This window comes from Lampetra fluviatilis, chromosome 9 (genome assembly GCF_964198595.1).
Source record: "Lampetra fluviatilis chromosome 9, kcLamFluv1.1, whole genome shotgun sequence".
NCBI classification, from domain to species: domain Eukaryota; kingdom Metazoa; phylum Chordata; class Hyperoartia; order Petromyzontiformes; family Petromyzontidae; genus Lampetra; species Lampetra fluviatilis.
Window position 1 is genome coordinate 6,863,413 of NC_136283.1, and position 121,896 is coordinate 6,985,308.

The following is a 121,896-nucleotide window of genomic DNA, read 5'->3' on the forward strand; positions in this document are numbered from 1 at the left end:
TCAAGTTTAAGTTTCAAGTTTATTTTGTTTAACCAGGTGAGAACTGAAAGGGACCAGCATAGTCTAATTTTCAAGAGTATTTTGTTGATTTAGCTCTGTAAATATTTGAAAGAATCTCTCTATTAGTCATCGCTCTGAGTAAATCTTGTTTCACAGCAACAAGTAATAATTTTAAAGCATTAATACTATATATTTGTAACCTGAAAACTTTGGCTGAAGTTAGATTATATTTAAACTTCTAACGCATACATAAATGTCAAAGACGACAAAAATCAGTTATGTCATAGCATACCAAAATGTTTAGCAATATTTGAGTGATTTCAATGAAAATAGGATATTTTTCAATACACATTAGTAAACATGACATTTTTATTAACGGTTTATAATGTGTGTTTCAATGCCCAATTATTTACTTTCAGAAAAAACACCTCGCATGAACATAAAGCTGAAAATGAATTTTCTTACATATAAATCAGTGATCTTTTGCCCAATTAGTTCAAGGTAAAACTTTCATCCGATCTTTTTTGACCAAATTGTGTCAGTGTCTCCTCGATCATGTAAACCACGTTTCAGGTTTTTTTTTTTCATCGGCTTGTGACTCTAGACCCGTTTGTTTTCTGCTCATCTGAACGTAATCAAGACAGAATTAAACTATGGTTACAAAAGAAAATAAAGGGAGTCCAATATCAAACGGGCAGCCAATTCTCTGAAAGAAATGTGTTGCGAATTTAATGCACGGATATGTTTGCATGCAGTACTTTTGCTGGTAAGGGCGACGTGTAATTATAGAGCTATGCATGCAAAGAGATGCTAGTGGCTGCTGATCAATATCATCAGAGGATACGTTTGCAGCTCATACTATGATTCATCCGTGACAGATATAAAAAATAATCTCAATGTGTTCACAACACTTGTAAGTCTTTGCTACTATGAGCTATCCTAATTTGCATGTTATGGTTTTGTTCCTTAGAATGTGTTAATCATAGTCACTAAAACGTTTGCACGATGGGTTTATTGGTCCCAGATTTAAATCCAAATTTACCTTCTTCAATGTGCGTTTTCAGGGATCTACTCTCTGTATGTATGTATGTTGAACTTATTTCGCACCGTACGTAGCCAACCATGCGAATAGGAGCTTGGTGATTGTTGTGACTCAACATGCCCCACATATATATATTCAGTTGTCCCTTTTCTTTGCCCTTTTGATCAACGTTTTAGAACTAATTGGCCTCTGCTGAGGATGCCGGAACCCCGTGTAAGCCCCTGGATCATGATTATTATGATGTCATACATGATGTACATGTACAGGATGGTATATTAAATGCTATAAAAAGTTGTTTTGGACTGGATACTAAAAACATGTGCGAACTCGCATTTAATAATGTAATTACCCTAAAGAAGATCATCTCATGTCCATATGTATTAGTATATAATATATGTAATGTTTCTTAAGCAGGCCTAGTACATTATTGCATTGCTGTTTTGAAAATATCCAGGTGTAAATTTGTGAAAACATTTGCGTGGTGATGCCTTTATTGATAAACATTTGGGCAATATGGTAATAAGAAAAGTATATAATTAACAATACTTCTATCATTTAAAGGATATTTTTAAGGAAACCAAAACTTGGACCATATCCAATAATAACAAGTATATTTGTTAATATCCTTGAAACATTGAATGTTAAATCCAGCAATTAGAATACTGTCATTTTATTTAATTTTGATTATTTATCCGTCCATGGTAGACTCAGACATGGAATGTTAGGAGCAGCCAGCTGCACACTTAACATTTTTTTGAAAGAAACTGAGCAAGTGGGACGGCTTCCAGGGCAACCGAGCACGCATATTGGTATGCACCACTTCCAGTGGAAAATATTAATTGTGTGTGTGTGCTTTTTGTACAAGGCAAATGTGTTATGAATCGCTTTAAATGTGTCACATATTTCTGCTTGTCCCATAACGGACATCTTAATCTTAATGCCGATTGATGGGGTATTACATGCAATCTGTGGGCTTACACTCAAAAAAATATTCTGGCAAAATTTTCCACAAACTGAGAAATGTCAGAAACTATGACAGCACGTTTGCACGATGGGTTTATTGCCTGATCCTTCCATGAATGTAATCGATGAATTGTAAACTATTTGGCGTTGGAAGATGCCAGTAAAATATATTAAATAAACAAATCAGAATTGGCTGCAGTGAAAGATGCTTCAGTCACTGGAGTCAAGTGACTCGTCTCTCCAATCCTCTGGACTCACTGGGGGCAGGGATTCTTTGCCAATTGTAGGGCTTGTCTTTCTTCAAGAAACGTCCTCAGCAACAACGTTGATGGATGTCGTTGACCTTCCACAGTCCTTCCCTCGTCCCCGAGCGCGTGACTGACATGTGCTGAGCTTAGCATGGCGTGACGTTGTGTGGCGTGGCATGGATTGCTTGGCAGGGCTGTGCTCCCGACTGACTTGGATTGTACCACGTGCCACTCAGATGTGCGTGAAGGGATACCCCTATGCTGATTGAGCACAGGATTAGGCTGGTGGACATCGCTGGAATGCCTTTGCTGAGGACAGGACTGTCACATGCTCTTGAATTCTGAGAGCCCCATGTGCCACGTCACATCACAATACTCGTGTACGCTTGGCTTCTCTCGCACTAGTTTTACTGTTGGTTAACGTCGCAATTGTCCGATCCATAAAAAAATAACAACACTTGAACGTAAATTGGTTGTTAACTTTGCATTTTTATTCGTTGATGTTAGATTAATACTGAAACTGTGAAATGATGAATCGTGGACGAAGACTACCAATTTCCTTTAAAAGTTATGAACTAATTTTGCTGAACTTGTAGTAATGTTTTGCTTGAGAATTCAACCATGTTAAAGATGTTGAAAGATTGTTTGTGTATGACCTCTGAAGCCCAAAATAAAGGCAAGTCTAGTGATGCTGCTTTTGGCCAGTACTGTATATTTAGCTGCTTGATCCTTCCTAGCCCTGGGTAAGTCAAACCATGGTCCATTGGGTATCTCTGCAGCTATTTGAAGCTCAAGCAACATCACTTTACAAAGTTGCATTTTAAAGCACTTGCATGGCTAGTAGTGTATTACATTAACAAGTATTTTACATGAACTCTGGTTAAATGCAGTACACATTTTTGTTACAATTGTAACTATATAGTCACTAACTTTTAAGCATGACATTTTCTGTGCAACTCTCTAAACCACCAAGACCTCACCTCCTTTGCCTGCCTGAAACCCCAAGTTTCTATCTTTTCTTTGTAGCAATGAAGCCACATTTACCTAATTAAGTAACCAGATTTGTTATGTGGTGTCACATTAATAAAATAGGAATACCACACTCGTGCATATTAAAATTATGCATCAGATGAACCCGTGGCTAGTCAAGTGCTCGGGCACATACGGTGTAGACAATTACCACTTTACACGTAGATGTATACACAGAGTAATATACCACATACAGTAGTGTTTGTATTTCACATATCAAATTTGTGTCTAGTTTTAGAAAATCAAGTAGACATTTAAACGACTCTTTTCTGCAGCCCGATTATCTGTAATGCCAAATATCTGTAGTGTCTGGTCGATATATGATTTATTCTGATATAGGCATATTGGTGTTCCTATTGCCTGCTATTTTAAAAACAAGAGCAAGAGCTTGGAAGGAAATGTGAACGAGTACTCGGTGGATCCCGTTATTCTACTCTGAGTGCCCTGATAACGGCTTGTCATGCTACGGAGAAATGGACATTATTATTGTCCATGGATAGTCTAGAAAATGATGATAGAAAACCATGATGACAAAAATGATAATGAAGATGAATACCCTTGTCACCCTCCACTGCCATCGTCGCTGCCACCGCCGCCCCCATCAATGGCAGCTGATGAGGAAGCTGATAATGGCCGTTGCCATCACAGCCACGATTGTCCAGACGTCTCACTGGGTTGAGAATTGGAGTTGGCACCCAGAGAGGTTGGCCACTGCATGAGAGATGAACCCATGTAGTGGGGTCCAGCATGAGAAGACTTCAGATAACAGGTGCGGGATGATGAAGATGATTATGAAAACAGTTCTGAAAGTAGATGATAATGATGATGATGACGACGATAAAGAACATTAAGTTAATGGTGTTCGATTATATCCTGGAGACTGCTAAAATACTCTCTATTATGGAGAGTATAGCCCGCTTTCCACGACCATGCCATAAATTGAGTTTGAATGTACACTATGTTGTATAATGAACATATTTGTCATCCCTGGCTTGTTTGCTCGTAAGCATGAGATTAATTTTTTGAAACAAATATTGAACCACAAATCATATAATATACATTTCAATTCGTTGATCGGCAAGTCCAGTATGGTGGGATAAATAATGGGTACTGGCATCTCTTCCAAGACGTCTGGCTAGCTTGGACGAGCAGGCCAAGTACCCTTCTAGACGGGCTCTCTAAAGCGTCCTCCAGTGGAGACACTTCTGCCAGCAGTGGTGATGCAAGACATTGCAGGGCCGCTCCTTTATATATTACCCATCAGTGGTTCCAAAAACATTCTGACTGCACCTTGGATATAAATACATTTCACAAGTACAGTTGCTTGGGTTGGCATTCAAATCAAAATTTTCTGCATTATTTTCCCGAGGGAGAAGTAAAAAAAAATTACGCGAGAAGGCAGTCATCGCTGATTTACGTGAACTTTGCCTCCACACTGAAAAATGTACTTCATTGACGAGTAATGAGAGTGGACATTTTTTTTTTGCTTTGAAAGGTATGGAATGTATTTTATAGATGTATTAATTAATTTGAAGCATTTGGTTTGGTTTCTTTTAATAACGAGCGTGTATGAGTCAAGAAAACACACTCTTAACACTTTTTCTTGCTATTCTCAGCGACAAGGTTTCCAAAAATACGAACAAAAAGGTGGAAATTGTTGGGACGCTGCTGTTGCATAATAATTATTTACATTATTCGTGCAATTCCCCTCTTGCAAGTGTGTACACTGAGGCTTGCACCAGGGTTTTAGCCAGTTGCATTACAGCATGCAGCTTGGCTTACATTTTAAGTGTGAGCACAAACCTGGGGAGATGGACTGAAACAATATACACGGAGAGACATCTGTGCAAATGGATGTTTCCTGATAAATGTCTCTGCGAAAGGCATTGGAATGTGTGGGGTTTTTTTTGTAACTCATAGAGCAGTGGATTTAAATTGATATGGACACAAAGTGAAGCAGCAATTTCCTGGTGTCTGTTGCCTAATGACAGGTTGCGTCACCCGATGTCAGGCTGCTCTAATGCATACGGTAACGCGTGTGCCCTCTCCACGGAATTAATGTGTCCCCTGCATGGAACGAGTGTGTCCTTCCAACAGCTGTAACTTTGCCGAGTTCCCCAGTGGCGGTGCACTAAATCATATGACTGTCTCACGTATTAATTTTAGCTTTTGTGTAACTTCTCGTATCGGCTAACGAGTGACTTTAAATGTATTAATTCGGAAAGAATTAGCATCTTATAGCATTTTACGCATGAGCTCTACATTCGTTTTTTTTTTAAACATTGTTCATCAGCAATTTTTTTTAAATTAATTCTTAAACTACATTCGTCTTCGGAATTATAATTAGGTATCAGCCTGAGTGCAATATCCACATGGTTTCTAAAATATGATTGAAATTACATTTAAAAAGCCAAACCACCAAGTTTTATCTTGCACACGTACTCATATCCGGTGACAATGCATGCCTGTATCAAAATCGGCATCAAATAATAAATAAATTGGCTCCTTGAAAGCAATTAACTTTTTTTATGGACGACTTATTAATTATAGATATTTGTGGTGGTCAAAAACGCCGCGGTCCCTAAACTCTGGAATCGCCTCGCCCCAGAAGCTGGCGCCACGTGTCTCAGTATCAATCCTAAATTTTGCACACATACTCAGATCCGGAGGCAATGGATTTTGTATCAACATCGCCATCAAATAAGCAATTAAATCGCTCGTTTAAAGCAATACTTATTTTGTATAGCACTTTAAAATAAAACCGTTGTTTAAAAAAAACGATTTTAAGGAGTTTAATTTTACATATTTCAGTTTATGTGGCCGAGTAAACTGGCTACCCGGCCATGTAAAAAGCATCACCTCTTGAAACAAGCACGTGGGCAGGCACACGGAGCACGCTCGGTGACAGCAAAGAGGGCCAGCACCCAGCAGGGCATGGCTCATTGGAATATTTTGGCAAAAACTGTGCCCAGCTATATTTATATGGCCTTCAGTTTTAGATGACCTCCATAAAAAGAAAAACCCATTAAAGCCTCCACCCCCCCCCCCACCCTGACAGTACAGTGTGTTATTAGATGAGCATTAATTTAGCGTGCCATCCGCTGGAGAGGATTACCACCCCCTCTCCACCGGCTCTTTAGTCGCTAGAGAACTTCGTGATGGATCTCAAGTGCAGTCCACTGCATATTTGGGCTAAATGCTGCGTTGTGTGCGCGCACGAACGCAGGCTCCGATGCGCGTGTGCCGCGTTTGCATGCGGCGACATTGTGCATAATTCAGATACAGAATGCGGATTTATTGTCGTCAGGTCGATGATTTCTTTTGGACTGTGAGCAGCTCCGAGTTTGTACAACCTAAAGGTCGTGCAGCTGTTTATCCCGCTATGCCAGTTTGCGCAAGATGATATTGATTCGTTCAAGTAAGACAAATGGGCTGCCCTGTGACCTCCTTATGGCAACGTGCGTTGTGCCACACACACTTTATGCTGTACGCTGTGCTTGTGGTGCTCGTGTATTGCACTCTGGATGAGCGCAGTCGGACTGCATTGAAATAGTATCGATTACAACGTCATATATTGGTAGTCTTTATCAAAACTAGAGAAATGTTAGTTTAAAGTGTAAAGTTTCAAATCACTGAAAAAGTTGGAAGGCGGGTTTAGAGGCTATTTATACAATCTTTAGACATTTGTTTTGCACATGTATATTTTTATTACATTTATGCACATGCAATGAAATGTAACACTAAGTGTCTAAGCAGATGACTGAAATGAAAATAGTACTTTCATGCCATGACGGATATATTGTTAAACAGCACTAATGTGTTTGTAAACCAGAACATAATGACCCTACGCCCTTGAATTGAGTGTTGTGGGATCTTTACCATCTGCACAGCTAAACAATGTTTATATGAGCTCGGTAGAAATCCTGGATGTTAATACAGAGGCCAAAAACTGCAAATTGAGTCTCAGTCTGCAACTGCAAAGTGAAGCCAAATAGTTTTGAGAATAAATATATTGAAAACACGTGCAAGCTAATGCTCATTACTTTTTATTTTATATAACAATATGGAAGCACCATTGCGATGAAATAGTTTACGTTGCTTTTACTTCATTGGATCGAGTGTTGGAAACTATTTAAACGTCTCCTTGTAAATGACTGATGAAGGAATGCGGCTCTTGGTCTCATAAAAGCAGAGCTCTGTTATACAGCATATGCACTAACGAAAGAACCTCACCACATTGTTCTATATCAACACTGCCTTATAATAGGAATATATATATAAAGCAGATTTACTAACAAAATTGGGGACATTTCGGGTCATTTGGCCGTAGTTTTTGGAATAAGGGCGCCACGGTGGCGAGATGTTAACTACTTCGCCTGGTATGCAGAAGGTCGTGGGCTCGATCCCGATCCTGACCCTGACGCGTGGAATTGCGTGGATTTTTCTTCAGGTCCTCCGGTTTTCCTCTATACATTTAGAAACATGCTTTTAGAGTATTTGGCTGTTATAAATGTCCTACGTGATAAGCCACTTAATTTGGCTATCATATGTGGCCAGGTCGCTTCTGAAAAAGAGCTATATAGCTCAGTGGGCCCTACCTGGTAAAATAAAAATAGTTTATAGCTTAGTTTGTACAGTAATCGAAACGTCGTGAGAATTTTTATTTTAATTTTTTTTAATTTTATTATGTTTTATTTTTTTATCATTTTATTATTTCCCTTCTACGTGACTTGGAAGAGTCCTGTCTATGCAATTAAAGGTTTAAAACACTAGGGGTGCTCCTGAGCGCAAGGAAATGTCACCACCCGTTATGATCGGCGTTTCTCTGCAGACACTCATCTGGGGGAATGCAATCCATCACAAGCTGGCAAGCCAGTCCATTAAGGGAGCATAACTTTGGTTTGGGGAATTGCTAAAAACAAAAATGTTCGTACGGAAACACTCGAGCGCACACTAATACGAATAGACGGACGCACTCGGCTTGTGGACTCACACTCGCACGCGTTTTGTGTTCCTAACGCGGCTCGAGCGCGTACGCAGCATAACATTGTCCCAAAAAAAGCATGCCGATGGTTGCAACTGATTTAGGGGTCTTGTAACTTTCATGAGAACATGTGAAGCGTTTTCAGACACGATGGGTGGATGATCAGACCGGCGTAATGTTTTCCGGATGGAGGAAGTAGTGCATTGGCTCCTTTCATACCATAATTTTGTTGCATTATGTGGTTGGATGCACAAAAAAACTCTGTTGTGTGTGCCTAACGGTGGAGTTTCCCCCCCCCCCTAAAGGCTCACATTACAGTGGTGTCTTCAAAAATGCACTCGTAGTCAAAATATATGTGCACTGCTTTGTGTAATAGCTTTCACAGCCATAAAAATGCATAGGATCGTATCTTTCTAAAGTGCTATCTGTTATCTGCATGATTTTATCCACATGTCTGGCTGGCTGATAAATAGGGCTAACATTCTACATGCAAACATTGTTTTGCTCGCAATGAAATGCTATTCTACCTGCTGGCAAGGCCAAACAAATGCATGTTTTGTCTGCAAGTGAAAACAACCATTGGATAAGGGCTCTGTTATTTCGTGAAACGTGTTCTTATTATTTGCTTTCACTCTTTAAGAAACTGCTTTAAGAAGTGACCCAGGGGAACGTCGCATCATGCTTGGCTATTGCTTTGTTTTTTTTTACAGTTACCTGGACGACACCTGCCAAGACGCTGGGTGTCTCAGATGTCAGTGGGAAGGAGTGACAGTGGGAAGGAGTGACAGTGGGAAGGAGTGACAGTGGGAAGGAGTGACAGTGGGAAGGAGTGTCAGGCCGTCCGAGCCGGAGTTAGCCGGTGCAGCTGAACCAAGTTGGCGTGGCAGCAGTCTGTCGTCGGAACTTCCGCTCAGGCCAGCAGAACGATGCAGGTCACTGGTAGATATTTAGCTTCCCCTAACGGCAGCTCGCGAACAGAGGCACGCTGTATCCTGAAGGGTCGAGGGTCGGGTGTCCCTTTAATGTAGAAGAGTGTGATGGGGCTTGTCTGTCACTGAGCAGTGCATCTGAGGGAGCGTCCATGAGCGTGACATTACTTCGACGGTATACATTTAGAGGCGGCATTCCCATATCAGCATTGTTCCCTGCTAACTTTGGACCTCACTGTTACATGAGCGTGGCTGGTAGCGTTAAGGTGCTGTGGATATGTAAACACAGCCACTGTTGGTCTAAGGACTTTTGTTTAAGAATGCGGTAAATAGCCACAGGCTAAACAAGCTTGTTGTGTTAGTGCATTGTGAGGGGGCAAAAATCACTCGTATAACCGGTGTGCCTAATTTCACGTGAAAAAAAATAAACTTTGGATTATTTCCAATTGAATGTGCATTTTGAAAAATACCTCCGCTAACAAAATTAAATGAAACCAAATGTCCCAGGAGCATAAGACGCATGGCTTTAACGTGTACCAGTCAATCTTGATTTATTTAATGTTATACCTACGTGACTTTACCGAAAGAACCAAAGACTATACCAGTCAAGTTACTGCAGTCAGTCGTCCAAAGTATATTTGCTCCAGAATGCAACACAGGTGGTTGCTATAATTTATAACGATGCGCATAGGCGGATGTTTAACACAGCAATACAGTCCTGTACATTCAAACATGTGGTGGCACATACCTGCAATCCGGCACTGTGGAGGCCAGGGTTGGTAGATCACACACACACACATGTTGTGAAAGTCCCCTTCTCGCGTGCATCGATGAGGTTACCGTACCCTGGGCTTGTCAGTAGAATTCATTGAAGCAAAAATGTGGCCTCCACCTGGTCCGTTTGCATGGCATTGGGTGTTTTCTCCTCGTGCGCGCGTGTGGGTTTTCTCCAGGTTCTTCGGTTTCCTCGCCCCATGTAAACACTCATTCATGGCCAAGAAATAAACTTGCCCGTTGCTTCCACTGGTGACCTGCGGATGGCAATTCCAGTGCACCAACCAATACACAACAGCAGCCCGCCCTATCCTCCCCCACCCCCTTCGTGGATCTTAAACGGATAGAATATTTGTTAGGGCCTCGATTTTTTCAGACGTAATTGTGTACCTTGCGCGGGCCTGTAAAAGTGTGCATCAGCAGTGCGCTGTATTCATTCAGCGCCGTGTGTTGAACGATTGTTCACAAAACGATACCGCAGGCTTCTTTTAGCGCCCCGACATTTCGTTCGTCTAAAACAAACATTTGACCGCATCCTCAAAGGTGCCTTTCATCGACTGCTGCATATTTGTGAACAGAGAAATTCCTTCATATATGAGGCCTATCCGTGCACTTTGAGATAATGGGATAGCCAGTTTTAGGTTGATGGACAGTGCTGAATGGTTTATGCCAATGCCTCGGATTCTTTCTTGAGGAGGAGATGTGATTCCTGTCAGGTGAACAGCTGCCAAAATATTATTTTTGCACAGTACTATTGTTTGTCCCCTCTGCACATAGCACTTAAATGGACAAGGGGTGTAATTTATTTCCATGTAGCGCACAGTAAAAATTGTACATTTTATTACTTGTCGACTGACACAGTGCTAACAGAAAACCTATTTTACCTTCATATGGTCAGACCACAGTACATCAACCCCTCCGTTGCATCTGTTTTTCTGTGTATCTGCAGTATTGGCAGCCCCCCCCACCCCACTCTCTATGCACCTTATGCTATCATTTTCTGCAAAACCCCTGACATGCATCACGTGACAAAAATTGCATGCGAGTTCAATAGCAGACTCCACACAAAGTGCACACCTGCGTCGAGCACTGATAAGAAGATTATTGGCTCCCTCTTATCAGCGTGCGAGGTTTCCATGACCCACATCTTCAAATGCTCGTTGAAATATGTGCAAAATGGTCCACTTTCCAGCTCTCTAAATGCAATCCACTCTGCCCGGTTGATGATAGCCATGACCTGAGCTCTGGATGTATGCAGTTTGTTTTGAATTCCAGGAACTATAGTTAAATGGAATTTTACGGGTCACCGACACAATTGACAGTAATACCTAGCCTACATTATATCCCTGCACATTGAAGGAATGTACACATTTATTTGACCATGTTTTTTCCAGAATGTAATACATACCGTCATTATTTATAACAATGCGTTCAGAAATATGTGATTACAAGTTACGGCATGCATATGTAAAAAATGTTCACATTCTGTGTTTTGCACTTTGAAAAACACTGCCTCATTATTTTACATCACTAATACTACGTTTAGCTTCCATACCAAAATAATAGTGTGTGCCACCAATATACTCAGAATTAATAGCATGCCAGTCGTAATGTATGGACTTTTTATTTCCTGGAACGTTTAGTAGACAAATAAGCCGAGTTGTGGATTTTTGGTCCAATACTTCTGCAGTTGTTTCTTCTTTTCACAAGTTTCGTATTATCCATGTCATTGTCTAGAGCCTTCATTTACATTTGCGAACACCACTAACAGCAGCCTCGCATTGGTCATCATTGAATGCTCTGCCTTTAATTCTGCATGACAAAAAGCATTGCATCAGCGAATGCATTTTGCATCTTTTTTTGCGGACGTCCATCCATTCAGTACTGACATGCGATCGGCTGAATGCAATGCCACGTCTATTTTTGCAGAAATCGGTATGCTTTAAACATGCAAGGGAACATGGGCAGGACAGGCTCTGATCTGGCTCGTATTTCAGCACAAAGACGGCTGTGCACAAGCGTGGCATTGTCGTGTCTCGTGCGCCCCTGGCAGCGCGCGCAAGTGCGTTGGCAAACGCCCACGGCTTGCAGCACGGAATGCGAGAAGAGGGCACTTCCACAGATCTTGATGGCGCATGCTTAAACTTTTGTTTCAAAAGATTTATTTATTCCGTAGTCATGTATGATAATAATGGTAATTTGGGCATTAGAAAGCGATTCACGAACGCAGGAGTGGGACCTTTTGCTTTTAAGATGTGCGTGACCCGAGTGTTTATAATAGCGTGCTCAATTTGTGCTATTGAATAATGTTCCCTGAGATTTTGTTCAAATATGGAGCGCGATATGAGAATAACGTATGACTCAATTATCACACTATCCTAATCCTCCATCCTGAGTTTGATTCTTGGCTATGGATGACATTTGTGGTAATATCTTAACCTATCCTCTCACTTTCTACTTTCTGCCTCTCCTGTTGCCACCCCCTCTCCCCCCGTGACTGACACATCATGGGAAAACCTACATCGAGTAGTCAATTCGCAGCTGTAAAGGGGAAAACAACACTTAACCTTTTTCTGCCTCTTCTATACTTGTACGATTGAAGAATGTGATTGTGCAGGCAGCAAGTTTTATTTAATTAAACTGAATCCCCATTCGAAGCTGGTGACAATATATTCCTTAATTTCTCAAACGTGATGGAGTTTTATAAATCCCCCCCTCTTTCCACAGAAGGGTATAATTTAGACAACATTTATCTCCATAATAGAGGTTTTTGGGTTAGATCGCGCATATATATAAATGTGTCGTTAAATCCGCCACCACCCGACACAGCCAACTAGTAAGGGTTGTCACGTCAACAGAACATGCCAATTCGTCACTAGTACAGTACACCGGTGTGTTGAAGAGCTAAGTCATAACATTTACAATCTGAGTACGACGTTTCGCCAGTAATTACAACTAGCTTCATCAGGCGACAGACAGATTTGTGGAGAAGTCTTACTATTTCGTTCCTTATATAGAGGCGTAGATGTGTTGACCACGCTTCTGTGCTCTTGCACAATGTAGGGTGGGGGGGGACATTTATCTCGTGTATAATCGTTAATATACACGGTATAAGGAATTATTTTAGCTGTAGCTTTCTTCAGTTTGTTGACAAAATTAATCTAAGGAAGTGATAACGACTAATACATCTATTATAACTCTCTTATTAAACACAACTTTTACGTGAGAAACTGAAACTTGACACCCAATCACGGTAAAGTGGCACAATAGGCCTATTGTTCTGTCTGCCTGAGTGGCTTACCTTTCCATGGAAATGGACCAAAAGGCTTAGGAGGTGGGTCAAAAGTGGAATGTACAACAGAGCTTAAAATGAAAGCATGCATTTTACTAGGTGAGAAAGTTTCCTTGGGGACATGAGTGTACACACTCAACTCAAAGAATATTCAAAACAATATTCGTAAATAAACAAGGTTAGTTTGCATTATTTTTGATGTTACAATAATGGCATGGGTGCAGTGGTGGCGCAGTGGTTATCACACTGAACTGTGAGGGCAATCATCTGAGTTTGATTCCCGGCCATGGTTAACATCGGTGGTTGACCTGATGATGCCCCCCCCCTACGTTCACCAATGCACACTGAACCAGTATGGTGAAGTATGGTTTAACAACTGCCATGAACGACACAGTGTCGGGGGCCTTCATCTAGCGCTGGATTGATGAGAATAGTAAACTGTAAATCATTACAGTGCTACATTTATGAAAATGATATGGTCAGCATTGTTAGTGACAGAATGTGATGCTTTCGATTTTGTGGACAGTGGTATCTCTTGATTTTGTATTTCAACTGATTTCACAAGCCCTCTGTCATTAAAAGTTAAAAAATACCACATTAGTGCCACAGGTATATTTCATAGTAGACAATGGGCACTATTGTCACTCGTGTTTATTGTAAAATAATAATGGTGCATTTCTCTATATGTTAAAAACTGCTGTGTAGGTATTGTACTGTCACGCACAATTCAATCGCAGTATCTTCCGAATTAGTAGCAGTGCCTGTTTGGTCGGTCAGCTATTTTCCAGGACTTAGGTTGAGTTTGAAGGTTTTTAATAGTCTGACCTGTCAGAAATAAGACCTTGAGTAAACATTTCTTTCAGGTCTAATCACAACGACTGTGACAGCTTTGATTTGTCAGCATCATTGGAATAATGTCCATTGTTTGTGTTGACCTTTAAACTGCCTTGGGCGGGAAGAAAATCCCTCGGGAGGTAAAATGCCACCCTTGGAGGAGGAACCTGGCAGGTGCTGGGGATTTGGTTTTAATTGAGAACCGGTTGAATGCAGAGGCCAGTGTGTGTTCGTTTTCATTGGCAGTGCCCCTTGAGTCCTGTTAGATCAAATTAGCCAGTGAGATGGCGGTGTCAACTGCAGCTCACCCATCTATGTTTAGCACAGTGGCTGCTTGAAACCTATAATTGGGGCCAGACTCACTGAATAGTGCACCACTATTTATGGCGAGGATTGTAATGTAATGGGACAGGTTTAGTTTGCCAAACCGGGCTTTGAAGTCGCATTTTTTAAATTGCAGTTTTATTCGGTAAATTTGCTGAAGTGAGTTAAAATTCTTTAAAATATAAGAATAGCTTTTACCCATTCTGGCAATAAAACCGGTGTTAAGATATTAACACACCAAACTGGAACCTTTATCAAGAAATTAAGTCTGCATTCACCACATATACTTGTGGTGAACATGCAAACAAAAAAGCATTCTTTGTTTTTAGGCATTTAATTGAAATTATATGCATTGTTGGACTTACAATGGAAGAATAAGTATTTGTTTGGAAATAATTAAATCAGTATTGTATTGTGAATGCTAGGCACATGGCGCATAGCACCTAAAGCATTGTGGGGGTTTTACAAGTCTGCCTGTAGCTGGGATTATGTACTCAGTGCGGCGAGGGCGGTCATAAATCATGGTTTATTGTACACATTCCTATATTGGGAGAAAACCTCCAGAAGTATAGTCTGAGTGACTTTATAGGGTTTTTAAAGATGTTGTAGCTTTTAAACTTGAGTACAAACGTTGGCTTTTAATTTATTATGTATTCAGGTAGTGTGACATATACCTCTAAGGAAGATAAGCTGTATGTAATTTCACACAAATACAGTATAATCTTATATTTTGCTAATTAAGCTATAAAAAATACTTCTCAGTTCTAAGCAGAATTAATTCCATGTGCTTAAATATATTTACATTAAACTAACATACAAAAATATACTTTTTACCGTTAAATAATGTACTCATTCATTTGAAAACGATGTAGGGAACAGGACAAATCTTCCATACTGTACGATAGCTTTCCGGATGAGCGGAGGCACAAACACACACATGCTACTAAAGTATTATTTGTCTAGCTCACTACAGTTGTTACCTCTATGAAATGATAACATGTCTTCTATACAGAGTATTTGGACAGCTGGCAGAGAGTTACGATTTGTTGACAGAAAACCATTATTGTTTTTCTTCCTTCCCACATTCGAAGAGAACAGGATTGATGGGATAGTTTCGCACCACCCACTGAATGGAATGCTAAAAAAATTAACTATAGCTGATCTTAGCAATAGCTTTGCACGCTTGATCCATAGCCCTTGCGACAGCGCAGAGGGTGCACTTGATGTCCATTCCCCCACTCACTCCAAATTATTTAGGAGGAAATTAAAATTCACCATCGTCCACGGCAGATATTAACTCGTACGTTGGTTCCTTTGGCCAAATGGTCTTACTACAATCCATGAAGTAAAACTTGATCGATCGTATAAATAAAAGCGATTTATTGGAAGACTATGTTGGACAAAATGGAGTCCCTTGTAATTATGTGCAATTATCTGTATATCCACCTCTATCCTCTAGCCTTCAAACCCTAATCCCTAACCCATGACCTTTACTCACATGTTTAACCATATTTCTCTAAAAACCCTTTGTTTTTCAAAAGTAATGGGAATGTATTCACATTCTTCTGCAATGTCTGTTTAGCGTTTGCTTCATTATCTGTACTCAAAGTTGAGTTAATTTTATACCAAATTTATGTTGAATTCAAATACCGATTAATATAAAAGGGTAACAAACATTTATTAAATGGCAGCATTTCACTGAAAGTCATATGTTGTATATAGTATGTATGAAACAATAAAAGAGATGCGACAAAACGAAGTACTTTCCATGCTAGGGTCTTATTACTTTAAAGCCATTTGTCAATCCACTGCTGTGAATCCAAACCATGTTGGTCTTGGGGTTTGTTGGACCATACTTCACCATGCTGGTCAGCGTGCGTAGATAAGGGCAAGGGGGTAGATTAGTTCAGATATCTCTCACAACTGATGGGAGCCGGGGCCAGGAATTTAACTCGGGTTGGTTTGGTTCATGGGGCAGTGCGCTAATATCTGTACCACCATTTCCCCCCACCGACCTCACTGCTTTGGTAATACACTTGAATTTTGGATGTGAACTGAAAGAGCCGTCTGCTGATGAAACGCAAGCATTTACTTCTGGCACATAAACTTGCAGATGTTCCCACGTGGTTTGGAAGCCAGCTACGGACGATTGCTTCGTGTGTGGTGTGTGAAGATGTACAGCAGACGGGGTGGGATGATTACAGGTGGTGCAGTGAAGCCGTTTTCTCCCACAAAGCCATCGCTACATTTTGATTAGAGATGTGACAATCAACTGGGCAGTTGTACAAGGCCACGCAACATCAAAAAATAAATAAACCCCTTTTAAATAATAGGTACCCGCGCTTCCACGTGTGTGTATATTTAGCCATTTGTTCAGCAACATGATAAGTACTGGGAACACATTGTCTGTATATGTTGGCATGCATTTCTATTGTTTAAGGCCTTTGTAGTTACTTCTGCTTGCAATGAGGCATTTGGTTACCATTTCCACAAGTAAGCAGTTGTGTGACATTAAAATTAATAAAAGGCTTGTTTTTATAGGACTTTGCTTTTGCCAGACAGCACCATGTTCACAATAAATGTCAGAATCGATAAATATATGAAATGTGCAATAATATGATATGTGTACAGTATATTAAAACATCTAATGAAAGTATAGAGTTTCATAGTTGCAGGAAAGTGGTTACTCTCAATATAATAAACTAAATAATGTTCAGTTACAATGCGCTGTGCAGTACTTTGTAACAGCAGCACTCTTTGACTACCTAAGAGTTACAATGCCCTGCACTTTGTTAATCCACTGCGGGAAAATGGTCTACCCACCACATGATGATGGTCGTGATAATAATAGGGTTTTCCTGGCAACAAAACTGAAACCTTTTTACAAGGAATCATGTGTGCATTAACCACAATACTTGTGGTCAAAATGCAAACAAAAAACACACTCTGATAATATATGCATTGTCCTTGAAACGGATTGCTCCACACCAGAGACGGCTTTCTTTTGAGCCTTGTCACAATGGGTGCTAGACCAGAGGACGTCAAAAGGCGTACAGCTCAAAGACAATGCACTATCAAGGTAATGAGGGCTCGGGGTAAGCATCTACATCATTAGACTTCGTTTGCCAGTACCAAAATATAATGATAGGGGTTTTTCCCTTTTGTCTTTGAGCTGTACGCCTTTTGGCGTCCTCTGGTCTAGCACCAATTGAGATGAGGCTCAAAAGAAAGCCGTCTCTGGTATGGACCACTCGGTTTCAAGGACAATGCATATATTATCAGAGTGGGTTTTTGTTTGCATTTTGACCACAAGTATTGTGGTTAATGCACACATGAATCCTTGTAAAAAGGTTTCAATTTTGTTGCCAGGAAAAAGGGGAAAAACCATATTATTATATTTTGGTACTGGCAAAGGAGGTCTAATGATGATGATGGTCGTGGTTTTCTTTCAAGCTTACTTCACCATGCTGGACCAGTGCAGGTTGGTGCAGGGGCCCAGAACACCTCCACATATCACTCGCCACGAATATCAAACTCATAACGCAGTGTACCAACAACTGCGCCACAGCCCCCCATAACTCGCTAAACATTATGCTATATTTAATATTGATTACTGAAGATAACAAACATTCCTATGATGTTGCATTGCAAGCTCTTAAAGTGGCCAGATACAAATGACTAATTGGAGATGAAGGTAAGGAGGATTGGGTTTCCAAGTGACACAACTGCACCTGTGTGTTTCGCCTTTCTTTCCACAACAAAGAGTTCATAATCCTCAAGGCTGATTGGTTTTGTAGATTCAGTATCTGCATTTCTGCTCTTGTTGAGGGAATATTTCTCATGAGTACGTGGCGCTTTCTGTGCGGAAACCATGTCTCTTATTTGTGTTTTTTTACTGACGGGGCAAGCGTTATCAAAATGATCAATTTAAAAATTATTACACTGACTACATTATTTTTTTGTTGCCGTCATCAAAAGTGTGAAGGCCGCACACGATAACGAGTAATGCTGTATCGTCATTAAGCAATGGTATTGCAAAAGTGTGTGCATGGTGATTTTAAGTGTTCGTGACTGCAGGAATCCATACTGTGTGGTTCTTTCGGTAAAGTCACGTAGGTAGAAAAATAAAATAATAAATCATGACATTTCGATCGCAACACAAGCAATCGTCATCAGGTGGAAAGATACAGCAGTAGAACTGCTGAACTACGTGACTTTAGCGAAAGAACCAAAGAGTATGAGTGCATAGTGTGGTGCATTATCAAGCTCGGTCCAACGTTGTCGATGGTGCAGCTGGATGTGGCTGTGGGCGAAAACAAATGTAAGCCTCCTCGAGTCTGCATTTCAAGCTCTCGCGACTTGAGCTCCCCAATCTACGCTTGAAGATGAGTGCATCCCTTCCGTCTTCCGCTTGAAGATCAGCTTCAAGCTCTTGTGCGTCTCCAAGAGGAGTGAGTTTAACTTGAATGGCATGCTTAGCCCCTTTTCGGAGCCGATTTGCCAACGCTCATTCCCGTGTACATACGGACCTTCAAGATGAAAGTGTAACTATGCATCTGTTAATTTAACACACAGTCTGTGTGTTTGCTGAAGGCTGGCGCTTCTCTGTGTTGGTGTTCCTGTTGCCGTTATAACAAAAATAACACCGGTAACTTTAAAGGGCAAGCCATACCGCGAAGGCGTTCCGTTGAACGTGTTCAGCCCCTTATATGACAAAAAGTTTGTAATGAAGTAACCGGTACCTGTACTTGTGTAACTGCATTGCAGTATGTATGTCTGTTGTTTAACTGTTTCATGTAGTAAATAGAATACCATTATGCCCCTGTACTGAAATTGCATAATACAGTCTGGATTATTACATGATGGCTCATTCCATCGTATGACATATACTGCAGAATAACTCCTGTGCTACTCACCACTATGGTCCTGTAAAATGTGTAATATATATGCGATTTGCATAAAACGAATTGAGTACATATGTTCTCCTGCGGACATTCTGCATACACGCACACACAATGATCCTTGAGGACCCTGTACTCGTCTGTTTCTGTCTCTGTTTTGTTGTTGCTGTGCTCACACACCGAGGCTGTGCCTTGTAAAAAAGCCGGGCAATTGGCGAAAGGGGCCCATGCGTGTAACAAACTAAATAAACTTAAACACTTGCACGCAAGTTTTACTCCACAAATTCGGCCAAAGCAGAAGAAAGCATGCGTATATATAAGACGCTGCAGCTTCGGCAGAATGCATAATTCTCAGATGTTTATTCCAGGATGATGGGCACAATTAACCCAGAGGTCATGTTTTTCTTTACTGGAGCTGAAGGAATGGCCCTCATGTTTGTGTGCTCCTGAAGCTGCAGAAAACCTGCCTAAAGGTTAAATGTTCGGCAGCTGTTTTAACCCTGGGCCCTCGAGACACGCTGGATTTTTCCCAAGTGGCTTCGTTAACACTGTGCACTTACCAGGCCGATGCGCTTTCCAGGGGCTATGCACCACCAGTGCACTGCTCTACCAAGACACGATTTATCTTCGTTTTTTTATGTATATGTTGTGTGTTTACACACATTTGATATCTTTACAAAACATCAGTTTTCTTTTCCCGTGTATGGATTTCTTTGAATAGCAACACTTGTACATCTAAATGTACGTTGTAGTTTTCTAAATAAATAATGACACGAACATTTAGTCAAGGATGCTGCCGGACAAATGTATAGTTAAGGAAATAAGAGCGATTGTACAACAAGGCACACTAAAAACCATTGTATACCAGGAAATGATTGCATCGATTGTCGTTTTTAGATAATCTGCAATGTGGGAGGTGCAATTGGTGAAGGCTGTTATATCTGTACTTCGTGAAAAATGTATGTATAATGGAAAGAACTTGGCACTCACAGATACCATTTCCGCATGCACTTCTATCGGCATGAATGACTGTAATAGGATGCATTTTCCATGCGGTGTCTCTTATCCATGATTTTTTGTATAATAGTAAAATTCGCAGATTGATGGAAGGTATAAGATAATATATTTGGCAGGAACCTATTGCGGTGGCAAGATGTTAACATCCTCGCCTGGTATACAGAAGGACGTGGGTTTGATCCCGACCCTGACGCCTGCTGTATATTTAGAGTTTGCATGTTCTCACCGTGGTCACGTGGCTTTTTTCCGGATTCTCCGGTTTTTCCCTCCACATTTAGAAACATGCGTTTAGAGTATTTGGCCGATATATATTTCCACATGGTAACCCACTTCTTTGAGCTATCATTTATGGCCAGGTTGTTTCTGAAAAATAGATATAAGGCTCATTGGGCCTTACCTGGTAAAATAATAGTAGTAAAAAATAGTAAAATATTTGTGTTGAAGGGCTTTTCCCCTCGTGGTAGCTGTTACAGGACAGTGCAGACTGTGGTAGATATCGCCCCTCGGGCACATATTTAGGGGTAAGTAATGCTTTGCAAGAGGTGCTGTAAGAATGAAGATAATAAAAAGGTTTGTACGCTTTTACCACATTTTGTACAATTTAACGATGGGAAAGTGGAAAGGACAACAGAGTAGCTATTTACTGCACGCAAGCTTCCTGGCGGTGTGTTGCGAAACAGACGGTGTAATTTGTAAGTCAGACAAATAATTTATGGACTTTTAAAGTCTGCGGGGGTAACCTTTCTGAAGTTGTTCCCCTAAATTGATGCTTTTTTGTTCATATATGTGGTCACATGCATCATGCTCCCTGCCTCCACTATAAAAGCAGTTTTTTTTTCTCAGGTGTTATAGACAAGTTTAACCAAAGAGAAAAAAAACATCACAGTTTTGTGAGTTTTCTCGTACCAATCTCACATTGTAAATCAATATGGTTAAATTAATTGAAAAAAGTGATATTTATACGCAGTGTCAATCATGGCTTGTATTTGAGGTTTAATTTGAAATATTATTGATCTAATAGTTCGCAAATATTTTTTAATGGCAGCATTTCATTGAAAGTCCAATAACTTTATGTTGTATACTATACATGTGAGATAATGCATATGATGGTGAAGTGGGTGGACCAGGACTATATTGATGACACTCGCCACTGATGTTAGTCGTGGCTGGGAATATAATTCAGATAGTTTGGTTCGCAATGTAGTGCACTAACTACCAGAGGTGTGGACTCGAGTCATGTGACTTGGACTCGAGTCAGACTCGAGTCATGAATTTGATGACTTGCGACTCGACTTGGACTTGCATAACAATGACTTTGTCCCACCTCTGAGATGTGGACTCGAGTCATGTGACTTGGACTCGAGTCAGACTCGAGTCATGAATTTGATGACTTGCGACTCGACTTGGACTTGCATAACAATGACTTTGTCCCACCTCTGCTAACTACTATGCCAATGCTATCAACACCGAAAATAAATATTAATCTTAAACGGCACATTCCTGTCTGTGTATTCCAATTGGACTTGTAAAGTGTAAATTAAAAGTATATCTGGAAGTATCTTTGAATAGAGCAATTGGCTAGTGGACATATGGCTGAGAGAAAGTTTTGAGATCTGCACAAGAGGTTTCTTCATGTAGAAAACACCGATTTTTTTAATGTTTTGTAATCTAGTGTTAAGTCAAATTTAGCTTGGATCCATGGTTCACCATAAGTAGCCCTTTTGATAGCACTTCTAAATTGCTAACGGGAAACATTGTGCTTTGTGAAATTCAATTGAGTGGTATTGATTTGTCCATTTTACATCCTCATTTAAACGTCTTATTTCTGTAAATGAAATGTAAGTGCCATGTAATGTCACATCAAACCCATATTTAGTAGTTTCGAGTGTTTAAGCTCGTAATAATCACGTGCTTCACATATCCAGTAGAACAGTTTATTTTCCCATGGTTTCTTGTATAATTTCCCTCCAATATTTATATATGTATTTCAAGTAATTTGAGTTTGTATTAACCACTAAAGTGACTTGTAGGAATTTGTACTCATGCATTGAGAAAACTATTGTTTGTTTGTGTGTGCCTGGATGTGGTTGTATATACAAACAGGCACTCAAACAAAAACAAAGATCCTCCTAATAGCCTCAAAAGGATGTTGGAGCAAGTGCTGTTGGTGAGCACCTATAAAGACTGGAACAGCACACGAGGGGGGTGGGGGCCAGCACATACGCTTGGCCGCCTTTGTCTCTCCAGACAAGGTACTCATTTGAGGCTGAGTCAACCAAAGACACACATAGTGTGTGCACGTCTCTGTATAATGTGTAAATAAGGAGTTACATACTTGCCATTATTTCTGCAGTGGACCTACCACATGCATCTGAAATAATCGACCTTCAAGTCAAGTTCCTGAAGACTAACAGTTACGTTTTTCAACCTCCTAACTTCTAAGCAAGAGGTGGATTTATAAAAAAAAAAATTTCTGTGCTCATGGACTCAATAGCTCCAGATGTCATGGGTTTTCTTTATCTACAACGACTGGTGTAAAGTTTTAGTCATTGCTCAACCGCCTAATTCAGAAGATTACTCAGTTATTGTTGAGCCAGTAAACCTTTTACTTTCCAATAACAATTTAACTTGAAGATCGTATTTTGTCTGCCAGGGGTGTACCCTGGTATGCTGGGATATGTATTTATTTAAAGGCTGACACTTTGTAATTACACTGACGCTGTGTCACTGTCACTGTGGTAATAACTAACATGAAGTGCTGGTGTGTATCCAGTGTTGTGAGCAAATAGCTCTTGACGATGTAACAACACGCAAACTTGTGCAAATGCTATTACTAAACTGAAATCTCACACTGTTCTATATGCATGCCATTGTTTAACATTCAGATGATTGTGAAAGACTTGCTTTACAAAAAAATAAACACAAAGTATACTGTATCGCATTTCAGTCGTGGGAAAAACAATCGATGTCTTCGTTGAGAAACCACACAGGAGCTCCACTAAATGTAACATTAGATCCGCTTCATGATTTCATTGTGGGAATCATTGGGGTCACCTCTAACGAGCTGGCTAGAGGTGCGGGCAGTCACTTGTGTGTGTTGGACCACCTCCAAGTCTGCCGCCATCTGATCAGCTGTTCGTGCCATCATGTGTCCCTACCGGTAGAATGAGGGGGAGAGGATACGCGCTTTGTGCAGGATTGGCTCTGACAGACACGTTGCTCGTCACACGGTATCAGGTCAGCGCTGAGTGCCAGCAATGCAGCGCCACGTGCTGCACATGGCCAACTTGAGAATAATGAGTACACTCGATGTAAATGTTTAGGAGATCACTTGCAGATACCTCCATTTATAACTCGACCACTGACGTGAAGTTGTTAAGATGTATGCTTGCATGTGTTTATTTCGTAAGTTGTGAGTAAGCCTGCAATTGTCCAGGGTACAAATTTACACCTTGGGATTTATTGGGTGCTTGCGTTGGGTTTTCTAATGTGTGGTGGGTGCTGTGTCTGTGAAAACTACTCTTGGTGTGTTCATGTTTAGCCAATTTCAGAAGCTTCTCAAAATGGCATCAACACGTGCTTCGTAATTTATGGTGGTAGTATTTAACAGTGGATGGATCTAACGAATGGTGGTTGTGTTTGGTTGTTTATTGGATGTGGTGTCCCTGAAGCTTTGGATATTTGTTTTATTGTACAGTACAGATAATAACAGTCCATTGGCAGGATGCATATGGTGGGGTGCAGTGTGGGTACTCCCACTTCCTTCAAGATGCCAGGTCAGTGTGGAAGAGTAGGCCATTGCAGCCTCCAGCAGGGCTCTCTACATCCGCATCTAGTGCAGGCCCTCGTGCCAGCAGTGGTGTGAGCAAGAAAATGGCAGGGCTGCATCTTTATCCTTTTTTTTATTACAAACAATAATATCAGTAAGGCTACAAAAAAATCAGGTCCGCCGTTTGTAAACTTGCAAAGACTATCGTTTGCTTTTGCATTGTATTTGCTGGGTGATCATAACTTAAATGAGAGCCATTATTTAAATAATGTACAAGCTATTGATTTATCATAAACGGTTATGTAAACATCCTTGTGAATGTTGTGTCGCTGGGTCAGTCATTTTCATGTGCCCCCCACCCCCCCTCTGCATTAATTTGAACCGCGTGATTAATTCCCATTGTAATTATTCTGCACATGGAAATAAGGTTTCAAGCCTACGTATATGAGCAGAATTAACGGAGTTGTTTGAAATCTGCAGTAACCATGGCACCAGGCCGTTGGAAGGCTTTCATTGGTATAAGGGTAGGATCAGTGACACTTGTCATTGTGCCAACTAGCGCCAGTTCTCTGTGGTACGTCTTTAATGACAGGGCATGCCATACAATTGCATAGAGCGCATATAATATATTTCAATCAGCAGTGTACTTTGAGATATTAAAGCACGCTTATTCCACAAGCTAGCATCTATGACGAGTGTTCAGACCACAGGAATGGCTTTTGGAACCTTGGGGAATTGTGCCAAGTCTTGTAATGTACCTTGGTTTTGACTTGAGTGGGCAGAGTGAAAGGCAGATAATAGCTTTGCTGATCATTGCTATGACATTGATCAGAAACATGGACCATTGACAAAGGAAATGGAACAAAGGCTTATAAGCTTTTTCAATAGACCGCTGAGAAGTGCACGCTTGGATTGCATGAGGGACAGAAAGAGGAACACGTGCATTCGAAAACATATGCAAGTTAAACACGTACATTATGGACTGGCACGAAGATAAAGTAGGCTAGGGGCCGATATTTTGCAATTTTAAGTTAATTTTGTTAGACCAGGTGAACACTCAAGAGATGAAGGAGGGCTATGATGGCACAGTGGTCGAGACGAACGACAAAGTGGCAGGCAATGGAGAGGACAAAGCCGAGAGGATGCACTGCTGCAAAGATGGAGCAATGAAATCAGCTTCTGTGCAGGAGCTATCGATTGATTGTTGCGTCACAAAAACATGACGGAAGGATTATACAAATCAAAAATCTTTATTTAGACTGGAGGAATCCGATGCGCTATGAAGCGCTTTTTCACAGATGTTCAATATGGACGGGTCAGCATGTTCCACCAGCAAAGATTATAGCTTGGGAAGGCTTTCATCCAGCAGTGGATAGATCATGGTAGATGGTTGACTCGCCGGTTTATTTTCTAGATAATATTAAAGCCCTGTTTTGCAATGATAACATTGCCACGGATAGCCTCTTATTAACTGCTTATTTAAAAAAATGGTACGTTGCATTTTACATCTGAGTTATTAATGCATTCATAACTCTTAAAAAATTAAATTTCCTATGTGTTAACCATTGATTTGATTGTTTTTAGAATTCTATCGAGTTTTCGTTTATGATGTGAAGCAATGCCCATGTTTAGTTCCTATGGCGCCGTCAAGCTAAATGTCTGGTGCGCTATTTAGACAGCGCTTATTGTGACGTTCACCCACATTTTTATGCCAAGAATCATCTGACAAATGGGCAAACATGTCTCGCGTATAAGCTCTTGCATGCAAATAATGTGAGCACCAACAGGACTGTATAAACACATTCGCAGGCCTCACGTCTGGTCTGTACAACACGGCAGTGTGTCTCAGTCTCCATTGGCAGCTGAACAACATGCTTATTACCTACCGCCTCGATGGGACAAACCAGGATTACCTCGCCACAGGAATGTTTGTCCTCGTGCAAACTCGAGAGAGAGAGAAAAAAAGTTCACTTGCCTGCATTGTGTTGTTAATATTGTTTACCCTTTTATAATGTTTCAGATTATATTTTGGAATGTTTTGCGTTTTTACGTTGTATTAACGTTGTCTGTGTGTTTGATTGTACCTTCGAGCGATGCATGCCCTGTTTGTGTTGTATTGACATGTATTCATTGACTATTTATTTGCACTTGTTAATAAACTATGTCGACTAATGTACCATTCTGAAGTTGTACATAGTGCGTCTGTTATTTTACTCAAAACGTCCTGAAAAAGATATTGGGAAAAAGATGATTATTTTTAAGAAGCCGTTATTATCTGTACAATTATGACTGACAGCTGTCTGACATGACAACTTAAAAGACCAAACTTTATTCACTACACAATAAGGTTTTGATTTAACACGTAGGCTTTCGCGACCAATATCATCCATAATATCGTTTGTTTGGGTTAGATTGCGTAAATATAAATGTGTCGTTAAACCTACCACCACCCGACACAGCGAATTAGTAAGGTTTGTCACGTAAACGAAGCATGTCAATTCGTTACTAGTGCAGCACACCGGATTTGCTCTCCAACACACTGTTGTGCTGTACTAGTAACGAATTGGCATGTTGTGTTTACGTGACAAACCTTACTAATTTGTTGTGTCGGGTGGTGGCAGGTTTAACGACACATTTATATTTACGCGATCTAATCCAAAAAACTATATTATGCAGGTTTTAATTGTAGCACTGAATGTGGTGAAATAGTTTAAAAGGTGCGCTTTTTATTCATAGTAATATCGTCATCCTTAATTTTGCATAGATATTTTAAATGTTTGGCCAATCATTGAGTATTTTGTGTACGGGAGGAAACTAGAGTTTCGCACGCAAATTAATACATTCAAAACTTCCCACAGATCGAAGGTCATAAACCTTTTCATATAGGTGCACACATAGGTCACAATGTTACTGCGGTGCTAGGGAAACGTTTGTCCGTTGGACACGTGGCGACTTCAGATGTTCATCTTCCAAACAAGGTCTGAAATAAGCATTTTTTAAGAAAAAACACTTCTGGCCAAACCACAGTTTTGGAAGGAGACCATTGTTTCGTGTCCAGGAACACTCACTCACACATTCGCACAGCGGCACGTATGATACAAACAGTATCGCGTCCCATTTCGTATCGAGTTACCAAAAATGGTTACATTTATTCAGCTTGGATACACCACTGGCAAGTGTAAAATTACGGATCGAACTACCTTGTTGAACTTTCATACCGACACACACAGACAGATGAGGCCTGGTAGGTGTTGCCAAAGCGTGCAATATGAAGACAAACCAACTTTGTTCGACAGAGTTTTGTGGCATTTGCTGATATGAGGTAACAAGAAACCCATCGATTGTATTATTTTTTGACAAAAACAAGGACTTGCAGTTGTCCTGGGACTGTCCCAAGATATGCGTTTTGCATTAGTTTTGTGTCTCCTTGTGTGTATTTTGTTTGGCTAACATTGCAGTTTAATGACACATGGGCTTGTGTTGGAATGTGTCGAAAATATTTTTTTTTTATTCGTTGAGCGTCCAACTGTTTCATTGTTTTTTTCCCCCGTATTTTGTTAGTTTTCTTTATTGTCTGTACGCTGCAACCATTTTTATAGAAAAAAATGTAATTCACATGAAAAATAAATGGCTTATATTGCTGAGCGATGTATTTACGTGAAAACGTATACATCCACATTTGGTTTTATTGTGATATTCAAATGGTGATACACATCCCTCAACTACATAAATTGGTTCCCACTGGACATTAGTGCTGTTAAGTTTAGAACAGTACATGTTTTTACATCGACAGCCACAAATGGAAACTCGTACACACATTCCACATTTAATAGGCACATATGGGATCGCATGTGATGCAAAGAAAGTTGTACATTAATCAGTCTCTATAAATCATAACCGTTTTGCAATACCAGGATATTTTCTTTTATAGAAACAGCCCAAGTGCTGGCTGGACAGAGCTGCCGCGTGCATGAAAGCAAGGGTGGAGTTGGGGTGGTGTGGAATCCTGAAGCGGTTGGGGGATGCGCTGGGGGGAGGGTTGGTGGGACAGCTCCCAGGGGGCAGTGGCAGCACCACCCAGGGGGGTCCAGGCAAAGCTGCCTCGCTTAGTGCCCTTCGGTGTCGCGTTACCGCGCCTCTGCCCTTTCACGATTGGCTGACGCCGACTTTGCGCGGGGGGGGGGCGATAAGGGGGTGGGGTTTAGCAAGCGGGCTCCAATGATTGGCGCAGCTGTGGGCGGGGTTTGTAAAGTGTGCGGGTGGGGCGTGTCCCCTAGGCTTCATTGGAGGGTGGGGAGGTGCTGAAACGAATACTTTTGCTGAACTTGGCAGGAATCTGGTGCGGCTCAAGAGTAGGAGGAGGGAGGGAGGGAGGCATGGAGGGAGGGACAGAGGGCCGGGCCAGTGCACCACGGGCCCTGCCCACCCTCCCCCTTCGCTAACGCCGCCAGAGCGCAGTGCGCGCGTGCCCGCCTGCCACCGTTGACGAGAGAGAGAGATAGGGGGTGGTGCCACTTTTGCATCGCGTTGACCAAAGAGGGTCGCTACACGTTTCGTAAAGACAAAGCCCCGTTTTGTTGTTTGGGGCGGCTAAGCGAGGGAGTCCCCCGGGGGTAAAGCGATGGGTGGCTAATGTCCACAGCCTGGAATTATGCCGGTACCTGGAAGGAAGGCGACGAACAAAGGGGGCTGGACGAGACTTGACTCAAGAGGCTGCGGATTTCATCTCGTGTGACTTTGCTGATAGCTGCTGTTGCTACTCCTAAGCCAGCCGGTGTGGGATGAACATGCGGACAGATTTGAGCGACTTTCAATAGGCGGAGAAGAAAAACGACGTTTGATCTCACTCCTTGTTGGGCAAAGGATTTCTCCGTGTCCACTTCGAGCCACGAAACGCTAGGCGATAACTTGAATGAAGACAAGGGGAAACCTGTTTCTGGCAGCCCCGGGGGCTATGAAACTCGAGTGGCCACGGAGAGCTGACAGATGTGCCGGATTTTCGTCCTGCGGATGTTAGCACCTGCCTAGAGACGAGCAGCCCCCCCCCCCCCCGATAAGCCAGTCGTCTCTGCCTCTTGTGAAATTGTTACTTCTCCGAATTTTGCACTGGGAATTACAGAGCCATGCAGATGACACTCGTTTTGCTGTGGACACTTGCTGTGATCACTGGAGCTCAACCAAAAAAGGTATTGAATAATACGACTTGTATGATTTCTGCACAACTTCTTTTGGTTTACAGTTGATTTAGAGGAAAGCCATTGTTTAAGTTCGCATTGTTGTAAACTTTTTTTTTCTTAACAAAGCACTGTGGAAAAATACAACGTAAATAAATGGTCTAGAGGAGAAAAAATAGAAACAACTGCAGGACTTCAAGCTGCATGCCTTTTAAAGCGGATATAAATCTGTCAGGTTCAGGGCAAAAAATGTCGTAACTATTCATACGATCTTGTAAGATGTGATTTAGGATAACGGTATCTTCAAAAATACCAGCAAGAAGTAAACTGTTATTTTTTTAAATTTTGCCAACTTAAAGCTGCCATTTGTATTTGTGATTTCAATCACTGCTTCGCAAACATTGGCTGATTAACATATATACTGTGTAGATTTTTAAAATGTAATTTAAGCACACTCTCAACATCTTCGCAGATGTATGGTATTGTTTTGAAGCTTCGTTCTCATGTTAAATGGTTAATGACAAGGGGCACAGGTTTAACTGAAAAAAATTATATTCCACTTTAGTAAGTGAGCCGATTTAAAATCTGTGTATTTTAAGACATTTTTTTAACGAAAGGACACTTCATTTCAGTGGGTGCTTTGTGATATGCGAAAGTAATATTTGTAATATTGTAGTTGTGGCCCACGTGTGTCTAGGTATTATATTAAGCACAGAAGTGACACTATCACGGGGGCTTCAGTGTTTTATCTCTAAGTTGTTAAGATTAACTCCTCTCCGTTTTCATCCAGCAATTTTTTTTTACAAATAAGCAAAAATCTTTTTTCAAGAAGGGTGAATAATTAAGTCATATAATTACAAATTGAATTTGAGATTGTTGAATAATTAGATTTCAATTACTTTTAGTAATAAGTACAAAGAGTTGTAAAAGTTCTAAATGTGGGTTGTCATCGAAGATTATAATCTGTTTTTCTCATCCATTAACTAGACAAATGGAGTGATTTAGAGAAATTTAATTGATGAATGTACGTATGAAAATATGTTTAATTTATTGTAATAGCATCCGAAAAAGCTCAGTGTGTTTGCTCAAGTCTCTGCAATTTCCCGTTGTCAAACAATCAAGGTTGTGATTGCCGCATCATTGAGCTGTTGATCTGAAGGGAGCAGCACATTTGACAGATAACTTAATCTGGGACTGCAGAGAGAGAAAGTAATGACACCACTTTTGTTGCTGCCAGTAGCTCTGGTTTATTGGTCACGTACCGAAACTATCGGCCACAAGGAACAGAGAGAGAGCAACAATGATGATGAGCATCCACGTTGGTGAGTTTAGTGGAAATGGTGATATTGATATTGTTATTTGGAAATGTTCATCACGGTGTCAGGAAATTATTACAACAAGATTGTCTTTTGGCATCAGCACTGTTAATGTCTGATGATATTGTAAGACTAAACTATAGTTACATTGCCAAGTAGATGTGCATAACTAAACTATAGGTGCCTTGCCAAGTAGATAAAGATACAGCATTAGATATATTGGCTAGGGAGGAAAGCCCTACAATTAACATATACAATTGATCATGGGACCTCCTTTGCCAGTACAAAAATATAAGAATAGGGGGTTTCCCCTTTTTTCTGGCAACAAAACTGAAACCTTTTTACAAAAAATCATGTCTGCATTAACCACAATGCTTGTGGTCAGAATGCAAACAAAAAACATACTCTGATAATAAGTTTCAGTTTTGTTGCCAGAAAGGGGAAAAACCTATTCTTATATTTTGGTACTGGCAAAGGAGCTCTCATGATGTAGATGTCCACCTGAGCTCTCATTACTCTGATAGTACATTGTCTTTGTGCTGTACGCCTTTTAGCGTCCTCTGGTCTAGCACTTTTTGAGACGAGGCTCAAAAGAAAGCTGTCTCTGGTGTGGACCAATCAGTTTCAAGGACAATGCATATATTATCAGTTTATGTTTTTTGTTTGCATTCTGACCACAAGTATTGTGGTTAATGCAGACATGATTCCTCGTAAAACGGTTTAAGTTTTGTTGCCAGAAAAAAGTGGAAAAATCTATTCTTATATACAGTTTATTGTGCACACAAGCCAAATAAGCTTCAGGAATTTTCATTGCGCTAAAAATACGAAATGTTGTTTTTAATGCACATTTTCTACGCATGCAATTCTGATGCTATGCACACAGGTACAGTATTCATTAAAACCTTTCATTTTTTTTGAGAACCCAGAGAAGCAAACTAATTAAGCAGGCAATATCTTCATCATATATATGTATTCATCCACGTAAAATATAAAAGTATATTATACACTTCCAGTCAACCACAAGGCCTTCTGGGAGTGCACTATTTCAGCAGCATTGGTTAAATTCAAGATAATTCTGAAATTATGCACTCCCAGAAAACCTTGCAGTTGATGGGAAGTGTAAAAATAAACTAATATTTGTTTACGTGGAGGGACATATATATTAAGTAGATAAATTTGTCAACTTATTTTTTACCACCCTGTATAGTCGCCCGCACTGCTCAGAAGCAGAGAACGAAATGTACGACAATCTATTTGGTGAGAAGTGTCTACAGGTTCGTTGCGAGAATAGTGCAATGATAGATGGAGAAGCTTGTTGTTTTCACTGCAGGAATGTTCACTGGAAAGCCTGCAGGTGTCAAGTCAAATCGGACACCCCTGACCCGTGCTATCATCACCTGCGCAGCCATGCTTTGCGCAATCATCATTAGAGTTGACTTAAAGCTTTCGTGACTGCAGGAATTCATACTCGTTAGGTCTTTCGGTATCTCCGTGACTTTACCTAAAGACCCAAAGAGCATCATTAGAGTGTTCCGTGCACTATGTGAGTTTGTTCATTGTCACCCCCGAATGGCAAACGTACTAAGTTGTCAAACAAAAAAGTCACTGAGTTTATCTTTTTGTTACATGCCTCGGCAGCATATATTTGTTATATGTTAACGTAATCCGATAATGTGATGCAAGTTAACACACTTTGTATTTACACAAAATACTACGTAAGCTTGTGGTGACCTGAGAAGAAGTGTGGTTATGAAATATTTGAAAGACAGCTCCACTGAACTGTGTACAACTATCAGGCAATTCAATACAAATCAGGTTTTGTTGAGACAAAACGAAATTCATTACAGCAACGGGACTCGACACAATTGCCTACTCTAAAGCAATTGTTGTTGAGGTCTCATGACCACAAACGATCATATGATATGCCCCCTACTGGGCAAGGTGCATTGATTTTATTGTGCCATGTCTGTAATTCATCGTGAGGGTCCTGGACTCTAGATGAAGTTTCAAAACAATGGCATTCTGTAACAGGAGAAAGCGTTAAAGATAGGCCATCCAGGCCAAGGTTAGGCGGCCTTTGCCATGAACTCATTCTGCTTGTAGCCCTCCTGAATATGCATTGCAAATGCTCAGAATAACCTGAATATATCTAAACATACGTTATCTCACAACACCTGTAGCCCATGCAATATCCTCACTGCTCATGAGACCAAGATCATATTACTCTTGCCAGACATCTCAAGCTCTGATTTTCATTTCACCGCGGGCTTTCGATGAGGGCGCAGATCTCTAGCCTTTAAGTAACACCATCGGAATCTTGTTTTAAGTGCTTCTAGGCTAAGTCTCAAATATCCATTCTCTCTGGGATGCTCTCATTACAGTGCTATGTAAATGTCATTTGAGATATCAGTGCTTGGCTGGATGCTGACATGGTATAATAATTAACACACTGAACTTGCGATCCAGAGGCCACCGGTTTGATCCCTTGGCACGACATTTGAAACAAACCTGCCTCTGTCCACCCAGCGATATAATGGCTACATCACAGCGTGTGTCCATCGGCAGATTGCATTTGGTGGGATGAAGTGTGGGCACTCCCACCTCTTCCGTGGCCTCTATCGTGGAAGAGTGGGTAACAATGTCCTCAAGAGGAGCTAGAGGGTATGTTGGAGCTGTCGAGTAGAGGCCCTTCCACCAGCATTGGTGTGAGCAAGCAAATGCAGGGTTGCACCTTTACCTTTTGTACATATGTGCTTAGTAAAACGTAATAAAATCTCTCGAACAAAAAAAATGAATAAAAACAATCACGAAGGTTAAAGTGAAAAGCCTGCAGAATTTTTTGCATTCGGTTTCATTCAGTGTCTGCCTGCATGAGTTATGTCTCTTCAGTGAGACCTGAGGGCACTCAGTGTTCAAATTATGGTGCAAATATTATGAGAAGAAACCGAGAACAACCCTTATATTTTTTGACTGTTAATCACACTCCTCTGAGCTTAGTTGTTGCAGGCAGTCAGTCATGTACCCCAGCTTTGGGTGCTGTGTTTCGTATTGGAAACTAGCAGGCCAAAATAAATCTGATAAGCATGGTAAATACCATACTGGATGGTAAATTCTGGCCCATTTATTATTTGCAACTGTGACTAAATCACCTGGTATTGCGTCAGATTTCAGAAGCTGAGCAGTTCTGAGTCTGTAGAGTGCTTGGATCGGTGACCGTCAACAAGTTGGTAAAGGCTGTGGGGCTGTGTGGCTGGCAGCAATAGGGCATTGCGGCAAAATACAACGTCATGCTGCACTTTTACTCCCCTGCATCTGCGCTCCTGCCGTTGATCACTCTACATTGGCCAGCATGGTGAAGTACGGTCAAATAAGCCCCAACGGATTGCACTGCTTGGGGAAGTCCTCATCCGGCAGTGGATTAACAAAGAGGCTGTACACAGTGGTGACTATTCTAGAAATGTGAACTTTATGTGACCTGATGTACATAGTGACCCCATGTTGGGTGAATAGAGCTCAGTCATTAATACTTCGGTTGATGTCTGAATGCAGGGGTCACATGTAATCAGATTTGCCGGATTTCTCAGTTAAGAATCCTGGCAATTGCGTCACTCTGCATTTGGCTTATTCATTCTGATGAGGAGTGTGAAAAATTTAAGTGGAGGCATTTACATTTGTCATCATTTGACTTGGTGAAAACAATTAGCGTCGTGTTAATATTACATATCACAACCGAACTATGCATTTCCATTACACTGTTGAATACGTACGGTGCAAACCAAGTTCAAGATACATAATTTGTTAAATATAACCATATTTTTATAGAGCGTTTGGATCTTGATTGTTCAAGGCGTTGAAGTTGGAAGTTGCTTGACCATCCATCACCATGTTGGTCAGTGGAGGTTTGTGAAGGGGGGCCCAGACCAAGTAGCAGATCTCACTCACCACGAATGTTCGATGTGGCCACGATTCATAATTCAGGTTGCCGCGTTCGTCGTGCAGTGAGCAAACCTCGACATTTAAATAATAACAGGATTTTAAAAAAATATAAACGTGGTGTGAACCTGGACTCAACCCTAAATAATCCCACGTGCAGTGTGACACGCTTCGCAACCAATCTTGCCTGGACTTTGTTCACGTACAAATGTTATACGTGCGATATATATTTTTTAAACACATGGACGCAATAAATGGCGTAAACGCATAACCGAAACTCAATATGTCACAGATATATTTACGTAAGTCGAGGGTAACCAAATAAGGAGAAGGAATCATCTAAAAACTAACAACACGCAAATAGTGCTTTAATGTTGTACAGTGCAGTGCGAGAGCTGTCCCCAGGTACTTTCCAAAGAGCAGGACACAAAAATGCCGGTGGCTCACACGCTACGCTATATTGCTCTGAATGGTGCCTGCATTCCTGGGGTGGCTCGCAAGCCATCTGGGGGAGGGGGAGCTCTTGCCGTACAGCAGATATACAGCCGTCGTCTCAGCTGGAAATCGTGTGCTTTACATTAAAGAGCCGTGACAACAATTAAACCGGCTTGTCCCCCTCCCTGTTATTAATTGCCATTCGATATACGCCGACACGACTGATCATTGAAAATGCAGACGACTGATCATTGCAAATGCAGACAACTGATCGACGGGTGAAAGTTCCCCTTGTGATGTGAACAAAGCTGCCAACGTTTTTTTAAAGTGAGTGTTTTCCTGTAAATGACGCTCGAAAAGAAAGTGAAAAGTGGACATTCTTTTATATGCTACCTGCGGCATAAGGCTTTTGTTGAGAACTTGGACCGACCAACAATTTCGACACGCTTGATAAATCATACATCTAGACATGGGATTTGAGACCAATTTACTGTGTAATAACGAATTCCAGGGCTTCTGGCAGCAGTGTGTTGATCACGGCTATAATCATGATATTGAATCAGAAATCAATTTTGCTGATAAAAAATATACCTAGCGTGTCTCTTCAATGAACAGCTTTGTATTTGCAAATGGTAAGCTACTTGATATTGTAATTCTAATTAAGGTTTACTGAGATGCTCCTAACCATGTGTTCTTATGGCTCACAAGCAGGTATGTCTACCATATATATTTAAGGACAAATGCCTCTTCATTGCACTATATGTTTAACCCTTATTATTGTATCTATCAACCAACTTCCACACCATGGAGGTCATACACGAACAATACTGCATAGCAGCTTACCGTACAGTACCGCACTCTGTGGGAATTCCTCTACGATGCAGTGAGAGTCTCAAACCCACACTCTGCACCTGAGCAGTGCATGTCTGTACTGGCATCTGTATTCTTCAGTGGCGTCCATGCAGCCATTCAATGTCTCGGGGTACAAGGGGGGGGGGGGGGGTCACCTAGGTGTTTGGGTGCTAAGACTCAGCGTGCAGTTTGGAATATTCTGAATCCAGCGTCCACTCGGCCTGTGGACGATTTGAGTAATGTAAACGCACTGTTTGTGGAATACATGTTTACTGGGTTGTGAATGCCAGTTAAACAGCAACCATTGAATATATGTTGTCCTTCCCCGCACCTCCGCTTAGCACGTTTAGCTGTGTAGAGTGCGAAAGACGTTCAACATACATACTGTGTGATAAAGCCAGTTGCTGAAAATATGGTTCATATTTTTTTTTTCTGTATCAGTACTTTTGACAATACTTCATTGATGGGAAGGTCTGTGGTGTTAGATTTTTTTTGTGTGTCCATGATATAAATCACATTCCTCAGTGGTCAGTCAATAGACACTTCCCAGAATTGTTAGTACATAGCTATTAGAGTGTTACAAAAAAACCCACGTGTGAGTGACAGTTTGTTTTGACGGATCGTGTCCTAGCACATTGTTTAGTACTATTAGGCATAGTGGGAAAGGAGGCCCCAGAATGGGGTTCGTGCATTCATCTAGGATCAATCCACCTGTGTAACTTGTTTGCCCACTTCCCTCCCCTCCCCACTTCGCTCCACCCGACTTGGTTGACCACCCACCAACTCCCCTCCACTGGAGCTCTGCTTTCCCACTGTTTCCCTCCACACCTGCCACCCACCCACCCTGACCACCGTGACCACGTCTCTCCCCCCTCTCTTAGGCTGGCGATGGCCCGGTGCTGCTCACCAACGCTCTCGTACACGTGCCGGAAGGCGGCATGTTTCAGATCACCAACATGCAGCTGCGGGCCGCTTCGGGTGACGCCAGCGATTCGGAGATCCTCTTCATGCTCACCCCGGAGCATGACAACCCTCCCTTCGGTAGTAGCTTCCTCACAGAGCGTGAACTGCTCATTTAACTGCTGTGCATGACCAACCAGTACACCCAGAGCGTGATTAAAGAGAGCCGACGTTTTTACTAAACTAAAAACGAAACTGCTTTTTATTTTATTCAGTAAAGCCCACTGAGCTATATAGCTCTTTTTCATGAGCGACCTGGCCACAAATGATAGCGCAATGAACAGATTACAAACCAATCCCACACCTTCCATTAGCACGGTTGGCTATGTACGGTGCTAAAGAAGTTCAACATACATACAACGAAATGGCTTATCGTGTGGACATTTATAGCAGCTAAATAGCATGTTTCTAAATGTGGAGGGATAAACATGAGGACCTGGAGAAAAATCCACACAACCCGAGGTAAACATGCAAACTCCAAATATACAGGCGCCAGGGTCGGGATTGAACCCACGATCTCCTGCGTACCAGGATAAGTTGTTGACATCTCGCCACCATTGGGAGATGTTACTACGACTATTACGTAGGTCTTCGCTGCGGTGTGTTTTATGGGTCGTACGGTACTACATGTTGTCCGGCAGAATGTCCGATGTTTCGGCTCACATCCAGGGAGCTTGTACAGGAACTGAATTGAGCAGGGCCTTTCTCCCTCGGTACCACGATTTATTCGGGTTCTTAAGAAGCTTCCTGGACATGGAGCAAAATGTTGGACATCATGGCGCACAACGCACAGTACAGCGCAAAAACAATTTGAAGAGCTGCTATGAATTTCAACTGCTGCAGTGTTGAGGCACATCATGCCAGCACAGCTGGGCATCCATTCAACAAATCATGCACGCATTCCTCGTTGTAAAATGTACTACACTGTACTGCACTTCTATTGTGAAACCCTCCTTTGTCAACTGGGTTAACTATTGTTACATATCAAGTCAATCAAAAATAACAATGGTTTAAATTGCGTAATTTAAATATGCCATTCTCGTAACTTTTTTCCAAAGTAAATGTAAAACAGTTGACATGATGGACAGGTTTCTCCTGTAATAGAATGAATAAGAATGCACGGTCCTCTGAGCCGTTTGCTAACCTTGTTAGGTTTTGATTCGTGGTGTTTACCTCCCACACCCAGGCGTCACTTACAAACTGCTTTGTCAAATTTCTTCTATTTTATTTGTACATGTTTGCCGAGGTGTATTACCCTTTATTATTAAGCTGTGTGCCCATGTATGTATGTTGAACTTCTTTCGCACCATACGTAGCCCATCGTGCTAATCAGAGGTGCAGGAATAGTGCCCCTTGTATTTTTTATGGAAACATCTAGCTGTGGTTATGTTGTCAGCACAGAGCAGGGAAGCAAAAGCTACTTTTGTCCTCTACCATGCTCCAACATTTGTGTGCTCCCCACCTCCATCAACCTGTATTGACCGGTGTGGTGAAGTATGGTCAAATAACTCACATGACCCTCACGGCACGGGGAGGCCCTCATTCAGCAGTGGATTGACAAAAGGGCTGCAAATAATCCTCTTTATATGTATAATATATATTTTTATATATATATTATATATATAATAAATACCTAGCATTTAAGATTTCAGGCACAGCAGGGAGGTTATGAACTCCCGTAATTCATAACACATTTTTCGGAAATTTTAATTTGTGAAAAGATTTCAAAACACGCCTATGAGGGAAATTAGATAGGATTTTTGGCACAGTTTTAAGAGGTTAAAAATCATGCACGTACACTTACCAAATTACATTCAATTGGATTTTTAAAGGGCTTTAATTGAAACCACATTTGTAGTCGGTGCCTGGGTGTACGAAGCAGTGGTTCGTGCCATTCCAACAAACAAGCATTGCCTCTTATGCATGCACTGCTCTGCGATTTAAATTCTGTTCCGTTCTCAACAAAGGGGAGGAAAAGTGCTGATCATGAGCTAAATAACAAACTTTTAACAAGTAAAATTAACGAAAAATGTATGTTTAAAAAAAGCCTTACGTGGGAATTATTTGTGTGAACTAAAAAAAACAGGGAATGAATCAAGTGCTAAAGTGCAGCGGTGTGTCTTTCAAAAGCAAACATAGACCTATGCGGGATGGAAGTTTCATGCAGGAGCATATAGAAATGTCAACTTGGAGATGGTATGGAGCTTAACCATCATCGTTAATAAAATTCTAAACTTAATATGCTGAGTGGGACCCAATGGAGGATTTTATTTATAAAAAGGTGAAGTATGTTTATTCTATTTAATTGTCTTTGGGAGGGGCCTTTGGCACCATCTTGCCACTTTGGCCAGGCGCCCCGGAAGGAGACGTACACACGGGGGTTCATCCGTTTCGTGCTTGCGGTTATGGAGATAAAGCAAAAATGACGGAGGAACAAACATTTTTCAGTACACCATGAGCAATGCTATAATCATGTACAGTGAAGAAGCCATCAATCAATAGTTGTCACCAGTGAGCAGCTAAAATCAACCAATCATACCATTAAACATTTGTATCTGCTGTCCTGGAAGGGTCATGCCCTCTAAAAAAAATCACACCTTCATTTGTTCCCCTGGCTTTCGGTGTATTGCACTTCAACATTAGGTTAAGTGTTCGCGTTAGGGCTCGGCTTAGTGTTATGGCTAGTGTTAGTGCTATTGTTATTGTTAGGGCTATCGCTAGGGTGAGTGTTGGTTATAAGTGGAAGGACATAACATTTTCCAGTGAATCAGTTTCTGTGCGATCACATGCTCACACCAATAAACTCTTGACGGAGCCAGTGTTCAGCAGAATATTGAACACTGAATCGCGTTTCCGAACGCCACTTGGAAGCGAGAGCGACACATTCGGCTGCACGCACGTTGGCACCATCGCCCCGTCCCCTGCAACCCCTCTCTTTGGTGGGCACAGGCGACGTGGTGCTGCTGGTGCCGATGCCGGCGGACGGCCCGTCGGACGGTTGGGAGCTGCTTCCCGATGGACGCGCAGCCACCCCCACTACGTCCTTCACGCAGCAGGACATCAACGAGGGCATCGTTTGGTACCGCAGCGCAGCCGGAACGCTCTCCCCACGGGACGCCTTCACTTTCACGGTTGGTCCCTCGCTCGCCCTCCCATCGCACCCATGCCGTTAAAGACCGGCGTATTGTCTGAGGGCCTGTCCGCCAGTAGCCCTCTGCATCTGAGTGACGCTCTTTGGTGCACTTCATCTAATCGGGTTCCGGCAGAATGTTTTTGGAAGACCATAGGGTAGCCATGTCCGAGGTACAGAAACCAGGGACATATTGTGGGAATAAGAAGGGAGAACTGTGGGTATTTGTCAAAAGCCAGGATTGGTAATGTTTAGTGTTCTGGGAAGTCTTACAGATTTCCCAGCACACCTACGTAAAAAAAGACTGATCCTGGAAAAACCAGGACAGGAGATAAAAAATTGGATCACGCATCAGGCCCAAAATATACTTTTATACTTTAAGATACAACTACTGTACAGTGTATGTTAATGTGTTCATTATAATAAATGTTGTATAACATAAAAAACACAATGAACTGCATAGACAGTGGTGCACAGAGCAAATGACTTGCCACATTTATCATTAACACTGCTGACAATATGGGTATTGCTCTTTCTTCAAAGCAGCTGAAGGGCCAATGCCAGGGAAGTCTGCATGGTAGGTATATTTATCTGTCATAAGGCAGCGCTTATGCCGAATGTGGTCAGCTTTTTTATTTGCACTTGTATTAACGCATGTCCTGTGTACTGGGAGACCAAATTCATCATTAGGGCACATGGCAAATATTGTGGCGTTCGGGTGATATCAAAACATTTACGGAAACCCGACACTGAGAGCGAGATGGTTATACCCTGGCAGGTGACGGACGGAGCCAAGCCTCCCCACGTGCTGTCGGGCCAAGTTTTCCACGTTGGCATCATCCCTCAGCACGACTCACCCCCACAGCTCTCTCCCGGCGTGCCCTCCCCTCTCCGCATGCTGGTGAGGCGGGGATGCCAGCAGGAGACCACATCGGACCCGTCGCGCCGCACTCCTTTCTCTTGTTCCCCCCCACTTGCTGTGACATTTTTATTCAGCTGTTGACATCCACGTTTCACTACGCTGGTGACATGCAAGCACTTCTCCGCGTGTGTTTTATATCTCCTGAAGCGTTTTTGTTCCTTTTGTTAACTGTGTGCATGCGATTTTATTTTGCCTCAAATGATAATCGTGGTTATGATGTTGTCATTGTTGTTGGCGTGTAACTTCCCACTGCAGGCCAAAGACCCCTTTCTTTTCCTTAGTTGTTCTTGTCCAGTCGTGGCCTCTGAACTCTCTGATGCCATCTCTGATTTCATCTCTCGTCATCTCGCCATCTCTTCCCCTGACTTCCTCTGCTTGTTTTGCCTTCTCTCAGTCTACATTTTGTAGTTCATTTTGTCTCTCATCTCTCATGCGGCTAGGATGTAATACAGTAAATAATGACCAACTGTAGTCATTTAATGTAAAAATATCTTCATTGGAGACATGCCATTTAAGGTTTTTACATTTATTATTTTATAAATTCAAACGACTGTTGTAACATCCTGTAAATATTTGCTCGTTAAAATGGTTTGTTTGCTTCCTCCCTTAGGCAGCGAAAGACCAAATCACTGTCATTCAGTCAAACTACCTCTCCTTTGTGGATAACTCTGGCAGTGAATACCTGCTGTACAACGTAACCCAGCTCATCCCACCTGAGTATGGTAAGCCTCAAGTGCAGGGGACACTAAGCCGGCAGTATTTACCTCGAAGCTGCTGATGTGCCAGGCGTGTCATCACGATGTAAACTGCAGCTTTTTGTTAACCCGCTAGAGTGTAATGCATACCTTGGTTTTTGAGAAGCACGACTTTTGCACGTACATCTGCAGTCCTTTTGTCAATCGACTGCTTGGTGAGGGCCTCCCCACGTCACGTGGGTCGAGGTGGTTATTTGACTATACTTCACTATGCTGGTCAGTGTGGGTTAATGAGGTATGTATGTTGAACTTATTTTGCACCGTATGTAGCCAAATGCCAATCGGAGGTGCGGGGACAGACAACAAACTAAACACACAAAGCAGTTCTAAAGAAATTTGTTTTCAATCGGCGTGTGTGAAGTGCGGAGCATATACGTGGGGGCGTACAAGTACAGCACAACAATGGATTTAACATCCACTGCTTTCTATTGACCACCACGTAGCACATACCCACAGCCTCCTGTGACAACCTGGTGTGCATTGTGATCTAATGAGATCAGAGATCTGATGATATTGGCATAACTTGGTGACTTAGTCCAATGAATCGTTTACATTTAGGAATAATATAACCTTGAATTACATGCTGATATATATGCATATATAAAGCTGGCTACTAAATGGTAGGGAAACGATTTCACAAATACACAACAGTTTTACTCATGTGCTGAACTGATCTCATGATTACTTTCCATGTCCTCTTAAATGCATTTGAAATGACATTCAAGCTCAAAATGCTACTGTGATACTTGCGATGGGAGCATAATTATGGTTTAGAAGGAGACTACACTACTTTGCCTTAGGCTTGCAGCTATCTTAGGATTTACTGAATATTTCTTTGGTTCGCAAGGTCAACCTCAAGAATTCGTAAAGAACAAAATGAGAAATCTCTGAAGAGATGTAATTATGATAAGGAGAAGGGTATTTTTTTTGTTATACTTTTTTTTCAAACATGCCACATTTTAAATTTTTCTATTTATTTCATAGCAGTGTCACACTCTGTGAATGTTGTATTCTAGTAAAAGCACTGCATAGAGACACACACAAACTTACATTATTCACATCACCAGCTAAGTTTTTAATGAGACATTTTACTCTTTCAAAGGGAAGAAGGTACAGCCATGAAATTCCTTTCTCAAGCAACTGCTGGCAGAAGGGCCCCCACTAGAGAGAGTTCTAGACAGCCCCTCTGGACCGTATTTTGGCCTAATCTTACACACCGACCTCATATCTCAGAAGAGGAAGGTGTACCCACAGTTGACCCCACTTCACAAGACCTGCCAATTGACTAATTATGGTGTACTCATTTACACAGAGACTGGGAAAGATTTTATAAATATTCCCATTGTTTCCACTCCAACGCCGGGAGATCTAACTGGTAACGTCTGCATTCCAAGTCTAGTGTGTCTAACATTACACTACGGTAGCTTCCTTTTACCCTTATAATAATGCATTTTTAGATGTTATTGCCATAAGGGCATATCTGCGAAGCAAAGCGAGCGGGCGGTGTGAAATGCTGCGAGTTAATCCTGTGGCTGTGTGGGCACGCAGGGGCGCTGGAACATGCAGACAGGCCGGGCCACTCCGTCACGCTCTTCACGCAGGCCGACGTCGACATGGGAAAGATTGTGTACCGCCCTGGGAATGCACGGACCGTCCCAGGGCCCGCCACAGCCTTCCGCTTCACCGGTGAGACAAGCAGGGCCTTTCTGAGATTGCATCAGTGTGACCTGCTACAGCATCAAGTGGCAGTGCTGCATTTAATACATTGCTTGGGTTGCAACAAATGTCGATTATTATAGTGTCATGACACTCTGCGTGTTCGGTTGTGTCTGTGCTGTGCCCCATTTTCTGTGCTACAGTGTCTGACGGTGCTAACACCTCCCCGGAAACCGAGTTCACCTTACAGCTCTACACTCCCAGCAAGCTACCGCCAGTGTTCCAGCAGGCCAGCCCCGCCATCCACCTCTCACAGGGCGGCACAGCACCTATTGGTAAGCACCGCAAGTCTAAATGTCGCCTGTTGGTGAGGATTTGTATGAGCACTTGGTCCGTATCGCGTTGACGTATGGGGCTCCATGAACTAATGTTTTGCACTCGATGACAATAATGTGATAATGCAAATTATTTTACTCAGGAAAGCCTCACTGAATCTCCAAGCTGCTATTTCAGAGGGGGTCCTAAATTGGAAAGATTGGCCAAAACGATTAAGATGTGTTTGGTATGTGGGAGGGAACCAGAGTACTCAGAGAAAACCCATGCATATTGTGAGGGGCAACACTTGGTCATCTTGCTTTCTCTTGGCCTCCTTGCACTCTCACTCCTACAACAGCTGATAAGCCCTGGTGGTCACCCATCCAGGTCCTAACTGAGCTCACACCTGCTGAATTTCGGAGATCTGACATTGGTGTACAACTGGATGATACGTTGATTTATATGTGTGCTGTAAATGGATTTCAATTTAAGCTCTGTTAAAAGTGGTAAAGGGAACATACTGTTGATAATAATAGTGACCATGAATCTAACACCTATTTCACAGCAGAGAGCACATTTGATTTAAATGGAATAAAATAATTATGTGGCTGGGTTTAGCTTAGAGATATCTCAAGAGGTTGTGTTCATATTTGCGTGTGTTGAGCGATTTCACGCGAGAACCAGGATTTAAACTTGTCAATCCACTGCTGGATGCTTGGCCACACCTCGTCACACTGGTCAATGTGGGCTAAGGATGAGGTACGCAGGACTGGTTCAGATATCACTCCCCACCGATGCTTTCCATGGCTGGGAATTTAACTCACGCCATCCAACCGTGCTAATCGGACGGAGGTGCGGGGGAAGAATAACAAACTGAACACAAAAAGCAGTTCTAAAGGAATGAGTTTTCAATCTAGATTTAAATATCCATAGCTTCATTGGCTTCCTAGTAAAGGAAGAAGGAGCTTTTCAGATGACCGTAGAAAATGCGCTAACCACTGCACCACCAGCTTAAACGACTACAGTGAGTGACTGCTGTGTTGCAGTGTTAAAGCAACACCTCCAGTGTGAAAGTGACAATCGCACATTACGTTGGTGCCTATATTTTCTTCTTGTGCTGTGCTGCCAATAACCAGTTCCCCTCTGATGGAACATTCCCTAGGCTACTCTGACCTATACATGGCATCTTTGTCTTTATGTTTATGCTAGGCTTGGAGCAGCTGTCTGCAGATGATGCTGACTCGGGTCCGGAGGAGCTTCTCTTCGCCGTTCTCGAGGCACCGAGCCACGGACTTCTGACTAAATACACAGCTGGCAGGCATCTAACCCTGGCTTCAGGCAAGCGCTCGGGGCAGTCCATACATGGCCACGTGCCCCACAGTTATTCGACATAGCGGCTTGAAAAGGGACCCCTGTATTTATGGAGCCACGTTGTAGTTTTGTTGATAAATTTGCCTTTATTTTAACTACGTAAGAGCCCATAGATGTAGTTTCCCTCATGAGGGAGGTCTGAGGTAAATAACAACATGGAAAACACTTTGTCCGCAAAAAAACAACAATTTGTGAAAATCAAGAGCAGAAAGCAGTTCTATCTATTCTTCCGAAAACATGTGTATGTTCGTATTATATAAATAGTTAGCACATGTACTGTCTTTTTGCCCATTTACTGCTGAATGAGGGCGACCCAAAGCCGTGCTGGGATTAATTGACCATACTTCACCACTCTGGCCAGTGCGGGTTGATGAAGGACGGAAGCGCGGATGTGGTAGTATAGTACAGTGAATTGATTTTTGCTGAACTTCACCTCCCTGCCAACCACACAGGCTTCACCACGCAGGCGACACAGCAACCTGTTATCTATATATGGTGTAGCTGGGTAAATATTCGAAAGTAACTTTCGTTTTGTGCGTCTGTTATTTTGTTGCTGCCGTTGTTTGTTTGGTTTATTTCTCCAGGCGACGTATTTACCCACGACGACCTCGCGAGGAGCGCCCTGCACTACGTGCACGATGGGACGGGCGCGAGCGGCGACGACGCCGCCTCGTTCAGCGTTTCCGACGGCGTTGCCACGGCGACTGTCGCAGTGACTGTGGTCGTCGCGCCAACCGATGGCCAAGGACCACGGCAGGCCCCCGGAACACAGCTGTCGATCACGCTGCCCGAAAAAGGCACCGCGACCATCACTGCGGCGGAGCTGGCTTACTCCGTACGTCGTGGCTTAAAATGTCGTCTTTGGAAGCTCGAGAGACGCGCGCTTGAACGCAGATTCTGAACGTTACCTGACGCAATTTTCAATTTCTTTAAACGCAGGCGGGCGACTCTCCAGCAGGCCAGGTGCGCTTCATGCTCACGTCGGTGCCCATGTACGGGCTGCTGGTGATCAGCGCAGCCCCCGGTGTGGAGCACGAGCTCTCAGACTTCTCCATCTTCTCCATGGAAGACATCAACGGCAACAGAATCAAGCAAGTTGTGTGCAGCCCGTTGTAAAATAAGTCAAATGCTGGATGTGGCTGTGCTGTTTATAAGGAAAAATAGACGCACAAAAGATGTTCCCGATTTTCGGGATATATCTGTACAAACCTACAGAACGGGCTTAGATACTGAATTTTTTCTGACTCTCCAAAGAATATTTGTTTTGAATTGATCTGAAAATATCACGTGGAAGGAAGTGATGTCACTTCTCTGGCCTCAGGTCTCTGTGTTTCTTGCCAATAGTGGTGTCACGTGCAGCTTTTGTTTTCACAAAAGTTGTGTCTAAGCCCGTTTTTTAAAATCTAGTAATGTTAATTAAATTATATAATGTAAATTCATTTGAAAATCCAAAAAATATCCAACATTATCCAAAAATATAGAAAATGTTAGTGTTTGTAATTTGACACTCATCCATAATATGCACCATATGTATGTGTAATATATAGTTCTCACAATACGATTGGCAAATATGCATCTGCCATCACCATCACACAGTGGGTTGTTTCTCCAGCTTGGTATAATAACAGTAGAAAAGTAGATGACATAAAATGACTCTGGAATTCTAAATCAAAAATTTACGTACTTATTCTGTCGTATAGAAATAGCAACATTTGAAGCTACTACTCATGCAGTATTTGAACAAATAAATACAACGTTTACATTGACACTCACATGCTTGGTTCTACATTGTTCTTACGTGTCTTCGTGTTTTTCATTAATTCCAGGTACAAGACTGACTTTGACCTGGGAGGGGATCCCATCACAGACCTGTTTTACTTCTCAGTGACAGACGGGCAGGGAAATCGGCTTGAGAATCAGATCTTCACACTCACCATCACCCCTGGAGGAAACCAGCCGCCCAGCTTGACACTCACACCCTCGCTCAAGGTACACAAAACCATATCCCCGCCCTGCCTAGGCTGTTCCATCATCCGCACTGCTCTCGTCTTGTCTACAGGTTTGCCCCTGTTCCACAGGGGATTACTTTTACGTTAGGAATTAAGCAAGCAAGCGCCGTTTAAATGATAGCATTCATATTAACCTGGAAGACTTGCGTAAAATACGTTCGGTGATTTTTTTTTTTCTTCTTCCATTATCGTAATAATTCACACCGCTTGTCAATCCACTGCTGGGTCAAGGCCACCCCACGTCATGTTGGTCAGTGCGAGTTGGTGAAGCCAAGGACCGGTTCAGATGTCACACACCACTGGAGTTGCCCATGGCTGGGAACAGTGCAGTGTGCTGCAGTGCTTTAAATGACAAAGTAAGGTCAAATGTCACTTGATGGTGTTTTATGCAAGTGACCTTTAAGTTTATACACCTGTCGTGACTGACTCGGCGACACTAAGAGTTGGAGGCACTCTGCTTCTTAACACGGCCTTACGAGTTAACACTTCGAATAATTCTTCTATAGCCGACTACGGTTCCCAGTCAGGACAGTCGGTAGACTGTCCGACTGGCGACGCCGAGACGGTGAAGACAGAGACGATGAGAGAAGAATGGCGAAGACTCCAGCAGCACCACGGGGATCCCACTCCACACGACAGCCCCGAGGTCCCCTCCCGGGGCCCCTCTTATACTGTCAGCGTGGCCTGGCTCCGCCCCTGGCCACGCCCCCTTTCTAGAACCTACCCGTGGGTTCCTGGTGTGTCCCTTCCGTGACCTTTTCCCTAGATCCCCCTCTGATCTATCACGTGGCCTGCTGCTGTCAGGGCTGCTGTAAGCTGCAGATCCCCTTCCCCGCCAGCAGCCAGCGCTATGCTGCTACATAGCTAATTCCTCGGTCACTACACACCTATTCTCAAGATATAACTTTAATTTTACATTTTAGCTAAAATATGACACTTACTACAACATGGTTCCCCATAGTATCAAGTTAAAGTTCATATTTAAATATTTCCATTCACATGTGTACATTTTCATGAGGTGCATTTTGCATTCATTTTTTACAGTCATTACCTCGTATATTACGGGTGTATCACTTTTTCCAGTCATATTTACAAAATTTTAATAGTTAATCCACTGTGTGTGGCTTTTATCAAATTAACAGCACAGTACGTTGATGCGTATCCTTCTTTCTGGCTGCTCAAGAGGATTGCCTTTTTATCTTTATATTCCCAAAGTTATTCCGGTCGTGCTATTACGATCGTGACGAACTTGAACTTAGGGTTTTGTGCGGTGCTGGCTCGGTGCTCTCTGGCCTCTTCATCAGCATGACCACCTCGGGGACGGCTGTTGTTCTTGAATGTGCGACTGCAGGTAGATGAAGGAGGCAAAGTCATGATTTCTTCCAATGACATCATGGCAACAGATGCCGACACTCCCAAGCAGGAACTGGTGGTGAAGATCACGGATGCTCCGAAACTTGGCTATATCGTAAACACCAAATCTGGTATGCCCCGCACACAAACAGTGTTCTGAAGGGTATAAACTGATGTGTGTGGCTTTAAGTGTTCATAATAGAGCATTTGTGAAGACAAGGTTTTATCGGCAATGTGTCCAGGTCTGTCCATCCCAAGTGTGAAGCTTCATTAATGTTGGGAGTACAATAACCTCGGTTCGGGAGTGCTCGAGTGACGTCACTCCAGTGACATCGCCTTAGAATGTACTCAGGTGATGCCACAGTGCATTTACTCGATCCCTATTTTTCTCATGAACAAAGCTTCTAAGCCACACAGTCTAGTAGTATGTCAACAAGATGACAGCATTTTTTTTTCTAGGTTGCGTCTTAAATTACTTCACTAGTGCCGTGTGTTGCTGGCTGGTGTTTCGGGGCATTTGAGGCTGGTGTTCAACAGCCCTGTTTAAAAATAAAAAATAAACTATTTTGTGGGTGTTTGCTGCCAGGGTACAATACTCTTTGCTCAGTAGAGACTCCCACAAACGGCTTTCTTCGATGGTCACGGCCCTTTCGCTGCAATTAGCACGGTCGGCTACATACGGTGCGAAAGAAGTGCTTTGTGTGCGTGCGTGCGTTCATTCGTGCTGTTCCCAGGACCGGCGAGTGCCCGCCGCTCGGAGAGCTCTTTCTCCATGCAGGACGTGCTGGACGCCGCGGTGTTCTACGTGCAGAGCGTGCACCGTGAGACGGAGCCCGTGTACGACGCGTTCCGGCTGCACGTGACAGACGGGCACAGCGCCTCGCCCTCGTACCTCTTCAACATCTCGATACAGGCGAGCGGTGGCCGCGGCGAGGAGAGCCACGTCACGACGTTTGGCAGGGGTGGAAAAAGCTGTGACGAGGGACATGGCCGATCCCACAAAATATATAAACTACGGTTATCTTTTTTTTGCTTTTTTTACGTGTAACTTTGTTAGCAAAAAATGAAGAACCAATTAGGCTCAGGAATTCAAAAGTACAATACTTTTTGGGTTTGTAAAGCATCTCAAGATGCTGTATTTAGAAGAGGAGAGGTGATAGGTTATATTATCAGAGAGGTATGGGGAAGAAGACCTCATTACTGAATGGTTTCATATTTATTAGCTCAGAAGAATGCCAAAAGATCCGATAGAATTTAAATATGGATCTGTTATCTTGATAATATATTTTATGATGATGTATTTTGTCAACTATTTTGACCATATATACTGGAGGGGTCCAATTGCAACTGTATCCACCATGTGACTTTTTGTATCAAACCGAATGCATTCAGATCGATTTTAACACGGTGACTTGTAACACTATACTGCATAGGGTATCATGAAAACCTGGTCAATGCCACATGAAGATGGTGTCACTGGTGACTCAACAGTGTGGCAGTTAGCGCGCTGCACTACAAACTCCATTCACAGCCAACTCCATTGACGATTGTCTGCACCGGTCCTGGGCTTCCGCAAAGTCGGCTGAGCCTCAGATTAGTACAATACCTGGTACGGTGTATAAATATCGCCACCCCTTTATGTGCCAGTGCCGGCCTTCGGTCTGTTCAAGCCTATATGGGGGATCTTTGTCTTTCTACTTACAGCGCAGTAACGATGAGCCTCCCAAGCTGGTGACTGGGACGGTCGCCTGCCGCCCCGGCGAGGCCATCGTCTTGCGGGAAGACGCGATCTCCGTCAAGGACATGGACACACCGGGCCCCGAGCTGGTGCTCACCATCACCCACAAACCCCAGCACGGTACGCTCGCCAGTGCACTTGCTTCTTTCATTCCACACCCTGTCCTCCCGGCCATAGCCCAAGGTGACACAAACGCGTTGTTGTTGTTGCTGCTACTGCACAGGCAAGCTGAGCCGCAAGGCTCGGCGGACAGAGAGAGCCGGCGATGGGGAGCTGGCTCAGGGCTCCACCTTCACGTTCCAGGACGTGGTGGACGGGCTGCTGTCCTACACGCACGACGGCACGGAGGGCGCGGTGGACGAGTTTCGGCTGTCCGTGTCGGACGGAGCGCACTCGCAGAACGGCCGTGTCGCGGTGTCCGTAGAGCAGTCGCGCTCCGAGATCCCGCGCATGGCCATCAACCGTGGGCTGCAGATCCAGGCCGGTGAGATACGGTGCTGGCGGGCCTCACGCGTGGGCTTCCTGCGACCTGTGTCTGGCAGTGTGTGTGCGTGTGTTTGTGTGTATGCTACATTCTGTTTACATGGTGTGTGGGAGGCCCTGCCTTTCCCGCTTCGGCCGAGGTCAGGGGTCAGCAGCCTGCGGATCCGGAGCCGCGTGCGGCTTTTTAAGGACTGCTTCGCCACACTATTCACATGCATTGTGGCTTTGAAATATTGAGGTTTTTTGTTTTTGTTTTACCGAATAAAAAAAAATGGCTCTTCTGGTTATTTTGATTTGGCGACCCCTGGCCTAGGTGGACATCAGAGAATCCCCAGCAACAAAAACGGCAGCCACTGTCCCGGCAAGGATCGTCGATATTGATGGAGACAGAAAGATGTGTGTTGCAATGTTTGGGTGAGGCAGGGGCACAGTAGTTGACGTGCTGCACCGCAGATCTGGTGACCTTAGTTTGATTCCCAGCTGTGGCTAATGTCAGTGATGAGCGATATTTAAACGAGTCTTCGGGCCTCGTGCAGATCAACTCAGTCTTGAATGAGTAACTGGTTTGATGTGCAAACATCAGCTCTGGATAGAAAAAGGCAGCAATTTGTGGCACTGGTCACACCACCCTTTTGTGCGCTGTGCCGACCTTCATAGGTGCTCACTTTAACAATACTTGCCCTGACAGTGTATGTAGGTTATATGTGGGATCTTTGTGTTAGTTAATCTTGTAGACGTAGATTAAGGATGTTTAATCTACAAATGTATATTGTCATTGCAGTTTGTTATGCTGAGAAGTGCTGTTTTGTATATATGAATTTGGTTTGATGGAGAATTCGTATTTATTACCAATGCATGACTACTTCAATCTACTTTAATGTTAAAGCAACAGATGTCTGCTTGGCATTGACTATTACATTACTCATATGGGTCTTATTTACTGGTTCATTTATTTAAGTGTAATATTAATTGTAATAAACTCTGCTTATTTGCATCTATAGAGGGGTGCTGTCGATGCATCATATTCATGAAAATAACTCCTGATATCCACAAAGGTGTCCAAAAATAAACACGAAAAGTAAGATTAATCTGCTGCATTTTCTGGGTCTTATCTGCAAAACACCTTCTATAATAGGTTTATTTGATCACTTCTGACACACTTCTTCTGGGCAGTTGTTATTCATGGTTAGAAACCAATAATATAATTAATTCCCATCAATTCCAGGTCTTTTCTTTGGTCCGCAGAAGATGTGAATAAAAGGAAGAAGCCTTTACAGACATTTGTATTCTTTTTAACAGATCGATTAGGACCACGGATAATGGACATTGCAATGTATATCATTATACTTCATAGAGACTGGTGCTACTCCACTAGCTCACTGGAGCCCTCGCAGTAGCTTGCGTTTGTCAACTCGAAAGCATTCCCGGAATGAACACCTCCAGTAAAGCTTCTGCACCCCCCCCCACTCCCGACCCACCACCCCCGTGTGCTACGCGGCATGATTGATGTTGGTGCTCGTCTGTAAGCGCTGCCGCTGCTCGCATTCCCCAGCCTCGGCCGCTACAATCACGGCCCAGCAGCTGCAAGCCACGGACGTCGACTCGGACACTCTGCAGCTCAAGTTCTTCGTGGTCCGTGACGCGCCCGTGGGCCATCTGCTGCTCGCCCAAGCCGGGCCCAAAGCTGGCTCGAAGGGCCAGCAAACACAACAGCAGGTCTCTGCCAAGGGCCCCGTCAAGAGCTTCACGCAGGCCGATATCAACAAAGGTATCAGCGGGAAGGCATTTGCGACTCAGTGATTTTTTGATATGCACATCTATCCCAATACAACTGTGGAGTCGTTCGCTTATGAATGCATTGTAATTGCGGTCATGGTCATGTGTTTTTTTGCAGTTGTGTTGATTTCATCATTACTATCATCACCATCAGCAACACCATTGTAATGGTCATATTTAGAGAAACCTTCTGGCCAGATTATTGAAACATTCATTTCTCAGTATAATCGATTGCTCTCAGTTGATGCGACACGTTGCTCAGTTAGTTATTGCCATTGTTGGTGATTGTGCTTCTCCTCTCTGGCAGGGCTGCTTGAATACAGACACAACAAGGGGGAGGATGGTGGAAGCTTTGCCTTCAAGTTTGACATCGTGGATCAAGAGGGAAACAAGCTCATCGATCAGTCCTTCCACATCACCATCCTAGGTCTGAGATGTTTATACACATACATCCCTGATTATTTGGTTTTGCAAATCAGCACTACAGCCTATTCACACCATGTTTCAACGAACAGCGATAGTATCGGCAATTGCATTTTCTTTATGTAAATTTTTTTACGAGCAACTTTTTGGACATTTTTCAAAGACGTAGGGTTCAGTTATGTAATGATTCACTCCCCATTCTATTTGACGTTGGTGTTCACCTCTTGGTGTCTTGACTTAATTTTTTTATTATTTTGTCTTTAGGGTGAATGTAGAAGCTCCGGCGGCTGCCGGGGGTCCACGTGAACCGATCGCGTAGAATGTATACGAATCGACTAAATAATCTATTCTCACAGAGGACCGCCTTCCGCCCGTGGTGGAGGTGAACAAGGAGCTGGTGGTGGAGGAGAACTCCGTGGCCAAGCTGGGCACGGAGGTGCTGTCTGTGACTGACGCGGACACGGAGCCGGGACAGCTGCTTTACCGCGTCGCTCGGGGGCCTTCGCTCGGCCGCCTTGAGATGCTCGCCAATCCGGGTATGGAGACACCCGGCGGGGAGAGGGGGGGTGCCTTGTGCTGTGCACAACAACAGAGGCACGAGCAGTTAACCCTTTCCCGTTTTGAGATGTCTGCAAATTGCAAGGTGGGTCCCGTTCACCGCTGAATCTCGGAATCCGCAAACGGTTCGCGCACATTTTGCTTAGAGGGGCATGGCACCGTTGTTTTTAAAGGCATTGTATTCGCCGCAGAGAACTGTGGCGACATGACCGCAACTCTGTTACCTGGCGCGAAACTGTGCCACACACCCTCCCACATGGCGTTGTGGGAGCCTCGGTACGTGTTTCAACCTGAAGACATACTGATAAAGTTATTTAATATATAAAATGACGTACGTGTACATTATAGGGACGGAATCAGAAGAAAAAATGATGACGTACATGCACGTACATGAAATGGGAAAGGATTAATTAACATGAACAGTTGATTCACGTGGCCATGCTCACAATAAAACAAAACAACTAGTAATTGATACTCTTTGGTTCTTACGGTAAAGTCACGTAGGTATAAAATAAAAATAAATCACGACGTTTCGGGCGCAACACAAGCGTCCGTCATCAGGTGGGAAAGCATGGTCTGCTGCTGAGGCAGACTGTTTAATCCAGAAACGTCGTGATTTATTTTATTTTATACCTATGTGACTTTACCGTAAGAACCAAAGAGTACGTATTCCTGCAGTCACGAAATCTTCAAATCAACTAGTAATTGACACCTTAAATTAAAACATACATTCAACAACAAACACAGTCGCTTACTCGGGTGACAGAACATTGTGGCCATACATTCGAGCTTGGCGAAACACTGAAGAACAGTTTACAACTGGAGGGAGAAGGGGGTGTTAAGGGAAGACAAAATGGGAGGGTTGTGGGGGGTCACGTGTGTGCCTTTGTGTGTGCGCCTGTGAGTGTGTATATTGTGTGGAGCAGTCGTAAAGGTGGATAGCGTACTGTGCTACTAACCCGGCGACACGAGTTTGAATCCCGCTCACAGCAAATATCGGTGATGAATATCTGAACCGGTGCTGGGCCTCCGCTAGGTCGACTCAGCCTTAAAAACGAGTGCTCGGTGCGGTGTGTAAACGTCAGTACTGGGGAGACGAAGATGGCCGGGCGAGGTGTTGGTCACCCACCCCCTCGTGTGCCCGTTCTCCGGAACTTCATGGGTGGTCGCTAACAGCACTTTCCCCAACAGCTTGTTTGGGCTGTAAGAGGGGCGAGGGGGTTGGGGGGGAATCCTTGTTTTTTTGTGTACACACGCGAATTAACTGTGTGCATGTGTGGGCTCTGTTCGCAGGCCGGGCGGTCACGTCGTTCTCGCAGGCAGACCTGGCGGCGAGGCGCGTGCAGTACGTGCACACGAGCTCGCAGGAGAAGCACGATGACGACTTCACCTTCACCGTGTCTGACGGCAGCAACGAGGCGAGCGGCCCGCCGCGGCAAACAACACGCCCCACCGTGGCCCACCGTGGCCTACCGTGGCCCACCGCGGGGAGCGGGCCGTTGGGCACGAAACCGCCACCCATTCCATACACGTTCGCTCAAAAGTAGTGCGTTGGCTCGGATGATGGGCGATTTTTTTTTTTCGGATGTTGCAAAAAACTGAAAAACGAGAAGACTTTCAGCACCGAATTGACCCTCTCTCCCGTTTTAAAATAGCCCCAGGACCGGTGTAATTAATCATTTACAGAGTATTATTACTATTATTCACAAGTATAAACCAACGTAAACATACGTAATATATTAAGATGTAAACACATTAACATAATCATAATTATATCATTTATATTTGTTGTCCCATAAATACAAATTGCGTTACATAAATCGGTGTAGTGCGTAGACATCAGATAAAATAAAAATGAAATGAATATACAGATCAAGTAAATTGTTTTTACGCGTGTTGCCAAGCTGTTCCATTTATAACCAGCTGGCACTATCCAGAGGGTCATTGAGGAGTGACACATGACGTGAGCGAAGTGCACCACAGTCATCACCGTAGTATTTATATCCTGCAGCGCATAGCCTTTGATTTACACTACATGGGAAAATGTACAGCGGCCAGGATTTTTGAGATGCTGGGGCTGCCTTTTCACAAGACCCTTTCCCAATAAACCTCTGCCTGAAATAGCCAGATCCGTAACCCAAGCAGATCCATGACCTCAGCGTCTTAAAACCAATCCAGCCCTTTCAGGTGGTATGCAAGTAATCTCACAAATTTCGTTTACTAAACTAATTGTTTATGCTGGATCAAAGGATATATATCACGTTTATAGTGTACCACGTTTGGTTTGAATGGCTAATGTTACAATTTTTGCTAATTAGTACTTGGAATTTGGCCTGCATCTCCGACTTAAACACTTGAGTTTTTAGTTTCATTTTCTTGAGTTTCTTCCGTCGACGTCTCTTTACATCACTCGCATCTTCCCACCGATTGGCTATTTTCAGCATCGCACCGGGAGTCACACTGGGTGATGTTGCTTGTGACTTGAATCCCATGTAAGGATGCTAATGTCCAACTGCATGTGCCAAACGTATCGGTGGCCACATTTCTAAATAAATTTTATCACACGATCCTTTACTGTTTTAAAAGGAAAGCAGCTGTCATAGTATATTGGGGGGTGGGAGGTTTCTGATTTTCTTTTTTACACATTCGTTCAAGCGCTTCAAATTGCGCTTATTGGTGGAGTGGGGCCACGCAAATGCAATTACACAGGGCCCCCGTTTGGAAAGTGGTCATGCAATGCATGCTGCTAGGTGATGATGTCATCTAGTGGAGTCAGTGAATTCACGATATCCCTTCTCTTTGCACATGTGATGAGCGAACACCCGCGCAATGTGGTGTTATACTTCTGATATGCACTAAACATCCCTGCACGTGTGATTGGTGGACTCGGTGCGACTTGGTGCTTCAGTATTGACGCGCATTACCCGCCAGTGTGTTACTTGATTGGCGCATTACTTGAATGTTGTTTTCCTCAAATGCGTTTGCGACTCCGTGTCTGCAGTGTTATGATTTATGTGCTGAATTACTTTTTTTTCTCACCAAGGTCTTCCGCGGGTCATTATTGTTAAAGAGCTGACGGCAGAATGTTTCTTATCTGCGTCAACAAATAAAATCAACAACAACAACAACAACAGTGAAACATAACCAAATGCGAACACGTCTTGCAAAAGTGGCAAGAGACACAGCGAGCGCCAAAACAACACGAGCAGTGCGCTACAAATCCCGAGTTTGATAATACCGGAACCAATCCTGGGTCTCCTCTAGGCTGAACCAGACATAAAATGAATACCTGATATCAATGTGGTACGGTGCGGCGCTATTGCTGGCTTTAATAGGTGCTCGCTAACGGTGTTTGCTCTATCAAGCCTGCCAACGGTTTTTTGGGGGGGATCTTTGACCATGTGTGTGTGTGTGCGTGCGCCAGGTGAGGCAGACGATGCGGATCCGCATCGCGCCCATAGACGATTCGCTGCCCGTGGTGCAGAGCCTCGGCATGCGTGTGCAGGAGGGCGTGCGCAAGCCCATCACCGAGTTCGAGCTCAAGGCCACAGACGCCGACACGCAGGTTGGCCCCGCTGCCTTCCAGCTCCAGTAGTTACCATTGTGGTAATATGGTGGAATTGAAAAGTACGAGCTGTTGCCGTGTGTATGTATGTTGAACTTCTTTTGCACCGTACGTTGCCAACCATGCTAATCGGAGCTATCCAATGGTAATAAGCAGTGGCGTAGCCATCAAGGGTGCAGGAGGTGCAATTGCGCTTGAGCTCACGAGGCAGATGAGTCCAGGTTACCAGGTTATGATGAGGGGGGTGTATTTTGACAGGTGGGGGCCCCCTTTGATGACTTGCACCAGGGCCAATGCCAACCACGCTATGCTACTGCTAATAATTATTATTGGACTATTCGACAATTGTATTTACGCACGAGAGGATTTATCAAACACGATGGTTGCACGTTACGGTGAATTAACTAACACGGCAAACACTCGAAGTCGAGTATAACCCACGTACAATTTTCCACATCCGTATACTACATTTAAAACGTGACCATTTTTTGTATTCATTATTAACGGACACCCGCGTTGCATCACCCGACAGCCGGACTCCATCACGTTCACGGTGGTGCAGCCACCGCGACACGGCGCCATCGAGCGCGGGACCGGAGGAGGCGCAGGGGGCCTGGCCGGCGCTGGCTGGCAGGCGGCCTCCACCTTCACCATGGAGGACGTGTACCAGGGCCGCGTGAGCTACAGCCACGACGGCTCCAACACGCTGCGCGACAACTTCGCGTTCACCGTCGGCGACGGCACCAACCCCTTGTTCGTGCTCAGGGAGGGCAGTGCTGAGGTGGGTGGATCGGTCACTGCGGGGCCGCTCTTAGCTGCGTCGTCGTAACCGCGTTGTTACGTTTCCATCGACCGTAACCGTTTATTGAAGGGTTCTGTTGAGGCACAGGATACTGCCCTGGTGTAATGGTTTGCACACTGGACTTACGCTCCAGAGGTGGCCGGTTCAATCTTCTGGTGCAGCACTTGAAACAGTGGGGCAAGTTTCTTAAATCCTTCCACCTCTGTTCACCCAGCATTGTAAATGGGTACACCGCAGTCGATCGCTAGGTCTCGTGCAGTGAGGTCAAGGGTAGGGACTCTGACCTTTTCCAAGACATCTAGCCTGTTTGGAAGAGTAGGCCTCACTAAGTGGTGCACCCTCCTGCATGACCTGTCTTGGGTGTTTGTTGCATGGCAATCCAACTGACATAGTGCGAGGCCAAGAAGGCAGTTATTATATATGTAATATATATAAGGCCTGGGCCTTTGTTTCAGTAGCTTTCTGTATAGTACATTTTTTATATTTAAACATATGCAACAAAAAAACTCGCAGCAAATGTAGTAATCTCTTTGTATGCACATTATTTACAAATCCTTGTTTTGTGAGCTCACTGTCTTGCTTTGAACTCCCACAGCCACTAATAAATATTATGAGGACAGATCAGTGCAATTGACCAGTGATAACTCGGTGTACTGACGTTAGTGCGGTTGATAATTATCGGCGAGGAGAGGATTGAGTGTGACTGCTTGTGGTGAACATGTGCGCCGTTGTTCCAGGTGGTGACGGCCTTGCCTCAGAAGTTCCAGATTGAAATCCTCCCAGTGGATGATGGCACACCCCGCATCGTGACCAACCTGGGCCTGCAGTGGCTTGAGTACATCGAGGGCAAGGTGAGGGCCTTGAAGGTTTCCACCTTTTTGTGGAGGCTGCTCTTAAGCCACATGTCGACCACCACTATGAAGGGTGCTGGCTAGGTTCACAGGCTGCCTTAATCAGAAATTTTCTCTGTTGCCCTCACCTGGCTGACGGATTAGCAGGCTTTTATCTGGGCCACCCTCAGAACCAGTTGTGGTGCCAAAGGGTCAATGTAGAACTGAGATCCACAGTGGGTAGCATCCCTCGCTAAGATCAATTTTAGGGTTGTGTTTTTGTATTAATAAAACACATGCTGGAAAATTACAAAAGTTATAGATGTTCGCGAGAGATAGCAAAACCTCACCCGAGCCAGCGGGGGAGAGACCGAGGCCACGGCGTTGCGGCTGGCGGAGCGAAGGGGACATTAAATGATCATTTTCGCTTTTGATCTTTGAACACTACGTGAGCCATTCACTAAGTGGGCTCTGGAAAATGGTTGTGGAAATTTAGCAGAAGGCACCAATTACCCCATAATTCACATGCAAGTGCTTGCCTTGTTTTGAGTTCACGGAGGGGTAATGCCACCAGCTCAACATGGAGGCCTCTCAATGTAACACAGAGGCATCTTGGTCATTATCAACATTGCATAAATTCATAATTGCAGGTGATTTTAAAATTGTAGCTTTTGGGTCAAAACAAAACTGTGTGCTCTTGTAAATTATTTCCATTACCAGCTCATTTGCGGGTGTGGAGTGTGGACAGGAGTTAATGGAGGTGTTATTAAAATACTGTGTATATTTTTACCATTGACAGGCAGCCAATCACATCACCAAAAAGGAGCTGTTGACCCTTGACCCTGACACGGATGATACCCAGCTGGTGTATGAAGTGACCTCTAACCCCAAGCATGGACACCTAGAGAACAAGCTGAAGCTCGGCGTTCCCGTGAAAGCCTTCACCCAAGGTGTGATTCTTACTCTTGAACATCAACACAAGCTTAGTGTGCAGAGAGCATCCTTGAAAGAAAAACACAGCCCAAAATGTACTTTCTTGTAGATGGATACATACGCTGTGAGTTCCAGGAAATCTGACGAGTGCGGGGCTTCGTTAGTGAGGATAAAAAGAAACAAAAATCTCGGTCAGGTGTGCTCTCCTGTCACCACTGCTGGAGCATGTAAACATTTTAACGCAGCAATATCACCCCAGTGACATCAACAGGGTACAGACGACTGTGATTTAAATACATTTTCTTGTTTCTTTCGGTAAAGTCACGTAGAATGGAAATAATAAAATAATAAAAAGAAAACATAATAAAATAATTCTCACGACGTTTCGGCCACAACGCAAGCAGCCGTCCTCAGGTGAAGAATAGGTCTGTCGAGAAGACAGAGTCTGAATGACAACCCCAGGCTTGGAGCGTCTTTTCTAAGCTGGGTTGGAGGGGGGGAGAGCGCCTTGACAAAATAATTTGCATATCAATAGGAATTTAGCATATTTATGGGAAATGCAGATATGCGATTAGTACTACTTGTGAAATGCGTAGGAGGTTTGGCGAGGGGTTTAAAGTCATTATGCCCGTGCATTATGCAGGATTAGCAGCATCAAAGGGAGGGGGTAGGGGTAGCATTAATAAAGAGAAGGAATGTTAATAGTATGTATCTGCAGTAACTAAACCACCACGTAAACAACTAAAGTATAAACTACATAGTATCATCGAAATTTACATTTATTTTTTTAACTAACGAAGCTTTGAACTGGCGATAGACATCCCCGAACAGACATTCTGGGTACGTATCTACGAGATAAGAGTTATTTGCTTTTACTTAGTTCCATCTTCTCTTTAGAAAAATATACACGAGTCATTGTACGAGATAATTTTCAGTGTTTGCCTGCAACTATGTGGGTTAATGTGTCTGCCGCTTTGCGTGAGCCCATGTTGTACAATGCCGCTGTCATTGGCAATGGACACTACACTACGTACATACGAACTCGGCGAGCGAATACATGTATCCCTCGAGTTGGAGGTGCCACCTGCCTGAACCCCAGCTGTTTTCTCGGCCACACAGAGGAGGTGAACCTGGGCGTGCTGCGCTACGTGCTGGAGGAAGGCAAAGTTGAGGAGACCGTGGACTCGTTCCGCTTCTCTGTGCGTGACAGCAAGCCCAACATGGTCAGCGACAACGTGTTCCACATCCAGTGGTCCATCATCAGCTTCCAGCACCGCAGGTTTGATAAACAAAGACAAAGATCGCCCCTCCCCCCCACCCACATAGCCTCAGCAGACTGTCGGGGCAAGTGCTGTTAACGGGCACCCGTGAAGGCAGTGGGAGGTGCTCTTTGTACAGAAATGTAGCCATGTCATTATGTGGGCTAACTCTAAATCAATTACCAATTGTAATATTGGTGGTGAAAACCTACATTTTAATTGATGCGACTGGAATACCGTATTTAAGTAGACTATAGTGATATATATGAAGTATGGTTAAACAGCTTCCATGAATGATGACGTCAGAGGGCTTCCATCCAGCATTAGAAGTGCTGCAATTTTTAAAAATATTATTTACATGATCTTTGAAGAAGAAAAAAAGTCTTCTTAATGCGACATTAAAGTCAATTAGATTTCTCCCGCGTTAGATGTTAATCGCTGCTCGCTGACTCCGTCTTCGTCTCGTCTAGGTACAACGCGAGCGAGACGGCGGGCACGGTCAGCGTGACGGTGAAACGGCGAGGGAACCTCAACCAGTACGCCATCGTGCTGTGCCGCACCGAGCCCGGCACGGCCACGTCCTCCTCCGGCGCCGGCTCACGGCGTGGCGCTCATGACTACGTTGAGTACGCGGCACAGGTGAGGAAACAAAACAATTTCTTTTTACTATTTTTTTTTATTTTACCAGGTGAAGCCCACTGAGCTGTACAGCTATTTTTCAGAAGTGACCTGGCCACAAATGATAGCTCAACGACGTGGCTTATCACGTAGAAATTTATAGCCAAATACTCTGAATGCATGTTTCTAAATGTGGAGGGAAAAAACCGGAGGACTGAGGAAAATCCACGTGATCACGGGGAGAACATGCAAACGCCAAATATACATGCGTCAGTGTCAGGATCGAACCCACGACCTCCTGTATACCAGGCGAGGTAGTTAACATCTTGCCACCGTGGCGAGGACCCCGCAGCACGGCACACGGCAACATCAGCCCCCCTCCCAGTCATGCACGCACAATTCGGAGTAAGTCTGAACGCTAGTTAATCGTGCACTCTTAGGGGTCCAGTCCATCATGAATGTATGCCGATCACAAGCCGTATGCTCATTGGAATAACACTGCTTTAAGGCGATTGATAAAACTTACTCAGACTTAAGGATGGATTCCAAACATCTGCTAGTGACCAGTTCCAGGTCTTTGGGCCGGAGTGCCTGAAACTGCGGCTGGCCGTACAAGGTTTACTGCACAGGTTTACGCTCGGGTACAGCAGTACGCAGTAGATCACCATGGGCTGCGGATCATAGGCGGCGTCAATTGGGGTTCGTTGAGGCTGGTACATGCAGTGGTTGTGGGATCCATCATTGCATCGCTACCACACAAAAAGCACCGACTCAGATCTGGCATCCACAACGAGACGCTTGGCCTGGCACATAAAGCTGAATAATCCCTGAAACGCGAACACGGGAATATTTCTCACACGGGTGCGCCCGCCACCCCCCCCACCCGCTCAACGAGTGCAGGTGCAGTTCGAGGAGCGCGAGGACACCAAGACGTGCACCATCATCGTGAACGACGACGCCGTGTTCGAGGGGGAGGAGCGCTTCGGCGTGGAGCTCAGCATGCCGGCGTACGCGCTACTGGGCGAGCGCACACGCGCCACCGTCGCCATCAACGACACGGAAGACGAGCCCACGCTGCAGTTCGACACACGCCTCTACCGCGTCAACGAGAGTGACGGCACCCTGCAGGCCACCGTCATCCGCAAGGGTGCGCCCGTTGTTGTTGTTGCTGCGATTGTGCGCTCCCACGTCTACGCTTTCCGCCTTCATAAACTTGCACTGACCGGCATGGTGAATTTCGGTTAAATGACCTCACCCACCTCCTCTCACGAATCACGTGGTGTGGAGAAGCCTTCATCCAGCAGTGGATTAACAAGGGATGTACATGTACGTGAACGTTAAGGTAACCAGGAAAGGCGGGCTACAGTACGTACGTATTTAGAGCTTCTTTTGCACCGTACGTAACCAACTGCGCTCATCGGAGGTTTGGGGGGGGGGGAAGGACAACAAACTTACGACAAAAAGCAGTTTGGGAAGGGAGTGCGCGAGACTCTGACCCTCGTGACGCACCGCACATCTTCGGCCCATCCTCCGTATCCTGTCACAGGCGACACGAGCAGCACGGTGTCGGCCGTGTGCCACACGGTGTCGGGCTCCGCGCGGGGCAGCGGCGCAGGCCTCCTGGCGAGCGGCTCCGACTTCGTGTCGCGGCAGCGCGGTGAAGAGTCGCGCCTCGTGCTCGCGCCCGGCGTCACGGCCGCCTCCTGCACCGTCACCATCGTGGATGACAGTGAGAGCGAGCCCGAGGAGGACTTCCAGGTACGGGGAGGGTGGCCCCCGCCGATTCTGGCCTTTCCCTGTGCACGTTACATTGGCGTGCGTGTTTTGTCTATTAGTTGACGACAGAGTAAATGATCCGCACATATGTGTTCATGAATCCACTCCTGGGCCACTACACAACCCAGTGTGTGTGTGAGTCACATCTCCTCCAACACGGGACCCATGACATTGATGAGTGCAGTCCAACAGAGTGGATTGTGTTCTTGGAACGAGTCGTTTTTCTTTGTGCAGCAGGTGTTAATTCTCATTGCGTGTGTGCTATCTAGTGCTGCACCTGTGTGTCCATGTGTAAATGAGAAATGCATTGGAGCTCCCTCTCTTTATCTATGTGTGTGCATTCATTGTTTGCACGTACACGTGTGGAACTTCTTTCGCGCCGTACGTAGCCAACCGCGCTAACCGGAGGGCGCCGCTGCCTCTGTTGCTAGGTGGCTCTGGCGGAGCCGTCGCCCAACGCGCGTCTGGGAGAGCGCACGACGGCTCGCGTCGTCATCGCCGGCCCCAACGACGCCTCCCTCGTCCACCTGGGAGACTCGGCGTTCAGCGTCAGCGAAGACGCAGGTACGGTAATTAATAATTAACGAGTAATCTCCGATTGCTGATGAGTACTGTATTCGAGGGGATTCACACCTGGCAAAATTAAATGTGTAAAATTGTTTAAAATATTCCTCTATGATAAGTAGTTTTAATTAATAACAACAGTTTTGTATATCTCAGCTGGTGACTCACTCGTGGTGCCTGTGGACATAACCTGCACGTCAAGGATTGGACCATTGTCCCACTCACCCATCGCTCGCCGACCCTTTTGTTAATTTTATTTCTGTCTCGGCGACGACGATGATGATGACGATCTGCGTGTCACCACCACGCAGGCACGGTGGACATTCCCGTGGTGCGGGAGGGATCGGACCTGTCGGCGGCCGCCTCGGTGTGGTGCGCCACCCGTCCCTCGGAGCCCCTCTCTGCCACTCCGGCCATCGACTACGTGGCCACCTCACGCCAGGTCCTCTTCGCTCCCGGGAGACGGGACGGGGTGAGATGCCCATTTACACACCCCGTCGTGTGCAACCAGACACGTCTCGGTCGTGTTACCAGCAGGGAATGTTTTGAGAAAGTGGAGTGATGAAACGCATTGGCGATGCGCGGCAGATCTAATGTGTGCGTTGTTTGTTGATAGAACATTAGCATGGGAATGATGTACAATGCTTTATTGTACTGTACCGGAAATTGCGGTTCAATGTAAGTACATTTGAAACCTTTCCAAAAAGACATTTAAATGTGTTTTGTTATTACGGATATGGAAACTGTTTCATTAATTTAGTATAGTTAAACATTAAACACTATGATCAACAGTTTTACTACCATCGTTATTTTAACTTTTCACGATGTGCTGCTTTTGTTTAACTCTAATGAGTTGTATTAATGCTCCTTCAGACCTGCACAATCACGATCCTGGACGACACGCAGCACCCGGTGATCGAGGGCGGCGAGACGTTTGTGGTGTTTCTGAGCTCGCCGCAGGGCGTGCAGCTCACAGAACCGTCCCACGCTACCGTGCTGATCAATGACACCTATCAGGACAGTGAGTTCCTTACCTCGAGAGAGGCCCACAACCACACTTCTGTGCACACGGGCACACACACGGGCACGCACAGGGACACACACACGGACATGCACACGAGATCCCCAATCCAGCTTGCGTCAACCCCATTCCAAAAGCACCTGCACTCATCCTCCGTTTCGCCTGCGTGTCTCTGGGGCGTTTTCCGCTTATTGGAGATATTTGCTGTTCGAGCCGTGCGGCTCCCCCTGGTTTATACCGCGGGTGTATTAACCGAAAAGTACGAGCCGTCTTGCTTTGCAGCGGTCGTTAAGGACCTCATGACATTATTTGAAAAAATGTGCCAGCGTCACGGTCCAATTTTGTCAACAACAAAAAATATCATGCAAGTGACATAATTTGGTAAAAAAAAATAAAACCATGCAGCAACATTGCCCCCTACTGTGCAACTACTTCATACTCATCCTCTGCGACACTTAGCGTCTCCGTGGTAGCCCTAAGTATGGCGGCGATACGGAATGTGTTAACGATTTTATTTTATTCGATTTAGTTCCCAGCGTGCAGTTTGGCAAAGAGGGCTACGCGGTGCAGGAGAGCGAGGGCTCCATCTCGGTGCCCGTGCTGCGCAGTGGCGATCTCAGTGCGCAGTCGTCCGTGCGCTGCTTCACACGCCGCGGCTCGGCGCGCGTCGATCACGACTACACGGAGCGGCCAGACACGGATGCCTCCCGCATCACCTTCCTGCCCGGCGAGAAGGTGGGTAACTCGCTAGGCACTTTTGCCCCGGAGCCAACCGCTATACTGCTGCGACCTGTTGAGTCTCGAACAAATGCACTGCCACGGGTGTACAATGTGGACGCAATATGTGAATAGAGCACCACTGGCAAGGTTGATCAAAACCTTCGTGAGTAAATGGATGTGGGAATACGGCTGGTTCGTGTGCAAAGTTGTACTGTCTTGTGCATACTCTTCGGTTCTTTCGGTAAAGTCTTGTGCAGCCTGCAGTACTGGCATATTGGATCTTTGATATCTGCAGTCGCTATATGTAAATGTATTTTTTATGGAGGTGCTGTTTATACATACCGTGAGAGTTATTTGATTATCCCATGAGACTGTGAGCTAAAACACTCTTCACCTTTCTGTTTGTTTTTTAGACCAAAAATTGCACTGTGAGAATTGTGGACGACACGGAGTTTGAGGGCGATGAGGAATTCCGTTTGCACCTCGGCTCGGCGCTTGGCTCACAATCGTCCGGTGCCAAGATCGGCAAGAACGATGTCGCCATCATCACCATCACCAACGAGGAAGATGGTAAGAAGTTTCTTTGCTTGATTGCCAAGGATCTATCACTTATGATTTTATATATTCAGCCTGTTTGGAAACGGCTGAATTTCATGCAAACTTTAACTAAAAAAAAAATCAAGAGACCACTTATTAATATACGTTTATGGTATTCAATATTTCTTGCTAATAGTGAAAGTTTAGCATTCAGAGTGCATTTTGATTCATTGTTAAAATCATTGTTGATTTCTCACCAAGCAGTGCTTATTTTATTAACCACTGGACGATGACCATGGGACTGAGTTGATCCTGGCCGCTTTCTATGAACCAGCATTTGACAAACAGTTAATGGCAGAGATGACTGGACCTTTTAAAATGGTTTTGCCGTCAGCTGACAGATGCATTTATCTGTGCAGTGTTTGCAATTCGGTTTGATTGGCCTAACAGTGGTGTCATAAATTGAAACTTAAAACATCCATAACGTTCACAAATCAAGAAAATTATAAACGTTTCCCAAAAGAGGCCACCAAGGGGTCCAAGTGCATTATATAATCACGTACAATAGCGTCTCCTAACTGTTCACGAATTTGAAAAAATACACAGTCCCGGTTAATTTGTTATTTCGACTTTTTTTCGCCGTGCTTTCTTCGACGCAGCTCCCACCATTCAGTTTGAAGAGGCGAGCTACCAGGTGCGCGAGCCGTCCGGCCCAGACGGCATGGCCATCCTCACCATCCTCGTGTTGCGCTCGGGCGACCGCAACAAAACCTCCAAGGTGCGCTGCAGCACCCGCGATGGATCGGCTCAGTCCGGAATGGACTACAACCCCAAGAGCCGCATCCTCAAGTTCCTGCCTGGTGGGTCTTCACGAGTGGCCAAGTATGTGTCAGATAACTCTATCGGTGGTCTTTGTTGATTTTTCATAGTTATGTCTACAAGCTTGACTGTAGTGGGTGTAAAGTGGTTTTGCGAAAGGCATCATTATTTATGTTGTGTGAGAGGCTCCCCAAAGGTTGGCATTTTATTTAAGATTCTTCTCTGACAAATACTTTCCAATGTAAAACATTTGCTGATATGGTCAATTCCATGGCAATGGAATCATAGCAAAGAACACACAACATGACAATCACAAAATGTAACACAAGTAACATATGAGCTTTTATAGTTTATGAAAGTACCCACAAATCAGCCTGCTGTCACATATAAACTACCAAGACAAAGACGCCTGTATAGCCTTAACAGACTGTTGGGGCAAGTGCTGTTAGCGAGCACCTAAGGAAGGCCTGCACATTGAGGGGGTGGGTGGCCAACACCACGCATGGCCGTCATCGTCTCCCCAGTGGCGATGTTCACGCACCACACCGAGTACTCATTTGAGGCTGAGTCGACTCAGGGGAGGCCCAGGAACGGTACAGATAATCGTCACCTGGTGTTGGCCACGAGCGGGAATCATAATCCGGTCGGCGGGTTCGTAGCGCGACACCACCGCTGCTGCCCACCCATATAAACTGCAATCCTGAAGAGAGCCTCATCATCCTCGCTTGTCGTCGCTCCGCGTGATGCAGGCGTGGAGCAGATGGAGTTCCCCGTGGAGATCCTGGCCAATGAGGACCGCGAGTGGCACGAGTCCTTCTCCGTGGTGCTGGGGCCAGACGACCCCGTGGAGGCCGTGCTGGGAGACATCACCACGGCCACGGTCACCATCCTGGACCAGGAGGCCACAGGCAGCCTCATTCTGCCAGCCCCACCGATCGTACGTGATGGACCGCGGCCTCCCTGCTAGCCATATTTGGTCGTGCACGAGACTTTTAAGTCACGGGCAAGCGCGTCATAAATGGCACTTGTAACGCACGGCTTGCCATGTTATGGCGCTGTAGAAGTTGCCGTTATTATTATTATTGGTGAGGGCACTGAGATATCACTCCCTTACATTTAATGCATTGTCAATGCATTGACATATCTACAATGCTATGATGGAGCATCTGACTGATTTTAAAGTGTTTGGTTTTTGTCATGAACAAATCTTTACATTCACATTGGATAGGCAGAACACAGTTATTGGCGTGCATCCACCAGATGACAAATACCTGTGTTTAGATTTTTTATCACGATTCGTAGATTGCTACGTTTGAACATCCTCTTACAGATAAAGCGCTGCTGCCCCCATATAACTTTCACCGAGTAACACCTTCCCTGCCCGCCCGCTCTCGCCACCCTAGGTGGTTTCCCTCGCCGACTACGACAGCGTCGAGGAGGTGATGAAGGAAGGCTCCAAGAAGGACCCGTCGCCGGGCTACCCGCTGGTGTGCGTCACCCCGTGCGACCCGCACTACCCCAAGTACTCGCTCACGCGCGAGCGCTGCGAGGAGGCGGGCATCAATCAGTCGGCGCTGTACTTCAGCTGGGAGGTGTCGTCCCCCACGGACGCCAACGGAGCTCGCTCGCCCTTCGAGACGGTCACCGACCACACTCCGTTCACGAGCGTCAACCACAAGGTGGGTGAGGGGGAGTGGAAATACCCAACACAGAGGCCGCTCCCTGGGTGAATCTGCTCGCTTTTAACTCGTGCCTTTTGGTGACAATTGAACATCTAGCAGTAGCAGTACAACGCGCTGTCAGTCCACTGCCGGATGAAGGCCTCCCCATGATGTGCAGGGATCACGGGGCTGTTTGGCCATGCAAAACCCCGATGGTCACTGAGGGTTGACGGAGGCAATGGGCATTACCGCTGCTTCATTACTTAGTAAAAACATTTGTTAAAATGTAATCCTACACAGTGCGACGTCCCGGTAAAACGGAACCTACAGTCGTCGTCCTCTTGCGTGTCCCGCGCGGGCGCGCGCAGGTGCTGGAGAGCGTCTACTTCGGGCGCCGCTTCCACGTGCGCTGCGTGGCGCAGGCGCGCGACAAGAAGGGCCAGGCGGGCACGCCGCTGCGCAGCAACACGGTCACCGTCGGCACGGACAACAGCATCTGCCACACGCCCGTGTCGGCCGGCTCGGCGCGTGCCCTGCAGGCGCAGTCCTTCATCGCCAACCTCGAGTACCTGGACGTCAAGCACAAGGAGCACCCCAACAGGTGCAGCGCCGCCGCCACCGCCCCCTCGTGTTTAAACGATGTCAATGCAGCTGTCGCCACATAATTAGTCATCATAGAGGTTTTTTTTTGGGGGGTTAGATCGCGTAAATATAAATGTGTCGTTAAACCCGCCACCACTCGACACAGCCAATTATTAAGGTTTGTCTCGTAGGCAGAACATGCCAATTCGTTACTAGTACAGCACACCGGGTGCGTTGGAGAGTAAATCCATAAGATTTACAATCTGAGTACGACGTTTCGTCAGTAATTAAAACCAGCATCATGATTACAAGCAGATGATGCCGGTTGTAATTACTGGCAAAACGTCGTACTCATGTTCTGTTGACGTGACAAACCTTACTAATTGGCTGTGTCGGGTGGTGGCAGGTTTAATGACACATTTATATTTACGCGATCTAACCCAAAAAAACCTATATTATGGATGATATTGGTCGTGAAAGCCTACGTGTTAAACAGATCTATTGTTGTGATGTGCTGTATACGCGTAATGTACGTATGTAGAACTTCTTTCGCACCCGTACGTAGCCACCCGTGCGGACAATAGACATCTATGAAATGTCCTCATTTTCCCTACATGCCGTTCATTCTGGTTTACACGATTGGGGGGGGGGGGAACCACATCCACATGTAGATCGAGGGCTATTTGTGAAGGTTGGCCATGATCACAAATGGTTAATTAAAGGCGGTGATCAAGAGCAGACAAGCGCTTTCAGATCGGTGAATTCTATAATGACAAGCAACATACCGATGTGCCGAAAGAAGACCGTTTTTATCATTGTATATTACCCACTATGACAGCTAGAGCACAAGCATAGAGGCGTGCATGCTCTGTATTACACCAAGGAAACGATGGTGATGACTTGGGGAGGCCTTTAGCCAACAGTGGATAGAGCATGGCTGACGATATCCCAACACAAGGAGGTGCAGTTTTGGGAAGCAGTGGAATGTTCTACCTTAACAGAAGGGGCACAAGCAGTTCTTGACAACCAAACATCCCTGTTTCTGCATCCTACAAGTCGTAAAAATAACGGTAACGGCGACAATATACAGTACATAGCAGCACGGTGAAGTATGGTCACACAACCCCTATGACTGGCACGGGGGTGAAGCCTTCATCCAGCAGCGGACAACAAACGTGCTGCAAATCAATCATCGGCAACAACGAGTGTGCTCATGCTGTCCTTCACGCGCGCGCGCACGCAGGATTCACATCTCGATCCAGATCCCGCACCAGGACGGGATGCTGCCTCTCATCTCTACCATGCCCATTCACAACCTGCACCTGCTGCTCTCCGAGTCCATCTACCGCCAGCAGCACGTGTGCTCCAACCTCGTCTCCCTGCGCAACCTCCGAGGTGCGACGGGTTCGCATCGCAAGCACAGCCCCACGTGGCTCGCAGGAGGGGGGGGGGCGTGCCTGTTGAAAATCAAATCATCGGTGCTATTCTCATAGCACAAGGCTACCATGATGCCGTCGTTTGGCAGACGAGTATGGCCTTGCAGTAATTTCACAGTAGGGGTTTTGTTTCTTTGTTGGCTTTCACCCAACTCGGTAACTTACAAGTACGTTTACACTATGAGATCTCTTTTACCAGTGGCAAAATATAATGGTAGGTTTTTACCCTTTTAACTGGTACAAAACTGACACCTTTATTCAAGGCATCATGTTTGCAATGACCACAACACAAGTAGTCAATAAAGCAAACAAAAAGAAGCAACTCTGATAAGGATAATAATATGCACTGTCCTTGAAGTTGATTGGCCCACACCCTGATATTGCACTGTTTTTGAGTTGTACGCCTTCTGGTGTCATCTGGCCCTACACCAATGGGGACTAGGCTCTAAAGAAAGCCGTCTCGGGTGTGGGCCAATCAACTTCAAGGACAGTGCATATTATTATCCTTATCAGAGTTGATTCTTTTTGTTTGCTTTATTGACTACTTGTGTTGTGGTCATTGCAAACATGATGCCTTGAATAAAGGTGTCAGTTTTGTACCAGTTAAAAGGGTAAAAACCTACCATTATATTTTGCCACTGGTAAAAGAGATCTCATAGTGTAAATGTTTACCCCGAACTCTCAATACTCTGATATTGCACTGTTTTTGAGTTGTACGCCTTCTGGTGTCATCTGGCCCTACACCAATGGGGACTAGGCTCTAAAGAAAGCCGTCTCCGGTGTGGGCCAATCAACTTCAAGGACAGTGCATATTATTATCCTTATCAGAGTTGCTTCTTTTTGTTTGCTTTATTGACTACTTGTGTTGTGGTCATTGCAAACATGATGCCTTGAATAAAGGTGTCAGTTTTGTACCAGTTAAAAGGGTAAAAACCTACCATTACAAGTACGTGTTTTACCGAAACGCCGGCACGCATCGGCCAACCGTGTTTTGGATAAACATCACCGGATCTTTACCATCCGCTCTGAAGCAGACTGCATATTTTCCAGGTTATTCACCCGCAGTATTTATCAGTGTGGGGAGGCCTTAATCCAGTGATGGATTGCCAAAGGGCTGACCAAATATTATTATGGTACTTATTTTTTTATCAACGGTAATAATATTATGTATGTTGTAAAAACACAGCAGAAGCTTATTCAATGGTTAGAATGGTAACAAACTATTGACAGTCTTTCTTTGCAGTTTATATCCTTGTATGGTGTCATTGGAAGGTTATCTGTTTGCACACAATGCTATATGGTATGATATTTTTTATAGTGATGTCTAGTAACAGTACAGTAATAGTGCAATAGGTCAAGGTGCAGCCCTGCAATTGCTCACTCACACCTCTGCTGGTAGAAGGGCATCCCACTACAGGGGAGCTCTAGAGGGCTACTCTTCCACATTACTTGTGGTATACACTATCATTATTCATACACACATCACTTTTCTGTACTTGTATTACTTTGGACTTATACGTCCCATCACGTTAAGTGCCTGTTAGCGGGCCTGCCTTCGTGGCCGTTGAGACAATGGGCTTGGCGATGCCGACTGCGTTGCACGTTTGTGGCCAACTCCTCCCTGCCCCCACCCCCCCAATGCTTTGCGCCGACCCCACAGAGGCTGGATTCCTGGACGAAGAGAAGGCAGAGACGCTGGTGCTGGGGCCGGGCTTTGACCGGCCGTACCAGTTCGACGGGAGCGTGCGCGAGCCGCGCACTATCCAGCTCTACCGTCACCTGAATCTGAAGAGCTGCATCTGGACCTTCGACGCCTACTACCACATGACGGAGCTCATCGACGTGTGCGGGGGCTCCGTCACCGCCGACTTTCAGGCACGATGCTCGCCGCCGGGAAGTCCGCGTCGCGCTCCGGGCAGCACGGCCGGAGCGCGACGCGGACTTCCCGGGTTCTCCGGTTGCGCGGTCGGAACGATGAGGAACCCCCCGATTTGAATTGAGTCGATGCGTCGTGTTGTTGCGGTCCTTGATTAACAGGCTGTTCAGATGCAGTCTCTCCTATGAATACATCCGCACGTTAATTATTGTAGAGATGTTCATTATATAGATGTTAATCGCATGGAAAGATATAAGATGATAGATTAATACAGGATGACTATATAAGTAGATTAAATAGATATAATATATAATTGAGATGTTTGACGTTAATACGTAAAGGAACAGATTCATAAATAGTTAATTGTCACCAACTAATGCTTTCAAAATACAATAATTTTAAGGTAAATACTACAGCATACCAATACAACTTTTACAGAATGTGGCCATGCACGATTGAGATTGAGTTTACAACTCATGTCACGAGGTGTCCCATGCACATAGAGTACACCAATCATCGCTTAATGCATTTTCACACGACGCGTTTTCGCAAAAAAATCGGGTGGTTTTCTTCTTTTAGGGAACACTTTTCGCACAATGCGAAATACACCATTACAGCTCAGGATGTTCCCGGTGTAACGCGGTTTCTTGAGCTGCACGGGTGAGCGGTATGGGAATTCTAGGGGTGACGTAAATGCCAAAATGGGGCATCATCCTCCCAAATTGACCGGATCATACTTGTCTATAATTCCTGATCTTGGCAATCTGACTTACTGAGCCCTATGTATAAGTAACTGATTTGTGGTCAAGATATAAGGTGCTCTGGTCTGAGTCCTATGAAAATGATGGAAAATATTTAAGGCTTCCACGCGTTGAATTATTCTTGCAGGTGCGGGACTCGGCACAATCCTTCCTGACGGTCACAGTGCCTCTCTACGTCTCGTACATCTACGTGACTGCTCCACGCGGCTGGGCCTCGCTGGAGCACCACACCGAGATGGAATTCTCATTCTTCTACGACACTGTGCTCTGGAGGACCGGTGCGTATCTGGGCATCGTGAGATACATAATTTGAACTTTTAATAAAAACGTCATGCATAACGTACCGTGCCGTGTCTTGGATGTGCAGGCGTAAAATGCTCTGCTGTGCTTGCTTCAGGTATCCAGACGGACAGCGTCCTCTCTGCAAGGCTCCAAGTCATCCGCATCTACATCCGCGAGGATGGGCGACTCGTGATTGAGTTCAAGACACACGCAAAGTTCAGAGGTCAGGTTCTCAATTTCCCTGGGCTCTGGCCTATTGACAGTTGCAGAATCAACATTGATGGGAAATCATTTGATCACCAACTGCAAGAAAATGCTATTCTATCGATGGGTTAATATCAATATTGACCATATAACATTTTGTATCTTTGCAATCAGGACTTGATATGATAACAAGGGGGATGCACGATCAATTCGGATTGGAATCAGATCCGGGTCGTCATTCGCTCCAACTTGATTGGGTCTCATTGGCAACATGCTACTCTGTTCCAGCAATCCCGAACCGTGCACCTCTAGAAAATAAATACAAAGTAACATTCAGAAATGATATTGATTAATACAAACTATTGTAATTATACTCATAATTAAAACTATGCACTCATGATTGTCATCTTAGGTCATGCCCCTTTAAAGAAAAATGTGTGGATAATAGAAAGTGTATTTGACAATTTTCGACAGGTAAAAATGCAGATAACCACAGATAATGGAAAAATTAGGGGCATGGATTAAATGATTGTTTCACGGATAAAATGATTGTTTGGTCCCTACAGATAATAGGAGTCGCGTGCAATACGGCCATACATAATTGGAGTTGTGATGCATATTGAATGGCATGCGAGGAGTGTTAGTGTCTTTACCGCTCCAGCAGGAGGCGCTGTGTGTGCCACATTCAGCACTCCTGTCTCCACTTTACCGTCATCCTGTCAGGCCACCTCTCGTTAGCAGTGACCTTTCTCTATCTAAAATTGAAGCCAATTTGAAGAATAATACCTATTAAAAAATATAGGCAACCTAAAATAAGATGCACAAATTATATTTTAATCTATGACTAATAATGGTATAAATTAGGAACACAAATACCCTTAACAGCATATACCTTGATTTTTGACATGGCATTTTGATTACAAGTTATTTTTACAGTTTTAACAGGATAAACGTAAATACGAATGTAAACATATGTGATAACGGTGTTTGAAATGCAACATCTTGGAGTCCGATGTGGCTTGGGGCAGGCAGTCGAACCCTGGTGCGTGCTCTCTGCAGGCCAGTTCGTCATGGAGCACCACACTCTGCCGGCACAGAAGTCCCACCTGGCTCCACCCGATCACCTGGGGGGCATCGAGCTGGAGCTGGAGTTGGTGTGGAGTGCCCAGACCTTTGACTCGCCCTATCAGCTGTGGCGTGCCACCAGCTCCTACAACAGGTGGCCACCGCCCGGCTGTGCCTAACCGCCAGCGCCAAATGCAGCAACCATCACATGGTCATTCCGCGGCAGTCTTGGCGGAGAGGCAAAGAAACGTTATTGTTAGCTTCAGGCTGTACCGTTTGCTGCCGAGGTGTAATGGTCAGCACACTGGCCTTGCAATCATCTGGAGGTCACCGGGTTTCTAAGTGTTCTCCCGGCACGTCAGTTGAAATGATTGAAAAGTTACCCGAACATTTTCTGCTTCTGTATACCCAGCAGTGTAACTACGTATGTAGAACTTCTTTCCCACCGTACGTAGGCCAACCATGCTAACTCGGAGGTGTGGGAGTGTCAACGGGTGCACCGTGATCGGCAGCTTGTGTGCACGGTGGGGTAAATGTTCAAGTTAATTTATTAGGTATAGCCCTGTGAGCCATTCGGCTCTTGAATCGGGTGCAACTGCAACAAACAAAAAAACAAAAACATGAACAAAAAACATCTTAAAGTGAATATGTGACTGAATGCAAACAGAAAATCCAAGTAAAGACAGTACAATATTGCAGAAAAAGCACCGTACACAAAAATGTGCAAAAACCCCAGTGGGATGCAAGTCAAACAACAACCACAAGACAACTTAGATTAAGACCATCAGTCTAACTCTGTACTACAACAAACAAACATGGCCAAACCAAAAAACTTATCGAAAATCACCAAAATAAAGCCATAAAAGCAATGAAAGAGTGGTCATAGGAACTGTGACCGAATTTTCACAATAAACGACGTAAACAACATGTACTACCAAACTCTGCAGCCATAGCTGGCTGCATGAGTCACTCCACAACAGTAGGAGCATCAGTCGGAGTATCAACATTTTTCAATGCACCTTTAAGATCAGCACACTGTGAAGATGAATAACCCACGCGGGTGCACCCACCTCTTCCAGGCCATCTGGCCATGGTGGCAGAGTAGGTCAAATACCCTCAACAGGGGGCTTCTCTTGAGCTCCCTCTGGCGGATGCTCTCCGTCATTAATGGCGTTCGCGAGTAATTGTAGGTCTGCACCATTACCTTTTACTTGTCTTCTGCAGTGTTTTCAATAATTTCGGCTGCTTTCCCACCCTTATTATTATAATGACCCGTTTACCCCGGTGAACCTAAAAGGGGTGAACTGCATATTCAGGGAGCAATTTGCAAAAGTGCACATGTTTTTAAATCACAGTTGCTAAGCAAAGGCCCAGAGGCCCAAAACACCAAAGCCGAGATAAGCGTTAATCGGTTTCTTTAATTCAGAAAGTTTAAAAACTTGGAACAAAAATATTAGAGGAAATTCCAAATTGAGCAGTGCGAGGAATAGGGAACAGAAAGACAAGTGTTTTCCTCTTTATGTTAAGCAATGTTGGTTTTGCTATCCTATTTCTTGTCATCAATAAATTGCATTGTTTTGTTATTCTCTGCAGGAAGGACTACTCAGGGGAGTACACCGTGTATCTGATTCCATGCACAGTGCAGCCTACACAGCCGTGGGTTGACCCAGGCACCAAGGCCCTGTCCTGCACGGCACAGGCACCAGAGAAGTAAGTTGGACACTCAAAATCGAGTTCAGCCAAATGACGACGTAAACAAATGTGAAGATGAATAACCCACGCGGGATATATGCAAATAACCTATGGTATGCATTTGATGCATCATCACCAACATCATCATCAGCCATGATCAATCCAAAGCTGGATGAAGGCTGTCCCAAGCTGTCGCCATTTCTCATGACCCTGCGATGTAATAAATATGCTTAATTTAACAAACTATATTGTCTGTTAAAGCGAGCTTTGGGCAATGCTCACATAGAATGGCAGCAATGAGCCAGTACTGTAAATTCCACATGCCTGGTGGCAAAGACCAGTCCCTCCGCGAGGAAACCACTGTTGGCAATTCAAGTTGTGCTGAACAGGTGGAACTTATTTCCAAGTCCCATTGGGATGACGAGCTAAATTGACACTGGCTTGGATTTGCACCTGCAATCCTCAACTTTGGGAGTGTCTATTCCACCAGCTGAGCTTATGTTCCGTGTCGTTCTAAGTAATTGTCACCTGTGCTGCCCACACTTCCGATTAGCACAGTTGGCTACGTACGCTGCGAAAGAAGTTCAACATGCATACATACGTGCATCAGTGCATGAATTCACCTGCATGTTTGAAGTAAAGTTTTCTCTCTAGAGTAGAGATTTTTGGGTTGGATCGCATAAATATAAATGTGTCGTTAAACCCGCCACCACCCGACACAGCCAATTAGTAAGGTTTGTCATGTAAAAAAAACATGCCAATTCATTACTCGTACAGCACACCGGTGTGTTGGAGAGTAAACCCACAACATTTACAATTCGAGTACGATGTTTCATCAGTAATTTCAATGCCGTTGTTTCTTCTGCGCCGCCATCGCTGCCGCACGCAGGTTCCTGCTGCCCATCTCCTTCCAGCAGACAAATCGACCGGTGCCCGTTGTGTACTCGCTCAACACCGAGTTCCACCTGTGCAACAACGACAAGGTGTTTCTGCTGGATCCCGGCAAGTCAGACGTGGCCCTGCCCGAGATGGACTACAAGGGCGCCTTCTCCATGGGTGAGTCTCATCGGAGGGGACAAAAGAGGGGTGGGGCTCTCAAGCGGACGAGGTCGACCTGTGGCTACAGATGCCTTCCCCCCGATGTGTTTTCAGGGTTGTGAGCGCGTGCTGCTTCGACACGTTGTCCGAGGTTTTCAACTCGCGTTACAGGGAGCTTCCTCGCAAACTGGATTGAGGTTCAGTTTGTGAAAAAGCTCTCGGCACGTGGAGCCGATTGTCAGACATCGCGGCCAAACAACATTCGGTACAAGCCGCAAACACGTTGGAGAGCTGTGCAGCACAATCGTGAAAACCTGTGCAGTCGTAGCTGCTTTGGGTGTTGTTTTTCTAAAAAGGTCAGGTGGTGGGAGTTATGGCATTTGTCCTTTCAACGTAAAAAAAAACCCATTTTAAATGATGTATGTGTCTGAATGAAGTTGTGTTATCCCTTCTTTCAGCTGTGAGATTAGATGATGGCCAGGTGTTCTCGTATAACAATATGGGCTCTTACGTTGTCTCGCCCAAAGATCAACATTTACCAATTTACTCCCTCTTGGTGACGTGCCTTACACAGATTTTGTTGATATGAAAAGCATGAATAATTGGATTTTGATAGGCCTGCGAGTGCTGAGGATTAACTGCACTGGTCTTATTAATATATCGAGCAGTGCTCTTTCTATTTGTGACATTACAGTGCTTTTCCAGCAGCTGCATGGGTTGCATTTTAAACCGTACGACTGAGCAACTTGAATGACATCATTGGACAGTCCACCCGTATTTTTGACTGCCTTCTCTCATTCCACCCATTCTGGCCCCTCCCACCCCAACGATCACCTCCACTCCACACCATCTGGTATAGTTAGAGAGATCAGGAATGCCGGCGAGCATTTAGAGAATGTCAATCCATCTCTCAGATGAAACGTTAAGCCAAGATACTGTCCACGCTTCAGACATTAAATGTTCAGTGATGCTCTTCGATAAAGTGCATGGGTGTTAACCCGAGTGTCCTGGCTAATATCCCACCACAGATCAAATAAGATTGTTTTCACCTTTGCAAATTCCTCCCATCTGCTAAACTCCCAGGAGTTAAGCCCTTCACTGTGAGTAGGGGTGAGATGACCATGTCAGTGTACTCAGCTCTGAAGGTGATCCCAGCATAATTTGTATGTTATTTAAAATAATATAGTTATCGTATGCGGCAAAAATTATAATGTTGCAACTGTTATTTCTATTGATACTACACTATACAAGCTAATAATACCTCTAATTCTGTACAACAGCCATGCAATTTATACTTAAGAATACCTTTGACAAATAAAAAAAGACAGGATTGCATACAAAATTTGTTACCATTTCTATGTCTCTAAATAAAATTAACATTAAGAATGTAGAGGTAATGAATAAATGGTCCATAACTTCATTCTAGATTTGAAGTTTTCGTGACTGCAAGGATCCATACTCTTTGGTTCTTTCATTGTTTGTGTTGCAATCGAAACGTTGTGATTTAATTAACTTTTATTTATTTTTATTTTATAATTTTTTCATCTACGTGATTTTACCGAAAGAACCAAAGAGTATGGGTCCATAACTTGTTATGGTTTTATGTAAATCCCAGTGTATAGTAACTACCCAAAAGAGAAACAAAACAATCATAAATGTTTCAAGTCACACCAGAAACACCGGCTCGTCATTCAAGCTGCACTGCAAAATGGACAATAACCTTTTGTTTTTCACACATTCCTGCTGCAGGTCAAACGCTGTATGGCCGTGTGCTCTGGAACCCCGACCAAAACCTCAAGTCGGCCTACAAGCTGCAGCTGGAGAAGGTGTACCTGTGCACGGGGCGCGACGGATATGTCCCGTTCTTTGACCCGACGGGAACCATCTACAACGAGGGGCCGCAGTATGGCTGCATTCAGCCCAACAAGCACCTGAAGCACCGCTTCCTGCTGCTGGTACCTGCAGCACATTGCAATGATCACTGCCATGGCACTCCTCTTAATGCCTTTCATAAACTGCGATGCCGTCATAGGCTCATCGTTAAACTTCTTCCTCCGTGCGTCCTCGTAATGCTCGCTCGCAGGACCGGAACCACCCCGAGGCAGTGGATCGTTACTTCCACGACGTGCCCTTTGAGGCGGGCTTCGCGTCCGACGTGCCGGAGTTCCAGGCGCTGTGGGACATGCCCGGAGTGGATGGATTTAGCATGAAGGTGGACGCCCTCTACAAGGTGTGAGAACACGGCGAGGGGATGCACGCACTCACACGAACACACTGCGATGCTACTCGGGTCATAGGGCTTGCGGATCTCTAGTGCATTCTTGCATTATCTTCAGCAGATTCTTGAGAATTTGTTTTTACATACGTGTATGTATGTATGTACGCACAATGTTGCCTCTGCAGTTATTGGATACATTTTTTGTATCTTTGACTGTGCTATTTTGTGAATGATGCGATTACTTATGCCATGATTAGTCATGTACATTCTTCTAATGAGTGCACTTTTCACTCCATCATTGTGAATCGTCAAGTTCATTCTGGCAAGCATTTGGGTTTTACCAACCGGTTCCCATTCGTCTTCCGGTGCTCTCCCTGGCATTGCAGGTCGCCGCCGGACACCAGTGGTACCTGCAGGTAATTTACCTGATCGGGCCAGAGTCGCACGGCCCCCGCCTACGCCGCTCGGCGTCCATCGGTCTTCCAAGCCGCCGCCAACGCCGCGACCTGCTGGACCGCGACGGCAAGCTGGCGCTCCACGACTCGGTTATCTACGACGAGGACGAGAGCCTGGGCGCCGGCGACACCGACGTCCGCAACGGCACCAACATGAAGACGCTGCAGCTGCAGCAGAGCGGCGCGGCTGCCTCCCTGGGGCCCGGCTCGAGCGGCGCGACGGCGGCCGCCGTCGTCTCGGCCCTGGCCGTCGCCGTGGCGGTCGCGACGTGCCTGGTGTGCGTGGCGGCGAGGCGCAGGCGCGCCAGGGCCAAGGAAGGCGGCACGGGCAGGCGCGCGAAGGTGCCTGTCGACTACCCGCTCAACACCAAGGCGGCGGCGGCGGACGCCAAGCGGGTGGATGAGTCGGAGCGCCCGCTCAACCCCGCACGCCCGAGCGCCCTGGTGAAGAACGTCAACCTCCTGAACAAGAACGACGACGTGGAGCTCGCTCGAGTCAAGGGAGTCAAGGTCAAAAGGGTCAACCTAGAGGTCAAAGTTCAGAACAACTTGCATGATGGCACAGAGGTGTGAATTATATATATATATTTTCCCCTCTTTCAGGTGTGCTTGTTGTTGTGCTATAAGGCCAATGTATTGTGCGAGCAGTAGTCTTTGTTCAACGCAGTGACAGACACCGGTCTCCACCCTGATTTGACTTCAGAATTGGGAAATTGGGAAATTCTCAAGTCGCGAATAAAGTAGCATTGATTGGTATCAATGTCAACAATTGAAAATAAGTGCTTTGACCAATTTCAGGACATTAACCTTAAATGCTTTATTGTATCTTATTGCATATCAATGTTAACTTTGTATTAGTTGTATTAAAACAAAAGGGCTTCTCTGACCCTTTATAAAGTGTAAAATAGATGGTACTTATTCAACCAGGATGAACTTGTCCATCTGGAGCTTTGAGAAAAAAACTTTTAAAAGTGAATTTTTATGCAAAAATGTCAGAGGAAGAATACAAATGATGCACTTGGAGAAGTAAATAGCTTGCTGCTTCACAATGGCCTTTTTCTGCTCCGAAGTGGCATGGAGACAATGCTGACAATTACCAATAACCAAACAGTTAAGGTACGCTGTAGTAAATGCATCTTGGCAATTGTTAAACTCCTGCGTGACACAAAAAAAGCGAATTTGTGCCAAGTCGCAAAAAATGTAATCTGTTAACCAGCTCGGTAGCGTTTACGTGAGCCTTGATAACTATTACTTTGAGTTTATATTATTTTACAAGTTTGTTGTTATCAATAGCTTTTCAACCTCATCTCAAGAGAAAAAAAGGCTTTTAAATAAAACAAGGCTGTGTATTTAAAACTACAAAAAGTATTCCATTCATATTTGTATATTTTAATTTGGTATGGTTTAACATAAAAAAAAACACACCTGGTCTTTCCACAAATGAATGCGCAAATAATGTACAATCAATGAACACTTTAGTATTTTTGAAGGAAGAGCATGACAAACATTTCATGCTTCCATGGGGCCAGGTGATGGCTGTTTACCAGTGTTTACCATTGGTAGACCCATGCAGATCCACCCCAGTTCCGATCGGGCCTTTAAAAACATCAACACGATCGCACCTGCACAACCACCCATACCGCACTAAACTGTGTTTATTTTTTCAGGCCTGCTCAAGGTTTAGAGCAGGGGGGGGAAAAAATCCCCATCTGTCGGGCACTGACGTTATACTGTGTGCCACCCCCTTTGACCAATGATGCATGAAGCAAGGGACAAACTAGACTCGGGATACATGAGTGGGTACGGCACATGTAAAGCCCCATCATACCGAATATCTGTTCAATTTAGTGATAATTATTGTGCCGCTTCAGGAGGTATTGTACTTTAGTTTGGCGAGTTGGCCTCAAGCTATCTAATAAGCACTCAGTAAATCAAGGTTAGCCAATCGCAGAATTTCCTTCAGCTGAAATTAGCCAAATGTAATAAAAAACATGAGTAACTCTAGAATTAAAAGGCGTTTCCTTTGAGCTTTTCTCAAAATGGAAGATGTCTTGGGGGCTATGAAAGTACAGATCTGCACCAACTCTTGTTCCATCTAGGCTGCAGTTAGTGTTGCTCAATCTATCTACCAATTCTACACATGAACAAAGCTCAAAATTAAATAAGGGACAAGTGTTGATGTTTGCAGACCCTTTTAATAAAAAAAAATGTGTTTTTTTTCGCACAATTTATTCCAATTGTGCTATCAGTATCATGTCACGAGATAAGGCAACTATTTGGAAATTTCACAGATCAGCATTGCTGTGTCAGAGTGCCTGGGGAAGAGATTTCACATGGCGTCTCCTGAAAACTCCTTCAAGTGGCCTTTTTATCTCTTTTTTACAACCGGGGTTATACTTCCACATACACTGCAAAGAAGTTGTCTAACGATTGAAACCAATATATATTTTTGGAATGTTGCTAATCCAAATAAATAGCAAAAATATCAACGATATTTTTTGCTACACTTGTAAAACCGGTTGAAGCGGGCAGCTGCCTGCATTCAAACCCATCATCTCAATGTTACTGGACTGGATGCCCTGGCATCCGAGCTATCGGTTCACCTCAGACCCTTTAACATTGGTTTGGTGTTTACAATGTGCCCGGCCATGCACACCTATAGTGTACTGAAATAATGCCACATTGTGTTTTTTTTATTAAACATGTTGCTTGTGCTTGCCAACTGGCTGGTTTTAATACGAGTAATGCCAAGCTAATGTTGCCTTTTATTGTGGGATTAAAATAACGTCTCTCATGAACTGTCGTTGATTTTAACATCTTATGCATAATCCAGTTGTGTAATAGTACATGTTTGTGCATTTAATTATAATGTAACTCACCAGATGGCTTTGTACGAAACATTATACTTTCATACTTTCGGTGCTATAATAACTTCTGAGTGTCTACTAATGTGTTACATGCAGTCCTGTATTTTCCTTTGAATGCTTATATAAGCCATGCTAAAGATTGGTTCATGTAATTTTGATGGTAATAACATTTCATAACGCATCAAAAATTACATGAGACCTTTGTTCAAAGTTTTTTTTCCAATTATACCACCAACAAAAAGATAAAAGCTCGAGGCATGCTGGTTAGCTTTGATGTGCACTGCTGCGTGTACAATCTTGAGGACTTTGGATATTAACTTTGGCAAATCCTACCAAGATTAATTTCAACCATTTCCATGCTATAATAGTAACGGTCGCCAGATATTTAGCTGAAGGATTCCATGTAAAACAACTAACCCTCCTGAATTGAAGCCACTTAAAATGTTCTCAATATTTTACTCCTTGCAGATTTTTTGTTCATGTTGTTTATTTTTAATTTATATTGACTGCAGCCATAAATGTTGTATGTAATACTGTATTGTAACCACTAATTAATAGCCTGAAATTTTACTCTAAAGTCTAAGCAACCATTGAGACAAGTCTGGTCATACAATTAGGGGCGGGAAGTACCAAAGTGGATGCTCTGAGATGGAGAGAGAACAGTTTTAGAAGCGCAGCTGCAAGCAATCTAAAGACAGAAATGGCTTGCCCTCATTACCTGGGGTAACAAGGAAAATTGTGTTAGCACAGCTTGCACCATTCTCTCACTGCCCCATATCCTGGTGATGTATATGCCATCCAGAAAATCCCATATTCCCTTGTATGCTCCTGCTCATTACAAAGTAGTGCAGGACTTCTATATATTTGTCAAATGTCAGACAAACTAATCAGGCATATACACTAAAAAGGAGTGTTACTAATAATGGATTTCAAGATGGTGCTAAGTTTCTAACTTTGTATATTATGTACCCACCTCCATAAACATGGGTAAAGCATCATTTAATTTGTACTGAATAAAATGTTTTGCAATATTTTGGTTTACTGGTGCATACATTGTGCGGGCATGTGTGAAATGTTGCTTCTGCGAACTCTTCATATGCAATGAAGTTATTTACATGCTCAACGTTCAGTTATCCCTGTTCAACAAGTTCCAATACTCACGTGTTACAATACAAATTGTGTCACTTCAGTTGTGGTATTATTTTGTTGTGGCACATGTAGATGCATTTATACATTAAAGGAATATTTTGTGGGTTTCTTCCTGGTGTTTTGCATTGCTTTAAAAAAAACACTTTTAATTGTGGCTTTCATATAACGATGGTGCATAGTTTTCTAAGGTTGCTGTTTTGCTTTAATAACAATTTAAATGCCTTCTGTCACAATGGCAAAGATTTGCATATTGTAGAATGACGGTCGATTCAACGGTCGAGTTTGTTCACGTTATTTCAGACCGGTGTCAGGTGCCGAATCTCAATACAGTACATTAACCAATTCGTGCCTGCAGTTTTAATTTGGATTCAAAAGGGTGTTAGATATATAGCTACATTATTTACAGTTAACAGGAATGCGTTTGCTTTAAAATGCTTTCTAAATCTTTTTATTTTATTTTACTTACACAGGTGACATTTGCACCTCACCGTTTTTTTCTATTCTCACAAAGCTTCTATTATGGGCACTGCACAGTAAAAGCTACAGACGCCGCAAGTCTTTACAACAGAGATGCCCCGTCTTGCTTTGAGGCAGCTCCAGCCCACACGTGAAACACGGAGAGACATTAAAATGTCACCAAATTGTGCGGTCATTTTTTGTTGTTTTGTCCTCGTGCAATTCCTGGTGTGCGGGAAAGCGTGAATAAGTATGGCAGCCACAAATCCATTTGGCACCCACGAAGCCTTCACACTGGGCTCCCTTTTGATCCATTTCTCATTATCCTCTGTGCCATTTTATAATCGGTGTATAACATGATTACACGTGGTTGCGAATCTGAAAAAGCAAATATGCTTTTACAACAAAAATGTTTCATAGGATGCGCTTTTGCTCATTATGTGAGAAGCTGTTATGGAATGCGTAGAGGGCGAATCCCTTGAGGGTGGATTCTGTTAAAACCCAGGAATTCCTAACCAACCGGAGTTGGTGTATGTACATGGAATGCATACACCTTATCAGAACTTGTAAAAGTTGTAAATCATAGAGCTGCAAATCGGTGAGATGTTATTTGAAAGCTTTGCCACTCAAACGTGACACAGGCAATAGCTCTGTTGATTGATGTTGATGGCTTTAAGCCAGAGGGATCAGGTGCCACGCTATTAGTTTGTGCTCACCTGTCAATATTAGATATTATTTCGACGATAAAGGCCATGACAAAGCAAACTGACAGATATGTTTAAACGTGTAGCTTTCTGCTTTTACGCCTTCACTTGGTTTGTTATTTTGAACTCGGTCAATGTTCCAAAATAACGTCCACTCGGCCATGATTTTTTAATTTACGGTTTAACTTCTTTTCGACACTGTACCAGAAAAACGACGAGTGATCGAAACATTGGAACATATCCCTAAGATTAACGCCTGTCAACGATCCCTCTGGTTCAATAAAATCAGTTAAGCGCAGCATCGAGATTAGTGTTTCTTTTTAAAAGTTTCCACAATTACGTTATAATTGTTCCATTTGCATGAAGTCGAGCTCGCAGTCCCGTCACTCTGCATCCAAAAATCAGATTACATATGAAATAACTTTAATAGGCCGATTAATCCATGCTCGAGACAACTTTTAACAGCCTGCAGAGATCTTCAAGAAATAATTATCCCCCAGTGCTGGAATTCAGTAATGCCCACATTTTAAACGGGATGTTTTTTTTTATGCAGTCGATGACTGGGGCCGAGACCACCAACTTGCACTTTAGAACCCATTAACAATTTTAGGCTGCTATCTGGATTTGAATCCAGGTTCTCAGCGACACAACAAATGGTGTCCATATTTCCACAGGATATTCATCTGGTCGGGTGGTGATGTAGCAAAGCAGTGAATCAACATTCTTTAATTAATATGAAACAATTGAGACATTTGTGAAGCCAACGTACAGCTTGCTATCGTGTCAAAGCTTTGAAACGATAGCTTCCAAGAGCAAGATTGAAAAGCTACCGATATACTTTCGGGTATTATTAAAAACATTAAATGTGCACAAGCTGGAAAAACACCACTGTAGAACGTGACTTGGTCATGGTCGTAATTCATAAAGATCTAAGAATTATCCGACTGATAATAAAAACTGAAAATAATCATGGCACTTATAGTGTTCAATTGAAAAGGTTTCAAATATAGTAATATACTTAGAGGTCTGACATCCTGCACTGGTCTTACCAACAACAGAGGACCTCATCCATTGTCTGGGTCAATTCTGAAGCATAGCTCGGTCTCTTCAACCACAAGGTTCTGGCCTCACACTTGTCCTGTGGTCAAGTGTCAAAAAATAGATTCAGAATAAAACCCGACCGAACGTGGGCTCGTCCTATTGGTCCCCCACGCTCAACCTGGTGGTCACGGATTTATCGCGCTCGATGATGCGAACATGAAGCCTATGCAGGCGGCCTTGCCAGGAGGAAGGGATCACAACTGGAGGAACATTTGAAAAATTCCACAAATGGGCTTTTGCGACTACCACAACATGTCCACATGTTTGGCAAATAATGGAAGAATAACGTTCGTCTTATTGGTCAAACTCTCAACAGAAATGTGCATGCAGAATAAAATAGTGAACCTTGTTGAAATGTAAGCTTGTTTGTACAACAATTTAAACTTACTAATCCAATGTATCAGGCCAAAAAAACCCCTAAAAGATTGCTTAAATATCAAATTATTTGATAGTTAAAAAATTAATCAAATTAACTCAGCCATAGAAAAACAAAAAGAGTATTTGGTTTAAAAGCATTTTATTGGTGACATTGACCAGAGTGTAAATTATAAACAGTACGAGTCTTATTCAGAGTTGTTCGTAAAATAAACTCAGCACAAAATAAATCATTTTGTAAAATATCAATAAATACTGCATTTTAAAGATTAATACTGATAATTTGAACCTTACATATGTAATGTTCACAAAGCATATACAAATCTATACCTCTGTAAAATATACTTCCCTCAAAACATACATTTATATAAATACTGTACCATCCATATAGCGCATTACAGGTGTAAATAAAAGTGAGCATTACAAAATACATGAATGCAAAACCACATAATAATTCATATTTTATGTATAAAATGTAAGAGTGCACGACAAATTAGATCACATAAGCATTTGCAAAACTCCGGGTACGTTTCACTCCTGGTGCAGATGCCCATCATGACTCGCACATCGGCTTGCGAGCACAAGATACACACGATAAGATGTGGAGCTTCAGAGTTTCTCGGCCGTAAAGTTCCATAGCTGATGAGAAAAAAAAATGCAATAACAAAATCATGAGAAACAATGCAACGTTTGGTTTCATTTAAAAAACGAGCTACAGGAGAGTACATCATATTGTAAACAGGTAGGCTTTCGCGACCAATATTATTCACCATTTAGGTTTTTTGGGGCTAGATTGAGCCACCACCCGACAGTCAATTCGTAAGATTTGACACGTAAACGAAACGTGCCAATTAGGCACTACTTCAGGAGCGCAAACCTCCAACATTAACTATTTGAATACGACGTTTTCGCTGGTAATTACAACCAGCTTCATCGGGCGATTTTTGCCAGAATTCTGGCAAAAAATGGTTACGACTTCAGCAGCCATGTGCTGAAGTAGTAACCAAGTGGCACGTTTTGTTTGCGATGCAAGCACATAATTGCTCTGTCAGGATCAATGATTTTTAAATAAGTATACGTCATATGCAATAACATAACCCCCCCTAGAACACGAGGTCATCAAAACATTCATCATTACAAAACATGGATATATTATTGAATTGGGAACATTAATCGCAGTAATTTAATCGTGGGGGATGTGAATCGTTGCCCCCTATTCACCATTAAATTACAATTAACAGCATTATGCGCTACTAATCAAACGCATTTTACATGTGTATAATACACATGCAGCAGCCTATTCTTTAATACATTTTATTCATGTTTACAAGTACAAAATGTAGTTTAGGCTTGAGACTCTTTTTATTATTAATATAGTTTATTTGCGAAATCCCTTAAGATGGAACATCTTATGTGCGAATGTATCCAGGGTGAATTTAATATTTAGAGGTGTACTCTTAATAAGTCCCTACAGTATTAATTGCCCTTGTGTGCAATTAATCAAACTTTGAAGTGCAAAGCACGTTGGTGGCAAACAGACTTGCCGGAGATTAACCCAAGATGATGTTAGAAAAGCATCAGTGAGGCAAAGGAATGTTAACATCGAAAGAATGAGCAGGAGCAGAGAGAATAAATTAAATCCACTCAGCCGAAAGCATTCCAGATTTGAAATAACAAAATGAAACCAGTGAAGTGTCCTGGGAATTGACGTTGTGTTTTTAAAACGTTCCTTGTGAACATTTTTCGAGAAAGACAAAATGAATTGCACATTTTCAAAGGGACAAACACTGAATAATGATAGAGACAATTACCCCTTGTTTGCAGGCAAATCCTTGGTGACCAAATATGATCGGAAACTAGCACATAATACAAGTGATTAGGTCTGCCTGATGTAAGGGGCACATGTATAAACAAGGTGGGAGTTTGGTATCCATTCATTCTCTAGGTTGTAAGAAGGCTACATGCACAGAAAGAGGCAGAAGATGCAAAAACCATCGGTGAAGCTATGCAGAAAGAAAAGTATTATGTAGGAATTAATTGTCAGCGCACTAAAAATAAAATTTCCTGGAAGAGAAACAATTTGTATGAATATTAAATATCAGGTAATATTTTATTCTAAGTATATGGAAGACACGAGTTGGTAATGTAAAGCTAATACTGCTCGGATGGGGTAGAAATGGTAAAATAACAGTGTTTACCGATAGAAAACGCATACTGACGCCTATCTGAATGCAGTCACACCACCACCCCGCACAGAAATCTGCTCTTATCAAGACGCTCATTCATCAAGCAAAGCAGGTGTCAGATGGTGACAGCCTGAGAATTGAAATTCCACATGTTAAAGAAGCGCTGCAAATTAACGGTTACAAAGAAGCACAAATCAACAGGGCACTGAATACCAAAACCAAATCAAATAACAAGAGCATTGAAAATGCCCAAGTAATTAAAACGATCAAAATACCGTACATTGCGGAAGTAACTGATAAACTCGCCAGATGTTTGGAAAAACAAAATATTCGAGTCAGATTTGGCACGGTACATAAAATACAGAATTTAATATCTGGCACAAAAGATGTATTGCCGAAGCTATCAACAGAAGGTGTGTACAGGATTAACTGCACGTGTGGTAATTGTTATGTTGGGCAAATAGGACGAATGATCAGTACGAGACGAAAAGAACATCAGAGAAATATTACATTCTTCCAAATGCAACTGTCAGCAGTAGCAGAATAAGCGTGCCAACAAGGACACTCAATTGATTTTGAAAATGTTGAAGTTTTGTGCAAAACTCGCTACTATTGGCCAAGACTAATTAGATAATCTATCGAAATTGAAAGAAATCAAAATAACTTTACCCGTTCGGATAGCTACCGTCTTAGTGCTGTGTGGAAGCGAATAGTCAAATAATAGACTTAAAACTTTCGTGACTGCAGGAATTCATATTCTTGGTTCTTTCGGTAAAGTCCCGTAAATAGAAAAAAAAAACATTTTCTCTCCGCCTGATGTTGCGATTGAAACGTCGTGGGTTTTTTGCTTTTATTTTAGATTTTTTGTTTTCTATTTACGTGACTTTACTGAAAAAACCAAGAACATCAAATAATACATTAATTAAATGCATGCCTACAAAGGGCAGCGTACTTCAATCGGGATTACCGTTGGTAGGGCTGTTTTAATAAACACAATAGACAAGAAGGACAAGTTCAAAGGGCTCGCATAATGCACATGCATAATGTAGGTTGCCTCAGTAAACCCCCCCTCCCCCCACATTGTGCAAGAGTACAGAAGCGTGGTCAACACATCTACGCCTCTATATAAGGAACGAAACAGTAAGACTTCTCCACAAATCTGTCTGTCGCCTGATGAAGCTAGTTGTAATTACTGGCAAAACGTTGTACTCGGATTGTAAATGTTGTGGCTTGGCTCTCCAACACACCGGTGTTGCTGTACTAGTGACGAATTGACCACGTTCTGTTTACGTGACAACCCTTACTAGTTGGCTGTGTCGGGTGGTGGCGGGTTTTAACGACACATTTATATATTTACGCGATCTAACCCAAAAACCTCCATTATGGATTAAGCTAATATGATGAGTTATTACCACAATTTATAAGCATTAAAGCATTGAAAAAAATAACCATAATAATCAGAATTTAAAAGGCTCAAGTTGATATTACAAGCAAAGATGATCATTTAAAGCTATAAATAATCAAGTTTAAACATTGCATGAAAGCAGAATAATCATTATCGTTGTCTCTGGAGGATATAAATAATGATACTGTACCAATGATTTATTTGTGTTGCATATCATTTAGTGTCAAACTAGGACCCACATCTTCAAGAGAGGGCCCTTGCTTACATTAACTGGTAGTTCACCAGCAATAATTCAAGCAAGCCAATCTCTGCCGATGACATTGTATGTCAAAAACTAGTCCAGAATTTGCTTGTATAGAATCAACGCTGCTTAAATTATGCACTCCCAGAGGGCCATGGGTTGTGCGATAAATGCTTTATGTTTTATGCGGCGACAGGTTATATTTAGTAGACTGCTCATCTATTTTGTTATGAAGCAGAAGTTGTCTATGATTGATAGCCAGTCTACCAAGGTCGCTTATTTTATTATTTAAGAAGGAATTGAAATGTGTTGAGAGTAAGGCTGAATTATACTGGTAGGAACCTCCTGGTTACATCAGCCCACAGGGGATTATTGTGTCCGTCCGTCGTGCAGGGAGGGGCTGGGTGGGGAGAGGCTGGTTACCCCGTGGTGCCCTTATAAAACTCAACATTTAACCTACTCACGCCGGCTTGTGCCGCCCTCACAGTCGGGCATATTTGCGGAATACACCACGCCGCCGTTGACCCTGGCCATTCACCGAGCAACCCAACGTTCCTACCAGCTCCCTCCGCAGGAATGTGTCAAGCTTCTCTTGGTCCTTTTTCTTTAAAGAGAATGTCTGTATTTCACCCCCCAACATATCGAGATGGTGCTGTTGGTGCCATGTCGTGAGACGAGGTATCAGATCACTCTCAGCGAAGTGCAATCCCCTTGTGTTAGAGAATGGCCCCACCAAAGCGGACACAAGAGCTACCCGCTGAAATGAAGTCACGTGACCTCGGATCCACACTACAGTAGGGGGCAGCATTTTCTCCTACCCGTTCTTCCACCGAGTGTAAATGACAAAAAAAACAAGCAGTTTTAATTTCTGGAACTGGAATTTCGGCAATTTAAGTGCATAACCAAATTGAATGCGATTTTCTGTTGTTGCCATCATTGGCAACTGGGCTGATACCATCAGCTTACCACACATGAGAACCTCACATAAATTGGACAACTGCCCGGTTTCAAACCCAGAACTTCAGCAGTCGGACATGAAGAATGCGACCAACTCTCGCTTCTTTAAAAAACAAGCTGCCTGGCATCTCTAACCAAGCGGCCCACTGGTAACTCAGCATCGCATGACGGTGCAGCTCCAGTGTACTTCGACATCAAAAATTGTAGTTGAACATTTGCCTGTATGGGCGGCATTACTTAAAACAGAGTCACGGCCAAACTCACATTTTTAAAAGGACGTGAAGCAAAAAAAACACACCCTGGATCCCACCTCCTTCACATTCCAAGCCCATAACACAAATTCCTACTTGGGCTCACAACACTCGGCAGATACAGCCCATTGACAGATCAAGCTCTGGCGAGGTACCCTGCCCCCCCCCTGACCACCCTTGGCTGAGGGCCTGTGCGGCAGAGGCTGCATGTAGACCGCAGCCTAAACACAGAGCGAGGAATGAAGCGACGCTGTGTCTGTATTTCATAACACGGCTGTAACCCAGGAAACAACCAGGTGTATTTACGCGCATACTAGGACTAAACCCTGAAATGCAGCCAGCCATTTAAAAAACAGGGTCAGTGTAGTTTATGTAATAAGTGAAAAATAAATACGTGGAGGAGAACTGCCTGGAATGGACGTTACATGCCACAGTTGTTATATTTTCTCTACCACCCTCAAGCGTATGGTTATTCGTAAATATAAATAAATCCAAAGCAGGTATTGGCTGCTATCGTTTGCACAACATTCAAAATGTGCTGCAATACATTGGACAAAATTAAGGCAGACTAATTTATATTTCATTAAAAAAAATGTGAGTTTAATTATACATTCTGTGAGAAAGAAACGCACAGCAACTGTGCATTGAATGTACTCTGCATGTATTATAAAACATCGGTTGTATGGTCGTTGTTACCGTTCAAAACAGAAGCAAATGTCAACACGTGGCACAAATGGTGAAGTTTGCATAAACATACCGGTTAAAAATGGTCGAAAAGGCTTTTAGCTGGCAGAAAACTCCTCCGTCTCTTTGATGTCATCAACTTCTTCGCTTCTGGAAAAAGCAAGATGCATGTTGTGGTGAGGACCACGTGGGTGGGTAGACAAATGTGACAAGATTCAAAGTGCAAACCTCCCTTTTGAATACTTTCAAATCTCAAATGTTCAACTATTCTAGATAGCTTGACACTTTGCCTATTCTTTCACCAATTTATAAAACATTTTTTAGATACACATGACACAGTACATGCTTCGTCTGCACAGAAAAAACACTTCACGGAATACATTTTTCACGGCAACATGCACTTTTAAGAAAATACTTGCAGTTTGTGTGCGCGTCCTTGGCCATTACAATTTTACTCTTCACGGTAATTAACTATTATATTTACTTGTGCTCTTGCCAATGTTTATATCATTTCTCCAGTGTACTTCTGGAATGGCGCATGCCCTATATTTTTGCCATGTAAAGTTAATAAACAAAACACTAAACTGCTTCTCTTTTAAAGCCTGATCTAAGCAACATAATGCGTACTTCCTTACCTCCAGCAGAAACATGGACATAATGGTCACAGATGACCTTAAGAAAGGCATTATTTTACTTGTCTAGAGATGGAATCTTAAACACATACGAATAATGGGTATTGTACTATACACATCTTAGCAATAATTATAATAATGAAACTCGACCACAAGCGATAGCTTACCCCTTTAGCGTGTCACCGTTTTTGCCCCGGGGATAAACAAGACGCACAGCAAATTAACTGCTGTGCGATTAAAATCACGTGCATCTCTCCCATGTGGGCAAGACAAATATGCAACTTTACAGTGCATTAGAACGAGAATTGAAATTGTAAATCTTATCTCGCAAGTTCACTGCCATCTACAGGTGTGTGGCTACTGAATATGAGCATAGGAGCAGCATGTGAAGGGTTGACAGGGCACACCATGGTACAGGATTATGCTGTTTGTGTGCCTCATCAAGTCAAATGATTACACTTCACACAGCACATCGAGGGCACATGGTCAACGTCACCCTCTCGGATATGCCAAAAGCAAAACGAACATAACCGGAATTGACATTAAACAGTCCCAAAGCAACATGGGAACATGTCACAAGTCTTTCTTTTTGTTGTTGCAACAACGGGCACAAGTTTAACGAATGCCAGAAACGTTAAAGTGAAGTGGACACGTAAACAGTGAGGAAATTGTGTGGTCCTAAAAAAACGTCCCTACAGCCCCCAAATCCACAGAAGGCCTCTGGCTCAAAGTCAATGTCGAGCACCAAGAACAGACAACTGGAATGCGATTGTTCAGGACAGCCTGGACTGGGCTACGGGGTAATGCGCACCCCCATCACCGGCCGTGTTAACTCGCCGAGGAAGATGGGATAAGTGTGGTCCCGGGTGGCAGCCTCACCTGCTGTACGTGCTGTCCCCAGAGTGGCTCTGCTTGACAGCTTTGCTTCGCTTGAACAAAGCCCTCAGGCTCTTCCAAGGTGCTCTCGAATGCTGCTAAAGATACATGGGGGATAAAATCGGGCAATGTCTTAAAACGTCACACTATGCATGGCAAAATGCAGCTACACACACCACGTTGATAGCCTACATGCACACACATATGTTGGTATATATATCTAGGGAAGCGGTAGCATAGTTGTTTGCACATTGCACTACGAGCCGTGGGAGCCCGAGTTTGATGTTTGGCATGGCTGAGAATCTGTGGCGATTAGCCGAAACTTTCCTGGGGCCATCCTTAGGTCCTGAAATACGTGCCTGGTGTGGTGGTGTGTATATATCAGCACTCGGGAGACAAAGGTGGCAGGATATAATCCTGGCCGCACCACCCTCTAATTTGCATTTTTCCAGACTTCATTAGGAGGTGCTTGCAAACAGCACTTTTCCCAACAGCCTGTATAGCTAGGGATTGGATCCACATATGAAGTCGAATGGATCCCCATTCAGCCTTTAAACCATCGGAAGTGCTGCTTCGTGAGCACCTGTTAAAATTAAGCACAACTTCCAAAAAGGTCCAGTGACCACCATCACACAAAGCTATGTCCACACCCCTTGCTGATGTTGGCACAAGATAAGTTTCCTCATTAAAGGCAGTCATCCTCGTGGGAAAAAAAACAATCAGGTCAGCTTCAAATACTAATAATCACGAGGGATTGAACCCGAGCTAGCAAAATCATATAGCAGTGCATGAATCACTCAAAAATAGGTCAGTGTGTCAGTACACACGTATGCTACCTCTTGGTTAGAAATACATCACGCCATTATTAACCATTTCACCGTTCTGTAGGTAATCAGACAGGATAAAAAAAAAAACTTCATCGGTACCGAGGCTCCCACAAGTCCATGCGGGAGGGCGTGGCAGAATTTGGCAACAGGCAATCCCTTTAAAAATAACGGCGCTATACCCCTCTAAAAATATTAACACTAAATCGCTTGCACGTTGCGAGATTCAGCGGTGAACGTGACCCACCCCACAACTTGCAGTCGTCTCGGAACGGGAAAGGGTTAATGGACACGTCTTTTTTTAAACATCAAACAGTATTAATTAAAAACTTGGAGTAAATTTTTTCACATCTGCCTCGATAAAATCAGATAGGTTTAATTGCAATAAGCAGGGCGCTGCACAGCAGATGGTTTACACAGCTGATGTGGCCTGGCAGAAAACGGCAGAACGCGGGGTTAAAGTGCACTTGTGCGATGCGGCAGCTTGCTCGTACAAACATGGCCCTGTGACAAAACACTCTTTCCACATCCTTCATACAATATCAAAGCGGTGGGCAGCATGAGGAGTATTTACAAACGCTATCAATTACACCCCTTCTAAAACAGTCGATACCAGGAACAAATTGTGGAAAAATACGACTGCGTTTGGCATTGTTGGATGAAAATGGCTATTGTTAGATGTTAGAACGTTGGTTTATTTTTGGCTTCTATCAACATTATTTTTACCCTTGCCTTTTGTTAAATATATTTTAATTATAAATCAATCAACCTGGGATATTTTACAAACCCAACTGGACATTCTAGACTAAAAAATTCCCAGCCATGGTTAATAGCATTGACGATTCATATCGGAACCAGTCCTGCACATCCACCCTCCCCCTTTGCTAACCCCGCAATGACAAGAATGGTGACGCATGGTCAAACAACCCCTATTAACCAACACAGCATAGCGGCCTTCTTTCAGTGGATTAACAAAGGGATATAAATTACAATTACTTACAATCCCTAACACTAACTGAATGAAAATAGAACAAGTATCTGAGGCTATAAACATCCCACCACTATTGCTCAACTTCCTCAAATTCAATGACCATGTGAATGGAATGCACCACACTTGCTAATGACTAACCGTGCAGCATATACCGCTATGGGGAAGTGTGATGTGTTACACAACCCATTACCTGCTTTTAGAAACATGGCTCAGCCACATGTTACGGATGTGTTTACACGGAGGTTCAGCATCATATTTAACCAACTCGTCACACTTTGAAACCACTACTAAACAATTATTTGTTCATCACACATTATTCGCCTAATACCACATCACGTGGGGTGCGTTGTATCTAGTCATATCTCAGAAGCTAAGCTGGGATAAGCCAGGTTTGTCCTTGGATGGGAGACTGCCAAGCACAGACAGGGTTTGTCTTAGGGTTATAAGGTGGGCAAGAGAGCAGTGAAGCAACATCAATTTCTGTACTGTACTTCTATGCTCCCACCTCAAATGTAACCCTATTGTGTGAAGTAAATGTCTTACTTTCGCTGTACATGTCATCGCATTTCATAATAATAGCCACGCGTCACAAAGAACAAATACGAGCAACCAAAATGTCAAAATGTACAATTTTCAACACAAACAATGGGAGGAACCTCACCCGATTAAGAGTCATTGCCCCGTCAATGCAGTCCTCCGGCTGCATGCCCGCGAATGACGCCTCCAGATGCAGCGGTCGCAGGTTTGGATCGCTGTGGCGCTTGGCAGAGGCCGGCCACAGCGTGTGATGCCGGCGCTTGGGAATGGCACCTGCAGCCACGGCGTTGGGCTGTTGCTGTTGCTGGCACTGGGTCGAGCCGTCGCGAGCCACGGTCGCGCGACTCAAACCTGGACAAGCACGCGCGCACTCTATTAGCCATCTTTGCGCAATCGCCAGTAAACGGTCGGTGCTCGTGTTACATGTATTTTTTTTTACGCAAGTTTTTATTTTTGTAGTCACTGGAATTTAAAGACGTGGAATTATGCAGTGTCGGAATATTTTGTCGAGGTTTCTGTTGATCACGTAATTAAGGCAAGTGTGTGTTTTTTTTGTTTATAAAGATGATAAAATGCTTGTTGAATTATTGACAATTTGGCCGATTGTGCTTCATGCAACATAAGATTTTAAAAAACCATATCAAATTTTGTATTATAATTTAATCGTAGAATTTGTCATTGTACTAACTATTCCACACACCAATGATAACCAGTGAACAGTGACCAAAATTCTTTCTAGCATTTAACTATTTTCGCATAGGAATACCGTGAAGCATGACAAAAAAAACAGGATTAATGTTAACAAGCACTTGTAGTAAAATACCATGCCAACTTTGGCATCAGTACTGCAGTATTAATGTAAATGGAGTGAAAATGTATGCACATCATACACAGATATACCAAATCAAAAACACATTTGTGCAAGTTCCTTGTAAAAAAAATTATGACAAAGTATTCTAGGATGTGTGCAAGGTAAACCTCTTTGAAGGACAGATATATTGACAATAACCAACGTTATGCCAAGTGATGTCACCACTAAGACATGTGCTAAACGTTCTTACCCCGTAAAAGAACACCACTACCTGAAGCACAACCCCATCATTGTTCTCACCGCTGCATTAAAGGCAATAGGTCTCAAAGAAAGCCACAGTGTCACATGCTAGGCTAATGATCTGAATGGGGATCACAAACTGATGAAGCAATGTCAATGCCTTGGGTGTTTTTTCCCTGCCTGTGTGTGCACATCAACAATATGTCATTTTCTCAATTATAAATCAGTAGGTGCTGTATGTACCCTGATAAAATTCCAAAATTCATAAGGTCAACATTCTTAGCTGTAAAACCGCCTGAACTGTGCAAATGCTAAAAACCATTGTATAACCTAAACCTCTGATAACAACATGACGTCAAGCTGCTTTGTGCGCATGTGTGGTTGAGAGTGCATATACACCTGAAACCAGTTCCTGGGTCATTGGCAATATTTTCATCTTGGCGATTCGATTCTGTGGGTCTTGGGCCCCAAACACTTTGGTGTGAGCAACCTCTGTTGCCTTTTTCTGGAAATGAAATGACAGAGGAGAACATTTTAAAAGCTGGATTTCTCAATGCATGTAAAATAAAACACACCATCCTTGTTGGGGAGAAATGGGCAACATCATCCCAAGTTGGTTGTCGTCTAAAATTGCTGGCCAAAGGGATGTCTGGCATAGTGTCGTGTGGCTCCTTGTGTAGTGCAAGGTAAACGGGCCTCCAGTAGGCAAATTGAATCCATAATTAAATGGAATATTAAGGAGTCCCCCTTTCACAAGCCGCTTCATGTTCTTAATTTGAAAGCTTTCCTCAGGATCAACAAAATAAACTGATGGGCCATGTGCATTTCTTATGGCACAATCATAACCCTCAACTAGGCCATTAGCATTTTAAGCTGACGAACAATGATGTTATACGAAATATATTTCACTGTAGGTGGCAAAACTTAAGTGTTGAATAATTGGTGCCCAAGGAAGGCCTTCCAATCCACAGGCTTAAGCCTTTCATATTTGCCTCTGTCTATAACCATCAGTTTCTCTCTGGGGTGAGTTTTCATTCATACCCTCAGTATGTACAATCACATTCCCTTCACCACCCAAAAAATTATTACCCTCCACTAAGAGAAAAACATATGTACGTGAACATCATTCAATTTGTACAGCAGTGTGTGATGTGTAGTGTTGCATTATACTGGTAGGAACCTCCTGGTTACACCAGCCCACAGGGGATTATTCTGTCCGTCGTGCAAGGAGGGGCTGGGTGGAGAGGGAGGGGCTGGGTGGGGAGGGTGGGGCTGGTCACCCCGTGGTGCCCTTATAAAACTCAACGTTTAACCTACTCACGCCGGCTTGTGCCCGCCCTCAGTCGGCCATATTTGCGGAATACACCACGCCGCCGTTGACGCTGGCCATTGACCGAGCAACCCAACGTTCCTACCAGCTCCCTCCGCAGGAATGTGTTGCAGTGGCGCTTAACACAATGACAAACCACCACTTCAAGACATAATGACCTTGACTTTGTGGATAAGATCTCAGGCGATTAACATGCAAGTAACATACGGCAGTAGAGAGAGGTCTCGAAGATTCAGACTGCAGTGCGGTAAAGCCAGTGGTACATGCAATATTCAAGGCTATGCCTAGAATTACATTGTTTTGTAATAATGTTTGAGTTTGCTCCCTTTAGATCTGGCATCATCTACATGATTTTACTTGATTGTCAGGGTGCTCTGTGTGTGATGATTGCTGCTTAGTGATTGTACATCATGAAACGATAACCAAGTCAAAAGGTATGTGGTTGTGCATGTTTTACAATGCGAGGATAAGCAACCGTCACGTTCCAAATGCCTCAGAAACAGTGTGGGCAATATTTTTTGTTGAAAAACACTTTGTTCAAATGCAATTTACACAATCTATGATTGAATACGACATGGACATTCATATTACAACTAAAACGTTACTAGAGTTATGTAAATATCGGCCAAGAGGAACTCTTAAATAAGTAAACTTTAATATTACATTGGTGCTTAAAAAGCGATTAGCAGATGTTGTGTATACAATCACTTGGTATGGCCTTTTTGAGGAATGGAGTGAAATCGTTTAGAGCCCCACAGACAAACAACAGATTATTGTTGGAGCTTGAAATTGCATGTAATAGCGTAGTATGGCAAAGCCACGAGGAGGCCTTCATCCAGCAATGGATGTAACATAACGGACAATTAAAAGTTGTAAAATCACTTCACGAGTCTACAACTAAACAAATATGCTTTGAAATTCCACACAAATCGTTGTGAATTTTGATACTGTATACAGCATTCTCCGTTACGGGCAAAGTGTTTCATCGTTGCTCATAAAACAAGTTACAATACAGCACCCACACGCAGTATGTTGATAAGCAAAACACAGACTACGAATATCAAGAATGCAAAACAAGCGCAAGAGGTTTTTGTTTGCAATGCTTGTGGATATGCATCTAATTTATCGCTATTCCCAAGTCATCTGAACCAAAAAAAAACTCTGCTGCGGCATCAGCAAGAAATGGAGTGGCATGAAATAAGCTATGGGCGGAAGTCATAACAAGGCCCTCACTGCATGCCAAGCCCAAAAGAATGGGCACATTGTACGAAAAGAGGAGGACCCTAGAGAGCCCACACAGTGATGTGACAATGATAACTCAAATTACTTCCCTGTGGTATCATGCAGCACACACACAGAGCCGTTTAGGATAGAGTCCGGACCGAGATTGCTGCATGGCTTATACGATCACGTTTCACTAAGTCACCTTATTAAAACTATGCATGCTCCTGTTGCAGTCATAGCAGATTGTAGGGTTTTCTTTTAAAATCCCGTTTAAGGACTCAAGACCTTGTAATTATTTTGGCACTGCTCGACTTCCAAAAGAGAAAGAAAAAAGCCTCCATCACAACTTGATTTGGTGGGAAGTAAGAGGACAACGACATTATATTCACGGTTTACTTTAGAATGGTTGCTCAGAAAACATTCTTGCTTCTACTTAGCAAGTTAAATGATACCTTACAGCCCTTTGGGAGTGGGCAAAATTGGAGGGTTTTTTTTAATGCACAAATAAAATAGAGTAATTACAGTGCATCAATTCCGCGTTGACTGAAAACAGACAACCGGAAACAAGTCTCATTTTACAAGATCTACAATTAGATACGAAGGTAATATTTACAGTACTTAAAATGGTTATGTTAAATGAACACTGCACAATTAAGTAGACTAATCATCTTGATTGCTCTTTTCATGTGGTTATTTTGACTTTGTGGGTTATCTTACTAATCAAATGCCCTTAAGTATGCCCGTGGAATAAACAGGTCATTTTTTTTCCACTGGCTGAAACCTGTCGAGCACAATCTTGACCATAACCAGAAAAAGGCTGCTAAATCCTGCAAAAGGGTAATCAAATGCCTTAGTTGCATACAGGGTCCAATTACTGGTTTCATTCATAAAAAACCACACACATTGCATCATGTACCGAGGGCGATTGCTGTGAGCTGGTACTTGCTGATTGTGCCAACGCATACAAAGCGGTGTTGTAACCAGCATAATGTTGTAACCAGCCATAATGTATCATAAGTGTTGGTGCTCACAACGAACAATGTGCAGCACTTTTTCTTTTAGGCTCGGTTAATCTAAGAGGGCACCAGGTCAATTTGAAATTCCATTGCCACTGATTTGTAAGCGTAATCAATCATGTCAATACTCGCAATTGTAGAAACATAGCGAACAGTTAGTACAATTATTCCACCATTCTGAAAGCAGAACAATTTATTGCATGTAAATGGCATAAGTCAGTCACTCTTATTATAATATCAATCTTATTATCAAGGAGTCTACAATGACGGATAGCACAAAAGTGATTCCCACAAAAACTGATGCAATGGGGAAGACCTAGGAGCAGATGGGAAGACAGGAGACAATATATTCAGCATGATGTAAATACAAAACTACAGAGAAGGTGGCAATGATCGGTAGATGTGGTGGGGGATGACGTAGACAGCACAGGTGGAAACACGTCATACAACCCGATGACGAATTGTATTTCGGACAAAAAAAGAATGCAATTGTTAAAAATACACACCACCTGTTTATTTCAGGCGCCATTTACCTCGTAAACCTGAGTGACTCATCTGGGCTTGGCACGAGAATGCTCGAACCCAACCTTGCACGTACCTGTACAAATTTGGCAGATGCTTTGCTAGGGAAGGATCCAGCTCTAGCGTAGATTGTGAAGGATGGATGCCTTTTCATTACTTTGCGAAAGTAAAGCAGCAGGGATTTTTGAATTCAAATAAAGTGAAATTTGGACCCATTTGGTATGTCTGATATTTCAGACTATTCTTCTTTCTTGCAAAACCAGGTAGATTTAAACTACAAAAAATGTATCAAGAATCTAGTTCTATTTTGCTGGCAGAACTGTAAATGTGGTAAATGAATACCTCATTTAGTGTTACACAGATTGAAAAAAAACAACTAATGCAAGGGTGACCGAACAATAACTAAGGATAGAAAAATGTAATTTTAAAAGCAGAAAAATGGGGCAGTTTAAAGTCATGATAAATAAAGACAAACAAAACGTTCATTTAAAATCTTGCTGGCTAGCGCACCACTAAACATTTTCACGCATGCCCAGTGGTGCACACAAAGTCCCCCATTCATAATTATATGTTGAGCTGGTGGGTTCTGTTTTTGTCACGGGTTAGCAGATGATCTCACACAAAATGTATTTATTCGGGCAGATTCAAAAAGGTGTTAAGTATGCACACAATTGTACACACACTAAAAGATAAACGTCTCAAAGAAAAAGACATGCACTCATACACGTATGGAATCTCACACATGCGGATCATCACGCACACACAGAAACAAGACAAAAGTCCCCCCCTTCCCCCCCCGCCCCATTTAGGCAGACTGTTTGGGGCAAGCGCTGTTTAAAGCAAGCACGGCACAAGGGGGTGGTGTGGCCAGAATCATGCCCGGCCGCCTTGGTCTTCCCAGTAATGACGTATACACACCGCACCACGTAATCATGCGAGTCAGAAACGACCGAGGAGAGAGGCCAGGACAGGTTCAGATATTCGTCACCAATGTTGAACACGAGTGGGAAATTGATCTGGGGTCACTTTTTTAGCACATTGCAGTACTGCGCCACCGCTCCCCACATCAACACAGGCATGCACACGCACATACGCACGTCAATACATTCCTTCTCAAGCTGACCTCCTAGCACACCACACTATCTGTGCGTATAAAAACCAAAGACTTACGGTGCCGGGTACAGCCTGGCCAGCCAGCTGTTGTGCACGGAAGTCCCCGCTCCGAGCCCGCTCGTCGTAAACCCGCGAGATGCATTCCAGGAACCGCACCATCTCCAGCAGCTGTACAAAGCCGGTGCCAGCAGCAGCTGCTGGCTCGCACGGCTGCAAAAACAAAAAGACTGTCATGAGATTGCAAAGTCTGCATTCAATGAAGATTGGCCATTGAAGAGGAGACATTTACGAACTAAAGCGAACTGTTGGGATGGCCACGCCACGTTCTAAACTCTGAGTTGGTGGTCTAAACCAGCGGTCCCCAACCTTTTTGGCACCAGGGACCGGTTTCGTGGAAGACAATTTTTTCATGGATGGGGGGGGGGGGTTTCATTATTGGGTCTTTCCCCTTTTTCAAAGAAGCTCTCCAGCGACGTTTGTTTTTTACTCATTGTGGCTTGGGTTAGAGCTTGTGGGCTTACCAAAACTGTGACGGAGACAAGTGCGCAGTGCGGGAAAGAGGCGCGGACGGAAGTGGTGAATAATAAAATAATGGGCGGGACACGCATGGACTCACCGCTCTCACCTCCTGCTGTTAGGCCTGGTTCCTAACAGGCCACGAGACCAGTACCGGTCCGCGGCCCGGGGGTTGGGGGACCCCTGGTCTAAACGACAACATGGCCACATTCAGCTCTTTTGAGCCAGTGTTCAGGACAAGGCTTTTGTTTCTGCAATGCTGCACACCATTGGTGCCGTCAAGTCTAAACTGTGAACACTCACGTTACGTTTATTGGGTCATGATTAATTTAAAAGCTTTTATATTTTCTTTGGCCAAAGGAAACGATTTCAGCACAAGTGATGTCGATGAAACATATAAGAAACACACGGACTTAACTGCCAAGAAAAACTAGCATTAACTGCAGGACAATATTTATATTTGGTGCCTTGAATTATAGGGATTTAGGGAATAGATTGTAACACATATCAGTGGCAATTGATATCAGAACTGGTCCCTGTGCATAGCCTTCATCAACCCACACAGACTTTCAGAGTTGAGCATGGTGAAACACACCCAACCAATGTGGAGAGGCCTTCATCCAGTAGTGAATGGACTGAAAATATTACAATTCCTATACAGGGGTTATTAATGGATTGGGCTACAAGGACATCTTGTGCTCGATTAAAATGGTAAAGTAAGAAAAGGGTGCCAAATGTAATTTGTACCTAATATTCATAATGTATTTTTAGCAAATTTACTCTTGCTATTTCTATCATTATGCAATGCAACAGAGGAATGCACACTTTCCGGTAATATATGATTTAATCAAATGTTTTAATTGCACAGCATCGAAGAGGCGTATACGACAGCATTTTCTTGGCCAGAATTCCTGTGGCTTTTGTGATGTCATCAAAACAAGAACTAAAATATAGAGGAGCAACTGCATTTTCCAGCCACTGGTTTACAAGCATAAAGTAAGATTACATGCATTCGCTTCATAAGTGTCTGGAAGTTAATAAAATGGTTAAGAACATTCGATTTGTTCCCATGTGCCTAAAAGTACCAATTCGAATTTAAAAAAAATCAATACTGCTACTTTGGGTTTCTCGATTGTGCTGAATAGCCCTCAAATGCGTTTCCATGTTGTTCTGCATCCAGTGTGACATTTTACTCCATGTGCCAAGAGAAATTAATTTCCTCGAGAAACTCCCAGGATGCCGAGCGAAGCATACAGACCAAACATGGCGCGGAGCTAGACGAAAACGCATGCTAGAGAATCAAGAGTTTCATAGTTTTGATAAATGCAATATCATGGGTAAAACAGGACTCCCTTTTAGAAACAACATCAGCATTTTTTAAATTGGCTAGACATGCTATAAAAGACAAAATTGCAGTCTAAACAGTTTATGCAGAGCACAATGCAACACCTGCCATGGGGGCCGAGTGTTTGCCTGCAGGTACGGCTTGGCTTACAGCTGCTTTTCACACTGTTTCTTTTGGAGTTTTCTATGAACCGACTGCACAGGAGTCACAATGCAAGCACTGGGTGGAACAACCTCTCACACTTTGAACAAAAAAAGGGGTTAGCGTTGCCACACACTGGCGTTACTATAAGTCTACAAAAATAGACGAAACCGCTGAAACACCCGTACCATTCCGTGTGTGTGTGAACAAATCCACTAAATAACTATCCAAATCAAACAAGCAATAACGCAGCGCTACGAAGGATGAAAGCAAATACTACAGTTAAATCCAACATATTTTGAACTATATTTTTCACAAGATCAATTGTGGATAATCCTGTCAAACCTACTCGCACAAACTAAACTTAGAGTTATCTTCAGGCACATCGAATGCATAATAGAACAAAAATGAGATTTTAAAATAGCCATGTTTGTGTCGACGGATTTTGGTAGGGCCACTGGCTAAAAGGGCTTCCAAAACATGAAGCCCAACTTGTGTGTGATCACCTTTGGATTTGCGGTCTGGATACAATAACCTTCAATCAAGTGCAAAGTAAAATATAATATGATATACAGATTTGGATATACACATTTTAATTTGCATTAAAATGTTAACATTTTAAAAGTCTATAAAGGACAGAGCTAAACACGTTATTTTCTTTGAATTTGAAGTTTGGCAACTTTGGGGGGAAAACCAATTCAAAATGACACTTTACTTACCTACATTCACAAACTGAGCACGAGGTGATCATAGTGGCCCCAAACCATGTACCCAATGAACATTGGTACCAATAGCTTCAACGTTCCATTTGGACATGGAGACTTGCTTAGCTGCTTGACTAAAGATGGACCAAACTTAAATGTGATGTACACTCAATGGACTGGAATTGGAGCTGCCAATTTCAATGAATGTTTATGGATAACTTTAGTTCTACCAACTTACAGTATTACCAATGTTTCTATTTACATAAAAACGGTCTTGAGTTTACAAAAAAATACAACAATTGCTATGGGGATTCAACTATGGCAGTATTGACCAAGCAAAATAAGATGCACTTTGCTGAATAAAGCTATTTGGAACTTTCAATAATGTGGTTCAAAGTCACAATACACAACAACTTTATATATTAAATAATAATTGACTTTGTGGGCAATATATAAAACCCAAGCTGTCATTTTACTGCTAAAAATGATTATTAATGTATAATTGTATGTTGTCTAAATTATGAACGTTGGTGAAATTTTAGTCATTACTGATCATAACCATGTTCAGTTTTAGTAAGGGACAATATATATCTATTTTTTTAAACACTGGCTATAGATATTGAAAAGTAAAATGGGGTATTTCAAAGTCCTAAAACCACCAAAAATGCAACATTTATTTTGCAATGAACAGTAACATCTGGGAATTTTGACCTCTGAAATTTTGTCTCAATAGATAGGTTATTTCAACCCAACTGTGGTTGGTGGAAAAGAGACCGCAACATTTTTGTGGAATAATGCAAAGCAGCCAGATGATGCCACATGGCAGAGAACACAGGAATGCCTCTTCCCTTACTCCTCAGCAGGGTCCTTGGTGAGCAAGGGCAGGCAGGGCTAAGGGGCTGTGGGAGTTCACATGCCCGTTTTATGCACGCAGACAACGGGCCAAGTTCTTTGCACGTAGCCTCACATCAAAATAACCCAACAAGACCACTATCTTTGACATTCATCACGACGCAAAAACAAACGAGAATGTTCGCTCCACCATCACTGGCCTTAACCACATTCTGCCACCGTTTGCTCAGCTCTATATACGTTCCAAAGAATGCTCAAGGCATACGAAGCAGCCCAAGCAGCTAAGGCAACAATGGTTCAAATAAACAGGCCAGTGTTTCATGAAACTAAGGAAGCAATATTTCTAGAATCTTCAACACCCTATAACTTTGAACTTTATCAAGCCATAATTAAAGCACTCCATCTGCAGGTTAGCAGGACAATAGTTACGATTGTAGAATGTAAGCCGAGTAATTCAACGACTTAACCAACAATAGGAGCTTCCGATGGACAGTGCCAATCCTGCAAGGAGCACTCGATAGCAATCTGTATCGAGTTACTGAAATGGCATGGAAGACACTCAAAGCCTTATTGATTGTTAATTAACAGTATTCATTGGCTTAAATGCCCACAGTTATGGCCATTGTTTCAATATTGCCAAGAGGCCAGCTACTAACAAAAAAAAAGTCTGAATAACTTAGGGGGAGGACTCATTTTAGGTGGACATTAAGGCGATTGAGGTGGGTGTCAGGATGGAGGTCTGGGCTTCCCTCTGTTCCGTGGTGCTGCTGCCAAAATGTTCCTGGGACGTGTCGTTTATTTGCCCCCTGCATCTCAACTCCTTCATATTTCCCCCATATTTGCCCTGGTGTTTTTTCTCTTAATTTTTCTCCCGGTAGGAGATACTGCAGAAATTAAGTGCCTAATAAACAAATCCTTATTTGCTTTCTCAAAACCATAACAAGGTTTCAGAATTAAGGCAAATTTCTTTGGGAGATGAAGTAATATTCTTTTTTACATCAGGACCACATGAGTGGCTAATCAGAGGAGTGTCCAAAAAGGGAGAAGTTAGGGGCTCAAAGGAAGACATTAATTGAGATGTTTTTGTATTTGTGCGTGCGTCACAGCACAAAAAAATGGAACTGCTATTTTCCTGCACTTCGTTTCGGTGATTACTGTACCGAATTCCAAGAAAACACTTACACAGATGATAGCATCTACAAAGGTAAAGATCTGTAAATAAAAAAACGTTAAATGTGGGTGGAGCAGCGGACAATTTAGTCACGAGGTAAATCACTTATAAATATAATTGCAAGTGTCCACCAGTCTCAGTGTATTATTTAGTTTGAATAAAATTATGTGACTGCCTTGTAATTGTGTTTGTCACCAATAACAAATGGTCTTTCCCAAAATAAAATCTGAAAAATAGGCTCAAATTAAATTTTCAGTGACAACGACGAAGTCAAAAGATCACCATCAACAGAACCAATGAAAATCTTATTCCAACAGATTTGTAACAATGCTAATTTTGAACTTCAGCCTACACAGCTGGGTATGTGGACAGAGCTCAGCTCAACCCATAAAATGGGCCCCAAATCGGCCTGCCCTTCCACATCCACAACAATGTTTGGCACATCTATTGCATGACACACGCATTTCTCATTTATGGGAGGTAGACACACTACATTTGCAAATTAAGCATAACATTCTAAAACAGCATAAACATTTTTATAATAATAATATTTCCATGGAGGGGGAACAGGTCTACTTTGACTTTGGGACATGCAGCTTAAGGTTCCGTTATGAAATTTTAAAAAGAGAACAAAAAGGCAATCGGTACAGTAACAGAAAATGCCTCGTGCCTCTTTGGATAAATGTCAGCAGGCCACGCTGGTAAGCAAACAGCCCAGCACGGGAAGACAACCATTACTTGCCAGAGCAGCATGCAGACTCGCACTTGTCAGTAGAACTACCCCCCCCCCATACCTCAGGTGAGATCATCCTCAACAATTCAACTGGAAAAACTGGAACTTGACGCCGAATAGCACTCACACTGACACGGCTTAAATCTCTCAAACCGTGTGACAACGCAGCAATCCGATTCATGTTGTAACACCCTATACATATTCATTTTTATGTAAATTATTAGTCTTCACATCCTATATATTAGTACACAATTGTGCATACATTGCATTGTTTTTGATCGTGTTTCTCTCTTCCTTGTGCTTGCACCCCCCCCACCCAACAACATTTCCCAGTTCCCTTGCAAAGGAAAGGTCTTCTCAAAAATGGGTTTCACTTTTCCACTTCATTTAAAAATTATATCCAGAAGTTAAATGTAAAAAAATTTTGCCTGTAAACTATTTGCAATTAGTCATTCGTTTAATAATCGCATGTTTAACAAGCTATAATGTTAAAATAAGCTAATATCGTTCTATAAAATATATCGATGTACAATTATAGTATTATGCACAATCCAAAAAAGAGGCTAAACCATTTGCCATCAGAACTTAGGTGAAACGCCATCAACCTCATGTTCGTCACTAAACGTCAGATCCACACACTACTCGATGGTTAAGCTTGACCAGTGCTCTCCTTTTCAATGCATCACAACCATTTTAAACAAGATTGTCAAAGTAACAAAATATAAATAATGAAGGGCATTGTGAAGTAAAAAATGGTGAATTGCAGAAATGAGTGCAAGAAACCCATTTTACAGCTACATTTCAAGTTTCAGTTCGTGTATTACACTTAGATAGCTGTCCTTTCATGTAGGGTAATATGGCGTTTGCGCGTTCTCCTCGTGGTTGTGTGGATTTTTCTTCGGGTCCTCTGGGTTTCCCTCTTCCACATTTTAGAATCATGCGTTTAGAGTGTCTGGCTGCTATAACTTTCCCACACAATAAGCCACTTTTTGTTGGGCTATCATTTGGGGCCAGGTCACTTCTGAATAAGAGCCATGTCGCCAAGTGTGTGTTAGCTGGTAAAATACACGTATTAAATAGGTTAGTTTAGGTATTACCCAGTATTTTTTTAGACAAAAAACAAATAGATGATGAAATTGCTAGCCCTTGTAAAGATTTTATTCTGAGCATGCACTACATATAGTTGGAGACGTATCAAGATTAAGTCAAAATCCTTTAATTAACCTATTGCTCAGTCATCAGTTGCTACCAAGATAGGCCGCGATGCGAGGATGGAAAGAGAGATGGACAAAAGTTTATCTGTGCGCAGATGAAACAACAAAGGCCAACCCCTTCCTGTCCGCAACAATTCCTTGCAAATGATTAGGGTTATCAGCAGCTCCTAGACCAGGCTCTGATCACGGCAACAAGAGGAATGTGGCATTAATGGAAAAGCACTGTTACTCAGCACCTGCACGAAAGTGCCAAGAATACATCATCAAGGTGATGGCAACTGCAGCGGTGAACTGCATTGGTACATACGCACAGGAATACATCACAAACAAAGCTCACCACCACACTTGTCAATTGCACTGCCATACAAGTAAAATATAGTAGGCTAATAATTCAGACAACGGCTCCTCCTTCAGAGCAGAGATGTACCGACTTGACAGTTAGAGATTGTACATTACGTGGGACCATGACCAAATGAACAGTTTTGTACTGATATTGAAAGAGTTTTAGATTACTGCAGTATATACTATATTGGGCAGCAAATAATTTCTCCAAAAAGCAAAACATTTTAACACCCATTTACATTAAAATAATACTGTAAATGGATTCGCAGCCCATTGCTAAGCTGAATTAACCATGTCCTTCGGGTCAAGGAATATCTACTTATTACTACTAATTTGAGTTAGATCGCATGAATATAAGTGTCGTTAATCCACCACCACCCGGCACAGCCAATTAGTAAGGTTTGTCATGTGAACAAAAATGTGCAAATTAGCTATTACTTCAGTACATCGGTTTGATTGCGGGTAAACCCAAAAACCTTTGCTATGAATATTGATCACAAAAGCCTGTGTAAAATAATCATTTGAATGTGTGAATGAGTCTACGCCTCTGTGATTATGAGAGCCCCCTCACAGTTGGCAGGCCAAAGTGAACATTATTTGTAGAGGACCACTGCACGGGTACATTCCCCCTTGCACTCTGCAGCTCCCAACACACACAAGGTAAACTGTATTCCAGCAAATTATACACACACACTTCCAAATCCAGGGAAATCATTCATCAGAGCAGCTCTGCTTCCAGCAGGGACCTCCATGCCTCATTACCCTCCATGCTCAAGTCTATGCAGTGGATCGCAAACTCTTTTAAACACAAGGCACCATTCACCGCCATCTGCCTAAACAAGAATATCTGCATACCATGCCTTTAACATCAACTCGCTCGGTAACAATCACATTGTATGCATAGTCTACATTACTGTTATACAGATTCAAAAAATGCTTTGGTAAATATTAGTGCCTCGGTGACATTTGGTAATCCACCATCGACACGATGAATTATCCACAAGTGGTTCTTAAAAAAAAAATCTATTCATCATCGGTGAATAAAAGCGTCCGTTTCCTGTATTGAAGTGTTACAATGTCACAATTGTCACAGGCTGCAATGAATGGGGGACCCAATTTTAAACTGCATTCTTTGACCATGTTACCACACCGGGCACCGAGTCACCCAAAACGGAAAAATCTCCATTGAGAATAAGGCTGTAAATACACGAGACCTGCCTCACCTGCTTCGTGGAGTTGTCCGTGACTGCTTGATTTGTTTGTGGCAGTGCATTCTGCAGATACTCCTCCCAGTCCTGAATGATGGCTTCGTAGTTGTCCCCAACCACCTCGGAGGGTTGCTTTTCCATCGTTTTCTCCTTTGAGGTCCCAGTCGGAGCAGCCACATCGACTGGGTCATCCATCACCCGTGGAAGAGGCCCTTGCTGTTGTAGTGCAACACTTTCCTGTTTGGGCAGCACAGCTGCATCTTGGATGATGTCATTGCTTGGGTTATAGTCCGCCAAGCTTGCGACTTTACCATCTGTGATGTCAGAACATCCACTCTGCTCGCTGGCAGCATCACTTGGCTTGTGTTCTTGGTTCGTTGGACTGGATGGGCAGTCATCTACTTTGGTACTGGACGTGACGAGTGATGCTGTGGAGCTATGGCGGAAAGTGGCTCTGTTCAGGGCTTCCATAATGAGGTGTTTGGATGACATGTTGGACGCAGTTGTGACAGGAGGGCAAGCAGGTTCTTTTGGCAGTGCATCTGGACATCCTTCAACTAAAGTGGGAGAGGTTTCAGTGCAGTTGCTGCTTGTGTTCGTTAGATTACGATTGTGGATATCTGGAGTAGACGACTTTTCCGAAACTTCAGATTTTAGAGGTCTTCCGCATAACAGCAAATGATTTGACGTCCGAGAGCGAGTGCGTGGCAATGTGTGCTGAAGCAACTCGCGTGGCTTGCAGGCAACGATTGACCCGTTGACATTCAATGCCTGTGAAGACAAGCTGCGAGGGGGGCACTTGGCCTGTGGCAGTAGCAAAGCCGAATTTGTACTTACAGCTGTCCTACTGCGATTATGGAACATGGGTGCAGAAATTACTCCAGACTTGGCCGACAGCGCAAGGCTCTGGTCAGAATGATGTTTGCCGTGGATGTCATCATTGGAAATAGCAGGAATGATTGTGTTTTTTGGGACCACAGCTAATGAAGTTGCATGCACACTGCTGCAAGACTTAGTCAGGCCAGCATATTGGACATTTGTCGGAGAAAGAGCCAAGTCAGACTTCCGTAAGTTACATCCGAGATCAAAACATGACTTGGATTTCCCTTGTATCATTTTAGATGGAGGCGATAAAGGCCATTGGGGAAGTCCTGCGTTCAGTGTGCGTGTGGGCGTAAGTGCATTGCCAGAGTCAAGGGATGCAGATCGGCCATTCAGAGGTTTGTGAGGTGAACATGGAGACTTCTCATTGTCCGAAGGTACCAGTCCTGAATCTCGAGACATATTCTTTGGCAAAATCTTCCCATTCCTTTCTTTGTCAAGAGGATCGTCCTGTTTGAGAGCCAAACTTTTAAGAGTACCACCACCACCATTATCAACTTTCGAAATGTCTGCCCCTACCAAGCTGGCACGTGGACTTCCGGCATCCCAGCAGCAATTTAAAGGACAGTGATTTTTTATTGCTGAGTTGTCTTTGCCATTGTTCACAGGAGGCTCCTGTGATTTTTGAGAGATTTCCGGCGTGCTCAACTCCACGTCGCTGTTGAGAGGCGACGAATCCATCGTGCCCGATTCATCCGTTGCGATTCCCGAAGACTGAGATCCGCTGCCGCTCAGCTGCTTAATGGGCGAGTCATTGTGGATAGAAGCAGAATTCCCCATCTGCCTCCTGCGATTGATGGAAGTCTCACTCAAGCTTTGGTTCAACTCTGTGATTTTTTTTAGAATCACATTTCCTGTAGTTCCTTCTTTGTCTGCAAAAACAGATATAGATTGGTATTGTTAGCAATGTGAAATCAGCACAACCATTGAGATTTTGTATATTAGTCATTTAAATTAGAGTAATCCTGGGAAAACTTAAAACCCACAATCTATTTTTTCCAGAAAGTAGTCCGACAGTGGGTGCAATAAATATTTTTTAGCTCACCATGTAGCCACATGTGGGGAAATGCACAGGGTCTTTCAAAATATTTATTTGGGTTAGAAGTTTTACCAGAACATCTCTCGTGTACAGTCTGTACAGTCGGACAATGATTTCTACAAATTGTAGCAGTTCAAGTTAATCAAAATATTTCCAATTAACTTTTAAAGTCCATTTTTTTTCATTTGCAACGTATGAGAACTGCGTCAGTAGCGTCACTTTCAAATAATAGTTTCACCGCATTTCCAAAGGTTGTACTTATCCTCTGAGAAGTCCCACTCCCAACTGCACTTGGATTTAATGTAAACAGCATTCCCATCCCCACCTTAGTGGAATGCATGCCCATACTTACCTGCTTTAAAGCAGGTATGGGCATGTGTCATGCATTCATGGAGAACATGAAGAATACATGAGAGACATTGACTAGCAAAAAAATTGTCCGAGGGAGATTTGTTCTCATTGCCGATTGACAGGAAACAAAGTGCTATACTAAGATGATTTTGATAGAAACCCACATGTGCAAAAAACACCTGCTCCTGCTTATCCGACCTCCCCTCCCCCACGACATTAAACAGCTCTATAACATTGTAAAGTTTGGCAGGAGTTTGGCACTACTGGAAATGAAAATGCTTGTGTTGTGTCCTAACAATATTTATACTTGGAAGACTTTGGCCCCCAATAACCCTTACTAACTCAATCTACTTTCAATTACTGTTTTGTTACGAATTTTTTTAATTTATTAAACATTCCTGATTGGAATAAAACGTAGGCACGGTATATCTAATGATTTCTGTAATATAAAAAAGTATAAAGTGGAACCTCGCTCCCAAATACATAGCATATTTGCGGCAAGGAACAATTGGGTTTTGTCAGGGTATGTGGGGTTAGCTGTTACCGTCACTCAGAATGAAACGGGTCAAAAAAGGAGCCTCGACTGGAAATAGATCCTTCACCAGAAATATAAACAGACTCTACATTTCAAAACATCTGTAGGTCAGGAGAATGTTTTATACTCAAGCGTGTAAAATATTAGTGGCCCCCTCCACAGTCCGATCATAGTGTTTGTCATGCCAAATACGTGTTATTATATATACAGTACTGTATATAAAACTACATTAATGTGAATAACACTAATTTAATCAAGAATTGTAATAATTAACCAAACTTTTCAGTGTTTTATGTGCATTTTTTTTTAACACGGTACAAATATCCTGAAGATCTGTTATATATTACCTTCGAGACACCCCTAAGTAACGTGTTACTGAAAATGGTTTAAAATAATTTGTATAATGATGTTCATTACAGCAAGCCGTAGCACAGCAGATTTTAACATAGCCGAGTTCATTTTCATAATATTTCAACGTAAAATGGAGGGCCCAAACAAAGCTTCCTTGAGATAATTTTAAGAGGAAAAAATACATATCTCTGAAATTTGACTCTAGATGTCAAAAATCAAAGCAGGGAGCAATGAGTGCACGAGCACGGACCGAGTTGCTCCAGCTCACAGCATCTCACCACCTGTTAAGCCACGGGGGAAAGATGTTAGCTCCCCCTCGCCTGGTAAACAGGAGGTCGGTGGGTTCGATCCCGACCCTGACGCCTGCTATATATTTGGAGTTTGCATGTCTCTCCCCGTGGTCGGGTGGATTTTTCTCCAGGTCCTTCGGTTTTTTTTCCCCTTTCCGATTAAGAAACATTCGTTTACAGTATTTGGCTGCTAAAAGATTTTCACGTAAGCCACTTGTGTCGAGTTATCATTTGTGGCCAGGTCGCTTCTGAAAAAGAGATGTATAGCTCAGTGGACCTTACCTAGTAAAATAAGAATAGTTTAGTCTTACTTAGAGCACGTAGAAACGGCTAAATGTTGGCGACTTACATCAGGGATTCAAACTGGGACCTAACAAATGCTATCGCGGGACCCAGTCGGACAACCAAATTATTGTTTCAAGAAACCACAGTCATAATAAAACTGCATGTTGATTGATCCATCTAAAACGAATTTTTTCCACCTGTTGGGCTACTTCCTACTAACTGGGAAGTTACAAGGACCAATGCCAGCTCAAAACACTCCAATTGTCTCCAAATGCAAAATAACAGCAGTCTCAATATTCTACTAGGTTACCATGAACAAATAAAAATGCAGTATTGGTATTTACATCAGCTATAGCCCTCGTATCACGTGGCACAACAGTGCATTGTTCTTCACTATAAAAACTTAAATGATATTTATGAATATACGAATGATTTTCATATATTACTCTCTTGTGAAAATGTACTTACTTGTACTTGTTTTTAACCTGTGAAAGCTTTCAACAATAAAAACAGCCCCTCTATCGTAATGAAGAGTGGTTTCAGTGGCATCGAGTCAAATATAGCTACAACGTCCAGCGTTACTGCTCGCCAAAGGGGCAATGAAGGGAGCAAGAAAACGGCATGCAGCGACACCACTGCAGTAATGCTGACTGAACACAAGTTTTCCCTGTAGCAACCCTTTTTAATGTTGAAGGCCCCCAGGAGTACTGTAATAATGTTGAAACTAATTTAATACATCTTGGCAGATTTCTTTTCACGGGGGCAGCACATTCCTTGGATATCTCTTAGCTTGGGTCAAGAATACACAACAGAAAACCCTTTGTCCGTCCAAACTTTGTAACGTTACACCAACATTCTGCTGAACAAGAATATTGGTGAAGTACGTTGCCCGCCTTCTCTAGAACTCGTGCATATTCTTGTGTACAGTGCTGTGAAGGCAACACGCCATAAAGTTCTGGCAGTCAGCTAATTTACCCCGAATAGTGACATTAAAAAGGCTTTTTTTTCCTTTCCTGGCGCTGTGTACTAAACAATAAACCAACAGAAAGTGCCAACATAATAATCATTCTGAAATAACACAGCAAATTTCCCCTCCTGGCCATGTCTAAATATGCATCAATCTGAATGATCCATTTCAGCCAAAAATGTGGAAGTCATCAAGAAATTGAATGTCAGGCATAATGATCTGCGAGCAGAATGTGCATACATAGACGTTGGAAATAAGAATGTCAGGACCAACATTTACCACCGAGCGTGATCATGTTTAAAATCATGTAAACCAAATACGAAACTCACGGAGTAATCTATAATTGCCTTAGAATACCCTGCAGCTTGGAATGGTCTTAAGTAATGCACAGCTTATATAACAGGGTTGTTGTTGTTACGTTTGTACACTACGAGATATAAAGGAACGATGCAGTGTTACCATTTTTAGGGAAAGCTATTTTTCAGCGAGGCAAAACCTGATATGCATCTTAATAAAGTAGTTTAAAGTGTATTTTTTAATATATCCAGCGTATAAATTATGCGATTCCATTCTAGGCGTGAATTTTTGTTACCGTAATTACAGATGACAGCATGTGATTGCCATTCTATTTTAATGCCCTATTTGAAAGATCACTTTATGGCCTAATCCACAACACAATAACCACAATGACTCATTGGCATATTTCACATATGTACCGTGCAGACATTAAAGACTACATTGTTTTCTAGTCACGCGATGGTAAGACCCATACATATTCCTGAAAAATATACTGCCAACCGGTCACAATTTATTCTCATGCATGTTGTTGTAAGAGTGCATCGAGAGTTCAAGACACAGGCAAATGACTCAAAACTTTAGCATCTTCATAAAAAGGGCATAATTTACGGTTTGACATGTGAAAAGGGAAACACCTTCAAACTCCAATCAAAACCACCATAACATTATACTAATAACATTGTAGGGCCCTTTGCACAATCCACTGCTGGATTAAGATGCCTTGGCACACCGTGGTTGCGTTTGACCCAAACCTCACCACGCCGGTCTCAGTGCGGGTTGGTGAAGTGGGAAGCGACAGGACTGATGACAACAGCCGAAGCCGGGAATCCAACATCGGATGGCCAAGTTATGAGCTCCTTCGCCACAGCGTTCCCCAGTCACTGCGCTACCGGTGCACTCCCGAGTCAAGCTCCTACAGCGCCAGCATCGTCCGCCGTGATGTTATCTACTGTTGGACGATTGCCTCCCCGACCTCGTAAACGTACAACGTTGTGCCGTGTGGTTGGAAGCGGTGGATCAACGTTGACCCAACGTTAAGTGTGAACCCTTTTGCAATACTTCAGTGCTTCTGTGCAACAAATACGCCCTAGCACTTGTACACGATTTAATTGTGCCATCTCCGTGATGAATGCATCTACTGCGTTCCCCCTTTTGGCAGATACTCCATTATTAGTCTCGACCACCGGCCAAGATACGCGTCCTGCGCAACTAAATGGCTCTTTAACAGCCCAGAAGTATGTCTTTCACCGTGGCATATATGTACACACACACACATTAGTGTGTCGGACGTTTTCAACGAACGTTGTTAGAGCAAATGCCCTGCATGCAACACAACCCTATAAGCGTGACCTTGTTTAAAGGGGAGCCAGACAAACAACTCAAGGGAGCCCGACAGTCTATGTTAAAACAAACTTTTAAACAAACCTCAATCGCTGAAAAGAACGAGTAAAGACAGGACCTGCTTTTGCCCATCACACATCCTGATCTCACCTACGACCAATTCGTTTGACTATACCAATTGCGAAGTGGGGGGGGGGGGTCTTCAGCATAAATAGCCCCCCTCGACGCTCCGGGAATAAGGCAACATCAATGCCCTGCCATGCAGCAGCCCTATAATATGCCAAGACGGTGCGATATGCCACTGCAAAGCAGGCCCGGTACCTTTAACCGAGGAGCCATGGAGCTGGTAGCTCTGGCGCAGCTTGGTCCACATGTGCGCTGCTGCTGCTGCTGCCGTCACTGGCAGTCGTGCGTGACCGCGCGGCAGCGCAGGGGACACGTGTAAGGGTGATATCGGAGAGGAAAAGCAAAGCTTGGTCAGTCGTCTTTGGATTCTTCAGGCAGGTGCAGCCCTACCTCCGCTACTGGGCGCTCTCGAGAGCATGTCTAATCTACCTTGCAACGACGAGCACACGCGTGTTGCATTTTGGCCGGCTATGGATCTCCAAAAATCAGAAACATCCACTTTAAGCAGCCTACACCAACGGCAAGCAGCAAGCAGCACGTGCTACGCACGTTAAACGAATTTCATTATTATGAAAACAAGCGATTCACATACATCCTGAAAAAAAACCCGACTCATTAAATGTAATACTACTAATACCGAATATGCAACCGATACGTTGCCGTGAGTGTTAAAAAGGGCAGCAGTTCTCGCTACTTCTGCTGCTTCTTCTTCCGACGATGGCACGCAACACAAACCACCACCACCGACCGACTGGTGGACCCGCCGTGCGCGCGGAATCTCTCATAGAGGCCCCCTCCGCGGGGGGAGAGGCGGAGCCTCGCGACCAGCCCCGCACATCGTGAGCGATGCGGACGTTTCACAGTGGAATGCAGGGGAGGGCAGCCGAGATTTAGGGGGGTCCCACAGATAACAGGAGAAACCCCCCCCCCTTTCTCAATGTTTGCAATAATCATCCAAGGCGCAACCCCCGCCGATTACTAAAGGGCATGTTGAAACCCCTCCACCCCTGTTAGGTTTTATCACGTCTAATATTCCCCGGAAAGCTATGGGGCATTTCTTAATGCCTGGGCTTTTGTAAATATAATTAGGAAAGAAGGGTTGGAGCGGTGGTGCAGTGGTGGTTCGCGCAACCACCGCAAGCTATCCGTGTGCCCGGCCACACGAGTTCGACTCTGGGTCACGGCTGGCATCATTTAAGGGAGTGATATCCCAACTGGTCCGGAATTCCCCATACCACCACCCTCCACCAGCCCGCACCGACTGGGGTGGTGAAATATGGTCAAACAAATCCCATGGGATTATTTTAATGTTCGCTGTAACGCGTATTGATGTTGGCGACATTGGAGTTTTCGTCTAAAAAAACGCACAGAAAAGAGATCCTTACGGGAAGCGGGACGAACGTAATAAAAATCTGGTGACACTTTTTTCAAGAGCTGCCTTTTCATAATCAGAAGGCTAAGCAGCTCTTTTTCAAGATGTAGCCAAAGCGTGCATTTAAATCTACGCCATTATTTCACGCGGTCCGTGGTAATTTATCTTTGGTCAAGAGTTATCGTTTGGGAGTTTGGCAATAATTTGGAATTTAATACCAGGCTTCATATCTCATCCCGTAACCAGCAACGGCGTTTTAATAGACACACACCATTTCTCAATAATATAATCATGGCCCGGTGTTCGTAGGGTTAAAACGATACGGAAGCTTTACCCAATTTTTTTAATTGCGTCATTAAAAGATACCCATCGAAATTGAATGCTTTAATTACCACAGTAATCGGGAATACAGTTGTGCGTACCAGTCATTTAACGTGTAGTTTTAACGTGTAATTTTAACCACGCACACGAAATTCAAGCAAGCGTGTTTACAAGCACACAATTACAAAGCATTGCTCAACATGTTTATAGCAGCTCTTGCCGAATCTCGACATAAAAAGGTCACTGGATTTACAAAAAAAATCCTTATCAGGCGAGTTGGACGCTCACCTTACGGTACATTGGATAACAATCATCGCTCACCTTTAAGTTGGAAATCGTTTTGCAAGTGCAGCACCATTTGCTCGCGGATGAAATGTATTCCCAATTGTTCTTTTTTATGAAAAAAATGGGGACAAGAACGCCACGTGTTCACCTCGGGGCGCAGTGAATCTTCGCGGGGGGAGGGTAATAAAAACCGGATCGGCGCGCCTCGCACACGATGCTGAGCTCAATCGACGCCTCCTCGTGGCTTTTAAAAGTTCGGCGTTGATGAGGACGCGACCGGGACACACCACCTGGCAGGTTTTTCGCCTTTCGTGCGATCACCAATCAAGCGAAGAAACTCACAGCGCCCTCCCAACTCCTCTCACCGCGATTCAATCAATCGGAGCAACAAACAAAACATTCAGCACCGCGATTAGATTCAACGATTGATCCCTGATCGGATCGTTTGTTGTTGTTATTGTTGTGGTTTATTTTGTATTGAGTCGCGTTTCGTTTGCTCTGTCACAGCTGTTCATATTTGGTGGCGCCCTGAGACCTTCCCTGGTTATGACTTAATATGCATTCATTAAACAGTACACAATTAAATATTGACTTGAAGCTTCCGTGACTGCAGGAATTCATACTCTTTGGGTCTTTCGGTAAATTCACGTAGATATAAAAAAAATCGATCGAAACGTCGTGATTGTTATTATTTTATTATTTTTATATCTAGGTGACTTTATCGAAAGACACAAAGAGTAGTACACGGATTTCCCAAGGATATTCAAGTCTCACTGTTGCCATCAAGTCTCTTGAAATGCGGTTTCACTTAGAAGCTATGTTTGTAAGTCAAACTTGGATTTGCATAGATTTGAAGCTTTCGTGACTGCAAGGATTCATATTCTTGGGTTTTTGGGTTTTTTCGGTAAAGTCCGAAAAAACCCAAGAATTTGGATTGGCATATTATCATCAGCCATGCTCAATCCGCTGCTCAATGAAGGCCTCCTGACCCAAGACGCCACCACCTCTCGCGACCCTGCGATATCTTTAGTTCTTTACACTTTTAAATTGAAAAAGAAAAACATAGATTCTTACGCGATTCTACGCATATATAAACACTAGGTATATTTCGTCAGCTTTATTAATCGATATTATCCTAAGAATCGATAACATCGTTAAACCTGTACCGATTTGGAATATTTTTCAGCGGCCTTTCTCATAGGAGGGACAATGCAGATCTCGTAATTATGCATTCACAAACACAGGCATGCTCATACTCTTAGGTTTTTTCGGTAAAGTCACGTAGGTAACAATAAATAATAAAAATAAATAATAAAATAATACAAATAATAATAGAAATAAAATAGTAAATCACGACATTTCGGGCGCAACATAAGCGTCGGTCATCAGGTGGGACAACCACAGCAAGAAACAATTGCTGAAGTGGGCAAAAGAGCTGCATGCTCGTCAGCTTTACAACCAACTACTGAATACCCAATATTTAAATGACCACTCAAATCAAAGACAAAGATCCCCCGCATAGCCTTAACAGACTGTTTGGGGCAAGTACTGTTAGCGAGCACCTACAAAGGCCGGCACTGTGGCACACGAGGAGGGGGTGGGTGGCCAGCATCCACGCCCGGCCGCCTTTGTCTCACATAGCACCAGTTACTCATTTGAGGCTGAATCGACCTAGGGGAGGCCCACGACAGATTCAAATAATCGTCACCAGTGTTGGCCGTGAGCGGGAATCGAACTCGGGTGGCCAGGATCGCATTCATTAACAACCCCTTATCAGTGCCCTACCTTATTACAGACCAACTCAGACCCTATTGGTCACCCCGTGCCTTTATAGATCTCAACGTTCATCCTACAAAGTCCAATTACAAGGGAGAAACACACAAACAAATAGACAAACACATTTTTTTCTCGTATTCAAACGGGTTTACGCCGTATGAACCTGAAAACTAAATTTCCTTCTACAAGAATACAGGGTTAAACCCGTATGGGTTGACAGGTGTGGGTTCGTAGCGCTAAACCACTACACTACCGCTCCACAAATCGCGCACAGTTGCACCTGCATGCCACCACTTAGCAGGGGCAATTGTCTTCGTTGAGTAACTTACATCATGAGAACCATCATATCCACGTTGTTGTCATACCATGCAATTAATCTTAGATGCGTTCCCTGGCACACCAGAGTCGATGCATTTCATCACAGTGTCTCATCACCGAGGCATATGGAGTGCACAGAATGTGTTGAATCATCCCGTGATGTTAGCGATAGCCTCCATCTGTTTACTCGTAACAGATGCATGGTGTCCATGCCCTGGTCACGTGGCCATGTTGGTATTGTTGTAGAATTAAAACAATACTCTTGCCAGCTATCAGAAGCCACGAACAATAGCTCCGATTTCTCTTTCTCGAGCAGTATTTGAATCAACTAATTGAATTAAGATTAAGAAGTACTGCAGTCGCTATTTCATCGGCTCGTACAATGTGATGCTGAAGTTGAGTTACTACTTTTGCTGAACTTGATTTATAGCTGTCAGATAATGCTCAAGTGACGGTCACATATAGTATGTGACTACATACTGTGCACTACATATTATGTACGTAACATATGAGACATATTATGATTGTAAAAAAGGCGAGAGATACAAAAGTTATAAATGACGTGAGCCTATGAGATGTGATAACCAGAAAAGGGCCAGGTTATATCATAGATCTGAAAAAAATCCCGTAAAGATGTAAACGTGGCAAAGTTAAAAAGAATCA

At 43.5% G+C, this 121,896-nt stretch overlaps 2 protein-coding genes across 3 annotated transcripts; one reads left to right on the plus strand and one right to left on the minus strand.

Moving 5' to 3' along the window:
- The first annotated feature begins 28,561 nt into the window (after nt 1-28,561).
- FRAS1 (Fraser extracellular matrix complex subunit 1) lies at nt 28,562-84,100 on the plus strand. Its single transcript, XM_078859718.1, has 46 exons — nt 28,562-29,292; nt 36,698-36,857; nt 39,726-39,907; nt 40,685-40,807; nt 41,439-41,550; nt 43,132-43,269; nt 43,443-43,574; nt 44,764-44,892; nt 45,510-45,760; nt 45,865-46,016; nt 46,752-46,914; nt 48,286-48,418; nt 49,022-49,200; nt 49,992-50,145; nt 50,249-50,509; nt 52,061-52,276; nt 52,592-52,711; nt 53,064-53,243; nt 54,559-54,683; nt 56,690-56,830; nt 57,363-57,611; nt 58,370-58,483; nt 59,262-59,412; nt 60,515-60,674; nt 61,125-61,293; nt 62,173-62,419; nt 62,819-63,030; nt 63,480-63,612; nt 63,924-64,084; nt 64,486-64,633; nt 65,163-65,368; nt 65,767-65,923; nt 66,550-66,750; nt 67,459-67,646; nt 68,113-68,388; nt 68,739-68,971; nt 70,196-70,347; nt 72,049-72,263; nt 73,153-73,303; nt 73,423-73,530; nt 74,571-74,730; nt 76,170-76,286; nt 77,158-77,324; nt 79,056-79,261; nt 79,390-79,536; nt 79,911-84,100. The coding sequence occupies exons 1-46, from the start codon at nt 29,230-29,232 to the stop codon at nt 80,550-80,552; spliced, it is 8,184 nt and encodes a 2,727-aa protein (XP_078715844.1). The 5' UTR covers nt 28,562-29,229; the 3' UTR covers nt 80,553-84,100.
- Nucleotides 84,101-87,019: 2,919 nt separating this feature from the next.
- LOC144934061 (uncharacterized) lies at nt 87,020-112,421 on the minus strand. 2 transcript variants are annotated; one of them, XM_078859430.1, is made up of 7 exons: nt 110,713-112,421; nt 102,529-102,681; nt 97,666-97,771; nt 96,340-96,566; nt 93,867-93,958; nt 92,429-92,505; nt 87,020-87,270 (listed from the first exon to the last, which is right to left on the minus strand). In XM_078859430.1, the coding sequence occupies exons 1-6, from the start codon at nt 112,357-112,359 to the stop codon at nt 92,454-92,456; spliced, it is 2,277 nt and encodes a 758-aa protein (XP_078715556.1). In that variant the 5' UTR covers nt 112,360-112,421; the 3' UTR covers nt 87,020-87,270; nt 92,429-92,453. The 2 variants fall into 2 exon arrangements, with proteins under 2 accessions (XP_078715556.1, XP_078715555.1); XM_078859429.1 differs by having other exon boundaries at nt 93,867-93,961.
- Nucleotides 112,422-121,896: the final 9,475 nt, after the last annotated feature.

Bases quoted from the DNA above. Each gene is read 5' to 3' on its own strand.
- LOC144934061 (XM_078859429.1), bottom strand. From the start codon at position 112,359: ATGGGGAATTCTGCTTCTATCCACAATGACTCGCCCATTAAGCAGCTG. The intron at 93,962-96,339 runs GTGAGGTTCCTC...ATGTATCTTTAG, and splicing joins GGGCAATGACTCTTAATCGG to CAGCATTCGAGAGCACCTTG. The intron at 92,506-93,866 runs GTGAGGCTGCCA...TGCTTTTTCCAG, and splicing joins GGGGACAGCACGTACAGCAG to AAGCGAAGAAGTTGATGACA.
- FRAS1 (XM_078859718.1), top strand. From the start codon at position 29,230: ATGCAGATGACACTCGTTTTGCTGTGGACACTTGCTGTGATCACTGGA. The intron at 50,146-50,248 runs GTACGCTCGCCA...GCTACTGCACAG, and splicing joins CACCCACAAACCCCAGCACG to GCAAGCTGAGCCGCAAGGCT. The intron at 52,277-52,591 runs GTATCAGCGGGA...CCTCTCTGGCAG, and splicing joins GCAGGCCGATATCAACAAAG to GGCTGCTTGAATACAGACAC.